The sequence below is a fragment of the Chelon labrosus genome, assembly GCF_963514085.1.
Source record: "Chelon labrosus genome assembly, contig: SCAFFOLD_84, whole genome shotgun sequence".
NCBI classification, from domain to species: domain Eukaryota; kingdom Metazoa; phylum Chordata; class Actinopteri; order Mugiliformes; family Mugilidae; genus Chelon; species Chelon labrosus.
The window spans coordinates 1-140,000 of NW_028181783.1; the positions used below are offsets into that span (position 1 = coordinate 1).

At 43.4% G+C, this 140,000-nt stretch overlaps 1 protein-coding gene across 1 annotated transcript; it reads right to left on the minus strand.

The window, feature by feature from the left end:
- Window positions 1-32,708: 32,708 nt before the first annotated feature.
- On the minus strand, window positions 32,709-96,400 carry LOC311509665 (guanylate cyclase soluble subunit beta-2-like). Its single transcript, XM_084575088.1, has 13 exons — window positions 95,972-96,400; window positions 95,371-95,543; window positions 94,685-94,781; window positions 91,288-91,388; window positions 91,097-91,198; window positions 88,005-88,095; window positions 65,913-66,109; window positions 57,948-58,071; window positions 57,713-57,861; window positions 57,186-57,332; window positions 53,518-53,672; window positions 33,782-33,963; window positions 32,709-33,107 (listed from the first exon to the last, which is right to left on the minus strand). The coding sequence occupies exons 1-13, from the start codon at window positions 96,066-96,068 to the stop codon at window positions 32,926-32,928; spliced, it is 1,797 nt and encodes a 598-aa protein (XP_084431214.1). The 5' UTR covers window positions 96,069-96,400; the 3' UTR covers window positions 32,709-32,925.
- Window positions 96,401-140,000: the final 43,600 nt, after the last annotated feature.

A 140,000-nucleotide genomic window follows, 5' to 3' on the forward strand; every position in this document is an offset into this window, starting at 1 on the left:
TCAACCCACAGTTGTGCTGCTGGGTCTGAGGATAGCTCTGTGGGTGCCATCATTCGTATGGCCCTGGCCCGCCTGCAGCTGGATGTTCCGCAAGCTCAGCCGGCTCCTGCCAGTGCTTTTTTCAGGCGGGGCCCAGCCCCTGCCACCTTTACTGTGCCTCCGTCAGACGAATACCTGAGGGAGCCCTCTCTCATGCAACATCTGATGGCCGGACCCTGGCTGCCATGCAGGACGCAGCCAAGTTTGGCTTGGCCCGCATGCCAGCGGTTGAACCGACTATAGCGGCTCTCATCGTTCGCCTGATGAGGCTCTGAGGCCAGATGCCAGGTGTCCTCGCCCCCAGTGTCGGGTTACAGATGATCTGCTCTCTAAAGCTTATGACGCAGCGGCACGCATGGGACGCATCGGCAATTCCCTGTCACATCTGATGCTGGCTCTTTCTGCATCCCTGCAGGATGCTACGCTGGACGCGTCTGTCCACAGTTTCAGTGACGCGTCTCTGCAGGCTTTTGCTCTGATGTCCAGAGAACTGGGGCGCTTGATGTCCACTCTCGTCCAGGCTCGCCGCCAGGTGTGGCTGGCGCAGTCGCCTCTCACTGAGACGTGCCGGAGAACCCTCCGCAGTGTCCCAGTGGAACCCGGTGAGATTTTCGGGTCGGCTGCTCTAGAGGCGCTTGAGCGCACAGTCCAGGCCAGACAGACTCGACAGCAGCTCTCTGGGCTTCACAGGAGTATGCCTCCTCCCGGCAGGCCGGGGGGTTCTTCAGCTGCCCCCCAGCGACGCTCTCAGCCACAGACTTTCCCCAGTGGCCACCTTAGGTCTCAGCGACCGGCTCAACAGCCTGTTCAACGAGGGGCTCAGGGCTTTCGAGCCCCTGAACGACTGCCCTCTAGACAACCTCAGGCTTTCGATGCAGCCCGTCGTCCCCCCAGGGCCTCTAGAGGCCGGGGGACCAGGCGCTGAGAGCCTGGGGCCGGTCGTCGGCTGTTTTTCCCAGCAGCAGCTCAGCCACTGGGCTGCTTCCACCACGGACCCGTGGGTGATTTCCACCTTAACCCACGGGTACAAACTTCAGTTCCGGCGCCGGCCCCCAGCCTTCGGCCGGGTCAAGATGACCATCATACACGACCCGGCAAAAGCCCATGCCCTCAACCAGGAGTTGTCCGCCCTCCTGGACAAGGGTGCTATCGAGCCGGTAGACCCCCTGTCATCACCCGGGGGGTTCTATTCGACTTACTTTCTTGTCGAAAAGAAAGACGGCGGACTCCGCCCTGTCCTCGACTTGAGGGGACTCAACAGGTTCCTCAAGGTCTTGCGGTTTCACATGCTCAGCACTGCAGAGGTCCTGTGTACCGTTGCCAGAGGGGAGTGGTTTACTTCAGTAGACCTGAAGGATGCGTACTTTCATGTCCCCATAGCACCACACCACAGACATTTTCTGCGGTTTGCCTTCCGGGGCCGCCATTTTCAGTTCAGGGTGCTCCCGTTCGGCCTCTCCCTTTCTCCACGGGTGTTCACCAGATGTGTGGCGGCAGCCCTCTCACCCCTGCAGTCGCGGGGCATGAGGGAGAGGTCATTTCTCCTTCGGGGCATGCCCATGGGCTCTATTGCATCCCGTCGGGAGACTGTCACAACGGACGCCTCCCTCTCAGGGTGGGGTGCTGTGTGGCAGAACCGGACAGCTCGCGGGCTGTGGCCTGCACGGGACCGCTCGGAGCACATCAACGTGCTGGAGCTTCGGGCAGTGCACATGGCACTGCAGTCTTTTCTTCCGTTTCTGAGAGCGAGGCATGTGCTAGTACGGACGGACAATGTCTCAGCCGTCTCTCACATAAACCACCAGGGGGGAACCAGGTCAGCACGGCTGTTGCAGGTGACCCGGGACCTCCTGTTGTGGGCGGCTCCCCACCTAGCCAGCATGAGGGCGATGTACTTGCCGGGAGAACGGAACCGGACCGCAGACTTCCTATCCCGTGGCAAGCCTCCACCGGGGGAGTGGCGGCTTCATCCCGAGGTGGTGCTCAACATCTGGGACGTTTTTGGCAGGGCAGAGGTGGACCTCTTTGCCACAGAGGAGTCGACCCATTGCCCCCTCTGGTTCTCCTTGACAGGGGAGACCAGCCCTCTGGGCCAGGATGCTCTCGCCCACGATTGGCCGGAGAGTCTTCTCTATGCCTTTCCACCAATCCCTCTGATTCCTCAAGTACTGCAGAGGGTCCTCCAGCAGGGCCACAAGCTGCTGTTGGTAGCCCCCTTCTGGCCAGTAGGGCATGGTTTCCTCTGCTGCACAGGCTCTGTCGCAGCTCACCCTGGCGTCTCCCCGACAGGATGGATCTCCTGTCTCAGTTAGGGGGCCGGATTTGACATCCCGACCCTCAGCGCCTGCAGCTTTGGGTTTGGCCACTGCAGGGCCCGACCCGCTGCTGACAGGGTGTTCGGACACTGTCCAACATACCATACTGAATGCTAGGGCGCCTTCTACCCGGTTGCAGTATGAGAACAGGTGGCGGCTGTTTTCTGTATGGTGTTCGAGCAGGGGTGAGGACCCCGTGCACTGTACAAATCCCGAAAATTCTGGTGTTCTTACAGTCACTTTTGGATGGCGGACGGTCCCCGGCTACTCTGAGGGTATACGTGGCGGCCTTTTCCTCTCGACATGCCCGGGTTGATGGCAACACCATGGGGGGCCACAGACTCGTGTCCCTTTTTCTAAAGGGAGCCTTGAGGTTAAGACCCCCACAGGCACAGAGAGCTCCAGCATGGGATCTGCCCCTGGTGCTGGACGCTTTGTGTCTGCCTCCTTTTGAGCCCCTGGCGCAGGCGGAGCTGAAGTGGGTGTCTGCTAAGACTGCTTTTCTCCTCGCCATCACTTCAGCGAAGCGTGTTGGGGAGCTACATGCTCTCTCTGTGAGTGATTCATGTCTGAGATGGAACTCAGATGGCTCGGGGGTCACTCTGTGGCCGAATACGGCTTTTCTTCCCAAGGTTCTGTCATCGTCGAACCTTAACCGACCTATCCACCTGGCACAGTTTATTCCCCCTGCAGGGGAGGACGGGTTAGGACTGTTGTGCCCTGTGCGGGCTCTGAGAGTCTATGTAACTTTGACCGCAAGCATGAGACGGTCAGAACAGCTGTTCCTTTGTCATGGTGGTCCTAGGAAAGGCTGCGCTCTCTCCAAACAGCGATTGTCGCACTGGGTTGTGGATGTCATTACCCAGGCATATAGACACAGTGGTCGCCCCCCGCCATCTGGGGTGAGGTGCCACTCTACTAGGGCTGTCTCTACATCATGGGCGGCTCTGCGAGGCGTGCCCCTGCAGGACATCTGTGATGCAGCATCATGGGCATCACCAACTACCTTCTCCAGATTCTATCGGGTGAATGTGGCCACTCCCCATCCGCTGGGTGTGGCCCTGTTGCCCACCTCTACTGCCTCCTCTCATTGAGGTATGTATTGGCATTCCTCGTGACTTTGTCGTTATGGGTCATCCAGTGCTGAAGCACCGCCTCTGGCGGTCAGTAAGGATGAAATAGAACGAGAGTTACGTATGTAACTACGGTTCTATGAATCCTGGATGACCGCCAGAGCGTTCTGTCACTCAGAATCCTTGTGGTTTCGCGAGAAGATTCTGCAGGAACAGATCCTCTGATGTCACCGGAAGATATAGGTTAGCCGGTGTCATCGGGGGTCACAGGTGACTCTGTTGGTATAAACACTCGACCTGCGCATGCGCGAGATGGAGACATTCAGTGCTGAAGCACCGCCTCTGGCGGTCATCCAGGATTCATAGAACCGTAGTTACATACGTAACTCTCGTTTTACTGTGTGTTTTATACCATTTTTGTAATAAAGTATATACATAATTCCTTCACAAGTGAAATGTGTCTCTTTCCTTGAGTAAAACGAACCTGTGTGTCCTTAAGGTGGCTGGGACTCAAAACTACTTCCTGCGGCGAAATTCCCCAGGTGCCGTTGTCGGTGACTGTTCTCTCCGTGATAATATAACCATACACAGACTTCTCTTTAACTCCCCCGACCACACCTCGCCACACCTGCAAAACTGAGGAATCAATGAGTCACTGGAAATTGTACATTTTCCAATCATTTTCAAACAATTTAAGAATAATACTTAATACTGTCTGTCTATCTATCTATCTGTCTTGCAGTGGGACAAAGTGGAGAAACTCCTGGGAGCCAAAAGACAACATTCAAAGCTCACATCCTGAAATAGACTGTTACTGTGTCATATTGACTTTGTTATTGTTGCTGTGTCGTATGGCAGTTATGGAGACTGACAGGGGATTATGCCATATTGTGGAAATCAAAAATGTTCAAGTACAGAGATGTTTCTTTTTTTAATTTTTATTGTTTGATTCAGACTGGTATTTAATTGATGACAAGTGAAAATCAGTTATTATATATTCTTTGATATAACTTCTTTATGATCTGTTTTGCTTGATCTGTGAGGAGGCAGGCCACATGAATGATAAATGTTAATGTCTGGTAATGTTTTGAAATAAAATACCTGTCTCTGTCTGTGTTTATTTCCATTCAGTTCAGTTTCATGATTGTTTACGGTTAAATTAACAGCCTGAATAGGTTTGTCGTCACTAAAAAAAGGTAAGGGGTTAACAGACAACTTCATCCAAGCTCTTTATCTTTTTTACAACCCTATTTTAACATGCGTTTGAAAACCGAAAAACTACAAATATCACGTGACTTGGTATCAAGCTACATGTCGCAGCTCAAGGGATTTGTAGTTTCTACAACGATTAGTGATTTCCTAGAATAGGAGGTTATAAATAGTAAAATGAATGCATAGCCGGGGGTTTAAGGGTGTGGGAAACACATTTCTGTGACCAGAATTTAAGTATATCAAGTGGCACAATGTCAAGTGGGTGAAAAGATATGTTTACCATCTTGAACAGTGTCCCCACTTTCTGTCTATATCCACTAGGTATAGTCACGCAGCTGAGTTCATAAGCTTTCTAGAACACTTTGTCCTATGTCTATAGCCCCTTTTGATGCAGAATTACAGCCCTTCAGAACTTCTCAGAAGTCAAGGTCAATAGTTCAAAGAAGGAGGCATTTACAATCCCCTAACTGACATGCTATTGCCCAGGTTGAGACCTTTCCAATGATTATTTATTATAGTCCTAAAACATAGTATGGATTTTCACATTTCATGGACACAGCTATGCTCAGGCTTAGATTCAGAGAGCCTTTTGCAGGCGCAGCCCATGAAATAAGGATTATTATTATAATTATTATTATTATTATTTTTTTTTTTTTGAATAACATAATAACATAAAAATCATGTAAGGTAATCATATCTGACAGATTTACAACTCAATTACTAATTTATATTGCATCTGCTCATTTGTTTTTGCCAATTAATTCCACCAGACATCTTGAGCCTGTATGAAAACTAACATCACAACAGCTATTTGTCAAGGGACTTTGAGTAAATCAGTTACACATACCGTTGTTATGATGTCCTATAGGTAATTTCTGAAATCTGTGTGTTTCAGTGAAAACACAGCATCTCAAAACACTAAAGATGCGACAGGAGCATTCCTTGATTTCAGAATATTGTAACTTCTGTTCTCACCTATAGTGTGACTACAGATTCACGGTGTAGGAACCTGTGGTCCTCTTAATTCTCCCCCTCTCTGGAATTTAAATTTACGAAGTTGTTTTGCAGAAGAACTCTTCTAACAGATCAACCTTTTACACCTTAGCCATAAATGTGCCATGTCCGAACGCGGGACAGGCCCGCGCTATCGGACCTCCCTGATGCTCTGGACGTCATCTGAGCCAAAAGAGACAGATTTACACTTCTTGTGGAATTTCCCACTCTTGTTTCTGGACTAATTAGTCCTGAATCGAAAGAACATCAATACGATATCAGGAACTACAAAGAATGAATTGACTCCTATGGACAAAGTCTAGAAGCCTTAATGTGATGTTCAATTATGTTTTAAACTTGTGATGTACTAATTTTCCTTTTTCAGAGACAAATGCAAACATACCATTTTAACAGGTTTTGCCCCCCTCTCCGAGAATGACCAAGAGAGTGAAACACTGATAAGCCGGTCGTAAATAACTTTCTTTCCCCAGAACCAGACTCTGATATGCATTCTCCTCTGAAAAGCACCTAAGTTTTATAATATGACTATCGAAAATGTAATAACCTGGTAAGTTATATATTATTGTTCAGGAAGTGCTTACGATCACAATGAGACGACTTTGATCCTTGTACGATAATGCTAGCCCAAATTCACATAATTTGTCACAGTAAGGATGGATCAACATTGCCATCAAGTGGCTATCTTTAAAAGTATTTTCTCTCTTTTAATCAATTGTTGAAGTTAAAGAATGTAGAACCCTGGGTATGTTCTTATACTAATAGTAGCTATTAGTTGAAATCATAACTGTTGAAATTGTTATTTTAGAAACCCCAACCTTTTATTATTAGCAAAATGTCACTGTAAAGAGAACCTGAGTTTATTAATTTATTGATGCTTATGAGTTATTTTGATGTAGTCATTCTGATACGTCATCTTGTCATGTTGTAATGTTGAGTGTTGTCGCATATGAAAAACATTGCTAACGAGCCATGATGAGTGATGGAATGATTAAATTTAGTAATATAAAATAGGTTAAGAAGATCAGGCAATAAGACATCTCGAAACAAAGGAGTAGGCGTTCCCTTCTCTTTCCGCGCGAAGATTCTGGAAACCCGATCCAAACACGCCCTGAATAATTAACTCATAAAACCAGAGAGACGCACCCATTTCTCCGCACTTTAGGACTTTTATACTTTCGCTCTTTTTCGCTGCTCTTTCGCCGCTCTTTCAACTTTCCACTTTCCTTTCACGTTTTACTTTTATGTTAGTCTTCTTCTTTACGTACTTAGTCACGTTTATACTTAGTAACTTTAAGAACAACTTGAATATTGACAATCCGGTCCTTTTCAAGCTCTGTTTGTTTCTCGTCGGATGTTTTTCCCGACGTACGATTTTTATAGTGACTTAAATATTTTTCTAGCTTTATTCATTTTTATACTCTACGAACCGAAGTACTAACCAACATCGTTTATAAGTTAGCCAGCATAGTCAGCTGGGATATCAGAGAAAGACCCAATCTCTTCGACGGATCAAGAAACCAAGAAGCTGTTGCCATAGCAACGACATCAAGAAGACGTGACGACCCGACTTCTTTCTTCAAACACAAAGACATTGCCAAGTGTCATCTGCCTTTGACTGAACACCTACAACGCTCTCAAGCAAAGCTGGGTGTTGGAGTTGCAGACCAAGCAACAAGTCCTATCTACCGGTCCCAGAGAGACCTGCATCAGCTGTGCCGCTTCGTCACCACGTCGTCACACCGACGCTCCGCCATCATCTCGTCACACCGACGCTCCACCATCACCGACGCCAAGAAGACTCTACAAAAGTAGGCTCGAATCGTTCCTACCGCTTAAGACAAAGAGTTGGTGTCACTACTTTGAAACTCCCTACTAACATCTTTTAGAGAAGATTGATTAGATTAGGTATCAAATCTATTCCCTTTAGGACTTAAAACATCTCCATCTCTCACCATCGCTCCAGAAATTAATTATTTCATACCTCATATTCGTTCATTTGATTACATTCCTATAGCCTATATTAGTCCCTCATTTATTCATAGTTGTCACTTTATTAAATAAATATTTGTTCACACTTAAGAAATTGTTTGCGATGTTATTTTACCGCAGAGAATGACTGGTACAAATTGTAGTAAAGGATTCACTCCTTCAGATATGCAAATTATTTAACTGAGACTGATGAATTGATTTAAACCGTGTTCTTCCTACGATAACAGGAGGTGGTGCCCTAACGAGACATTTTAAAGGTGTAGACTACCCTACAACGGCTTATGCCTTTAACAATAAATGTTGATCAAAACTAAATCAATTCTGAGTGATTTACAAGCAATATAAGCACAAAAATTCAGCTGATGGGTAAGAATGTACTTCCTGATGACATGGGCTTGTCTTTTATGCTGGCTAAGCTACTGTAACGGGTGTGATTGGATGAAGTTGTCTGTTAACCCCTCACCTTTTTTTTAGTGAAGACAAACCTATTCAGGCTGTTAATTTAACCGTAAACAATCATGAAACTGAACTGAATGGAAATGAACAGACAGAGACAGGTGGCAGGAATTTTATTTCAAAACATTACCAGACATTAACATTTATCATTCATGTAGCCTGCCTCCTCAAAGATCAAGCAAAACAGATCATAAAGAAGTTATATCAAAGAATATATAACTGATTTTCATTTTTCATCAATTAAATACCAGTCTGAATCAAACAATAAAAATTAATTAAAAAAGAAACATGTCTATACTTGAACATTTTTGATTTCCACAATATGGCATAATCCCCTGTCAGTCTCCATAACTGCCATACAACACAGCAACAATAACAAAATCAATATGACACAGTAACAGTCTATTTCAGGATGTTAGCTTTGAAGAGACCCAGACCCAAGGGGAGCACAGCACACCAAATGGGGGGATCCCACCACCAGACCACCAGCGCCACCACTGGACCTCAGCAACTAAAGATGAAAAACAGGGAAATCAGTGGGGTTGCACCAACACACAAACATAACAAAAACACCCAAACTCTAATCAAACAGGCAGTTGGCAAACCATATCAGTCAATAAACAAAACAAAAATACAAACGGCCAATTGCCAGGTCTAGAAAGGAATAAATGTAAATGTAAATGTAAATGTACTTTATTTATATAGCACCTTACGTCGACCGATAGGTGAACCAAGGTGCTTTACGACAGATTAAACAACGATTTAAAACAACACACCGGAAAACAAGTACAGTAGTAAAACAAAGCTAAAAAAGAAACTAAAAACAATAAATGAGAGGATAAAAAAGTAAAATAAAAATAGAATAAAAATAAATAAAATAAATATAAAAGTGTCACCACACTACTGGGTACTAAAAGCCATTTTAAAAAGATGTGTTTTAAGTCTTGATTTAAAAAGGCCCAGGTCAGTAATAATACGCATCTCACTGGGGAGCTTATTCCAGAGCTTAGGTCCAGACACTGAAAAGGCTCGGTCTCCCCAGTGTTTAAGTTTTGACCTGGGCACTTCCAACATAAGTTGACTGGACGACCTCAAAGTTCTACCGTTTTCGCGAATGGTCAGCATCTCAGATAGGTAAGATGGGGCGAGGCCGTTAAGAGCTTTAAAAACAAACATTAAAAGTTTAAAATGAATTCTAAAATGGACCGGGAGCCAGTGGAGGGAATAGAGAATCGGAGTTATGTGCTCTCGTTTTTTAGTGCTCGTTAGCAGCTGCATTTTGGACAAGTTGAAGACGGCCAACAGAGGACTGGGAGACACCAGTATACAAGGCATTGCAGTTATAGGGTAGTCTACACCTTTTAAATGTCTCGTTAGGGCACCACCTCCTTTTATCGTAGGAAGAACACGGTTTAAATCAATTTATCAGTCTCAATTAAATAATTTGCATATCTGAAGGAGTGAATCCTTTACTACAATTTGTACCAGTCATTCTCTGCCGTAAAATAACATCACAAACAACTTCTTAAGTGTGAACAAATATTTATTTAATAAAGTGACAACTATGAATAAATGAGGGACTAATAGAATATAGGAGTGTAATCAAATGAACGAATATAATAAGGTATGAAATAATTTCTGGAGCGATGGTGAGAGATGGAGATGTTTAAGTCCTAAACTAAAGGGAATGGATTTTATACCTAATCTAATTAATCTTCTCTAAAAGATGTTAGTAGGGAGTTTCAAAGTAGTGACACCAACTCTTTGTCTTAAGCGGTAGGAACAATTCAAGCCTACTTTTGTAGAGTCTTCTCGGCGTCGGTGATGGCGGAGCGTCGGTGTGACGAGATGGTGACGAAGCGGCACAGCTGATGCAGGTCTCTCTGGGACCGGTAGACAGGACTTGTTGCTTGGTCTGCAACTCCAACACCCAGCTTTGCTTGAGAGCGCTGTAGGTGTTCAGTCAAAGGCAGATGACACTTGGCAATGTCTTTGTGTTTGAAGAAAGAAGTCGGATCGTCACGTCTTCTTGATGTCGTTGCTATGGCAACAGCTTCTTGATTTCTTGATCCGTCGAAGAGATTGGGTCTTTCTCTGATATCCCAGCTGACTACGCTGGCTAATTTATAAACGATGTTGGTTAGTACTTCGGTTCGTAGAGTATAAAAATGAATAAAGCTAGAAAAATATTTAAGTCACTATAAAAATCGTACGTCGGGAAAAACATCCGACGAGAAACAAACAGAGCTTGAAAAGGACCGTATTGTCAATATTCAAGTTGTTCTTAAAGTTACTAAGTATAAACGTGACTCAGTACGTAAAGAAGAAAACTAAAATAAAAGTAAACGTTAATGGAAAGTGGAAAGTGCAAAAGTCCGGAGAAAGTGCGGCGAAAGAGCGGCGGAAAGAGCGAAAGTATAAAAGTCCTAAAAGAGCGGAGAAATGGGTGCGTCTCTCTGGTTTTATGAGTTAATTATTCAGGGCGTGTTTTGGATCGGGTTTCCAGAATCTTCGCGCGGAAAGAGAAGAGAACGCCTTCTCCTTTGTTTCGAGGTGTCTTATTGCCTGATCTTCTTAACCTATTTTATATTACTAAATTTAATCATTCCATCACTCATCATGGCTCGTTAGCAATGTTTTCCGTATGCGACAACACTCAACATTACAACATGACAAGATGACGTATCAGAATGACTACATCAAAGTAACTCAAAAGCATCAATAAATTAATAAACTCAAGTTCTCTTTACATTGACATTTTGCTAATAAAGGGTCGGGGTTTCTAAAATAACAATTTCAACAGTTATGATTTCAACTAATAGCTACTATTAGTATAAGAACATACCTAAGTTTCAACATTCTTTAACTTCAACAATTGGTTAAAAGAGAGATAATACTTTTAAAGATAGCCACTTGATGGCAATGTTGATCCATCCTTACTGTGACAAATTATGTGAATTTGGGCTAGCATTATCGTACAAGGATCAAAATCGTCTCATTGTGATCGTAAGCACTTCCTGAACAATAATATATAACTTACCAGGTTATTACATTTTCGATAGTCATATTATAAAACTTAGGTGCTTTTCAGAGGAAAATGCATATCAGAGTCTGGTTCTGGGGAAAGAAAGTTATTTATGACCGGCTTATCAGTGTTTCGCTCTCTTGGTCATTCCAAGAGAGGGGGCAAAACCTGTTAAAATGGTATGTTTGCATTCGTCTCTGAAAAAGAAAATTAGTACATCACAAGTTTAAAACATAATTGAACATCACATTAAGGCTTCTAGACTTTGTCCTTCGAATCCAAAAAGGTGAGTCTTTCATTAAGATCCCCCTTTAATTCCTGGGATCGTATTGATGTCTCCTCAAGTGAAAAGAGGAAGATTAGAAGAAGAAAGAGGGTGTGAAATTCCAGAGAACTGTAAATCTGTCCCCTTGTGGCTCAGATGACGTCCAGAGCATAAGGGAGGTCCGATAGCGCGGGCCTGTACCACGTTCGGACATGGCACATTTACGGCTAAGGTATAAAAGGTTGATCTGTTAGAAGAGTTCTTCTGCAAAACAACTTCGTAAATTTAAATTCCAGAGAGGGGAAGAATTGAGAGGACGACTGGTTCCCCTACACAGTAGTCCAGTCTGGAGCTTATTAGAGCATGTGTAGCAGCCCCCGGCGTTAAGAAGAACCACAGTGGAGAGTTTCTGACGGGTGCACGTTTTTATTCCTTTGGAATGTCTTTAAGCACCGTGAAAACTGAAGAAAACAAAATAAATATTCACTACCCATGTAAACAATGCATAAGATTGCTATGAAATATTTCACACGTATTCAAATTCACCCGTTCAAGAATTGAACTTCAAAATTAATATAGTTCAAATATTCAAATGTGAAAACTGGGATCTTAAACATTTCCAGTTCATAGAACAATATCACATATATCTCATATTGACATGGCTTCACAGTACAAATACATATTACATTTTATACCTTGCTCCGCTTAACCAAGGGATGCGAACTCCCGCGACCGCTAGTGTCAAATGTTCCCTGTAGCGCACACTCGCACATGCTAAACAAACAAAATAAAACACATTCAACAACTGTGCGCACATTTCCACATTCAATGTAACATAATGTATAACTGACAATAAATTTCTGTAACGTACCATGTAAATTTCCACAGAGGCATAAAAACAAACTGAGGGGCGAACTCTTATTCTTGCCGATCTCCCGCTCTGTGTCACCTTAACTCGTGACCGCCCCAAAACGTAAACAACAAACCACAGTTCCGACCCCGTTACATGAATGAGTCGTTAATAACTGCTCTAGCGGCCACTTACACTCCCACCAAATCATATTATGATGAATGAACTCAACAAGGTGAATAAACAATGAAGCATATATGATTTCTTGACTATAACATGACACACATGAACCTATTGGTGAATCACATAAAGACAGACTTTGAATGGGTGTAATAAACAAATTAACACATCATATCAAAGTGTGTGCTTAAAGTGACAGTTGATTATGCACTTTCAATGAGGAGAACTAATTTTTGGATTGGTCTCACTATAAATGAGGGTTTAGAGGGACAGTCTTTTTTCTTTGTCCATCTCCGATCCCCTACTTGCACCTTGACTTGACGAACTAAACCATCACTCCCTTCTAGGGTTTCAACCACTCTTCCCAGGTGCCATTCATTCCTTGGGAGTAGGTCTTCCTTGATAATGACTATGTCGTTCACTTTCAGGTTGCGTCGAGGTATATGCCACTTTTGCCTTAAAGATGCGTTCAGGAGATATTCTTTTCTCCACCTGCTCCAAAACTGCTCCACCAAGTACTGTACTCGACGCCATCTCTTCGCAGCATACATATCCTCTCTCACGAACTTTCCAGGAGGTGGCAAGGCAACCTTTGATTTCATCAAGATCAGGTGGTTAGGTGTTAAGGGTTCCAGTGACTTGGGGTCACTGATTGAGTCAACACTTAAAGGACGGCTGTTTACGATGGCCATTGCTTCATAAAACAGTGTTCTCAGTGAGATATCGTCCAGTCTACCTGGACACTGAGCGATTGTGACCTTAAGCACGTTGCGGATGGTACGAATTTGCCGCTCCCAGACTCCTCCTGCATGGCTTGCCGAAGGAGCATTGAAAATGAACTCGCATTGTCTGTCTGCCAGGAAAGCTTCTAGTACCTTGGTGTTGCACTGTTTGAGGGCTTCCTTGAGCTCATTCTTAGCCCCCACAAAGTTTGTGCCCTGATCGCAATGGAGCTGGGACACTGCTCCTCTAAGGCTAATAAAGCATCTCAGAGCGTTGATGAAAGCGTCTGTGGACAAATCTTCTAGCATCTCGATGTGGACTGCTCGAGATGACAAACAGGTCAGAATAAGTCCATATCTTTTGTACTCCTTGCGGCTCCTTTTTATCACAAATGGGCCGAAACAATCCATTCCGCAGAATGTAAAGGGAGCTGAAGCTTCACACCTTTCCTTGGGAAGTTCTGACATTCTTTGCTCTTCAACTGGTCGTCTGAGCCTTCGGCACTGCACACATTCTTGTATCATTTTGGCCACCATCTTGCTCCCACCAACAACCCAAAATCCATTAGCTCTGAGCTCCGTTAGTGTTTGGCCTCGGCCTTGATGGCAGATTTGGGCATGATAGTGAGCCAAGATCAACCTTGTGATGTGACAGTCCTTTGGGAGAATAACAGGATGCTTTAGTTCTTGACTTATTGTTGAGTTTTTTAGTCTCCCACCGACACAAATGAGTCCTGCTTCAAGGATGGGATCAAGGCAGTACAGCGGGCTTGAGCTTGGGAGACAGTCTTTATGTGGACTCTGCAGCACCTTTAATTCTTGAGCATACGCTTGCTGCTGGACAAGTTGAATGACTGTTTCAATGGCTCTCCTACGCTCTTCAACAGTCACCAGATCACCATGGGTTTTCGCCTTGGATTCAAGTCTCTTAATCCTTGAGATGACTTTAACAAGTGTTGTCCAGGTGGAAAACCGGTTGAGGCGACTTAGGACATCCTTTGACTCTCTGACCTGTGTTGTAAACACATGAACTGACTTAACTTCTGGGTCACCAACAAGAAGATACGTGGAGGGATTAGGTGATGGGCACACCTCTTGTTCCCATAAGAACTTGGGTCCTGACAACCAGTTGGTTAAGGAGATGTCTGTAGCATCAAGACCTCTGGAGGCGTGGTCAGCGGGGTTTTGCGCAGTATCTACATAGTGCCATTGATTTGGATTGGTAATTTCTCTGATCAGTTGAACTCGGTTTGCGACAAACACATGGAACCTCCTTGCCTCGTTGTTAATGTAGGCCAGCACCACCTGAGAGTCAGTCCAGAAGAATTCTTCGTCGATTGTCATCTCAAGCTCTGATTTCAGCATGACACTCATTTTGGATGAAGTAACCGCAGCCGACAGCTCCAATCTTGGGATGCTGGTGATTTTTGTTGGTGCAACTCTTGCTTTTGCCATTACCAGACTGCAGTGAACCTCATTTTTGCTGGTTTTGTATCTAAGGTAGGAACAGGAGCCATATCCAGTGTTACTGGCGTCAGAAAAGTGGTGTAACTCCGCTTTAACAACTTCACCAAAGTTCAGAGGGCGGTAACATCGAGGTATGGTGACTTCTTTCAACTGGCTCAGCCCTTTTTTCCACTTTTCCCACCGTGGACGTAGGGTCTCTGGGATTGGATCGTCCCAGTTGATGCCTCGGCGGCACAACTCCTGTAGGATGGACTTCCCACTAAGGGTGAAGGGAGCTACGAACCCAAGTGGGTCATAAAGGGAAGCGACAACTGATAAGACACCTCGGCGAGTTGGGGAGTGGTCCTTTGCATTCATGTTAAAACTGAATGTGTCGTTTTTCATCGACCATTGTATGCCAAGCACATGCCCATCTGGTGCTGCATCTGGATGGAGACGTAGAGGGTCAGTGGTTGTTGCCCTTTCAGAGGGTGCAACACAAGAGAGGGCCTCCATTTGGTTTGAGTTGAACTTATGCAGGTGTAAACCTGCACCTTTGCACAACTCTCGAGTGTTAACAATCAGTTCTTTAGCTTCCTCAACTGTTGCTACACTAGTTAAACCATCATCCACGTAAAAATTCTTTTCAATGAATGCTGATGCAACAGGTTGATCCACCTTGTGTTGTTGGGCTAGATACTTCAGACTAAAGTTGGCGCATCCTGGGGAGGAAGCAGCACCGAAAAGATGGACCGTCATCCTATATTCTTTCGGCTCGGCTTCCAAATCTCCGCCCTCCCACCAAAGGAATCTTAAGTAGTTGCGAACTTCTGGTGAGACATAAAACTGGTGAAACATTCTTTCAATATCACAGGTCACAGCAACTGCTTCTTTTCTAAATCGACAAAGAACGCCCACTAGAGGATTGATGAGGTCAGGGCCTGTTAGCAGAGTATCGTTGAGAGAGACGCCTTTGAATTTCGCTGAGCAATCAAAAACAACTCTCAATTTGTCTGGCTTCCTGGGGTGGTACACCCCGTGGTGTGGGATGTACCACACAGGCTCCCCCTCAGAGACCTCAGGGGCCGGCTCAGCATTACCTTTGCTGATGATATCCTCCATGAAGGATATGTAATGGTTGCGATACTGTTCATTGGCCTTTAACTTTCGCTTAAGGTGTTGCAACCGAACAGTAGCCAGCCTTCTGTTGTTGGGCAATGATGGTGGGATGCTGCTCTTGAAAGGAAGTGGCATCATGTAATGTCCATCTTCCTTGTGCTTAATGTTGTCATTGAGAAATTGCAAGAAGTGAACATCCTCTTGAGACACATGTTTGTCTTCATAACTTCTCTCATTGAAATCAGATTCCAGGACCTTCAGTACGTCTGTGGTAGATGGTACTGGTATTTCTTTTACTGCGACTCTATGCACGAAACTCTGGTTTCCTTGTCTATCTAAGTGGGGATTGGCAGACCCTATAATGCTCCATCCCAGCACAGTTCTTTGTGCAAAAGGCTCATTTTCATCACCCATGATGACCTCTAAGGGAGCCAGTGCTGAAGGGCAATCATAGCCAATTAGCAACCCCACCTCACAGTCTTGGAGTGGTGGTAACTCAGTGGTTAAGTGTTGTAGATGAGGCCACTGGAGTGCTGTAGCTTCAGTAGGGATATGGGACTTATCGATCGGGATGAAGTCTCGTGTGTAAGCTTGTTGCAGCTGAACACTAAATTCAGAGTTGAAACCACGAACCTGAAGCCCATTGACAATTTCACTCGCTATAACTGTGTTAACAGCTGTCATTGTGCTGAGTCTGAGCTGCACTGACTGAGTGTTCACGTTTAATTCAGTGACTATGTCCTCTAAGATAAATGTTGAGTCGCTTTGTGTGTCGAGCAGAGCATAAGTGAGAATTTCTCTTTGGGGCTCTAACTTTGATGACACAAGAACTGGTACTATGCTAGAGGTGGCGGAAGTGTGTTGCGTCAGTGCATGAGTCATGACCTTGCTGATTTCTCTTTCTTTGCTATTGTTTTCTGTGGCAACGGAATTCTCACTCACCCTTTCAGCAGGTCTCTCGAAAATTCCTGATTGCACCTTTACCACTTAACAATATGCACCACAAGTCTTTAAAATTACATCTGCACGCTTATTGCTTACTAGTGATGGGTAGATGAGGCCTCGTGAAGCGTTGCGGCACATTACCAAACCTATCGATACTGTGTCGGTACTGTGTCACTCAATAGGGACACCTGCTGGACCATAAACATTATTGCAGGCAACCTAGTTGAGACTCCACTGACATAGTGATTGAATGACCTAGTATATACACAATATCATTTGTTATTGTTGTTTATATTGTGTTATTTTATATCTTAATCTAAGTGTAAAAAATCTTTGATATCTTTAAAATGTGGTCAATAAATAATATGAACATGTGAAAATTATAGTGAATGTGTGAATGTGCTTATGTACTTGTCTTTGAGGCAGGGAGGGTTTTTTTTATTTTTTTATTTTATTTTTATTTTACAAATTTTTATTCAAAAAAACAAGCTTTTCCAGGGTTTTCGCATTTAGTCGATTTCGTTTTTTCGATGCAAGTTCTCCAGCTTTGGAGAACACCCGCTCGCATGGGACTGAAGAAGCTGGGGTGCATAAAAACTGTAGTGACAGCCGGAAGAGGTGTGGATAATTATACTTCTGGCTGGCCCAGTACAGTAAAGGATCCTGGGATCTGGGGAGGTTGCCCTCAGCAAGGTACCGCTGCACCTCAATAATTGAGTCCGCTGTGACATTACTCGTCTGCCTGCCAACGTCCTCATCGAGCTGCTTCCAGAGGTTATCTAAAAAACAACAAATTGGCATTTTAGTTTGAGTCATCAATTACAAGCCTGTGCATGTTTTGTAAGCAAATACATGCACAAATAAACTGATAAAACTGAACATAACATGCCTGCAGTGGGTGCCGATAGCGTCACTGGTTTGGTTGTCTCGGCTCTTCAGGAGAGATGAGATGAGTCTTCGAAGCAAATAATGACTGAGTCAAGAGATTTGGTTTGACACTGTTGCATTCAGTACAGATATTCTCTAACACTACTAAACCATGATACCAAGAGCAAATGAAAATAGCTGATGTCTATCTATCAATCTATTGTTATCTATGTAACTAATTTATCTATTTCTCTCTGAATCTTACGATCTATCTCCACAAAATACGCAACTAACTCCAACTACAGCAACAAACCAACCTACTATGCAAAGAAACATTCAAATGAGCACCACTAAATAGGGATAGGATATCCGAGATATCCCTGAACACACTCGATCCCACCAGGTGATTCACATGACAAACCGAACCCCTCAGGTGATTCGTTTGCCGCTGAAGCATTCGAAGCACTTGAACTGCTTCGAACGTCACTCAAGTGCTTCAAACGTCACTAGTCACGTGACCGAACCACGCCTCGGCACAGTGGTTCGATACAATTGCTTCATGAGCTACCGCGCATGTGTCGGAGCCTCGGGTGTCAGAGGGCCATCACTACGGACCAGTAAGATAATAGGCGCGTTCGACTTCATGCAGATCTGACTTGACGTGATGCATGCTGGGTTGTCATGCTCATAGATCTCGAATATGATTGGTTAAAATGAACTTGTTCTACCCAGCATGCATCACGTCAAGTCAGACTCAGACAGATCTGCATCAAGTCGAACGCGCCTAATAACCTGTCCCTCTCTCTGCACAGTTGATTGCTGCTAGTTAGCGGCAGCTAATTATCATATGATCACAGGTAGATCCCGGTAGCTGTGCAGCACGCTCTTGTCCTCTCCCTGCGGTGTGTTATGACTAGCCAACCCTGCTAACTGGTATGTAGTCCCTTGACTTTTCCCACTTTGGTACACCTATGCTAGCTAGCATTAACCGATTTATTGGGTCCCCAGATCCCCATGGTCAACAGGGATCTGGGGGGAATCTGGGGAACGGGTACCGGCGTTAAGTTAGTTTAACATTCAACATTCATTTGACATTCAAAATATAAACCTATTATGTGCTTCAACCGTTTGGGTGAACGATGTCAAACCAACTGTGCAACATATAGATTAATATTCCTCATCTGCCACAAGGCTTATTTTTCAAATTAAAATAAATAAATAAACGTATTATACTCCCTGACCATTTGACCTCAAGATGTCAAACCAACTGTATAACACAGATATGACCATCCCTCATCTGCCACAAGGCTTATTTTTCAAATATATTTCTTCGGCTATTTTTTACAATTAAAATAAATAAATAAACGTATTATGCTCCTTGACCTTTTGACCTCATGATGTCAAACCAACTGTATAACACAGATATGACCATCCCTCATCTGCCACAAGGCTTATTTTTCAAATATATTTCTTCGGCTATTTTTTACAATAAGGTTTTTACAATTTCACTTCTGCAGAGATTACTGTCAAGATGTTCCTATTGAGACTTTTTTTTTCCTGACACAAGTTAAAAGTGGTGCGCAGTCTCCTGTAGTATTCGGCACTCACTCCTGTGACCACAGAATTTGCGAGTTTGCCCTGCGAATATTGTTTGCTGGCCTGAACTGTGTTTAATTTCTCCACAACAACTAACAGCCATTCCTTTGGTGGGCCAATGCAGACTTATACAGTTGGTTTGACATCATGAGGTCAAAAGGTCAAGGAGCATAATACGTTTATTTATTTATTTTAATTGTAAAAAACAGCCGAAGAAATATATTTGAAAAATAAGCCTTGTGGCAGATGAGGGATGGTCATATCTGTCTTATACAGTTGGTTTGACATCATGAGGTCAAAAGGTCAAGGAGCATAATACGTTTATTTATTTATTTTAATTGTAAAAAATAGCCGAAGAAATATATTTGAAAAATAAGCCTTGTGGCAGATGAGGGATGGTCATATCTGTGTTATACAGTTGGTTTGACATCTTGAGGTCAAATGGTCAGGGAGTATAATACGTTTATTTATTTATTTTAATTTGAAAAATAAGCCTTGTGGCAGATGAGGAATATTAATCTATATGTTGCACAGTTGGTTTGACATCGTTCACCCAAACGGTTGAAGCACATAATAGGTTTATATTTTGAATGTCAAATGAATGTTGAATGTTAAACTAACTTAACGCCGGTGGAACGAGTGACGTCAGCATCAGCTGACAGGGCCTTGTGACGCTAATCACGCTACACATCGTTACGAGCTACTGGGGACCCTGCTGTTTTGCTTTACTATTATTAGCTTGATGCTGTGCTTTATGCGTTGCATCATTTTCGCTGCTTTTATATTGTCTCTCCTGGTGTTTAGCTGCCCGTTGGGCGGCTCGGGCGTAGATCGTTTCGTGCATCAAGGAGATTCACATTTAATGGTTGATTGAGTAGTGGGGTGAACTCCCCTTTATGTTCGATTATTTTGTTTTCTTTCTGTAGTTTACTCAGTTTATTCCGCCTGTTTATTGGATTTGTTATTTTTCTTTATTTTTGATATTCTGTTTGGTGGATTCCTTTGTATTTTTCATTATTCCTTTATGGACCGGGCAATTGGCCGTTTGTATTTTTGTTTTGTTTATTGATTGATATTGTTTGCCAACTGCCTGTTTGATTAGAGTTTGGGTGTTTTTGTTATGTTTGTGTGTTAGTGCAACCCCACTGATTTCCCTGTTTTTCTTCTTTAGTTGCTGAGGTCCGGTGGTGGCGCTGGTGGTCTGGTGGTGGGATCCCCCCGTTTGGTGTGCTGTGCTCCCCTTGGTTCTGTGTCTCTTCACCGATTTTGTGTGTGCATGTGTGGGCGACTGGCACGAGTGTCTGGGTGCTTATTGTTTTAGTTGGGTGTCTCCGCCCCAGCCCTTAGCTCCAACACACCGGTAAACCTCAGCATCCATTTTTTCCCATTAGTTTCCCATGAATGAATGGTGTTTTTACTGTGTGTTTTAGACCATTTTTGTAATAAAATATATACATAATTCCTTCACAAGTGAAATGTGTCTCTTGCCTTGAGTAAAACGAACCTGTGTGTCCTTAAGGTGGCTGGGACTCAAAACTACTTCCTGGGGCGAAATTCCCCAGGTGGCATTGTCGGTGACTGTTCTCTCTGTGATAATATAACAACCATACACAGACTTCTCTATAACTCCCCCGACCACACCTCGCCACACCTGCAAAACTGAGGAATCAATGAGTCATTGGAAATTGTACATTTTCCAATCAAACATTCATTCATCTTCTATACCTGTTTAGTCCTGTTAAGGGCCACGGGGGTCTGCTGGAGCCTATCCCAGCTGTCATCGGGCGAGAGGCAGGGTACACCCTGGACAGGCTGCCAGTCCATCGCAGGGCCAACACAGAGACAGACAACCATTCACACTCACATGCACACCTACGGCCAATTTAGAATCACCAATGAACCTAACCAGCATGTCTTTGGATGGTCGCAGACACAGGGAGAACATGCAAACTCCACACAGAAAGGCCAGCCGGCCCATGGATTCGAACCGGTGACCTTCTTGCTGTGAGGCACTGTTAAATTTTCAAACAATTTAACAATAATACTTAATACTGTCTATCTGTCTTGCAGTGGGACAAAGTGGAAAAACTCCTGACAACATTCAAAGCTAACATCCTGAAATAGACTGTTACTGTGTCATATTGATTTTGTTATTGTTGCTGTGTTGTATGGCAGTTATGGAGACTGACAGGGGATTATGCCATATTGTGGAAATCAAAAATGTTCAAGTATAGGCATGTTTCTTTTTTAATTAATTTTTATTGTTTGATTCATTATTTAATTGATGACAAGTGAAAATCAGTTATTATATATTCTTTGATATAACTTCTTTATGATCTGTTTTGCTTGATCTTTAAGGAGGCAGGCTACATGAATGATAAATGTAAATGTCTGGTAATGTTTTGAAATAAAATACCTGCCACCTGTCTCTGTCTGTGTTCATTTCCATTCAGTTCAGTTTCATGATTGTTTACGGTTAAATTAACAGCCTGAATAGGTTTGTTTTCACTAAAAAAGGGTGAGGGGTTAACAGACAACTTCATCCAATCACACCCATTACAGTAGCTTAGCCAGCATAAAAGACAAGCCCATGTCATCGGGAAGTACATTCTTACCCATCAGCTGAATTTTTGTGCTTATATTGCTTGTAAATCACTCAGAATTGATTTAGTTTTGATCAACATTTATTGTTAAAGGCATAAGCCGTGAATCTGTAGTTACAACACTATAGGTGAGAACAGAAGTTACAATATTCTGAAATCAAGGAATGCCCCTGTCGCATATCATCATTAGTGTTTTGAGATGCTGTTTTTTCATTGAAACACACAGATGTCAGGAATTACTTATAGGACATCATAACAACGGTATGTGTAACTCATCATACTTCCTGACTTCCTAGCGTCACGTGAGTAAGCGTATTGCGTCATTTCCCGCTTCTGCACCGTGTGGTATTGCTGTTTACAAACTGTTAGCTTCGCTCAAATTCCAAAAAACGTTCTGTTTATAGCGGGGAATTCTTACGTATCTTCAACCACCTGTCCTCTATAGCTAGTTTTTGAACCACACACAATCTCTCTTGTAACCAACTTTGTCTGTTAACGTTAGCGATTTAACCATGGCTTCTCCCTCTGCTTCCCCTTCTCTCTCCTGCATCTCGTGCCACATGTTTAGTTACTCCTCTCCCTCCTTCAGTGGTAATGATATGTGTAACAAATGTAGTTTATTCGTAGCACTGGAGGCGAGGCTTTCCGAATTGGAAGCACAGCATCGCACCATTGAAAAACAACCAGTAGCTAGCCAGGGCCCTGTAGCTGGTGTGGACCAACCAAGAGTAGCTCCTGTTAGCATAGCTCCAGTTAGCTGTCCCCCGACAGCTCCCGAGCAGCCGGGAAACCAGGGCGGCTGGGTGACGGTACGAAGGAAGCATAGTCCCACTCGGCCCGTGGATCACCACCAAACCCTTCACGTCTCCAACCGGTTTTCCCCACTCAGCGACACGCGCGCTGAGAAACCAACTCTGGTGATTGGCGACTCTATTTTGCGGAACGTGAAGATAGAGAAACCAGCGACCATAGTTAAATGCATTCCAGGGGCCAGAGCGGGCGACACTAAATCTTACCTCAAACTGCTGGCTAAGGCTAAGTTTAAATACAGTAAAATTGTTATTCACATCGGCAGTAACGACACCCGGTTACGTCAATCGGAGGTCACAAAACTAAATGTGGAATCGGTGTATAAGTTTGCTAAAACTATGTCGAACTCCGTAGTTTTCTCTGGTCCCCTGCCCAACCTGACCAATGATGACATGTTTAGTCGCACGTCGTCATTCCATCGCTGGTTATCTAGGTGGTGTCCAGCAAACAACGTGGCCTTCATTGACAATTGGCACACTTTCTGGGGAAAGCCTGGTCTGATTAGGCGAGATGGCATCCACCCCACTTTAGCGGGTGCTGCTCTCATCTCTAGGAATATGGCCAATTTTATTAACCCCCCGAAACCATGACAACCCAGAGTTCAGACCAGGAGGCGGAGTTGTAGTCTTACACACTTCTCTGCCGCTTCTCTAGGACTGTCTCACACCCAAAACTCTATAAACTCTATAGATGTTCTGTCTGCCCCCAGATTATTTAAACCAAAAATTAACAAAAGAGGAGTTTCTCATAGGAACCTTATTCAAATCAGTACAAGTTCAATGGTAGAACAGAAGAATAGGAAAATTAAATGTGGTCTTTTAAATGTCAGATCTCTCTCATCCAAATCTCTTTTAGTGAATGATCTGATAACTGATCATCAGATTGATCTATTTCGTTTGACTGAAACGTGGCTACAGGGTGATGAATATGTTAGTTTAAATGAGTCTACGCCACCCAGTCATAGTAATTATCACATTCCTAGAAGCACAGGCAGAGGAGGAGTGGCAGCAATCTTCCACTCTGATTTATCTATTAATCCTAGACCAAAGGAGAGCTTTAATTCATTTGAAAGTCTTACTCTTAGTCTTGCTCATCCAGACCGGAAAACACAAAAAACAATTCTTTTTGTTGTGGTGTATCGCCCACCTGCTCCTTATTCTGAGTTTTTAGCTGAATTCTCTGAGTTTTTATGTGATTTAGTTCTTAGAACAGATAAAGTCATTATAGTAGGTGACTTTAACATCCATGTTGATGTTGTCAGTGACAGCCTTAGCTCCTTATTTACATCATTATTAGATTCAATTGGCTTTTGTCAGAATGTAAACAAATCAACTGTTTTAATCACACCTTAGATCTTGTACTAACATACGGTGTAGAAACTGAAGGTTTAACAGTATATACTCATAACCCTCTTTTGCTGTGGCTCAGTAGGTAGAGCGGGTTGTCCACAAACCAGATTCGGTTCGATCCCCGGAATTTGCCACTTGCCGAAGTGTCCTTGAGCAAGACACTGAACCTCCAGTTGCTCCCAGTGTGTGGCACTGGTGTGTGATTGTGTGAGTGCTTGTGTGAGCGAATGGGTAGATGTGTCTGTGACTGTAAAGCGCTTTGAGTACCAATAGGTAGAAAAGTGCTAAAAGCAATGCCATTTACCATTTACTGAAGCACCTGTTTGACACTCCTTCACACAAATCTTCAATAAGCAGTAGGGATGGCTCGATCCGATACTTGGGATCGGTATCGGTCCAATATTGGTCAAAATTTCATGATCGAACATCGAAAAAAATAACTATAGCCCGTCCAATCCGATACCTAAGCCCAAATGCTCAACTTAACTTTGCGCGACATGCCGTAAACAGAGAGCATCTGCTGCAAGCGTGTGTAAACAGAATGTCGTGACAGTGAATTAGCCTAGCGCTCTTATCATGTCAGCTGTGTGGAGTTACTTTGCACGCAAGGAAGAGAAAGGTCGAAACAGCCGAATGCAACTTGTGCAACGCGAGTGTCTCAAGCGGTGGCAGCAGCACTGGACGCAAGTGTTTGTGACGGTTATTTAGAGTTGGCAGTCACTTAAAGCAGCTATATGTCCTATAGCAGGGGTGCCCATTATGTAGATCGCGATTGACCGGTGCAGGTAGATCGCGTGCCATTGAAAAAAAACTAAATGTTTTAGATGTTAGTCTGGCTTAACAATTATCTGTTGCACCTCCAAAACAAACAGGAAGACAAACGTTCATCTTTATTTATTTTTACTTTATTTTTGCAACATGCCTTCAGTTCAGCGGCACACATCCACAGTCACGCACAACTTCAACCACAACAACTCAAGACTACCGTCTTTCTTAAAGAGACAGCGCTATTTTTCTAAAGGTGCAATGTACCAGTTTTTCTTGATAAAAATAAAAACAAAGATGGGTAGAGCTTTTAACACTGTCGCACCAATCAATATGACTTAGGATGGGTAGATCACTTTGACTTGGTCATTGTAAAAGCAGCTCGCAAGCCAAAGAATGGATGTGTCCTATAGTCTTCAATGGAATATTGGAACTGAGTCCATTCTATATCTAGTTTGAAATGGGTGTTTTACATACAATTCAACCCCAGAGGTTACATGTGAAAGAAGACAAATTCAAGTTTGCAGTTTGCACTGATTTGAAGTTTAAATAAAGAGCTTATGGCTTGAGGCACATTGTGGGCTATTTTATTTCTTCCCTTAGGGGAGCAAAATATTTGTTGCACAGTTTGACCATGGTGTTTTTAGATGTCCATATTAAGCAAAGTACATCTATACAAACTATATGTATTATTAACAACTTAACAGAGGAGAAAAGAAGGTATCGGACTGATATCGGTATCGGCAGATACTCCAAGTTGCAGTATCGGTATCGGACATGAAAAAGCTGTATCGAGCCATCCCTAATAAGCAGTCAGTCTGCAAGCCATAAAAGGTGCCACGTCTGTGTTGTTCTTTGCCAGCATGGACGGAGGAGGTCTAAGGCAGACGAGAGTGAGAGTGAAAGGTGGAGGGGTCCATGGAAGAGGAATCTGAGGAAGAAGAGTTAGAGGAAGAGGAGTCCATGTGTGAGGTGTAGTTGAAAGGGCTCAAGTTTCAGATGAAATTTGGGCAACTTTTATTGATCACGTTATCAATCACGACCTTTCTCTTAGGCTGCGTTCAGACTGCAGACGGATCTGATTCAAATCTGATTCCTTCTCATATCCGATTTTTAGGGCTGACTGTTCACACTGCCTTTAGCAAGTGTCCAAATCGGATATGGTTCTGTTCAGACTGGGCCACATTCTTCACCGGTCTGATAGGTTGCTGTAGCAACGAGCGGAAGCGTCATTCAGCACGTGTATTTGTCAGACGTCATATAATTGCGACAGCGACAAGCAAAACAACAACAAACAACACGATGGATGTACGTCACGTCAGTGTAAAGATTTATAAGGCATGCAGTTTCTTCCTCTGTCCAAGGCGAATTGTTTTCAAAGTCCTCCTCCATTGCGATAGCTGTAATATCACTGTCCGTGGCCGTAACGTGGCTCCTCCACAACGGAAATAGGCACGCGGTCTGGCGCATTGGTTCTGGCCTGGCGTCGCGTAAGTGACGTCACGGACAGTCAAAACCCATCTGAGTGTTGGGAGCTGTTCAGACTGAGACGCATCTGTCCATATCCGATACGAATGCGATATGAAACTACCTCTGGATGTGGTTTGCAACCGTTTGGCAAAAATTGGATTTCATGTGATCTGTCACTGTTCAGACTTCAAAATCGAGATCCGATTCAAATCTGAATGGGCTAAAAATCGGATTTTGGCTGGCAGTCTGAACGCAGCCTTAGAGACGCTGGACAAAGAGTGCAAACTGTTCTAAACAGAAACACTTCCACCACTCTCGCCTTGTCACCCTCGTATGATGATGCAGTTCCTTCTAGCATATTCCCCATTTTTGAATCCCAGTGCTTGGAGATGGAAGATTTATGATCACCATCCTTATGAGCAGATGCCCTTGCTGAATGCAATGACTGCTGCTGCCCAAGAAATAGGTGCAGAGGAAAGTCAAGGTTGGTTAAGGCATGCAAGAAGATTTTTGCCTCGGTGCATTGCAAGAGAGGACATTGAATGTGATGTGGATGAGGCCATGTGACCCCATCCTCAAGACAGACGAGACTGAGTATCAATAGTGGCTATTTCTTATACTCTAATAGATTTTTCTACTTTACTGTAATAGATTTTATTTTTTATTTTCTTAATTTCTTATACTCCAATAGATTTTTGTTTATATGTATTTTCTGTAATATTTACAGTATTTCAGTTTTCAGCCACAGTTTGAAAAAAAGAATGTCATGCATCAATAAAACTTGCTTCAAAGCATTTCTGATTCTTTGCAAGAAGGCAAATTTGACACAGCCTATGTACAAAGACAACAAATGGCACTGGCAATAGGCTACGATGGCAAGGAATGGTGCACTGATTCGCACTGAGTGCTGTATTTTGTATTTGGCTGTCCATTGTGTAATGAGTGACTGAAAGAGCTCATATACGCATTTGCAAGTTGTGTTGTTAGAAGGCAAAATTTGCTTTTGTTGCATATATTAAATGTTTTGGCATGGTAAGAGCCTTTTGCAAACAAAATGTGTCATTTTGACCATAAGTCCTACTGTTAAGGCCTGTTAAAATTGGGAGTTTGAGTTCAAAGCAAAGCAATCGAGATAAACTGTAATATTTGTAATATTCAACTGCAGTATATGATTTTGATAACGTTTTATTATAACAAGCTTGAAAAAAAAAAACATTATTTTTACCCTCCATGCAAGGGCCCTGCCGCTGTGGTCAACTTGATCCGATGAAGAGTGTGCCTGACGGTCCTCACGGCAGGCGCCTGGGAGTTGCATCCAGTCAAGCTGATCCTGTGCACTTAATACAGAGTCTACAGAGACACTTAATAATCAACTGCCATCCATAGTTTTCATCACATGTAGCATAATAAGGGATAAAATTGGTTTAATTCCATTAGTCTGAAATATTAGAGTGCTTTACACAGAAAAGACACACTCCTGTCGAGAGAAAGCGATTTTTGCATTATCACTGAAAAACGCTCATTCTTCACTTAATATTCAACTGCAATATATGATTTTGGTCACATTTTATTATAACAATCTTGAATGAGACATTTAATGCAGGAAAAAAACATTATTGTCACTCTCCATGCAAGAGAGGGCTGCTGTGGTCAAACTGATCCGATGAAGCATTCACCCGTCTAGGCTTAAAGACCTCACGGAGGCGCCTGGGAGTTACATCCAGTCAAGTCGATTCCATGCGCTTCACCTACAAAGACACTTAATATTCAACTGCCATCCATAATTTTTATCACATGGAGCATAATATGGGATAGAATTTGTTTAATTTCATTATTCTGAAACATTACAGTGCTTACAGTGCTTACAGTGAAACATGACAGAAAGGGCACGGTCCTGTCGAGAGAAAGCAATATCACATGCACACCTACGGCCAATTTAGAATCACCAGTTAACTCAACGAGCATGTCTTTGGGCAGTGGGAGGAAGCTGGAGTAGGAAGCTGGAGAACCCACACAGACACAGGGAGAACATGCAAACACCACACAATCAGTACAATGAATTTGTATTGATTTGTAGGTTCCTATGAATAACTCCTCTTTTGTTGTCTTTTGATTATAAGAATCTGGGAGCAGACAGGGTTAGGGTTATGGAGTATAGAGAGTTCTGGGTGTGAGACAGTCCAAGAGAAGCGGCAGAGAAGTTGTGTAAGACTGCAACTCTGCCTCTTGGTCTGAACTCTGGGTTGTCATGTTTGTTTCACCTAATCAGACCAGGCTTTCCCGAGAAAGTGTTCCAATTATCAATAAAGGCCACGTCATTTGCTGGACACCACCTAGATAACAAGTGATGGAATGACGGCATGTGACTAAACATGTAATCATTGGTCAGATTGGGCAGCAGTCCAGAGAAAACAATGGAGTCTAATATACTTTTATCAAACTCACACAACAATTCCACATTAAGTTTAGTGACTGGGTGTCATTACTACCGATGTGAATAACAATTTTACAATATTTAGCTTAGCCTTAGCCAGCAGTTTAAGGTAAGATTCGGTGACCCCCACTCTGGCCCCTGGAATACATTTAACTGTGGTCGCTGGATTCTCTAACTTCTCTAATAGAAACTATTCTTCGAGATTCCAATATTTCTAATACGGTTCTAATTTCTGGACCCTCCAATTTCTGGTTCCCTCCAATCACTGTGTTGAAGTGGTTCCAGTATTTTTCCAAACATGGAAAACATTCCATCTGATTAGATGGCCACTGTGGTTCCAGTTTCGAGAATCAAACTTCTGCCAACTTCTGGCATTCAGTACAGAGTTGGAATGAGGGTAGTGGTGTACCACTGGACTGAATTATTTTATTTTACTTCAAAAGTGGATTACTGTAGCATCCAGCTATCCAGGTCCCCAGAATTTGTTTTGGCTGAATCGCCCAAGTGAAAACTGGTTTTCAAAACATTTTGTTAGGCTCCCACAAATGATATTAAGTGAATCTTTTCATTTACTGCATGGTAAGTGATGCAGATGATGTCTTGGGAGGACTGGGTTTTATTTTTTTATTTTTTTCAAGGAATACACATTTTTTTTATATAAAAAAGAGGACATTGCAACTATATTCATCTGCAATCCTTTACAATTTTAGAATGGAAGATAACACCATCTCAGAAGACCACCATAACGTGTTGAAGAGTGATTGATTGGTGCTGGGAAATGGCAGTAGCAAGAACAGTACTGTACATCTGTGCAGGTATATAACAAATTTGAAAAAAATTCCATTTATTTATTTATTTATTTTATTTATTTATTTGATAGGGACAGTGCACATTAATGAACATCTATTCAGACAGCAATAGACGTAAATATGCCGGATTATAGCAACAATGCTAATTTGCATCCGCAGTGCCTAGGCAGGTAACACAAAAACATGATAAGACATAGGACAGGACAATAGATCACAATAAGAGCACAACATAACGCAGTACATTACTAAGAAGACAAAAGCCAGTGGTTACAAGACTGGTTTGCTTTTAACCACTGCTTGAGGTGAGTTTTGAAGGTTTGTAATGTGGGACATTCCCTTATGGAGCGTGGAAGACTGTTCCAGATCTTACTGGCCTTTACAGATTACCTTACATGTATCCCGGACAATCAGGTCACAAGTACAGGTAAGTAATGGTAAATTCAATTTCTTTGTGTCAGCCACTAGAGATGCCCAACCTCCCCCTTCCTAACGTGAGATACCGGGTCCTTTTGGCTTTGTGGATTGGGATGTCTGAACTCGGCTTTGCACCTAAATGCAAGATCCTGCAGGATACCTCAGGTGTAAAACACACATACCTGCAGAAGACAAAAGGGTGTGAAAACACTTCCTGGAGGGGCCAACCCTCCAGGAAGTGTTTTCACGAAAGGGGTGTTCCTCAGGTATAAATGTTGAGGTCTCCCCATCTTCGGGGTCTTTCTTCATCTTTGACCGCTTGCGTGTTGATTGACCTTTTCTTTGCAAAGAAAATAAAAACCTTGTCGGCCTGCAGAAGTCTCTATTTCATTCTTCACCAGCAGCAGAGAAATTTCCACAACAATGGACACACCCATGATGCATTAAGGTCACATTTGATAGATCTGATCTCATTTGAAGGTGGACTGGTCGTATCTGCCCACATTCCTTTGGTAGTATGAACACACAAGGCATCTTGAGTCACATTAAAGACCAACTACTGAACAGGGGTGCTTTTGCTTAAGCAGAGTGTTGCTTCATTCATTCAGAAAAAAAACACACTTTTAACTCACACTCTTATAAATGATTGCCTGAAAAGGAAAAAGCACATTAAGTAATGTCTGTTTATTAGAAGCTTTTGACACTGTATATTCTGTCACGATGGCTGTTAATGAACTATATAATAAAATCATCTTAATGCAAGGTCTGAAGTTGCATGACAGGTGAAGTACATACTACCCTCAGTGACTGAGAGTCTTAACATGCTGGGAGAAGCCAGACACATGGATGAAATGGTTGTGCAAGATCCCTGACACTAACCCTAAGTAGACCAGAGAACCCATACTCTTATTCAAAACTGGTTGACTGACAAAACATGCCAAGGATAAAAGAAATGGGCTATACTATTTCTGTCACAAAAGGATTGTCCGAATCAGACAGCATGTTCAACAGCATGTTAACTTGCAACAATCTGTGTATCATTCGTTCTTTCCATTTTCAAATGGCAATCAAAAATCAAAAAATGAAAAAGTGACTGGTTATTTTGTTTTTAATTCTAACACAAAAAACGAAAGAATGCCTGGTTTTTCATATTTCAATTTTAGGCGCAGATCAAAAATACGAAATGGGAAAAACGGGACACAGGACTGAATTTAATTTTAATATTTAATTGGTCGGGTTTATGTGACCTGGAAGTTTTATAATGAGCGTTAACAAACATACATTACAACGTATAGCTTGCTAGCGGCCACAATCGCAACGATACCAGCAAATTTGTACGTTTACAGTTGAACCTGTAAAATCGAGCACAGCATAACACAGTTGAATTGACCTTTGGCTAAGCCCCGCCCCCCTTAGTTACTGTTGCTACGTCCGACATTCTCTTCTGGGCTGTGGTTTTCTGGTTATCTATAAGGCTCTGGTATCAACATGGCTTATGCTGTGACAGCTCTTCCTGCTGAACTTTTGTCAAACTTTTATAAAGCAGCAAATTAAGTGTCCGATAGAAGTAGGCAAAAGGGGCTGCAATATGCGTTCGAAGGCTATATTCAGGACATACAAGTGAAACGCAACGAACAACAAGGCATCCAAATAGAGGCAAAAGTATACCGGTCACAGTCAAAAAATGAACCACCGCATATCCTATTAATCGAGACGGAGGCTGGGACTGACAATATCAAGGAGCAACACTGTTCATGCAAAGCTGGGTACGTCTCTATTCACTTCTATAATCGTTATTACGAAGCAAACGGACTAACGTTACGCACGTATAACGTTGTATTTCTTCAGCGTGTGCTAGCGTATCAACAACTATGCAACTTAAGCTGTAACGGTGATGTTTTGGTTAGCTCCACAGGGTTTTGCGCGCACATCATTGGGCTTATCCATACCCTGGATATATACCGACAGTAGCCTGCCGAGACCGAAAATATGAGACGCCTGCGTTAAAGTCAATGGAGCGCTGTGAAAAAGTGTCGGACCCCTGTGGGAGCTGTGATTGGTCAATCTACATTCTAGGGTGTGGCTTAGCCAAAGGTGAATTGCCATAGATTCTATCATTAAAACAATAACTATTAAGGTTTGATTGACAATGACAGTTATCCTCATTCACATAAACCTATCAGTAGGGGTCGCTGTTGTCAAAACATTTGCTTTCTCACGATAACAATCTCAGGGGAATATTTAATGTTGTTTGTCCATTTCTCAGCTGTTAATTTAGTTCCACGTGTGAGGCATCCAAGTGGTTATCATTATCTGCTTAATTTGCAATTTTTAAAGCACGAGCATCACCTGACGCCGGAAGTTCATGACCGGCTATCTGTCTATACTGGGGCTGCATGCGGGAGAAGGTCGGGTTGGAAGCATTGACTGAGAGCTCCATCAGCCGTACCATGAATTCTGGTTTTCCCCAGGGTGCTCGTAATTTAAATCCAACTCCCTATCATGCTGAATATATGGATCATAAACTTCATTTAGACCAAAATTAAAAGCTCGGGATGTTTGGTGTTACTGTTGTAATTTGGCTGTTGATGGCTACAGCAGAATTGTGGCACATTAGATCGATCGATTGTGGCGGCTACATTGACTAGAGGGCGGCAAGCAAGCTAACTTTGTTTGTTAACGCTCATTATAAAACTTCCGGGTCACATAAACCCGACCAATTAAATATTAAAATCAAATTCAGTCCTGTGTCCCGTTTTTCCAGTTCGTATTTTTGATCTGCGCCTAAAATTGAAATATGAAAAACCAGGCATTTTTTTTGTTTTTTGTGTTAGATTAAAAAGCAAATAACAAAATGACCAGTCACTTTTTCATTTTTTGATTTTTGATTGCCATTTGAAAATGGAAAGAACGAATGATACACAGATTTTCAACAGTGTAATATATACACTTCATCCTGTGTACATTACAGTACTAAGCTTACAAACGGATCTTTACAAAACTACTTCTTCGTAGAGTAAGGGAGAAAGCGGAGCCTTTTGGGAGCCAAGCCAAGGGAGACAAATTTTTGAAAAGAGCCATCACTAATTTGAGCTTAGTCAATTTTTTGGGGGCTGTTGAGTTAAACGTCTGTGATGTATTTGAGACAGCTGGTATCCTCAAAGTAAAAGACAGAGCCTGCTATTGAAATTGTATGCAGGTGTGTTGTAACTGTTCTCATTGCTGTTATATGGTGCTGTGATGTCCCAGGCAAAAGGGGTGTCCACGCGGAGATGGTCACCATCTAAGGGTATGTCTTCCTGCTCAGTCTCAGTTTTCACATCAAGCTTTTTGCCAGTCTCTAAAGAATAAGAAAAGCAATATTACAAATGAGCAATTATTGTCCTTTCTCAACCAATTAATAATCCATAATGTTAAGCAACAGGATTAAGTTAGCCATTGTCAACCGCATTTCAGGAGCGTTTTAAAGTTTTATTTTATCAACATTTTTTCTGTAGTCTATGTTTGGAAGAGTTACACCGAATGTGATATCAATACTGAAAGCAATTAATTGCTTCACTCCCACCTGGAGGTTAGAAATCCATGATAATAGATCTTGTAAATCTTCCAAGAAGCACTGTTTTATGGTAATGCTGTTACTACTATTTCAGCATGATAAAATAAGTAGTTTGAGGAATAACAAGTAAAACCATGAAGCATGATGCGGGAACCAAAAGTAGTTAAACCAAACCACTAATATCTTGATCTTTTGAGTCCCTGCTAGCAGAGACAGATCTTGCTCAACTGAAAACAGAATGCGAAAATACTTGGAATTACAGAAGATTCAGTTCTTTCTGAATAAACAAACACATGGTGAAAGTTTATAAAAAATTTTGGTTGATACTCAATCATGATGGGATCTGTAAATTTTAGGAGCGATTGTCGATTCTAGATTCTTTCATGTTCATCAGAGTGTCAGCTGCTACTATGCTATACTGCTAACTTTACAGATACTTGCTCTACCTTGTGCTTTACCTTTTTTGATTTGGTCATGAAGGTCATCCCTGTAAAGACCTTTCCTTTCAACCTGTCTTCCCATTATGTAATCTTCTGATACCAGAAGGTTCCTGAACAGGAAGTAAGTGGTCATCTGTCCTTTGCCCTTCACCTCGATCTGCCCACGCTCCTTTATGTTGAATCCTGCATCCTTCAGCTCTCTGTAAATGGAATGGGGTGAGGTAATGGGAGGGGTGCACACAGAGCAGACCAGTGTAGCAAATTCTAAGGATAGGTGCCACTTCCCTTCTCGCTGTATATATAAAACGATCAGGCATAACATTATGACCACCTTCCTAATATGGTGTAGGTCCCTCTCCTTGTGCCTCCTTAACAGTTCTGACTAATCAGAGAATGGGGGTGGCTGTGATGAATCAGAGGGTTAGCAGTTTGATCCCCAAATGTGCCACAGACCAAAGTGTCCTTGAGCAAGACAATGAAACCTCAGCTGCCTGTGAATGTGTGTGTGCTTGTGTGAGCGAATGGGTAGATATGCTGGGTCTGTGGACAGACTGTTGTTAGTGGAGGCCTTTGGGTCCTATGGGTCGAGGGGAGGAGCACCAACCCTAAAACCTAGTGTGTATATACAAGGAAGCACTATGTGAATGAGAAAATGTACAGAGTACTCCAAATTTACCTAATCACACTTACTCACACCACAAACCTATTGTTTTTAACTACAAAGTTTACTAAACGAAGTATTGCGGAGAACACGAAACCAACAATGCAGGCAGGCAGAGAATAGCAGTCCACGTCACTGCAGGCACAGTCCTTTTATACGGAACCTGGGGTGATTGGCCAGGTGATCCACAGGTGCACTCTAATTGAGTTGAGTTAACCTGAGCACACAGTTCTTGAGATATGAGCCAAAACGTAAACTGGCTTATTATAACGCCACCTAGCTGCAGGCATGTGTATTGACACCTTGACAATGTGAAATGCTAGGACTTCTACCAAGTTATCAAGGTTTGATGCCTTTCGCACTTGCAGTTTGTCCTGGCCAGACATTTTTAGCTAAGCAGAATAAGAAGAACTAGATGATCGCAATCCCGAGTGGGATGCAGAGGCATAAGTCACCAGCAGCGCCCCTGTAGACCGTATTGCACGAAACTTGATAGGCTTGTAAGGAGTCATCCACAGATTATTATAGTCAAATTTTAAGTAATTGACTGTGGTGGTTTGTGAGATAAAATCGTGTAGTCGTTGTAGTGCCCCCTACAGCCCGAATTTCACGAAACTTGAAATGATTGTACACAAGCATATTATAATGACGGCTGAAAAGTGTCATAAGGATTGGATGAAAACTTCAAAAGTTTTAGGCCTTAAAGTCATATGAAATATTTGAGTATCACATGTAGCGCCCCTTGTAGACGTAATGTCACTCAACTTGATGGGCGTCTACACAATATTTTACAGATTGTGTATGCCAGATTTCATGAAGTTAGCTATTGCAGTTTTTGAGATATTGAAATGTTGCTTTTGTAGCACCCCCAAGAGACCAAGGGTCACAAAGTTGGTGTGCTTGTACAGAATCATATTATTATCAATGATATGAAGTTTGATTAAGTTTGGATTTGATCCCCAAATGTGCCACAGACCAAAGTGTCCTTGAGCAAGACAATGAAACCTCAGCTGCCTGCGAATGTGTGTGTGCTTGTGTGAGCGAATGGGTAGATATGCTGGGACTGTGAACAGATTGTTGTTAGTGGAGGCCTTTGGGTCCTATGGGTCGAGGGGAGGAGCCTCTGTGGATCAGGCTTGTTCCGCTGCATCCCACAGATACTTGATGGCTGTTTTTCATGTTTTCTGAGTTGTTCCTAAACGTTTTTGTGTGTGTGCCTGTGTCAGGCTGCATCCTGTTGGGAATGGCTGCTGCTATCAACGAGTGCCATTGCTATGGGGTGAGGGTACCTGGTCTGGTCTAGGTGGGTGGTACATGTCAAGGAACGTCCACACAAATGCCAGGTCCAAATGTTTCCCAGCAGAACATTGCGTTGTACAAGATGGTCAATGTTATTCACATCACCTGTCAGTAATGTTTTATACACCAATCAGGCATAACATTATGACTTATGTCTGATTGGTGTATAAAACATTTGCCTGCATACAGGAATGTATTTTCGGAAGGGTGGTGGATTTGAGCCTGCACACAAAAAAACATTACTGAAAATTAAAACATTAGGGACACACTGGTAGTTATCTTCATTTGTCAATAATTAAATAAGGATCAGCTGAGTTTGTTGCAAAATACTGTGTACCTTTATACAGTATATTATTTACACAAAACCTTCAGATTTTAGAATTTAATTCACACATGAATACTTGCGTGTAGGGGTTGTACTGACAAGTCAACTTTCTGCTGTGCTTTGTTGCTGTGCTTAAAGTCAACTAAACGCCAATCACATGACATAACAACACAGACGCAGAAGACAGGTGAGGAGCCCAGTCAGTCAGTGCAAGTGTGTGGAAAAACTTCGCTTAAGACGAAGTCCATTTTATCTATGCAGAATGTAAGAATGTAAGTCAATCCTGAAATACAACAAAAGTACTACTGCAATGCACACTCATCTGAAAAGACATGAAGATATAATGCTAGCAGCGGTCCAACGTTCCAAATCCTGTCAACGACAGTCAGTTAACATCTCCAACCTAAAGTCAGTTATAACATTAACAATAATTTAATGCAGGCAATTAAAAGTATGCGGTGTCAAACTCATTTTAGTTCAGGGGCCACATGGAGCCAGTAACTGAATAGCATAATGAGCTATAAAATAATCACAACAACAATTCTTCCATTGTTTTAGTGCAAATAAGTACATTATGAAAATTTTCAGTTGGAGGTGCACTTTCTAATTCCTTCTTCTCATCTGCTTCCTTCTTTCCCCGTTTTTCTTCCCCATCTACTTCTCCTCCACCTCCTTTATCATCATCTTCTTCTCCTCTTCCTCATTCTCCCCCTGCTTCGCTTTCTTTAATTAGCCACTTACTTTGTAATCAATAACCTGCTAAAGTTCTTTTGTTAACTTTTCATTATCTTTGTCCATAAATGATACATGCCAAGTTTGGTGAGAATTGGATGACTGGGCTAGGAAGAGTTGAGTTGTGCTTTGAGACGCAATTTTTTCAAAATGACAGATAAAAAAGGCAGGGGGAAATGGGCGTGGCCTAGTCCATTAGTACCAGGGCTATATAAGGAATCAGAGAGAGAAATCATTTTGTTTCTAGGTGTTATGACTCCGTAGATGTTTTACAGGCAAGGAGACATAAACACAACAATCAAAATTAATGATGACAGAGTTTGTGTGGTGAAGATTAAAAATGCTTTATTAATTCAAGCAACACTACTAATACAAAAACACAATTGTGGAGGAGAGTGAGATGGTGTGGTTGTGCCAAATAATCATAAAAACATAAGTGAGGGCTGGCATCTACATTCAAAGCACCGTCCTGTCAGGTGGGGCCAGAGGTAGCTCCCCGCCTTTATAGGGACAAGTGAGGGCAATTAGTGCCTCTTTGTCTGAGGCCTGGTTGTGTGGCAGGGTTGCAGTGTCCGTGCGGGTAAGGGAGATTGAAGGAGAAATATGTGTTATATTGCCTTATGGGAAAACTAATGAGGCCTTTTGTATATTTAGTTGTGGTGTGACTGTTCTGAGGTGATCCAGATTGAGCTCTGTGGCCCTGCGCTGAAGAGGTATGTGTAAGTGAACTTTGGAGTTTCATTAAACTGTAGATACATCACTAATATAATATGATCTAGTGACGGAGAAACTGAAGCTTTCTGAACCACTGAATCAATCTGAAGCAATTGTGTGGAAATTGTTCAGGTGTTTTGAAGCATTTGATACAATTAAATGTGGCGACATCTGCTGGATAATCTTATACATAGCATTCGCATGAAACGAAGGTTCGTGAAACAGAAAGTTGTGTTTGCTTAACAATAAAGGATCTACAGTATGTGCATCTTGAAATGCTTGATATTTTTACCAAATAAGTGAAATGCTTATGCATCTAGGGTCAGTGATGACAGTAGTTGTACAAAATGCTTGTGAAGCTGGGAAGGGGATTTGGGTGGTTCAGAGATTTTTATTTAAAAACAAGATAACTTCAGCTGAGTTAGGCTTTAGTATGTTCCTCCTCTATGTATGTATACAGGTATGTAAACCACTGTATAGTGTGTGAATGCCTATGTGCCAATGTGAGTATGCAAGTTAATCTAATGTTATACTAATCTTACCTTAAACTTCACTCTCCCTCGTTCTAAATCAATGAAATTACGTGACATATGCAAAATTCTCCTCCTTTCAAAAACCCACAACCACCTGAGGGACTGTGCCCATTTATAAGCATTGCGAGTTTGACAATCCCGTGGCACGTCGCCCATGACGGCCAATACGCATGTGACGCAATGAAGCTTCATTTGGGGAGTCGTGATTTTTCAACTGATGAAGCGAGACATCGAAACATATTGTCGCGATACTTCTGCTTTGAACGCTCAACACTGTTTCAAGCATCTACTTCGAGCATAACATCTCTAATATGATCATCTGTTTAGGAAAAGACTCAGCTCTTCTCTGTTTAAACCAGTGTAGAGCCCGTCAACTATTGTCGCTTTTCAGCAGAGCCCCACATGACTGAGATTTAAGGCCAGACTGCTGCTTTGCCTGAGCCAGTTCACCAAGGCTGTTGGCAAATGTGTTTATGGGATATACAGCTGAACTACTATGTAGACGGTTGAAGACTGCCTTTTTTTTAATATATATTTGATTGCACTGTACTGACATTTCTGAACCTGAACTAACTGAATCTCAGTGTACTTGTGTCTTTTTGGGGTTTTCTTGTGTAGGCAAAGACAGAGATATGCGCCCCTCCTTGCATGCAGTGTGGTAGGTGTGAAGTGTAGTCAGTGGCGGTTCTACATTGTATTGCGCCCCGGGCGAGACCACCTCCGACCGCCCCCCCCCCCCCCCCCCCCCCCCCCCCCCCCCTCGGCACGCGCGCACTTAAAGAAAACAGCATCCATGAATTGCTAATTTAAATAACCATGTCCTTACACTCAAAGTGTCTGTCATTAGACGCTATATTAATCTATCTTTCAGGGAGGAACAATTAGATCCTTGGTTACTGCCTCCAATTCTATGCTTGGCTCACTTTTGGTTGGTTAAACTATGTTTTGACACGAAATAGAGTTGTAGCAAATGGTAAATGTTCATCTTTGTAACTACCTACAGATATGAAAATTTCGTTGACTAATTACAGGACCCAACGTGATGGAAATAAATAATAACTGAACTTGTAACAGTTTTGTTGCAAAGCACAATCTTATGGTGAAATTAGATCTGGTGTTTGTTAAGACGAATTACTGTTGTATAAGCATTGCAAGCATCATAGCAAAAAGTCTAACAAACGTATAGCACCAGTTAACAGCCCTTCATTCATGACATGGATACTGTAATCATACAGAGAGAACATAGCATACCTTTATCTTTTCTTTTTCTGTCCATCTCTGCGTTTATTTGACACTCGACAATCAACAGATTTCCATCCTCCAACGCTGTCACTCACGACCAGAAGTCAAGACTAAACCAATTCACCTTGGTGACCACATAATTACCTATTTTCATTTGGTCATTTCACACAATTCATAAAAACCAAAACGTGCATGAATTATAGGCCTGTATTTATTATATTATGAATGAAATGTGCGTTACATGGAAGAAAGTGAAGGTGTTACTAACTTTTATACAGTGGACCCCCCCCCACCCCGTCCGTTCAATTTGGGATAGACCCAGAGGTGAACTGTCCCCCGCGCCCCCCTCCCCTTTCTATTTCTCACGCACAGCTTCTGTGCACGGCACCATCTCAGCAGCAGGGGCGCCTGCAGCTGCAGGGGGCGCCAATTTGCCAATTCCCTATACACAGTTATGACAGATAATAGAAAACCATGTAGCGGCGCAGATTTATTTGTTTATTTTATTTTTTTCCAAGTGCTCGTGCCGCCCCTCTTGTGTCATGAAAAAATGCCGCCCCGGGCGGCTGCCCGGTTCGCCCGTGCCTAAAACCGCTACTGAGTGTAGTGGTCACCTCACTGTATTGTAGGTTAGCTTGTCCTTGCAGTGGTTGCAGTGATTAGTGTGCGCATGTGGTGGTTTCTATTGGGGTCTGTGATAGAATCTCCCCGCAGTAAGTACCCTGTCCTGCCTATTGTTGTAGCCATTTTATCCTCTATTGTATTTCATGTTGTTAAGCCATTTGCTATTTATATATTAGTAATTTTAATTATTTTAGTTATAAAATAATTTGGACTTATCTGGCTGTTTCCCCCTTTTGTTTTTCAGGTCCGTTGCTAATATAGTTTTCTTTTCCAAATAAATATTCCTTGAACTGAACGCACGTCTCCCGCTCTTTTTGAACCCTTTAAAAGTTGTGTCCACACTCAGATGGTTGGTGTCTAGGGCTGATATAGTTCTCTTCTGTCTATTTGCCCCCCTTTGTAACCTGGGTGGAGTCACAAACTGGCGCTGCGAGCAGGGTCAGAGCCCATAGACATGCATTCAAATCAGATGGTTCAGTGGGATGATTTTAATTGTATTGTTGGACTGTATTAAGTTTGGCTATTTTTTTTTTTCTTCTCTTCCTTTTTTTTAAGGCAAAGCAGCAGCTGGCAAGCTTATTGAAAGCCTTGGTCTGTCAATATTTAGTGGTCCAATTTCATTCCCCTTCAGTACAGTATGGATCAATTAAATGTATCCCAGCCACAGCCAGGCTCCTCTAGCTCCCATAGGCAGCAGGACCTTACCTCAGGGGAGGCTATGACTCAGGAAAGATTAGTTTATATCCCTCGGGAAAGATCTTGCCCACTATTTAGTAGTGTAGGTGAGATTAATGTTCAGACCTGGGTTGAGGAGGTACAAGCTATCATGCGTGCCCGTAGACTTGCTACTATTGATAAGGCCCATTCTATTTATGATCATCTGATTGGTGATGCTCGTGAGGAGATCAAGTATTGGCTGCATTTTTGAGATCCATAGCTGTCCTATGTCCTTCATTGCAGTCAAAGAGGCCTTTTATGCTAGAAAGCAACAGGAAGGTGAATCATTGAGAGAGTTCTTACATGCTCTGTTTTCTTTAATGGACAAAATGATCCGGAGTTGTCCAAAGAAACGCATCCCTGATGCCGCTAAATTGCTGCGTGATCAGTTTGTAGAGTGTGTAGGGGATGGGAATTTGAGCCGGGAGCTTAGGAGAATTGCTCGTGAACATCTTGACTGTGACCTTCATGCTATTAGGGATGAAGCTATTAGGTGGGAGCGTGAGCTCAGATCTGGAATTTCTTGCCTATTAGACACTGGGTCTATGGTTACCACTATTACAGAGAGTTTCTTTGCCAAACATTTTGAGACAGCGGGCCCAGAGAAGCTGAGGGCGTGCCACTGGCTACAGTTACGGGCAGCCAACGGGCTAGAAATCCCTTACATTGGCTATTTGGAAGTTGATTTCCAGGTCTTAGGCAAGCAGATCCCCAAACGTGGTGTATTAGTCATCAGAGATACACCAGACGCCAGCCCCAATCCAGAGGTGTGTGGAGTTCTTGGCATGAATGTAATACGCGAGTGCTACAAAGAGCTGTTTTTGGAACATGATCCTGCCCTGTTTGATCTCCCCCCAGTCAAGCAGAACCCTTGGAAAACGTTTTGCAGTTCTGTCACCGAGCCCAACTCCAGCCCGAACCACAAGTCCATGGCCCAGTCAGAGTTAAGGGCCGGAGAAAGATTCAAATCCCAGGGGGCACAATGAAACTGGTGCCCACCACCTGCAGAAAGGATCAGTTCAGGATCAGCCCTGTTTGAACCATTGGATTCAGGTTTGCCAAATGGTCTCCTCGCTTCCCCAGCTCTGGTCAAAGTGCTCAATGGTACAGCATTCATCCCTGTAACCAATGTGGGGAATACAGAGGTAACTTTACCTCCCCACATTCAGATTGGCACCCTCTGTCAAGCTGAAATTGTCAGCCAACCAGAAAACTATAGAGGAGGGGCCATCTGGAGAACAGACCGTTACCATGGCAACGCAGACTGTGAAGGAAAGCCCCCTGTCATCTGCCATTGAATCCATTGATTTGTCCGCTCTTGTAGCTCAAGATCAGGAGAGGGTAAGGCCCCTTTTACATGGCTATCAGTCTGTTTTTTCCTCCCATGATTGTTATTTGGGGTGTACCAATCTGATTGCTCATGAAATTCCTCTTCTAGATGAGACACCTGTCCGCCAGTGGTATAGGCATATTCCACCATCAGAATATGATGCCGTCAAGGCACATGTTCAGCAGCTCCTAGAGAGTAAAGTAATCCGTGAAAGTTGTAGTCCATTTGCCTCTCCAACTGTGGCAGGCTAAACCATTAGGCTCTGTCTTGACTACCGTCTCCTGAACTCTAAAACTAGGAAAGATGCTTTTCCTCTGCCTTGAATTGAGGAGTCTCTCGACACTCTGTCTGGTGTCCGCTGGTTTTCCACATTGGATTTAGCCAGTGGGTATAACCAAGTTCCAGTTGCTGAATCTGACAAAATGAAGACAGCCTTTTGCACCCCCTTTGGCCTCTTTGAATTTAACAGGATGCCTTTTGGTTTGTGTAATGCACCCAGCACTTTTCAAAGGCTGATGGAGAGGATCTTTGGGTTGCACAATCACCAGGCATTATTGCTTTACTTGGATGATGTCATTGTTTTCTCTGCTACAGTGGATGAGCGCATCCAACGACTGGGAGCTGTGTTGGAGACCTTGCGGGTGCAGAACCTAAAAGCTAAACTAGAGTGTAGTTTCCTAAAAACAGAGGTAAAATACCTTGGCCATGTCATCTCAAAAAATGGTGTAGCAACTGACCCTGATAAGATCTCTGTAGTGGCGAATTGGGAACCTCCAAAAACTGTTACTGAGCTAAGATAATTTCTCGGTTTCGCTAGCTATTATCGCCGCTTTGTTCAAGGTTTTGCAACACTGGCTGCTCCTCTTCATCACCTAGTGGCCAAGCTGGGCGGCACCAAGACTAAAAAGCCATCCAAACGCCCCCTCTAGGAATTGTGGACTGAACAATGTAAAACCAGCTTTGAAAATCTGAAGGCGAGGTCGGTGAATTCCCCTGTATTGGCATATGCAAATTTTTCATACCCCTTCATTCTAGAAATTTATGCCAGTAATTTAGGGCTAGGTGCAGTGCTTTCACAGCAGCAGCAAGATGGCACAGTGCGCCCTGTTGCATATGCTAGCAGAGGTTTAAAACCTACTGAACGCAACAAGTCAAACTACAGGTCTATGAAACTTGAATTCTTGGCCTTGAAATGGGCTATGGCAGAGATGTTTGGAGAATACCTACTGGGTCATAAATGTGTTGTCTATACCGATAACAATCCTCTAAGCCATCTGTCCATGGCAAAGTTAGATGCATTGGAACAACGCTGGGCTGCTCAACTCTCGTCATTTGACTTTTCTATTAAGTATCGTACAGGTTGCTCAAATGGCAATGCCGATGCACTGTCACACCAGTATGACCAGTCAGAGTCAATGGCACCAATTCACCTTTGGCTAAGCCACACCCTAGAATGTAGATTGACCAATCACAGCCAAGAGAGCTCCCACAGGGGTCCGACACTTTTTCACAGCGCTCCATTGACTTTAACGCAGGCGTCTCATATTTTCGGACAGGCTATACTGTCGGTATATATCCAGGGTATGGATAAGCTCAATGATGTGCGCGCAAAACCCTGTGGAGCTAACCAAAACATCACCGTACAGCTTAAGTTGCATAGTTGTTGATACGCTAGCACACGCTGAAGAAATACAACGTTATACGTGTGTAACGTTAGTCCGTTTGCTTCGTAATAACGATTATAGAAGTGAATAGAGACGTACCCAGCTTTGCTCCTTGATATTGTCAGTCCCAGCCTCCATCTCGATTAATAGGATATGCGGTGGTTAATTTTTTGACTGTGACCGGTATGCTTTTGCCTCTGTTTGGATGCCTTGTTGTTCGTTGCGTTTCACTTGTATGTCCTGAATATAGCCTTCGAACGCATATTGCAGCCCCTTTTGCCTACTTCTATTGGACACTTTATTTGCTGCTTTATAAAAGTTTGACAAAAGTTCAGCAGGAAGAGCTGTCACAGCATAAGCCATGTTGATACCAGAGCCTTATAGATAACCAGAAAACCAAAGCCCAGAAGAGAATGTCGGACATAGCAACAGTAACTAAGGGGGGCGGGGCTTAGCCAAAGGTGAATTGAGGCTGTGTTGCCAGGTACCTCTCTTTCAGGCACTCTACTCCAGACCAAAACGATGCCTCATCAGCAGGTAACTCAATCCATTGTGTCTGTCTTGCCATCTCACTCATCTGCTGATCTTGCTGCTTTACAGAGAGACGACCCCACTATCAGTGTGTTCCTGAAATTTTGGCAAAGGGGGACAGGTCCAAACCGACAGGAACGGACAGGTTTACCTGAAACAGTGCTGGAAATGTTGCGTCAGTGGAAGAAACTGGTAGAGTGTAATGGTGTCCTCCAATGTCAGGTGTTTTCGACTTGATGGGGGGAGGCGATGCGCCAACTAGTGCTACCACAAAGCCTGAAAAGTGAAGTCTTGCATCAGTTGCATAATGATCATGGCCACCAGGGGCTGGACAGAACACTTGACCTGGTGCCATTTCTACCAGGGACCAAAAGTCAACCACTGTAGCCTGGGTACTGGTCCATGAGTGGTTTTACCGCTTCAGGGTCCCTGCTAGGATCCATTCAGATCAAGGGAGGAGCTTTGAAGGGGCTGTGATCCAACAACTGTGTCAGCTGTATGGTGTGGAAAAGACCTGCACTACTCCATATCACCCACAAGGTAATGGGCAGTGTGAACGCTTTAACAGGACATTTCATGATCTTTTGCGAACCTCGCCCCCCGAGCAGAAAAGTAATTGGCCCACCTACCTGCAACAACTTACAAATACCTACAACACCACTGTTCATCAATCTACGGGTGAACAACCTTACTTTCTCATGTTTGGTCTGGAACCCCAGCTCCCCACTGATTTCTTGTTGGGAAGAGTTGAAGAGCCAGTGCACGGCCCTGTCCACAGCTGGGTACAAGATCATCAGAAACGCCTTAGCGCTGCTTATGAGGGAGCCAGGAAACGGATGCAAACGGCAGCTCATAAACGTGCATCAAACTAATTCCAAGTAACCTTTGTGAAAACTTTAGCAGGGATGCTGAGAGGACCACTAGCCCCATACTCCCCCCTGAGACGTAGTTGAGAACTGAGGAGGATGGAGACATCTGTGGCAACAATGTGAGCCTCCACCAGCCATCCCCCACCTGTTGGGGTTGTTCCACAGTTGGAACAGGCATCCAAACAACCTGGTACTGTAGTGAAATCACAGTCCTGAGTTAATCTTCCGCCAGGCCCCTTGATACTACAGGCTACTCCCATCCCTCTCACTCCGCCGAGTGCTAACCCTAGAAGAACAACACACTCTACCGCTGGACAGCATTCAAACATTCATTGCCTGCCACTGTTAGGCCCCCTAGCGTCAATTCCATTTTAGCCCTTCATAGACCCTGGCTTTAAAGGTGCATTGTCGGGACGACAACAAAAAACATGGGGGTAGATCAGTGTTGTTTTTGGCAGCCATTTTAGATTTAGTCTTAGTCTTTTGGACGAAAATGCTTATTAGTTTTAGTCACATTTTTGTCATTTCTACATGTGATGGTTTTAGTCTAGTTTTAGTTGATGAAAACTCAAAAAGGTTTTAGTCTAGTTTTCGTCGACGAAAACTCAAAAAGGTTTTAGTCTAGTTTTAGTCGACGAAAACTCAAAAAGGTCAAAAAGTATTTTCACCAATAATTACAATAACAAAGGAATGGTTTTAGACAAACAAGTTTTCCACCCAACAGCAAATACTTTCTGATCTACTATAAGGATTATGCATTACACACAGATAAAATGGTAACAGTGTATATATAGTCATATTAATTGGTACTAGAGTGTTAAAAGCTCTATCCATCTTTGTTTTTATTTTTATCAAGAAAAACTGGTGCACTGCACCTTTACAAAAATAGCGCTGTCTCTTTAAGAAAGACGGTAGTCTTGAGTTGTTGTTGAAGTTGTGCGTGGCTGTGGATGTGTGCCGCTGAACTGAGGGCATGTTGCAAATATAAAGTAAAAATAAATAAAGATGAACGTTTGTCTTGCTGTTTGTTTTGGAGTTGCAACAGATAAATGTTTTAGACTAACATCTAAAAAAAGTTTTCAATGTTAGCGATCTATCCGCACTACCTTCGCGATCTACCAGTCGATCGCGATCGACTTAATGAGCATCCCTGCCATAGATCATCTCGTCGTTTCTGACCACCAAGGCCCTTGCCGCTGCCACTAAGGTCCATCATTTAGTGTGACTGCGACGGCAGGCGTGTTGTGCAGAATGTGCACAGATGCTGGCGTGATGCCATGTGGTGGGCGTGACCAAACAAGGATAGGATGCAGCACCATTGCTGATACTTTTTAGCTTTTGACAGACAATAGGCAGAAATGTCATGCATTTTGAACGTCTGACAGACCACCCACAACATGTTGTCATGAAAAAAAGGGGCGTCAACGAAATAATTTCGTCATCGTCATCGTTGACGAAAACACCCACTAACATTTTCGTCCAGTCTCGTCTCGTCAACGAAAGCTTACAAACGTCTAGTCATGTTTTCGTCATCAAAGAGCCATGTTTAGCTCGTCACTGTCTCGTTATCATCATGAAAAAAAGGGGCGTCAACGAAATAATTTCGTCATCGTCATTGTTGACGAAAACAACACTGGGGTAGATGTGGCAAAAGGGCAGAGGGATAAACTACAGGGAGTAGTCATGGGATATGCGCCCCTCCTTGCATGCAGTGTGGTAGGTGTGAAGTGTAGTGGTCACCTCACTGGATTGTCTTTGCAGTGGTTGCAGTGATTAGTGTGCACACGTGGTGGTTTCCATTGGGGTCTGTGATAAGGGTCACAACTAGTGTTGCTTTCGTCAACGAAAACTATGACTAAATATTGTCGTCAACGAACCTTTATCACGTGACTAAAACGAGACGAGACGTAACGTAAATGCTGGTCATGCGACGATGACTATAATTAAATGTATAATGCAATATTGTTGACGAATAAAAACAAGACCAAATGTGGTTTACAAAATAAAAACTATGCTAAAATGTCTCTCCATTTTCGTTGACCAAAACGAGACGAGACGAAATGTTACAACGTCATTTTGTCTTGTTTAGTCGCGTTATTATCATTATTTTGTAGTTTTTCTGTTTCCTGTGTCCAGAGAGCCCGTTTCTCTCGCAGGCGACGTCACTTCCTCAAGCTCCACTCGCGGCATTATTTAATAAGGTGCGTTCTATATGCGTTAGAAGATGCAGCTGCTCCAGTGAGTCTGCGACTCTGCGTGAGTACTGAGTAGCGAGAGAACTGTGAGTAGGCTACTGAGTAGCGTGACAGAGAAAGGGAACGATGGCGGGCCAGCCGGGGGTCTTTGGTAGAAGAAGAAGAGAAGACATTTGGAAAAACTTTAAATACACCGAAGTGGAAAATAAAACCGAATGTCTTGTGGTGAAAGATAGGGAGAAGTGCGGCAAGTAGTAAATAAATAGAAAAATAAATATGTTGTAAATTCAAATCAGCGTCTTCCGTGTCTGGAATGGATGTATTCTTGAGTCTATAAGGTAACAATAATATAATAAGAACCTTGTTTGAAATAGGTTTGGCTAAAAGAAAATTTTGGTTTTGTCTATACTACAAGGTAGGCTACTTATACTATATTGACTGGGTTAAATAGAATTGCATTACTAAAAAGAACTAAAATACAATTTTCATTGACTAAAATTAGACTAAATGTCATCAGTTTTCGTTGACTAAGACTAGACGAAAATGTCATCAGTTTTCGTTGACTAAGACTAGACGAAAATGTCATCAGTTTTCGTAGACTAAAACTAGACGAAAATAGTCATGGATAATTCTGACTAAAATAAGACTAAAATGCTCAGACTTTTAGTTGACTGAAACTTGACTAGACTAAAAAGAGTATGAACATGACTAAAACTAATAAAAACTAAAATGACAGCTTGACACAAAGACTAGACTAAAACTAAAATTAAAACAGGCCGCCAAAAACAACACTAGTCACAACAGGCTTGGAGGAGTTGATTTTGCTTTGAGGCGCAATTTTTTTCAAAATGGCAGGCGGAAATGGGCGTTGCCTAGTCCATTAGAACCAGAGCGATACAAGGAAACAGAGGGAGAAAGAATTTTGTTTCTAGGGCACATGGTTCTCGAGATATGAGCCAAAATGTAAATTGGCTTATTATAGCGTCACCTAGCTGTAGGCATGTGTATTGACACTTTACAAAGTGACATGCTAGGACTTCTACCAAGTTACCAACTTTGATGCCTTTCGCCCTTGCAGTTTGTCCTGGGCAGACCCTTTTAGGGGAAAAGAAAGTAAGAAAAAGAAAAGTTGCAACAAAATCAATCATTGCGTGGACCCCTAAAAATTGGAAGGAAAACAAAAGGGACCCCTAATAATAATAAAAATAGGAAGAAAAACAATAGGGATCCTGCAACGTCTTTGCATGGACTCCTAACTACTGTTTACTGTAGTACTTATATATTTTCTTACTACTGGCTGCAGGTACAACAGTACATTTCACTGTGCATTGTACTATGTATAACTGTGCATGTGACAAATAAAACCTATCTATCTATCTAATTAATTTTTACGGCGTGGGACAGCATAACTCCAAAGCTAATATTTAGTGAAGTATAAAACTTAATCAAACTTCATATAATTGATAATAATATGATTCTGTATGCACGGCAAATTTTGGGACCCTTGGTCTCTATTGGGCGCTACAAAAGCAACATTTCAATATCTCAAAAACTGCAATAGCTAACTTCATGAAATTTGGCATACACAGCCTGTAAAATATTGTGTAGATGTCCATGAAGTTGCGTCCATAGAGTTACATCTGCAGGGGGCGCTACAGGTGACACAGAAACATTTCATATGACTTTAAGGCCTATAACTTTTGAAGTATTCATCCAATCCTTATGAAACCTAGCAACCGTCATTATAAAATAATTGTGTACAATCATGCCGAGTTTCGTGAAATTCGGGCTGTAGGGGGCGCTACAACAACTACATATTTATATCTCACAAACCACTACAGTAAACTGTAGTGGTTTGTGACAATCGCAGCTTTGAGTGGCCCAACTCTGGACCTTACTGCACAGACTCTGGCTCCAAAATCGCAAAATCGCACCCATATCCATGAGAAAATAGCGTCAGTTGTATCCAAAGCAAGGAAGTGGGGACACGTTGTACATATTTATGCAGTGAATAGTTCAAAGGCACCGCTCCACCGTCATTTTAGGCCTGAAAGACTAGTGATTTATGACTACTATGGGTGTAACGGTATTTGTCCCTCAGTGTCACCTTACGGGCGTCAAGGTTCAGTGAACGCAGTCATACGGCGAATATGTCTGAGTGAGTAGCCTATTAAAAAAATATAAAAAGTCGAGTCCTCACTTCAATGCAGTTGGCGGTAATGAGTCTAAAAGCTGCCAGCAAAAGTCATTAGACTAGAGCAGTGTTTTTCAACCTTTCTTGAGCCAAGGTACATTTTTTTCATTGAAAAAATCACAAGGCACACCACCAACCGAAAATGTTAAAAAAATAAATTTTTTAAATGTGACGGAAAAATCTGAAGGCCATCCGTCATTTTGACAGATTGCAATTCACACCCCTGACCACTTGGTGGCGAGTGACCTTATTAATTGGCTGTTGTCTCTCATCGCAGTTTGCATTCCAAACATTGTGGAACTTTTGTCAGTGCACGATTTCCTGGTACACCGATTATACTGATGTACACGTCAGAGCTCGGCTAACCATATGTCTACATCTAGTATATACAGTCAATGGTCTATGTCTATGCAGCTAACGGCTACCAAAATGGAATTTGCGTACCACCGAAGCACTTCAACACTACGGTACCGTGTAAGAGCTGTTTACGCTAGCAGTCCCGTTCCGAGTACGGACAAGACGTGTCGGCAGCACAAATTTTTGTTGTTGTTGTTGTTGTTACCATTTAAAGTCAATACTATTCTGAAAAAAGTACTTAAAGTTAATTAAACTTTAATGAAAATGAAATGCTATTGAATATGTATTTATTATCATTTTAAAAAAATTAAAGTGACGGGTAAAAATAGATTATGACAGGATTTTTATGACCCTGTCAGTCAAAATGACAGACAACGAAAAAGTCTAGCGTAACCTCTGGTACACAGACAGATATATATACACAGACACTTGACAATGGCATATTATTTGCAGGTAATAATTAATTCGTTTTCAAAACATGTTTTTTAGACCATTAGGTGAAATTGGATAATTTCCCATGGCACACCTGACGATCTCTCATGGCACACTAGTGTGCCGCGGCACAGTGGTTGAAAAACACTGGCCTACAGAAGAAGAAAAACAGATGAAGGAGAAAAGTAATGGAGAGTGTGGAGCATGGATAGAATGTACAAAGAGAAGTGTGGAGTTGGAAGAGCCGCCGGCTTTATTTAAGGGTGTATTCACACCTGCCTTGTTTAGTTCGATTAAAACGAACTCAAGTTCGTTTCCTTGCTTGGTTCGGACCTTTTTGACTGGTGTGAATACAATCACTCGAACTCTGGTGCGGACCAAACAAGCGGACCGAGACCCAGCTGAGGAGGTGGTCTCGGAGCGGTTCCTACCGAACCCTGGTGCGGTTCCTTTATGGTGTGAAAGCAGCCCGACCTCGATCCGACCCAAGTTGCAAAAATCTACCTTTTTGGATTTGACGAGCTCCCGTAGTTTTCGCGCATATATCAAGAAGCGTCTGTGTGTCTGTCTGTCTGTGGCACGCATATGTCGCGAACCGTTGGCCCGATTGATTTGAAACTGGGCAGGTGTCTCGCTACGGGCACGAAGATGTGCACTGCTAAGTTTGACGTTGTTTGGATAAGAAATGTAAAATATATCGGTAAAATAGATTTTCTCCGCTCTAATATTTCCAGTTGCCTGATGACAGTTCTAAATTATTGCGCTGGCTCAAACGCTAGATGGTAACCATGGCAACGGAGACTATTTTACAGTTTACAGACAAAACATGAGTGATTTGATCATCTATCTATAAATCAAGAATTTCTTTTAACTTATTTGGTGAGTTTGTGTCTGTCTGTCTGTCTGTCTGTGGCACGCTGATTTGAAACTGGGCAGGTGTCTTTGTGGGGAGGAGACATGGGTCACGACAATGGTCACAACTGAAAAATCTTCTTCAGCTCCCACTATAGGAATACATACTTCCGACGGGCACTGCACTAGTTATGGGAAATGTAGGATAGCCCAGTGACACACACAACAGAGAGAGACACGTGAAGCAAACAAACGCAGGTAGGTTAGGTAGAGATGAGCCGTGGCTTAACCGAGCTCTGAGGAGACACGCTGCCTCCTAGATATCTGGGCAGATGTCCAGATATCTCAAATGCTGGAGAAAACACATAAAAATGCAGAAGTATATAAGATTTTTAGTAAACAAATGAGAGAGAGGGGATTCCAGCGCTCAGTTTATAAACCATATTGCTAGCATAATAACAAGTAGACCTACAGTACGCAAAGTCTCCATTGTAGCCTATTTACGTGGGACATTTGGCTTCCTTCTTTACCCCGCCTATACGTTTACCAGCCAATGGCTGAACAACCTTAGCACATGTGTTTTTGTTTATAAATTCTGGTCCGGTTGCAATTAATCACAGTGTGAAAGCGAACCGCACTAAAAAAAAAAAAAGAAAAAAAAAATTGGTCCGGACCAAAGCAAGTGAACTAACGGACCTTCCTGGTGTGAATACGCCCTAAATCACCAGTGTGGTGGAGTGGACAAAGACTGTAGATAGTTTAGTTAGTTTCTTATAATGCAGTTACCAATGTTGCCAGTTGCTACCTGACTACTGTGCTTTTTCTTTTCCTCTGTATGAACAAAATGAATAAATGGTATGAGAACCACCCCGCCTCTCGCCCGATGACAGCTGGGATAGGCTCCAGCAGACCCTCGCAACCCTTAAAGGGGAACTCCGGCGCAAAATGAACCTGGGGTTAATAACACATGTGTACCGAGTTCGACCGTTCTCTGGTATTTGTTTTCATGCATTTGTTTTGTTAGTCAAACGTGACCAGTTTTCTTGCAAACCGCTATTTAGCGTATAACGCTAGCCTTCGGGGCACACCGACACATAAAAAGAAATCGCTATTTCTATACCACTAACAAGGCTCACAATATCACCACACTTACACGGTAGCATAACTAGGGTCTCTACATGTAAACCGAAGCATTGAGAACTTTGCAAGTATACAGGCAGTTTATTAAAAAAGGAATACAGTACCGTTCGCGTCCGGCTCGCATATCCAAGCGGGCGCCATCTTGGGGATCTGAACTGTCTGTTGCCGGAAGAAAGCACTGAGAGCACTGAACGAAGAGAGTTCAGTTTCCCCAAGATGGCGCCCGCTTGGATATGCGAGCCGGACGCGAATGGTACTGTGTTCCTTTTTTAATAAACTGCCTGTATACTTGCAAAGTTCTCAATGCTGGTTTACATGTAGAGACCCTAGCTATGCTACCATGTAAGTGTGGTGATATTGTGAGCCTTGTTAGTGGTATAGAAATAGCGATTTCTTTTTATGTGTCGGTGTGCCCCGAAGGCTAGCGTTATACGCTAAATAGCGGTTTGCAAGAAAACTGGTAAAATATGACTAACAAAACAAATGCATGAAAACAAATACCAGAGAACGGTCGAACTCGGTACACATGTGTTATTAACCCCAGGTTCATTTTGCGCCGGAGTTCCCCTTTAACAGGAATAAGCGGGTACAGAAGATGAATGAATGAATGAATGGTATGAGAACCCTCCTAATGCATTTATTTTATTATTTTTTATTTTTTATTCAATTTTTTACTTTAATTTTTCACTTTAACAACAGGAGGTGGTTTTTCGTTTTATTTTCAGTCTATTGGTGTCTGTTCAAAATAACTGAAAAAGCTTTTCACTTTTTCATTTTATTTTTCATTCACTTTTCTTTTTTTAGACATCCTGGCTGGGCCTAATTACCAAACACATAGACACTGATTCAAACGTTAATGTAAATGAAACCTCTGATATTATAATCCTTCGAGCTGACATGACCCAGGCAGAACAAACGCCCAATTGACAGTAGCAGACTAACAAGACAAGAACTCCTGACCGCAGACCAGCAGCCTGGTGTGCAAGCAAGGTGGAGTGTTTTGTTTTGTTTTTCTTAACGTTTTTACATTGCTTCCCCATTCCTTTGAGCCTAGAACTGGTCTAGTAGCTAGATAGCTAGCTAGTAGTGTTGGTTGACACAAGTGCTACACGTGAAAGCTGTGAAGGACTAACCCTCCATCCGACCATGTAATTTCATTGTACATTGTATAATGACAAAATAAAGCACTTTACTTTACTTTAAAGGACACCATGAATCTTTTGTGAAATGTGACTATTTCAGGGGGTACCTTCTATCTCAGGTTACTAATTTCCTAAAATATTTTTCATCATTTATATTTTTGCAGAAGGCAGAATCTGGCAGAAAAACAAAACACAACACACCTATATGTGGAGCTGCTGAGGTGAATGTGGTCAGGGAGTCCATGACTCTCCATCCTGGAGGCAGTGTTAACAGTGTCTCCAAACAGGCAGTAACGAGGCATCTTTTCTCCTACAACCCCAGCTAACACTGGTCCGGTATGGAGACCCACACGGATCTGAAACAAACATACAAACCTTGTAAGTAAATATAGTTCATGTTGGTGGAAATAAACACAACACTGGTCTGCACTACGTGGTGTATACTCAAGTGATGGGAAGTCTGGCACTTTTTAAAGAGTCGACTCTTTTGGCAGGGCTCCCATATAACGGGGCCAAACGGCCAAACTCTTATGGCTCCCAAACGGCTCCCAAATGGCTCTTCGTTTAGTTTCACTCAGAGCCTTCTATTTTATTCTAATTTAGTGGTTTTGTGTGGTTTGTGTGCCGGTAAGCAAGTTTTCATTACTTCGTTACTTTTATGCATTTGTTAAAATTATGTTTTGCCACTAATCCAAGTTAGCCTGGCTGACGCGACTGCACATCTCAATGAGATGCTGGTCTGGAAACTACGTGTTTATTTTCTCGTATTTGAGGCGTGGTTTTACAAATGCCTAGAGCCGTTTATTGGGCGCTACGAATGTCTATCAAATGCGCCTGGTAATTCCCATGCTGCCTTGCGCGCGATTCATAGCCAAAGCCTGTTGGTAGCAGAGCAAACACATCCTTCTTGGCAATGAAGTCTTTCAACGCCAAACGTTGCTCTTTTTTTAAAATAAACTTGCGTTCTAAGCTACTTAAAACACTGTCTAAGGCTGCATCGAACGGTAACGTTAGGTCCGCTGCCATGTTGGATTAACACACTACAAGCTTCGGTGTCGCGCATAGACGTCGTCATCGTCTTGCTGCCCCCCCCCGTTCTGTGATTGGTTCCCTATCTCAGGAGAAAATATGGGCGATGGTTTCCAGACTGCTTTTGCAGCGAGAATGAAATCGCGCGCAAAGCAGTATGGGAACACCCAGGCTAAATCCAAGTATTCTCTTCAGTCGATTCTCTGTAGCAAACCAGAAGAGACGACTCCTGTCAGTGAGAGCTGAAACTTTTATTTTTATTTTGATGGGCATCCGATGCAGCCGATCACATGCGAGGACGTACTATGATCATACCATTGTGTTAAAAAAACGAAAGACACTCCAAATACAGCAAGTGTAGTGGTACAGGCCAGGTACACACAGACCAAATGAGAAACAGAAGAGCTGCATTAAATGCAAGTGCGTCGGCAAAAAGTGAAGAAATGTGCGAAAACTGGACATCCAAGCTGACGCATCAGGTATTTCTGAATGCCAACCTGCACTTAAGACTTTAGAACTGACTCCTGTTGTGACCTGAACCTGGTGGTGAGCTATGGAAGCTCACCATGCATAACCAAGTTAACCACATGTTTGTCTTTGTCTTGGAAACAAAGGGAAGCACTGGAGACCTCAAGTCCCACAATCCTCCAGGTGTGAAAACTGACCCAGCAGTTCACTGGCTGGGACCTTTGCGCTGCCCTCTCACAGCCGTTCTCATCATTCTGGATCAAAGCAGCCCCCAAACCAGCATCACATGCATCAGTGTGGATGGCAAATGGTTTGTCAAAGTTGGGAAGCACCAGCACTGGTGCAGTGCACAGCTTCGATTTGAGGTCATGCAGGGCTACTTGGCAGTCATCAGTCCACTGGAACAGGGCCCCTTCTCTAGTCAGAGCAATGAGGGGTTCTGCGACCTTTGCTTAACCCCGGATGAAGCGTAATAACCAGACATGCCAAGAAACTGTTTGACCTGCTTGACAGTACGGGATCTTGGGAAGTTCTTAATGGCATCAAACTTCCACTCATCCGGGCTTAAGCCCTCCCGACTAACAATGTAGCCCAGGTACCGGAGAGAGGGCTTGCAGAAGATACATTTTGAAAACTTCAGCGACAACCCAGCATCTGCCAGGCGCTGGAAAACTGTCCTGAGATCTGTCAGGTGCTGCGAGAAACTGGGTGAAGCAACCACTATATCATCCAGGTAGACCACGCAACATTTGTATACTAGGCCAGCCAGAACTGAGTTCATCAGCCTCTGGAATGTGGCGGGGGCATTAGAGAGACCAAACCATCAATCTGTTCTGACACCGGAGGTGACTGTTTCAAACGCCTGAACTCCCCCACAAGATGTGTGACAAAAGTTGGAAGCGGTTCATCTGGCCTCTGAACACTGTTATGCAAAGTCATTTTTTGTTCAAGAGTGAGACATCAGCCTTAGAGGATCTTTGTTCAGATGCAGTGTCCAATGTGGATTGGCTGGAGCCCGGGATTGGCTGTTCAGGGGGCTTGGCCGATTTAAATGGTCTGCACCTGAGAGATTGTGATTGCTGACTAGAGAGAGAGCTGTTGGTTGTGTGACTTTTTTGCTTGTGCCTTGTGGCCTTAGTGAGGTTTTTTTTGAGTGCGTCCCTCACAGATGTTTTTTTCCTGTGAGTGTATTTTTCTTTTGTTTGTAAAGTATATTAGGAAGCAGTTGGGGTGAACTGCCATTTATTTTCGAATCCGTTTTCTCCTGTTTTTGTTAAAGTTAGGCAGTTAGGTTTAGAGAATGTCTTTTTGTTCGTTTTTATTTGCATTTAGGTTTTAGTTAGACTTTGAGAACCAGGTAGCTGGGCTTTTGTTTGTTGTTTTGGCCTTAGTTCACCCTGAAGACAAGCTTCCTTTTCTTTTTGTACATGTAATTCACTTGTTCACTTGTGTGCGTGGTGGGAATAAAAGGGTCACTCTTGTTACAATCGTTCCTCGTCCATTTGTGTTTATGTTGCTTCCTCAAACCCCTAGACCGAGACGTAACAACACTATCCAAAATGCCTCTCCAAATCATTTCCTGGCTGTCTGAAGGCAAGAAGGCCTTGCAGAACAGGTCAGAGAACTGTGACCAGGATTACAGGTGAGGTTGCATTGCGGCGAACCACTTCTTCGGTTCCTTAGCCAAAAACCTCGGCAACTCTAAGAAAAGCTGGGCGTCAGACAGGCTGCAGGCCTCCTTATATAGGGCCACCGCCTGGAGCCAATCATCTGACTGCAAGTTAGCACCACCCTTGAATCTATCCGGTAGCAGCCGAGACTGGTGAACAGAGGCATTCAAGCCTGCCCCAACAGCACTTTGCCGGTGGCTTGAAAACTGTGGTGCAGGGGTAGATGCCTGAAATGGGGCCTGAAGGTATGTAATATTTGAAGGTGGTGGGTTAGCCTGACCTTCTAAGTAGTCTAGAAAGCTCTGCTCTAGCTCTAACAGGGTGCCAGTCTATCGCAGAGCTAACACAGAGAGACAGACAACCACACTCACACCTACGGCCATTTTAGAATCAACAGTTTTAATTTAATCAATTTAATTAGCATGTCTCTGGACGGTGGGAGGAAGACAGAAGGAGAACATCCAAACGCCACACAGAAAGGACCCAGTCGAAGGATTCAAACCCAGAACCTTCTTGCTCTGAGTCTTCAGTGCTAACCACACCACCACTGTGCCACCCTCAGACTACTAAGTATAGTCTGGATAAAAGTTCAGTTCTAAGAAAGGTCTTTCTATTTGTAACAAAAGCTCCGCATCTTCTCTCTTGGTCATGATTTACATAGTCAGAATATTTACTAGAAGAGCTAAACATATGCAGTCTTACCTGTATGGGGTTTCCTGTTACAGGGTTGATGACTTCTCTGGCAGAAATTTTCATACCCAAAGCAAAATTTGCCACTCTGTGGGCATGGGTTTTTGTGGGGACTGGAACACCGCCAACTACCATATATGCATCACCAATAGTTTCAACCTTTAGTAAACCAAGCTTATGGTTAAAAAGACAATTCAGGTTTTATTTAATTAAATGAAAAAAAACATTGTTCAATTGAACAATGTGACACACAAATGTACAAATAGTGTTTCCTATGTTGTGAGAAATAGATTAAGTTCATATTTGATATTTTGAATCTGGTGCCTGGATAAAATACCTGGATTTACCAGGATTTATATTTGTTCAGGATTTATATATTTATTTACAAGTTAAGTTTTATACTGGATCCAGATTGTATAAAGTGGCAGGACATCCAGTTTAAATTAGTATGTGTAAATAGTGTTAGAGACCCTGTCATCACTTCCTAAAGATTGTGAGTATCAAGCTGAATACAATAGATACTAAATTTATATAGATACCTTGTAGATGTCATGTATGTTGGTGAGTCTGTCAAACTTGGAGTACATGGAATTCAACAGGTGAACGATACAGATGGGCTCACAGGCAGCACAGATGTTAGTGAAGGTTACCACATCGCTGAACAAAATCGTGCACACTTCAAACTCTCCTGAGAAGACAGACACTTTGAACAACAGAAAGAAATGTACACACAGGCAAACATTGACAGTTGGGTTGGTAGACAAATAGACTGACCTGCCTTGACGCTTTTCCCATCTTTAAGCTGATTAGCTATGTGACGTGGAAGCATAGCATACAGCAGAGTCTCTGTCTTCTCTTTTTCAGCCTCCAGATGTTGGGACAGGATTCTCAATTCCTCCTACACATTTAGGTGCATACACACAGCTTAGATACAGTCAGAATACAACCTGACGTATACATTTATTGGTGATATTTGTGATTGTTTCCCATGCAAATATGCATTGTGTGTTTTTTTGTCTCCTTCTTGTTATGGTCCTGGGTTTCCAGTGCTGGTGCTGTTTTTGTTCTCTTTTCCCGCTCTCTCTCTCCCTCATTAGGCTCACCTGGGCAGGCAGGAGCACCTGACTCAGCTGCGACCAGTTTTCAATCAGCACTCTTTAAAAGACTGGCCGTAGCTTCCCTCCAGTGCCAGATAATTCCACATATTATGTGGCTCCTAGAGTGAACCAGATTCCTGCCCTGGCAGCCGCTTTGTGTTTCCTTCTGTTTCTCCTGGAGTTTCCCGTGCCTTTTGTTTACATTTTTGCATTTTTGTTTTTCTGTTCCAGGAATTATGTCCCTGCTGAGTTTTGTGAATAAACTCAACTCCATTGACTTTAACACGCAGTATCGTCTCTTGCTGGGACGGACCTTCAGAGAATTATCTGGCCATAACGATGGACCCTGCAGGGACTGACCACGCGTTCGATGCCCTTTCGAAACAGGGACTACACTCGCTATCAGACCTCCTAAACTGCTCTCCGTGGGGATGACTCAGCTCTCGTCTGGAGACCATCATCACCCGGCCCACCGCTTCAGCAGCTTCAGCAGCTTCAGCAGCTTCAGCAGCTTCAGCAACTCCTCCTCCACCACCCGCTCCAGCAGAGGCTAACCCAGCTGTGGCACCCCTTCCCTGAGAATCATTCATTCCCACTCCCACCAGGTACGAAGGTCAGTTAGGTCAGTGGTTCCCAACCTTTTCACAGCCCCGTACCCCTTCAGACATTTGACCTCCAGCCATGTACCCCCTACTCTCACGCACTTGTAGCAGCTAGAAAAAGAAATGTCTGTGAACCTGACTGGTGGTAGCAGTTGAGGTCTCTGGAAGAGCAATCTATTCGTTTTAGCTATTTATTTAGTATAGCTATATCATCAGGAGATTTGCACCTGCCCACCAATCACAGACATTTCAGGGAATCTGTGTCTTTCTTATTTAGGGTGACCTAGCGCAGTGGTTCCCAACCTTTTCACAGCCCCGTACCCCTTCAGACATTTGACCTCCAGCCATGTACCCCCTACTCTCACGCACTTGTAGCAGCTAGAAAAAGAAATGTCTGTGAACCTGACTGGTGGTAGCAGTTGAGGTCTCTGGAAGAGCAATCTATTCGTTTTAGCTATTTATTTAGTATAGCTATATCATCAGGAGATTTGCACCTGCCCACCAATCACAGACATTTCAGGGAATCTGTGTCTTTCTTATTTAGGGTGACCTAGCGCAGTGGTTCCCAACCTTTTCACAGCCCCGTACCCCTTCAGACATTTGACCTCCAGCCATGTACCCCCTACTCTCACGCACTTGTAGCAGCTAGAAAAAGAAATGTCTGTGAACCTGACTGGTGGTAGCAGTTGAGGTCTCTGGAAGAGCAATCTATTCGTTTTAGCTATTTATTTAGTATAGCTATATCATCAGGAGATTTGCACCTGCCCACCAATCACAGACATTTCAGGGAATCTGTGTCTTTCTTATTTAGGGTGACCTAGCGCAGTGGTTCCCAACCTTTTCACAGCCCCGTACCCCTTCAGACATTTGACCTCCAGCCATGTACCCCCTACTCTCACGCACTTGTAGCAGCTAGAAAAAGAAATGTCTGTGAACCTGACTGGTGGTAGCAGTTGAGGTCTCTGGAAGAGCAATCTATTCGTTTTAGCTATTTATTTAGTATAGCTATATCATCAGGAGATTTGCACCTGCCCACCAATCACAGACATTTCAGGGAATCGGTGTCTTTCTTATTTAGGTGACCTAGCGCTAGCCACATTAGCAGCAAACTGATACATAGCTTCAAAGTCAGTTATCCTACAATCCAGCTATTAACATACTTGACTCACATGAAAAACAGTCTTTTGATTTCTCATTTAGTTGGGAGAATCAGAAAATGAGAAAATAGGGCTGCTTGATTATCGCAAAAATCATAATCACGATTATTAAAGATGATTATTCATTGATTTGAGAAGCATTTATTGAACTTTTAACTGGTATTTCTTTTAATAAGAACTGAAAAATACAAATAAATAAGAGAAAATTATATTAATAAAGTTAATTAAATAATATTTAAAAATAAAAAATAAACACTATCTCAGACTTTGGCAGGTCCAGAGTGGAGAATTGTTTTTCCAACAATTTATTTTTAATACAAGATTCGCAAGCAACAGTACCTCGACCAATGAGGTGAGAGGGATTTCCGCTGTCAGCTCATTGGTCACAGAGCAGGAGACGGCCTGGGAATAAGTTTACCGTGCATGTTCATAAAGCGCCTGGTTATTCCTTAAATCCATTGAAAGTGCGTCCCGTGACAGCTCAATAGGAGACACGTACTTTTGTTTGTAAATACGGGACGATTCCGTTTTTCAACGGACGGTTGGCAGCCTTAGTAGCGTGACATATCTTGCACAATATTTTCGTTTGTTCCGAGTCAGACTCCTCGAAACCGAAGTGTTTCCACGCCACAGAATTGACTTTACCTTTCTTCACCTCTCATCCTCAGTCACAAACCTCGGTGTCAGAATGGACCCTCACCTGACTTTTGAGGCTCACATTAAACACCTTTGCAAAACCTCCTTCTTTTACCTCAGGAATATTGCAAAACTCCGCCCCATACTCGCTCTCCGTGATGCCGAAAAACTTGTCCATGCCTTTGTCTCCTCCAGGCTGGACTACTGCAACGCACTCCTCATCGGGATCCCAGGCAAGAACATCAAGCAGTTGCAGTACATCCAGAACTGTGCCGCCAGGATCCTGATGGGGGTGCGGAAGTATCACCACATCACACCCATCCTCAAATCCCTTCACTGGCTTCCTGTCCAGTACAGGATTAAATTCAAAGTTTCCCTTCTGACCCACCAGTGCCTCCATGGCACTGCCCCCGGTTACCTCAAACAACTCATCATCCCCCTTTCCTCCTCACGCCATCTCCGCACTGGACAGGCCAACCTCCTCCAGCCTCCAAGGACAAGGTTTCGAACCATGGGCGACCGCGCCTTCTGTTCAGCTGCACCCAGCCTGTGGAATACTCTTCCTGTGCATCTAAGGGCACCACAGACTGTGGACTCTTTTAAAAAAAGGCCTTAAGACTCATCTTTTTATAAAAGCCTATGGCTAAAACTGCTATTTTTAATGTCTAGTTTTAAAGTCTTTATGTTGTTTTATGTGCATTGTAGCACTTTGAGGTCATTGCTTTGATGTAAAGTGCGTTATAAATAAAATTTATTATTATTATCATTATGTTATGAGCCTAATGTCCGGTCAGGCAGCTACATGGGCCATGGTTGTCTGCAGCCACCGCCCCGAATTACGCTATGATTACAAATTGTTTACCAGAGAAATGAGACTGGTATTGGACCACCCGGTCAGAGGCAGAGAAGCGGAGTGGCAGCTAGTGGGTCTCCTACAGGGTGACCAACCAGTGGCCCAGTTCGCCATCAGTGCGGGCGGGATGATGACGCCCCCCAGGCCAGCTAGTGGTAGGGGACAATTCCACCTCCCTGGAGGAACTTATCCGACTAGCCATTAGTTTAGATAATCGGTTTAGAGAAAGACACAGGGAAAGATCCAGCAACGGATTGCAACACCTCGACCCTGCCCCTCACCCCCGACTGGAGAAGGGGCTGCTATTCGCTGCCATCTACCACATGGAACCCGACTGCCTGTCACAACCCACAGCAATGGGACCGCCGGGAGAACCTATTGTTACGTGCCAGACGGGGGCAGTGTATTTTTCTTGTTTTTTTTCTCTCCCTCTCTCTCTCCCCCTCCCCTGTGTGTTCAGGTGATACTGGTGATACCGCAAGTGATTCCACCTGGGAAGTCTGTCAGAGCCTGCTGATTGGTTGGATTATCCAGTTGCCACCACAGGAGCTACTTCAAAAGGATCCAGCTACAGGCTCCTCGCCCTCTACTTCCCCTGCACCTGATTTGCTGCTGCATGCTAGTTGCGCTGATTGCTTGTAGCTTGTTTTGAGAACCACATGGTTCAATCTCTGCCCTTAGCTTGTTGCTCAGCTCGATTGTTATTTTGTTTTCCGTCACCTACCGTGGTATTGAGACGTGTGGACCCTTTCTGTTTGATTTATTTCAGTTGTGGTGGAAGGTGCGGACCAGAGGTAAGATTGGGGTACCCTTTACACCCCACCACGTAGGATTCCTTTGTTATACACACTAGGATTATTGGTTGGTGCCACCCATGTAGTTCTGACAACGTTCTTTTAGTAGAAAAGATAGTTAGGCCCTTTTTGTTTGTTGTTTTCTATATGGCAGAGTGTTAGCCAGGCCTAGTTTTGTTTTATTGCCTTCATTTATTTGGCACAACCACGTGGTCCAAATCTCCCCCACTGTTTTTGTTTGGAGGAGATTTTTGTTTAGTCATCTTTTTGTATTTCAATAAATATTGTTAAATTCTTTTTACACCAGACTTGAGCATTTGGTTGTATTGTGTTTGTCCCTGATTTTCCCCTAGACACACATAGGGACGTAACACTATGCAGCTGGGGCGCAACCGCTTGACTCTGAGCGAGGCAGCAACTGTTCAGACAAGGTCAACAGGGACACATCATGATCCAGTGCCCAGAACTTAAGCGCTCCAGAAACTCCTCACCATGCCAGAGACTCCCGCTCGTCCGGTCCACGGCTATCTCGGCCAGAATTGGCTCCCGCACTTTTCTGAAAGGTATGTTGCTCCAGTCGATGAAAGTTTCATTGACTCGGGTCTGGTTCAGCAACATGATCTACCCCTGTGGGAATTAGACGCACCCAAGGAGGTTTTAGCCCTAGACGGCCAACGACTGACATTAAACACACACAAAACTGAACCACTGAAACTGCTGTTCCGGTAACCACGGACACCATCCTGCCCTCCTCCTGTGTTGTCAGAGCCATTCGGTGGCAGGTGGAACAGAAAGGGAGGCCCTTCGACAACATCCTGCCACGGAGGGTTGCCCACCCGGACACTTGTTCGTTCCTCCTCCAGCGAGAACCTCGGTACTCCAGGGTGGTCACTCTTCTAAGATCGCCTACCACTCATCGGTCAATCTTCCAGGTCCGACAACGTTTCTGGTGACCCTCCATGTCCGCAGATATCAGAGAGTTCGTCACTGCCTGTTCTGTCTGTGCCCGTAACAAAGCCTCACATTGGCCCCTGACTGCTCTTCTGCAACCTCTGCCTATTCCTCACAGGTCTTCCTCTGTCTGAAGGTAATACGACCATATTCACCATCGTGGATCGGTTGTCTAAGGCTGCGCATCTGGTTCCCCTTCCTAAACTCCCGTCTGTCTTAGAAATCACCAACCTGTTAATCCTACTTGTGTTCTTGCTTTCATAAAGACATTGTGTCTGACTGGCGTCTGCAGTTCTCCCCCCCCCGAGTTTGGAAGTTAGTTCTTGGGCACCACTTGCAGTCTTAACTCTGGTTATCATCCCTAGTTCAATGGCCAGGCAGAACGAGCGAATCAGGACATGGAGGCTTCACTGTGCTGCGTTGCATCACGTCTACCGGCTTCTTGGTCCACTAACCTGCCATGGGTTAAATATGCCCACAACTCACTGGTCAGCTTCGCCACAGGTTTGTCTCCTTTCATAGTTACCCATGGGTTCCAGGCCTCGCTGTTCCTGAGCCAGGAGGCTGAAATGGTGGTGCCATCAGTCCAGGCTCAGTTCCACCGAGCCCGACGAGTTTGGCGGGAGGCCCGGGCAGCTCTTGAATGTCCCACTGCGAGAAATCGTTGCAAAGCCGACAGACACCGTGTTCCTGCCTCAGAGTACCAAGTGGGGGACAGCAAGTCTGGTTATCAGGTTGTGATCTTCCCCTCCAGGTGGACTCAATTCAATTCAAGTAAATTCAGTTCAATTTTATTTATATAGATTAAATAACAATTCAAATCGTCTCAAGACGCTTTACAAAACCCGGTCTGAAACCCCCAGAGTAAGCCTGAAGGGGACGGTGGCAAGGAAAAACTCTCTTTTAACAGGAAGAAACCTTGAGCAGAACCCAGGTCATATGGAGGGACCCATCTGCCTAACTCCAGTCGGGTAAAGACAGAAAAGAGACAGAAGAGAACAGCAGGAGAAACGAGCTAAACATATAGCAGTTAACATGCTATACAGTAATAGCACAGAATTGCATGACTAGTAGTAGATAGGAAGTTAGAGGACAAGAGCTCTGTGCCAGAGAAAAGAAAGTGGAGGATGCAAGAGAGGAGAAAGAAGAGAGAAGAGGACATGTGTTCGGTGCATCGTCCCCCAGCAGCCTAGGCCTTTTGCAGTGTAACTAAAGGATGGTTCAGTCCAGCCCTAATTATAAACTTGATCAAAAAGGAAAGTCTTTAGCCTTGAAAATAGAGAGGGTGTCTGCTTACCGAACCCAAACTGGGAGCTGTTTCCACAGGAGAGGAGCCTGATAGCTGAAAGCTCTACCTCACATTCTATTTTTTGAAATTCTAGGAAGCACAAGTAGGCCTGCACTTTCAGACCAAAGTGATCTGTTGGGATGATATGGTACAATGAGGTCTTTACGATATGATGGAGCTAGGCCTTAAAGGGCCTTGTATGTAAGGAGGAGGATTTTAAATTATATTCTAGATTTTAAAGGGAGCCAATGAAGAGAAGCTAAAACTGGAGTAATGTGCTAATTCCTGTCAATGCCCTTGCTGCGGCATTTTGAATCAATTGGAGGCTTTTTAAAGAGCTATTTGGACAGCCAGACAGTAATGAATTACAGTAATCCAGCCTGGATGACACAAATGCATGAAGTAGTTTTTCAGCATCACTCTGAGACTCCAGAAAACTTCCACCTCACTACATTGGCCCCTATCCCATTGAAGGGATCATTGACCTCAGTGCCGTCCGCTTGAAGCTGCCAGCAGGCCTCAGGGTCCACTTGGTTTTCCACGTCTCACTCCTAAAGCCGGTGGTGGAGAACCCTCTTCATCCCTCAGGTGACTCCTCCCCACCTCCCTACGTCGTTGATGGTCTACCGGCATTCACTGTCAGGGACATTCTGGATGTCCTCAGGCAGGGCCGAGGCTACCAATACCTCGTAGACAGGGAGGGGTACAGTCCCGGGGAAAACTCCTGGGTTTCCAGATCCTCAACCTCCGGTTGCTCTCTGACTTCTTCCTTAAACATCCGGACAAGCCTGGTAGGACACCACATGGCACCCGTTTTTTTTGGGGGGGGATACTGTTAGGTCTCTTGCTTTGGGGTCCGCCCTCTGGCTGGACAGACCTTCACACTTCTAGCTTGTCACTCGGGTTTATTTTTTTTTTTTATGAAAATAAAACTTCGGGAGAGTTGTTAGGGGCTGTAGGCTATACCAGTTGTCACTGGGAGAGAGGCAGGGTACACTGGACAGATCGCGATTTATCACAGGGCTAACACAGAAAGACAAACAACCATTCATACACATGCACATCTATGCACATTTAATATATAGATACATATATCTATATATTAAATATCTTTCATATCTGTTTCTATATGATAAAGCTACTGGACACAGAATTTCCCTCAGGATAAGTAAAGTGTCTATCTATATCTATCTATCTGATATACACTTATCAGGCATAACTTTATGACCAGTTGTATCCCGCCTACTAACAGCTGCTGCGATGAAGAGATAATCAGTGTTATTCACTTCAACTGTCAGTGGTCATAATGTTATGCCTGATCATTGTATTGAAGAAAGGTAAACTGGAGGCCGATATTCTACTTTTTTTCTCTCAAGCTGGTTTGTGAGCTCCATCTCAGCTAGACGTTGCTGGTTGAGAAGAACCAGATCTCTGGTGACGTCATGCTGGGCCAGGTCAGCCAAGTGAAGACCGACACCTTGAAGTTCCTGGAGGCTTCGTAGTTTTGGAGAACACAAGTACAACATACAGCCAATGGACTCCATCCACAACATCTGACCTACAGACAAAATAAACACAGGTTAACATATTGTGAGAACAAATTTCAGATAAAATTCTTCATTGGTTCCTCAACTTCATCTTGGTCACCATCTCTGCTGTTTTCAAAGGTTTATGTTTTTTCTTTATTTTTTAGTGTCTTTTAAATGGCCACAATCAGCTTCCATTATACCGCCATGTTCAACAGCCCAGAACGTTATGTTTTTTGGAAGTTTATGGTCTTGGCAAGACATTAGAAGTAGTAGAGAAGATCCTTGATCCTTGAGTTGAAAAGGTCACAACAAAGCCTGATTTTTCTGTAAATATTCTGCAAAATACATAAAATAATCACTCTAATCACTGAGAAATTAATTAGTTATAATCACTGAGCAATGTTTTTTTGTTTTTTGCTGTTCAACTCAGATAGCAATATCACAATTAACCACTAGATAGTTGCCATTTTTTATTTCAGCACATTTCAGTGTTTACCCTACAATTGTTATGTTACATATGTAACATAATGGTACTTTGTCACGGACCAAACTTAACAGTATATTTCATGGTGTACAGCATTCGATCCTCTATAGCAGTGGTTCCCAACCTTTTCACAGCCCCGTACCCCTTCAGACATTTGACCTCCAGCCATGTACCCCCTACTCTCACGCACTTGTAGCAGCTAGAAAAAGAAATGTCTGTGAACCTGACTGGTGGTAGCAGTTGAGGTCTCTGGAAGAGCAATCTATTCGTTTTAGCTATTTATTTAGTATAGCTATATCATCAGGAGATTTGCACCTGCCCACCAATCACAGACATTTCAGGGAATCGGTGTTTTTCTTATTTAGGTGACCTAGCGCTAGCCACATTAGCAGCAAACTGATACATAGCTTCAAAGTCAGTTATCCTACTCCAGCTATTAACATACTTGACTCACATGAAAAACAGTCTTTTGATTTTTCATTTAGTTGGAGAATCAGAAAATGAGAAAATAGGGCTGCTTGATTATGGCAAAAATCATAATCACGATTATTAAAGATGATTATTCATTGATTTGAGAAGCATTTATTGAACTTTTAACTGGTATTTCTTTTAATAAGAACTGAAAAATACAAATAAATAAGAGAAAATTATATTAATAAAGTTAATTAAATAATATTTAAAAATAAAAAATAAACACTATCTCAGACTTTGGCAGGTCCAGAGTGGAGAATTGTTTTTCCAACAATTTATTTTTAATACAAGATTCGCAAGCAACAGTACCTCGACCAATGAGGTGAGAGGGATTTCCGCTGTCAGCTCATTGGTCACAGAGCAGGAGACGGCCTGGGAATAAGTTTACCGTGCATGTTCATAAAGCGCCTGGTTATTCCTTAAATCCATTGAAAGTGCGTCCCGTGACAGCTCAATAGGAGACACGTACTTTTGTTTGTAAATACGGGACGATTCCGTTTTTCAACGGACGGTTGGCAGCCTTAGTAGCGTGACATATCTTGCACAATATTTTCGTTTGTTCCGAGATAGACTCCTCGAAACCGAAGTGTTTCCACGCCACAGAATTGACTTTACCTTTCTTCCCGACCAAAGGCTGCCTTTCTGACATCTTCTATCGTCTTCTTCTACACTTTTTTTTTCCGACGGGGGCGGAGCGGAGCGGAGCGCACAGGTGGAGATGGAAGGGTTCGCTGCATTTACCAAGACACGGCGTGCGGCAGAAAGATCGTTTTATTACGAATATCATATTTTCATGATCGAGGGAAGCCAAAATCGAAATCAAAATCGAAATTCAATTAATCGCCCAGCCCTATGACAAAACAACCCGTTATCCGTTTTTTTCAGTTTCAAAATGTAATCAGGCTGAGTTCAGAATCAACTCTTTTGCGTACCCCCTTACGTCACTCTGCGTACCCCTGGGGGTACGCGTACCACAGGTTGGGAACCACTGCTCTATAGAAGCCAGAGAAACCATTGCTGTGGGACGGATCCCACTGGATGTGTTTCACCTGGCTACACATCAAGCAGAAGAAGTAAGAAGACAAGGGGAGCATGACTTTAGTCTCCATGCCGTGCTTTCGAGACTGCAGGGATCGCCTTGAAAGTGAATAAGTCAAGAAGGATATCTTGGGTCACATCACCACAGCCACAGGCATCAGCCATGATCCGAGGAAGACAGACGCCATCACAGAGGTGATGGAACCCAGAGATGTTTGTGAGCTGATGGAGCTTTTCGGCATCAACCAAATGGGGAAATTAATTTCCAACCTGTCAGAAAAAGACAAAACCCTCTGGGATCTCATCTCCAAAAGGAACAGTTGGGTGTAGAGTGTGGACCAGGTGAAGGCATTACATGTGCTGACAGAAGCACTGTCCTCTCCTCCAGCGCTAGTCATGTATGTACATGCGTTACATGTATGTAACACAGCTCTGCTTGGCTCTATTCTCAGACCGTACTGCACAGACTCTGGCTCCAAAGTCACACAATGGCGCTACCTGTATCCCCAGGAAAACAGCGTCAGTTTGGCCAATGAAAAGAAGTGTGGATTGGCTCTACCTCAGGAAGTGGTGAGATGCAATCATCTGCACCTAATACCTCTACAGACACTTCCACAGGACAAGTCTGAACCCCATCAACAGTTGCCAGAGTCCGTTCAAGAGCAGGCTTCAATGTTACCTGCTGTGCTGACATCTACAGCACCTCCTGCAGAGACTCCCACCCTCAGGAGAGACGGCTAGATCCTTCCAGTGGTGCTGGCGCACTATGACTCCTCTGTGACTATTTCTGGCTTACGATGTGGCGCACACTGACTCCGCCGTTGGCGCTCTGTGGCACACACTGGCGCCCTGTGACTACTTGTCAGGATCCTCTCAGTGGCACTGACACCCTGGGACTACTTCAGGGATGGATCCTCCCAGTGGCACTGATACCCTGGGACTACTTCTGGTGCCTGGCAATGACTGTCACTCGACAGAGACTATCACTGTCGCCGCAGTTGACGAAGTTTACCAAGTGTATCTTTATTCATCAAGATGTATATAAATAATAATAATAATAAAGACATTTACATGACATTTAAGCAGCAACCGGGAAGGGAAAGATAAGAAGTAGATAAGACCCCAACTTCTAAATCCTAAACTAATCAATAAAAATCACATTTCTATTTACATATTCGTGGCAATCTGTGACTAAATTTAACGCCTTACTGGCAATAACTCCCACTCTTTTGACATAGTCTGTCACTCTTTCCGCAGTTGACAGTCATGTTGGCAAGCAGAGCAAAATCATAATCTGGACTCTGCCCATCTCCCCCTCCCCCCCCCCGCCTCATGCCCCCTGCCGGACCATAACCCACCCATCACACAGGGACTCTACCTCACCTGCCTTCTGACGGCAAACTGCACCTTACTTACCGCACCTTTGCACATTTAAAAAAAATAAATGAATAAATAAAAATCCAAGCTGTAACTATACATTGCACTGATGTACATAGGAATTTCTATTTTCTATTTATTCCCTATATTTATATTTTATATTATATACAGATGTTTACATAGCAACTGTTTCACTGCCAACCTCACCCACTTTAGGTCTATTTAGGTTTTTATTTTATTTTATTTATTATTATGTGAGAAAGAGAGAGAAATGTTTTTTCGATTTTTCTGTATGTTGAAAACGTATTGAGAAATTGACAATAAAGAAATCTTGAATCTTGAATCTTGAATGTTCATCAACCTAAATGTATTCATTTATTTTTGTCATATTTATACAATTTGCATACAATTACTTTTTGTTTACAACAATCATTGCCAGGAATGAAAAACAAATCTTGTAATACCAGTAAATTCCTCAACTAATCAATAAAAATCACATTTCTATTTACATGTTTAAGACTCTCAAAATTATTTCAGACACCTCAGCCATCATGGTCCTCAAAACTTATCAAAATCTGTTTTATACTGGAATCGAAACATAAACATCTGGTGTGCTGGCGTTGTATCTTCATCATCCTCCTCTTCATTTGCAAGGTCTGTCATCACTTTGAGCTGGTCCTCACTGTCTAAGTTTATCACTTCTTGACTGATTGACTGTTCCCTTGAAAACATTGCTCCTGCACCAACTAGCTTCCAACAATGTGTGCTTCAGCCTCCTTGGTATTTTTTCATCTCTCTGTATTGGAAGAAGAGCAGTATTGGTAAAAATAAATAAATAAAAATAGATGAATGAAATTGATCTCTATACAATTGTGTATTCTGTGCTAATCGGAGAGTATGTATTGATGCCTCAGTTTGGAGTTAGATGTTTATAGAGTGCAAGACGAGGACTTCACAATCATTCCCTTTTTTCTGGCTAATGTACCTTGCAGATCAAAAAAATCAGAGGAATTACCTTTTGGATGTTAGTTTTATCGGTCTTCGGTTGCAATGCTGCTGCTGTCTCTTGGTGAGATACAAGAGATGCTGTCTTTTCTTGTCCATTTGAAATTCAACAGATTAAATCAGATTTTGTATATTGTAAAATGAAATGAAAAAGTAAATTCATATTCATTTAGATTCATATTCTTCTTAGAAATATAAAATATATTTAAACAAGTAATTTGTACCACATAAATTTGTACGTTCCCCCTACAGCTTAACACACACTTCCTACCACAATCATATTTTGTTTCCCCAAACAAAATGAATCACATGTTAGATCGTATATTACAAACCAAATTTCATGTTTTGTGATTACCTTTTGGCTTCTCCGTGCGCCATTAATAGTGCTTCTGCCTCATGTCGCCATAGGCCAAATTTGTGTATCAGCCATGGAATTGTTACCTTAACAGCAACAAAGATTCATATTTAGTGACTACATTTCATACCTGTCCATACAGGTTCATGAAGAGCTATAACATTTGCATTTATACAGTACCGTATGATGTAAAAAATTTGTGGAATTTGTGTAACAGTTTCAACAACCCCAAAAAAGTATACAGTAACAGTTTCTCTTGATCAATTATTTTAATCAAATCAAAGTAACACATTCACTAGGATGGAAATAAAGGAAATAAAAACAAAAAGGATGTATTTTTTTATCATTGACCTATTTATCATTTCATTCATTCTATATCCAGTTATTCCTGTTAAGGGAGGTCTGCTGGAGCCTATCCCAACTGTCATCGGGCGAGAGGCAGGGGTACACCCTGCCTCTCTAACACAGAGACAGAGACAGACAACCATTCACACTCACAGGCACACCTACAGCCAATTTAGAATCACCAATTAACCTAATGAGCATGTCTTTGGACGGTGGGAGGAAGCTGGAGAGAACCCACGCAGACACAGGGAGAACATGCAAACTCCACACAGAAAGGCCAACCATGGATTCGAACCGGTGACCTTCTCGCTGTGAGGCATCAGTGCTAACCACCTCGCCACTGTGCCGCCCACTATTCATCATTTATTTTTGTAAAATGTGGATGTTAATGCCAGTTCTGAACACACTACTTGTCTTAGTCTGATGCTTTTGCTACAACAAATACAGAAAGGGGCTACTTAAGATATGGCACGTGACTGGATTTTAAATTATTTTCTAGTATCTATCATTTGCTTTGACCCAATGCCCCTTCAAAGACCATCAGGTGTCTGTCTCTGTAGGAGCCTGGGCCCCTAAAAAATACTCTCAAACATGGCTACAGTTTCAAGATTCGCTAAAAACCACCATTTTCCCTGATTTGACTCACACTGGTAGATCTAAAACCTAACTCAATACAGGTGGGTCAAATTTGTTCAGGGTGCAAAAATTTGTAGCACCTGTTCAAAAGTATAACATCATAATAATAAGAAGAAGAAGACGAAGAAGAAGAAGAACAAGAAGAACAAGAAGATGATGATAAAGGGGTCCATTCCGTGGTGAAGTCATCCCCGAGCGGAACGCAGAGTCATATGTGGGTCGGACGCGGCCTGAAACGAGGCAAAGTATCTGTGGAGGAATCCTTTGGCTGATAAGTGAATGAGAGTCAGGTGGGTTGGAAGCAACGAAATTTGGTGGGCTTGTATGCAGTCTCACATAGATGCCATTGCCTCAGTCTGTCACTAGAGGGAGTCATAGGCTAAAGCAGGTGGGAAATTTGATGGGTGTCAGGTGGGTTTCAAATTTCACGCAGTTTACTGTGGTGGTTTTTGAGATATAAACATGTAGTGGTTGTAGTGTCAACTACAGCCCAAATTTCACGAAACTTGGCATGATTGTACGCGAGCATGTTATAATGACGGTTGCTAAGTTTCATAAGGATTGGGCAAACACTTTTAGCTAAGCAGAAGGAACAAAAGAAGAATAGAAATCGCAACAAAATCAATAGGGATCCTGCAAATTTGTTGCATAATAATGAGACACAGGCTATTTAGATTTGTTTGTTTGTTTTGTGGTTCATTCCGCATCAACAGGGCGAACCACGGTAGATTTGTTTGTTTGGGACGTGATTCATAAAAGGACTAGGCTAAATTCTTGAAAGATTAGTTGTTGATAGTCACTGAATGGTGAGAAAAATGGGGTTGTGCAGTGGTAGCGTGGAGGGGGGTGACTCCAGGACGCTGGAACTGTTAAGCCTTCTTGAGGTGTCGATGAAGGGAGGTGCCCACCTGAAAACCCCAATGACATGCTGCATACTGCTATTGACTAGACCAGGTATCTGATATTTTCATGTTGGTTGGTTGCGATATTTCTTTGTTTGGTTAGCTGCTGAGCGGGCCATACAAGCCAGCAGCATTTGGTTAGCTTATATTTCACAAGGTTTGAATTGTCTGCTGCTCTGTGTGATGTACTAGTCAGCAGCATTTGGTTAGCTTATATTTCACAAGGTTTGAGGATACTCTGCTGCTCTGTGGGCCATACAAGCCAGCAGCATTTACTTACTTAATTTAGATTGTAGGTTAATCTTCATATCTCATGACAGTAGGTTTGCTAGGGCAGTGATTCCCAACCTGTGGTACGCATACCCCCAGGGGTACGCAGAGTGACGTAAGGGGGTACGCGAAAGAGTTGATTCTGAACTCAGCCTGATTACATTTTGAAACTGAAAAAAACGGATAACGGGTTGTTTTGTCATAGGGCTGGGCGATTAATTGAATTTCGATTTCGATTTTGATTTTGGCTTCCCTCGATCATGAAAATATGATATTCGTAATAAAACGATCTTTCTGCCACACGCCGTGTCTTGGTAAATGCAGCGCCTTCCATCTCCACCTGTGCGCTCCGCTCCGCTCCGCCCCTGTCGGAAAAAAAAAGTGTAGAAGAAGACGATAGAAGATGTCAGAAAGGCAGCCTTTGGTCGGGAAGAAAGGTAAAGTCAATTCTGTGGCGTGGAAACACTTCGGTTTCGAGGAGTCTGACTCGGAACAAACGAAAATATTGTGCAAGATATACTAAGGCTGCCAACCGTCCGTTGAAAAACGGAATCGTCCCGTATTTACAAACAAAAGTACGTGTCTCCTATTGAGCTGTCACGGGACGCACTTTCAATGGATTTAAGGAATAACCAGGCGCTTTATGAACATGTACGGTAAACTTATTCCCAGGCCGTCTCTTGCTCTGTGACCAATGAGCTGACAGCGGAAATCCCTCTCACCTCATTGGTCGAGGTACTGTTGCTTGCGAATCTTGTATTAAAAATAAATTGTTGGAAAAACAATTCTCCACTCTGGACCTGCCAAAGTCTGAGATAGTGTTTATTTTTTATTTTTAAATATTATTTAATTAACTTTATTAATATAATTTTCTCTTATTTATTTGTATTTTTCAGTTCTTATTAAAAGAAATACCAGTTAAAAGTTCAATAAATGCTTCTCAAATCAATGAATAATCATCTTTAATAATCGTGATTATGATTTTTGCCATAATCAAGCAGCCCTATTTTCTCATTTTCTGATTCTCCAACTAAATGAAAAATCAAAAGACTGTTTTTCATGTGAGTCAAGTATGTTAATAGCTGGAGTAGGATAACTGACTTTGAAGCTATGTATCAGTTTGCTGCTAATGTGGCTAGCGCTAGGTCACCTAAATAAGAAAAACACAGATTCCCTGAAATGTCTGTGATTGGTGGGCAGGTGCAAATCTCCTGATGATATAGCTATACTAAATAAATAGCTAAAACGAATAGATTGCTCTTCCAGAGACCTCAACTGCTACCACCAGTCAGGTTCACAGACATTTCTTTTTCTAGCTGCTACAAGTGCGTGAGAGTAGGGGGTACATGGCTGGAGGTCAAATGTCTGAAGGGGTACGGGGCTGTGAAAAGGTTGGGAACCACTGTGCTAGGGTTTCTCAGTTGGACAGGGCCTCTAAATGTGTTTTGCCTGGGATCTTGGCATAAGGGATTGTAACATCTAATCCTGTGTATTAACGAATGGAAGACATTCTGAATAGATCTGAATAGATGAACAGATGTAGTTTAAAATTTGGTATAGACTCTTTCTAGGAGGGACTTTTTGTTCTGGGTCAAAAATGTTGCTCCATGTGGTGAAGATAAGAAGAATAAGAATAAGAATAAGAAAACCTTTATTTGTCCCACAATGGGGAAGTTGCAATTGCAGTTTGCAACATCATGCAGAAATGGCAGAGATAGAATAGATAATAGATATGTTGCACAGACTGGTGTCATTACACCATAATGTGTAATAATATTGCACACATTAGGAGTGCTTGTTGTGGAGCCTAATAGCAGCAGGAAGGAAAGACCTTCTGTATCTTTGCTTCACACATCTAGGGTGAAGCAGTCTGTCACTGAAGCTGCTCCTCAGTCCTGTCAGGTCACCATGCAGGGGGTGGGACTCATAGTCCAGCATGGAGGACAGTTTAGCCAGAACTCTCCTGTCACCCACCTCCCTCACTGAGTCCAAGGGGCAGCCGAGGACAGAGCTGGACTTCCTGATGATCTTATCCAGCTTCTTCCTCTCCCTCTCTGTGATGCCACTGTTCCAGCAGACCACTCCATATAGGATGGCTGATGCCACTATAGAGTCAAAGAAGGTCTTCAGGAGTGCCCCTTTCATTCCAAAAGACCTCAGTCTCCTCACAAGGTAGAGCCTGCTCTGTCCCTTCCTGTAGAGTGTGTCCGTGTGGTGAGTCCAGTCCAGTTTGGTGTTCAAGTGAACACCCAGGTACACTCCTGATCAAAATTTTAAGACCAGTTGAAAAATTGCAAGAATTTACATTTTGCACTGTTGGATCTTAAGAAGGTTTTAAGTAGTGCTTCAAATGCAAAAAGAAGAAATGGGAATGAGACAAGAAAAAAATTTGAGTAAGCATTTTATTGCAAACAACCATTAAACTGAAATAGGCTGTTCATCAGCTGATCAAAAGTTTAAGACCACATCAAAAAAAAAAAAAAAAAAAACCCTGAAAACAGAAATAAAATTTTCAAAAAAGTACTCAGTAATAAGTAGCTGCGCCATTCGTGTTAATCACCTCAAAAATTTGTTTCGGCATGCTTGATGCTAGTGCTTCCAGGAGGCTAGTGGGAATGTTGCTCCAAGTGATGAAGATGGCTTCACGGAGGGCCACACTGTGGAACTGGTGTCCATTTGTGTAAACTTCCCTTGCCATCCAACCCCAAATGTTCTCAATTGGATTTAGATCAGGGGAACACGCAGGATGGTTCAAAAGAGTGATGTTATTTCTCTGGAAGAAGTCCTTTGTCAGGCGGGCATTGTGAACTGCAGTGTTGTCCTGTTGAAAAACCCAGTCATTACCACACAGACGATGGCCTTCAGTCATGAGGGATGCCCCCTGCAACATCTCCATATAGCCAGCTGCCGTTTGACGCCTCTGCACAACCTGAAGCTCCATTGTTCCATTGAAGGAAAAAGCCCCCCAGATCATGATGGCGCCCCCTCCACTGTGCCATGTAGAAAACATCTCAGGTGGGATCTCCTTGTCATGCCAGTAACATTGGAAGCCATCAGGACCATCAAGGTTAAATTTTTTCTCATCAGAGAATAAAACGTTCTTCCACCTTTCAGTGTCACATTGGTGCTCTCGTGCAGGCAATTTTGTGCTGTTGAAGGAGACGAGGTCTTTGAAGACGTTTTTTTGTTCTTAAAACCCTTCTCTCGCAGATGCCGTCTAATGGTTATGGGACTGCAGTTGGCACCAGTGACAAGCTTAATTTGGGCCGAGGATCGTCCCATGTCTTGACGGACAGCCAACTGGATCCTCCGGCTCAGGGCCGGTGAAATTTTTTTGGGTCTACCACTTGACTTTTTTTTCCCATAACCCTCAGGATCTTTTAAGAAGTTTAAAATGACTGTCTTACTGCGTCCAACCTCAGCAGCAATGGCACGCTGCGAGAGGCCTTGCTGATGCAGCTCAACAATCCGACCGCTTTCAAAGAGAGAAAGCTTTTTTGCCTTTGCCATCAGGAGGTCATGACAGTGTGGATACCTGACAGAAAATGACACTGAATCCACATTTTTGCGAAGATTTGGGCTTTTAAAGGCTGTGGTCTTAAACTTTTGATCAGCTGATGAACAGCCTATTTCAGTTTAATGGTTGTTTGCAATAAATTGCTTACTCAAATTTTTTTCTTGTCTCACTCCCATTTATTCTTTTTGCATTTTGAAGCACTACTTAGAACCTTCTTAAGATCCAACAGTGCAAAATGTAAATTCTTGCAATTTTTCAACTGGTCTTAAAATTTTGATCAGGAGTGTACTTATAAGAGTCCACTTGCTCAGTGTCCATTCCCTGGATGTTCACTGGTGAGGGGAGGGCAGAATGGCATTTACGAAAATCCACCACCATCTCCTTGGTTTTCCCCGCGCTGATAAGAAGGTGGTTTCGCTGACCACAAAGTTCCCCGTCAGTCCTCTGTTTCTCACAAACTGTGGTCGGTCTGTGAGGTAGTCCAGGATCCATGTAGACAGCTGGTGGTCCACACCCATCCTCTCCAGTTTGTCCCTCAGAATCACCGGCTGGATGGTGTTGAACGCACTTGAAAAATCAAAAAAAGTGATTCTCACAGTGCTGCCAGGCTCTTCCAGGTGAGAGAGAGCTCGGTGTGGCAGGAAGATAACGGTGTCCTCCACTCCAACATTAGGATGGTAAGCAAACTGTAGTGGGTCCATGGAGGGGCCCACCTCAGAGCAGAGATGTCCCAGTATCAGTCTCTCCAGTGTCTTCATCAGGTGGGATGTTAGAGCCACCGGTCTGTAGTTGCTGAGGTCTTTAGGGTGCGATGTTTTGGGCACCGATACCATGCACAAGGTCTTCCAAATCTGTGGTACCACTCTCAGCTCAAGGCTCAGGTTGAAGACATGCTCCATAACTCCACACAGTTCATCTGCACAGGACTTAAGGAGCCTGGAGCGGATACCATCCGGTCCAGCTGCTTTCCTCAGTTTTATCTTCCTGAGCTCTTTTGTCACCTGGTCTGCTGTGAAGGACAGGGGTGGGGGATGAGGGGCTCCATGGGGGACGTCCCCCCATCTGCTAAGACAGACACAGCTTCTGATGCCCTGCTCTCAGTTACCAGCAAGCTGCAGACACAGCACCCACAGGGTGCTATCAAAATAGCATGTGAAAACTCCAGTGGCAGATAGTGTGGCCTCATGCTAACTGCTAACTGTTCGATGTCCTTGCTACAGAGTTGTGCTTTAACAGTCCGCCAGGCCTTCACCTTTCCCCTTACCGCTGTCAGCTGTTCTGTCCGCCCGCAGAAGATGAAAATTGTCCAGCCTACCAGTGGTGTCCAGGATGCTCGGTGTAAGCCGGGTCTCCGTGAACAGAAGGACGCTGCTCTCTCTGTGCTCCCATTGGTATCGTGTTAGCGTGGCCATTTCGAATGTCCTATTTGGCAGCGATCTCACGTTGCCCATGGTAACGGAGGGGAGAACAGGTCTGAAGCATCTCTTCTTTTCTCGATGTTGTTTCCCTGCACGGCATCCATGGCGGGTCTTACGAAGTATCTCCGGGGGATCTCATGTCTGTCTGTCCCGAGGGAACACTACAGTGCTACGTTACGGTGTTCCCTCCTGTAAACAATGCGCATGGTGGCCGCTTCTAGTTACGCCGGCCGGTCTGGATGTTGTTAAAAATAGAGATCGAGTAAGAGCTGTTGCAAGCAGCTGCTGGCTTGAACCGGCGGAGCAAAAAAATAAATAAATAAATAAAAATACAAGTGTCCCTCTCTGGAATTTAAATTTACGAAGTTGTTTTGCTGAAGAACTCTTCTAACAGATCAACCTTTTACACTTTAACCATAAAGGTGCCATGTCCAAACACTGAACAGACCCATGCTATCGGAACTCTCTGATGCTGAGGACGCCATCTGAGCCAAAAAGATGGCGTCCTCAGCATCTTGTTTCTAGACTATTTAGTCCTGAATCGAAAGAACATCAACGCGATGTCAGGAACTACAAAGAATTAATTAATTGACTTCTACTTCATAAGGACAAAGTCTAGAAGCCTTAATGTTATTTTCATTATGTTTTAAGTTCGTGGTTCATTAATTCTTCCTTTTCAGAGACATACTTTTAACAGGTTTTTGCTCTCCCCCCTCTCCGAGAATGACCGAGGGAGTGGAACACAGATAAGAAGGTCGTAAATAACTTCCTTTCCCCAGAACCAGACTCTGATCTGCATTTCTCCTCTCTAAAAAGAGCCTAAGTTTGATAATATGACTATTGAAAATGTAATAACCTGGTAAGTTATATATTATTGTTCAGGAAGTGCTTACAATCACAATGAGACGATTTTGATCCTTGTACGATAAAGCTAGCCCAAATTCACATAATTTGTCACAGTAAGGATGGATCAACATCTTTAAAAGTATTTTCTCTCTTTTAATCAATTGTTGAAGTTAAAGAATGTAGAACCTTAGATATGTTCTTATACTAACAGTAGCTATTAGTTGAAATCATAACTGTTGAAACTGTTATTTTAGAAACCCCAACCTTTTATTATTAGCAAAATGTCAATGTAAACTGAGAACTTGAGTTTATTAATTTATTCATGCTCATGAGTTATTTTGATGTGGTCATTCTGATACGTCATCTTGTCATGTTGTAATGTTGAGTGTTGCCGCATCGAGTGAACGCTGGCGTGACTTGCTGCCGCTGCTCGCCGGTAACTTTTTAACTTTTTTGTCTTGAACGTCATTATGGTCTTGCGACCTAATAGACTTTGGTTTATGCTGGTGCAGTGGCTTTGAAACAGTCTGATCTGCCCGTTTTGGTAAACGGACAGACTGAATATAATAATAATATTGACTACACTACCTGTGGCGTGTTGCTGGACTCCCACTCCTCACCTGGCTGCGGCTACCTGCTAGCTACCACCTCCACTCGTCCATCATGTGGAATAATGGAGTGGCAGTATGGTTTATCCTAGTCTGGATTGTCCTATCCAGTATACTAGGTCGATCGACAGCCCTTCACCAGTACACAGCTGCCGAGCTCCTCCAGCTGCGGATCCAGCTGTCAGATCCTCCACCGGTGCTACATCTCTACCCGGACATTGCTCGGCTCCCCCGTCGGAAATACATCCACCGCGGGTCCCGCCTGAGCCTCCACATCAACCACTCATCTGCCATCAACTCCATCTGGTCCACAACTCGCCGTCCTTGCAGAAAACCCGACAGACGAGCGAACTGCGGCGTGTTAGCCAACCTAGCCAAGTCGGCTAACCATGTCTCCACCTCCGTTTGCAGTGATGTCAACTTCGGACTATTCAACATCCGCTCACTCACGGGCAAAGGACTTCTTCTCCAGGACCTCCTCCTCGATTCCAAACTGGATTTTCTATGCTTGACAGACACATGGCAGCAACCGAACGACTTTTCCCAATTAAATGAATCCACTCCGCAACATCAACCGTCTCCGCCTGTCCCTCACCGCCGACAACACCGCCATCCTGGTCCATTCCCTCGTCACCTCCCGCCTGGATTACTGCAACTCACTTCTCACTGGTCTCCCCCTCAAGTCCCTCCATAAGCTACAGCTTGTGCAAAATGCTGCTGCCCGAATTATCACCAGGACCCCTTCTTCTCATCACATCACCCCTATTCTCCAGCAGCTTCACTGGCTTCCCATCACCCACCGCATCACCTATAAAATTCTGCTCTTAACATTCAAAGCCCTCCACAACCTCGCCCCTCCTTATCTGACAGAACTTCTCCACGTCAACACACCCAGCCGGACTCTTAGATCATCTTCATCCATCAGCCTCACCATCCCTCCTGCCCGCATGACCATCATGGGGTCCAGGGCCTTCAGCCGTTCCGCCCCCCGCCTCTGGAATTCCCTTCCACCCATCATCCGCAACATCGACACTTTGGCAATTTTCAAATCTCATCTCAAAACCCACCTTTTTCTCCAATCATAGCCTCCTTGACTGTCACTCTCTCCAGATTTTTTATTTTTAAACCAAATCTTTTATCTCTTTGTCGTATCTTTTAGTGTATTATAGTTTGTTAAATGCCTTTGATGTCTGTAATGTATTTTAAACCCTTTTTTACCTGTACGGTGAGCTTGGGTGTTCTGAAAGGCGCCTAGAAATAAAATGTATTATTATTATATATTATTATTATACGAAAAACATTGCTAACGAGTCATGATGAGTGATGGAATGATTCAGTTTAGTAATATAAAATAGGTTAAGAAGATCAGGCAATAAGACATCTCGAAACAAAGAAGTAGGCGTTCCCTTCTCTTTCCGCGCAAAGACTCTGGAAACCCGATCCAAACACGCCCTGAATAATTAACTCATAAAACCAGAGAGACGCTCCTTCTTCTCCGCTCTTTCTCCGGACTTTATGCTTTTGCACTTTCTCTGCATCTCTTTCCACTTTCCGTTTCCGTTTTACTTTTATTTTAGTCTTCTTCTTTACGTACTTAGTCACGTTTATACTTAGTAACTTTAAGAACAACTTGAATATTGACGATCCGGTCGTTTTCAAGCTGTTTGTTTCTCGTTGGATGTTTTTCCCGACGTACAAATTTTATAGTGACTTAAATATTTTTCTAGCTTTATTCATTTTTATACTCTACGAACCGAAGTACTAATCAACATCATTTATAAGTTAGCCAGCGTAGTCAGCTGGGATATCAGAGAAAGACCCAATCTCTTCGACGGATCAAGAAATCAAGAAGCTGTTGCCATAGCAACGACATCAAGAAGACGTGACGATCCAGTTTCTTTCTTCAAACGTAAAGACATTGCAAAGTGTCATCTGCCTTTGACTGAACACCTACAACGCTCTCAAGCAAAGCTGGGTGTTGGAGTTGCAGACCAAGCAACCAGTCCCGTCTACTGGTCCAAGAGAGACCTGCATCAGTTGTGCTGTTTCGTCACTGACCACCTCGTCACACCGACGCTCCGCCATCACCGACGCTCCGCCATCACCGACGCCGAGAAGACTCTACAAAAGTAGGCTGAATCCTTCCTACCGCTTAAGACGAAGAGTTGGTGTCACTACTTTGAAACTCCCTACTAACATCTCTTAGAGAAGATTGATTAGACTAGGTATCAAATCCATTCCCTTTAGGACTTAAAACATCTCAATCTCTCACCATCGCTCCCGAAATTAACTATTTCAGACCTTATTATATTCGTTCATTTGATTACACTCCTATATTCTATTAGTCCCTCATTTATTCATAGTTGTCACGTCATTAAATAAATATTTGTTCACACTTAAGAAGTTGTTTGTGATGTTGTTTTATGGCAGAGAATGACTGGTACAAATTGTAGAAAAGGATTCACTCCTTCAGATATGCAAATTGTTTAACTGAGACTGATAAATTGATTTAAACCGTGTTCTTCCTACGATAACAGGAGGTGGTGCCCTAACGAGACATTTTAAAAGTGTAGAATATCCTACACAAGTGACAATAGATTAATAATAATAGTAATAGGTTACAATAACAAATGCTTCCCACCAAACACCAGATGTCATTTAGACGTTGTTTTTTGGGCTAAATCTGGTCGGCCCGTCATGGCCTTAATTTAGCCCAAAAATAGTTGTTAAAAATGGGGCTTTGTGTAGCCGTCCTTTTTTTGTCCAAATTTAGCCCAAAAAAAGTTGTTGAAAATTGGATTGTGTTTAGTCGTCTTTCTTTAGTCCAAATTTAGCCCAAAAATAGTTGTTGAGAATTGGGCTGTGTTTAGTCAATCTTGTCCAGTCCAAATTTAACCCGAAAATAGTTGTTGAAAATGAGGCTTTATGTAGTCGTCCTTTTTTTGTCTAAATTCAGCCCAAAAAAAGTTGTTGAAAATTGGGTTGTGTTTAGTCATATTTCCTTAGTCCAAATTTAGCCCAAAAATAGTCGTTGAAAATTAGGCTGTGTTTAGTCCATCTTGTCCAGTCCAAATTTAGCCCAAAAAAAGTTGAATCAAAATAAAAATTTTAATCAGTCTGGGTGTTTCTACTGGTCACGTGGGACCATGGGCAGAGCGCGGCTCTCATTGGCCAGCCCTCAACGTGTGTTCCTTCTCACACTCTCATTGGTTACACCTACTTAGTTGTAAAGCCCACGAAATGAACCGGTTTGAGCTGGAGAGGAGCAGGAGCTGAGAGACGAGAAGAGGAACGGAGGAAAATAAAAAAGAGGTACGTTCCCGGTTTTATTATTATTTATTTTTTATTTTTCTGTAGATTTTGGATACCTAATAAAAATACACTGAAACTGCATCATTTCCAAATCCGCGGTGAAGGTCTTCTGTAATGATTTTATCCATTTAATGTGTCAGAAACCTTTACAGTACAGTTGCTAATCGTCATCATCCAATATCCCAGTGTCTTACAAAATTAAACTAGAAAATTCCTGCGGAAATTTTGACTGTGCCAATGCTGCTGCTGCCAGCATAAGCCTCCGGGTTAGAGCGCCACGGCTAGCCCTCCGAGTTAGCTTGCTGCGGCTAGCCTCCGTGTTAGGCCGGTGTGACACCGCAGTGAAGTTAGCAAATATGGTTACACACACGGATTTTTTTTACACATTTGCAAATCCAGTTACACACACACAGATTGAAATACACATTTGCAGATAGTTTTGGCACAATAATGGCCCCATAGGACCCCCCCCCCGTCCGTTCAATTTGGGAGAGACCCAGAGGTTAACTGTCCCCCGCGTCCCCCTCCCCTTTCCCTTTCTCACACACACCTTTTGTGCATGGCACCTTCTCAGCAAGCAGGGGCGCCTGCAGCTGCAGGGGGCGCTAATTTGCCAATTCCCTACACAGATATGACAGATAATAGAAAACCATGTAGTGGCGCAGATTTATTTATTTATTTTTTTCCAAGTGCTCGTGCCGCCCCCCTTGTGTCATGAAAAAATGCCGCCCTAGGCAACTGCCCGGTTCGCCCATGCCTAAAACCGCTACTGAGCAATGTACAGTTTCCTCATGTGCTGAATATGAAGCCTTTACTGTGAAAGTTTTTTTTTCTCCGCAGGCTAACAGGGCGGTTACGACCCTCCCTTCTCCACTAAACGTAAACTCCAGTAAATGTTAGCTAACATCGTCTTATTCATGTTGCTCAATGTTCCTGGCTGATAAAAACGTCGGCTTTATGAAAACTATACGTCTAAAGTGACTACCTTGAAATCTGACAAATATTTGATTAGTTTTAATTGTCCTTACCTTGTCCATAACTCTCCAAATCCACTTCAATTTGTCCAGTGAGGGTAAAAAGATGGCGGCCAAAATTCCTGCAGAAGTTTTCCGAGGGGGCGGAGTTTAAAGAGGAAACATAACTATTTTCTGCGAGCTGGGTAGAAACTGCCAGCAGGCCAGCTGCAGGAGGTGAAGCATTTTGATAATGATAAGACTCCATCGTACATAATTTATTTATTGTAAAATAGGCCTATCTTATCAGAAGCATTTTCTGTGAATTACAAACACTGCACTATACAGTATATAGTATGTGCTATGCATAGTATTGTTAATGTATAAATATGTTCTGTAGGGGGGTAACCCTGAAAGCACATGTCCATGAGAGCATTTGAGAGCCTAGTGATCAAGTAAAATAGCTGTAGTGAAATATGGGATGGTAAGGCCAGATAACGGGTTCACAAAGTCTTTATAATATATTGTGATTGTTCTTTATACAAGTAGGCAACATACTTTTATATTTTTTTTAAATAAATAAGTAGATATTCTCCAGTGTAATTCCTGGGCTTCACCAAAATCATTGAATGTATCCATATTATATGGAAATTCAACTGACTGCAACAGAGGTTTCAGTTGTCAGTGCATTTTTTATCAGTGAAAAGTATAGTATACTATATAAGTTACTTAATTCAGATTCTAATCATTCTATTTAAGATGAGGCCCAACCACAAGGCTCCAGACCTGAGAGTGAGGGAGAGCATGCGGAGCATCACACAACACATCAGACAGGTAGCCTACATAATCAGGGTGATGAGCTGAGTGTTAGAGAGTTACTATAAAAGGGCCATATCAAGAGTGTGATGAGGAGAAACATAGATGCTGTGGACAATAGTATCCTTATTTAAAGGTACATTATATAACTTATGCAGAATTATATTAATAATTGGAGACAGCTCAATCTCCAAACTCTTCGCTGAGCTTGCACATACCTTCGTAGTGTGATAAGGAAAAATATAGACCTTGCATTGATCACAATAATAACACTTTTTTATTTGAACACTTACACTCTTAATTGTTTTGTATAGGTGAGCCAAATGTTAATGCCCAGAACAGTGCACAGTCCTGTGACGAAATGTCCTTTTTAGTTTATTTTTTGGAGCGGGGGGTTAAATATACTTTTACTCTGTTACTGTGACGTTTGACACCTCGTTACTTGTTAGAAATTAAAATGGAAATATAATTAATCACCGAGGACGAGAGGAACAACGTACAGTACTCGGGCGGCTGTGGCTCAGTAGGTAGAGTGGGTTGTCCACAAACCAGAGGGTTAGCGGTTCGATCCCCGGAATGTGCCACATGCCGAAGTGTCCTTGAGCAAGACACTGAACCCCCCAGTTGCTCCCAGTGCGTGGCACTGGTGTGTGAATGTGTGTGTGCTTGTGTGAGCGAATGGGTAGATGTGTCTATGTCTGTAAAGCGCTTTGAGTACCAATAGGTAGAAAAGCGCTATATAAAAGCAAGGCCATTTACCATTTACCATTACTCTCACGAGGTTTAGAGGTAAGGGCAGGATGCGTGGGGCGGCGGACATCTACATGGCTACATCCACAGTTAACGCTGATGAGGAAGACACGGAAGACATTACCACACTGACAGCATCTCCTTCGGTAGAAGACGACAGTCACCCGTGTCGATTAGACAGGAGGCACTTTTTTGTGTTCTTAGGTAGACAGACACTTTATTTTGTTCTCAGGCAGACACGAGACACTTGATTCATTCACTCTATAAGTGTTTTTTTGTTTTATTATACCACATCTATTTCATTCACCTGAAAGTGAAATAAAGAGAACAGGGGGAGAACCATTTTTGGTTGTTTTGATTCTTTTTATGCGTACTATAAAAATACTTTTTACTTTACTTGTACTTGTACTTATGATACTTGAGTATATTTTTTCACAAGATACTTTTGATACTTAAGTACATTTAATATGAGCTACTTTAAGACTTTTACTTAAGTGATTTTCTTATGGGTGACTTTAACTTTTACCAAAGTCATTTTCAGTTATGGTATTTGTACTTTTACTTAGCTATTTTTTTCAAGTACTTTATACACCTCTGTCCAATAGTGTAGCGTTTAGACATTAAGTTGCTACGTTACGTTACTTAGCAACCATAAGATTCTTATGGTTGCCTAGTAACGGATCTGTTCTTAACCTCTTCGTTTTTTTATGTCGCAGTTGTTGTTTTTTCTTCCTTGTAACAGTGTTTATGTGTTTAAATCAATAAATATGATCGGCTTGAATGAGAAGCAGTCCTGATCGTCGTCTTTTTTTGTTTGTTTGTTTTAGAAGCTCCAACATTTTTTGAAACAACAGATGGCTTCACGAAGGGCATTCACAGCCAGGAACTTAGGTCCATCTTGGTAAACTTCCTTTGCATCCATCCCCAAACATTCTCAATGGGATTTAGATCAGGGGAACATGCAGGATGTTCAGGAAGAGTGATGTTATTCTTCAGGAAGAAGTCCTTGTCAGGTGGGCATCGTGGGCTGCAGCGTTTCCTGTTGAAAGACCCAGTCATTACCACCCAGACAAGGGCCCTCAGTCAAAAGGGATGTCATCGCCAACATCTCCGCATAGCCAACAGCCATTTGACACCCTGCACTACCTGAAGTTCCGCTGTTCCACTGAAGGAAAAAGCACCCCAGATCATGATGGAACGTCCTCCACTGTGCTGCATAGAAAACATCTCAGTTGGATCTCCTTGTTATGCCAGTGACATTGGAAGCCATCAGGACCATCCAGGTTAAATCTTTTCTCGTCAGAGAATAAAATTTTCTTCCACCTTTCATAGTCCCATGTTTGGTGCTCCCTTACAAAGTCCAGCTGGGCAAGGCTGTAGCATGGAAGGACACGTGGCCTTTGAAGACGTCTTTTGTTCTTTAAGCCCTCCTTTTGCAGATGCCGTCTTATGGTTATTGGGCTGTAGTTAGCATCAGTAAGGTCTGAAGATCGATCTGTGTCTTCACGGACAGCCAGTCAGATCCTCCAGCTCAGCGCAGGTGAAATGTTTTTGCATCTACTACTTGACTTTTTTGTCTCATAACCCTCAGGATCTTTAAAAAAATTAAAATGACTGTCTTACTGCACCCAACCTCGGCAGTGATTCGATTATTTAGATATTTTAGAATTGTATATTTTTAAATATTTGTCTAGGCATTTATGCGCCAGTGTGCGCCACATCAAAAGTCTGTATATTGGCTGCAGTCTGAAGTCTCTCGACGAGCTGTACGCTTCCAGGACTCGTGCAGCTAAGATTGTGGCCGATCCCTCTCACCCTGGACACGGATTATTTAACAGACTCCCCTCTGGCAGACGGCTGCGATCCATCGAGTGTAGGACCACTCGCATGGCGAACAGTTTTTTCCCATCCGCAGTGCGTCTGCTGAACAATGCCAAGCCCCCCCCCCCCATGAACACATCAAACCCACTACCATCCCACAGTAAATGTTCTGGTGGAATATATATATATACTGTGTATATATTTTTGTATTTTGTTGTATTTTTATATTTTATATATCTGATAGCAAGTTCTATAGTTTCTATATTTTATTTTATTTTATTTTATGCGTAACAACACCAAAGCAAATTCCTTGTATGTACAAACATGCTTGGCAATAAAGTCTTTTCTGATTCTGATTCTGATTCTGATATTCCACAGGGGAAAATAATCTCTCTGAACCTGGAACCTGAACCCTCTGGTCCCAAGCTGCATCTCTAACCACTACTCTACAGCTCCCCTAAATGAAGTTTAATATGACAAACATAAATAAATAAATAAATACATTTATGGTGATCATCATAAAGCTGTTTGCAAACAAAACAGAACGGAGTCACAGTGCAACCCACCAATCACCACTGAGGCGTCACAGTCTTATCCACTTCTTTCCCATCCCGGTTGCTGCTTAAATGTCATGTAAATATATATATTTTTTTTTTATTTAAATACACCTCGATGAATAAAGATACGCTTGGTACACTTCGTCAACTGTGGAGACAGTGATAGTCTCTGTCGAAAGAACTACAGTCATTGCCAGGCGTCACAAGAAGTCCCAGGGTGTTAGTACCACTGGGAGGATCCAGCCCTCAAGTAGTCACAGGGCGTCAGTGCCACTGAGAGGATCCCGACAATCAGTCATGGGGTGTCAGTGTGTGCCACAGAGCACCACAGAGTGCCACAGGTGGCGTCAGTGTGTGCTACATCGAAAGCCAGAAGTAGTCACAGTCCCAATTTCCACCTAATGGAGGAACCAATGTGGTAGAGATGTTTATTAAAAACCCACCTCTTAGTTTGAGTGCACGTTTGTCTTTGTTGCTCTTCAAAACAAACTGACTGTTAATGAATTTCTTGATGCTTTCAATGGTCAAGGTCACCTGGAGGGCAGAGACAGAGATGTGCAATACTGGTTTAATGCTTACAGTTGTTCACCACTATAATCTATTATCTATGGTAATAAACAAAAATATTTTGTGTTTGTTATATGTATACATTCAAAAAGGTTTATAAGCAATATGATTTAAATGTATGATCTCTGCTTGTAGGATGATGGATTGCTGAAGATCAGAAATATATAGGGATGGAAAAAGCATTATTTGTTTAAGAATTAATGTGGACATTTCTCCAAAAGCGGTTGTAATCACAGCACCCGGTCCTGGACACATTTTACAGATCATACTATTGGAATTTTTGCTCAAATAAGAATAAGAATAATAAGAATAAGAATAAGAAAAACTTTATTTGTCCCACAATGGGGAAATTGCAGTTTGCAACAGCATGGAGAAATGACAGAGATAGAACCTATAATAGACATATCGCACATGTATGTAAAATTGCATGTGTGACAAATATGCCATCTGACTGTTCTTATCAACATTAGAAATACAATATATCTAGAATTAATTTCTTTGTCTAAGCATTTATGTAATAAATTCAATATATTCAAATAAGATTCTGTAATCAAATTTGTTGTACAGGGTAAACCATTTTAAGATATCAATACTACAGAAGCAATGCTTTCTTAGTCCAAAAAAAAAAAGTACAGTTCAGCATAGTCTAGCAAATTTACCTTTTCTGCTGTTTATGATATATGTATGTTTTCACAAAGACACAAAATGCTTCCTTGCTTTAAGTCTTTAAGTCGGAGTAAAATATTGATTTTATTTAATGTAGATGTTGTAATGGAATTGTTGACATTAAAGGGACATATTTTGGTTTTGGTTTGAGTCTACCAACTAAAACTAAAAAAACTAAACACTTGCTAAACCCATAAAGAAATGAGAACATGTAACCTCCTTTGAGTTTAGGGAAATACTTTCAGGGATTAAGGACACATGGTTGAAGACTCCTAGGTATGGATGGGATTCATGGCACTTTGAAGGGAGTCGGATCTAGTGGATTCTTTCCTTTCAAAGCCTGGGCATAACTCATTTTGTCCTCAAAATAACCACTGTGATAGGGTAAGATTTAGATCAGAATCATGCAAGCGTAGACATCCCACCAATACATATTCTCTTGGATATCTCAATCTATATCTAAATATAGACTCTAGACCAGGGGTCAAAAAACCTTTTTGAAACTGAGAGCTACTTCAAGGGTACCGAGTAATTCGAAGGGCTACCTTTGATACAAACTTACTGAATAACATAGTCGCAAAGTTCACCTTTAATAATAAGAATAGTAATAAGGCTGTCTGCTCAAGTTAGTGGTTGCTGTAATATCATATTGTTGTTGTTAATGAATCCTCACAATAAATATTAGTAATGATTTACATGGTAGGAACCTAATTATTTAAACATGCAACATTTTTCATTATTTTTGTTCCTATAATTCAGTTTCAACATTTGAGCTATCACATGTCTCTCTGACTCATCTATCTTTCTGGACTGCTCTGTATGAATAAGCACATTTGCAGCACTTCGTTTAAAGTCACCTGTTTTATTTTTGTTCAAATTAACACCTTTATGACATTTTTGAACAAATCATGAACTTTGTCCCATGTCTGCACAAACTACCAGTAATGTAATATTAAAAAAAAAACACATTCTTTCACATATTTAAATGAATCATATCACATTTGTACAAATCTGTAGCATTTTAACAAACTTTTAGAACATGGCGTTTCACTAAAAACATCATTTTGCTAAATGATGCTTCCCTTACGTCTTTTGACTTCTTCGCTGACCTCGCGTAAAAACACTGCCTTTAACTCACGGCCTTTTTCAGCCCGTAGTGCATCCAGGCGGGGAGTTAGCAGTTAGCACGGAAGCTAGTGTGACCGAGTGTGACAGTACTGAACTGAAGTGTCTCTCCTCATTGTGCCGCTTTGCTGTTGCCACAGTAACCCCATAAATGAGATATACGCATGTTTCTTTTACTGTGGTAAAAAAAAACGCTTCTTCCCACTCACTGGGACGTACCACAAAATGGTACGTTTTCTTTAGCCTTTCTTCCATGTTTTTCTGTTGTTACAACCCTCATCTAGCTCCTCAACATAGCCGTGGCCGCTTCCATACATTGGTAAAAACAAAGATGGCGGTTTGTCTTGCACGTGATATTGAACTTTGACACCAGACGAGGTCAGAGTTCATATATACATAAAACATAACTTATATAATTTTATATTAAATAATACCATGTTCAACTCTACAGTAATGCAAGTGTTACTGATATAAAAAGAACAGCGACACAATTAATTAAAATTTTTAGAGGTGCTCGATGGCGACAAGTGCTATTTTTAGAACATCCCCTGCGGGCGACTCACATGGTCCCTGCGGGTGACCAGGTGCCCGCGGGCACTGTGTTGGCGACCCCTGCTTTAGACAGATTTATTTATTGTGTGAGAAATTCAGTACACCTTTGCACTGACCGGGAGCTGACCCCAGGTGCACAGCTATGCTCACCACCACACCATCGCTGTCACCAATACTGAGTTAGCGCAAAGCAGGAGCTTCTACGTGCATCTGTGTGAAACAGCTCGTAACTGCTTCTCAGATCCCATCATTCATTTTAAAGAGCCAGTCAATAGTTAATAGACTGATTAATTTGCGAACGTTATATCTCATGTTTATTTCCGTACAGAGTGTAAAACTGAGTTCAGATCTCAAGTGCTGGCTGGGCAAGCACGTGGAAACCCATTTTAATGCCAGGTATGACCACAGGTAGCCTACTTTATGCCTACTGCCCAGGTTCAATGTTAATACAAAGTCTGAACCAGGCCATAGATTCTCCATAATAAAGACAGTAGTTATGACTCTACTGTTCTTTTCATTACAGTCTTCATCCCATGTGTTTATTTTTTCTGCTGATGTATTTGAAAGTATTTCATATACCTATGTTACTTAAGTTTGTAACTCTTCGTTCTGTGACTTTGTTTACCTGTGGGTATATAATAGTGAAGAATTGGTCCAGTGTAGCACTTCTGGCCTGGAGACCTGGGACAAACTTCTGTATGTTCACTCCTGTCTGCTTTACCTTCAGCTGACAGACAGTTCAGGACAAGATTAGTGACTTGAACTCAATCACCAGAAACCCATTAGATGTAAGATCTACATAAACACATTCCTTACATCTTCATCAAAGATTATGTGGAAAGGGAAAGCTTTGCAGAAAACTTTTTCTTCCATCCACAGCTTATCTGGGTAACATGGCGTGAAGGTGCTCTGGTTGCCTAGGAAGATAATCAAGCACCCCCATTCCATCAGTGTTGAAAATGTTTTTCTTCAGACATGTATTTGACTTACAGAGAATGTTGACAAGGATCATGCACACTACATCATCTGTTTAACAGACCTACTTAATCATTTATTTACTGTACAAGACCGGCATTTTTCAATACCAATTCCTCCTGTTATACAGGTATTCAAGGATTCAAGGATTCAAGGATTCTTTATTGTCATGGCAACACATGTTGGTACATGGGATGGAACTAAATTAGTTTCTCTGGTCCCGATTCAAGCCATAGCAGAAATAGAAAAAGTATAAATATATAATAAAATTAGCTAACTAAGTATTGTACAAAAATAGCAAGAAGTGTATAAATATAGGCAGTAAAAAAAAGTGTCAGCACTGTAATAATTGTAGATTAATTGCAATGAATAACACAGTAATATACAGTCCTGTACCACTGAGGTAGTGTGCAAGTGGAGTTAAAGTGACGTTGCGCAAAAACAACTGTAATCTGTGCAGATGTGTCTATGGGTGGCTGTTGGGGGGCGGGGGAGCTACGGAGGTCCTCCAGCTTTCAACAGTCTCACAGCCTCCATGAAGAAGCTGTTCCTCAGTGTGGTGGTACTGCTCTTAATGTTCCGTAGCCTCCTGCCTGAGGGGAGAGGGACGAACAGTACGTGTGCGGGGTCTTTTCTGATGTGGGTGGCCCTTTTTCTGCATCTGGAGGTGTAAATGTCTGTAGTGGTGGATAGACTGCGTCCCACAGACTTCTGTGCAGCTTTCACCACCCTTAGCAGAGCTTTCTTATTTGCCGCAGAGCAGCTGCCCACACAGTGATGCAGGAGCACAGGATGCTCTCCACCACACACCTGTGGAATGCTGTCAGGGCTAAGCTCCCCAGTGATGTAATATTAAAGAACTTCCTGAGAAAGTAAAGGCGCTGGTGTGCCTTCCTAATCAGGCAGGAAGTCTTGGTGCTCCAGGTGAGGTCGTCAGTGATGTGGACGTCCAGATAACTGTAGCTGGAGACCTCTTCCACCGCTGCCCCTCCGATGTGCAGGGGAGGGGGGAGGTGTCTGCCCCTTCTGAAGTCCACGATCGTCTCCTTGGTCTTCTTCACGTTGATGCAGAGGTTGTTTTCCCTGCACCAACCCTCGAGGTGACCTCCTTCCTGTGGTTGGACTCTTCTGCCGGTGCTGAGGATGATGGAGGAGGAGGAGACATTGTGGATCCTTACAGACTGCGGCCTGTCGGTTAAAAAGTCCTGGTAAACTCACGAGGCAGATAGTGTGGCCAGCATTTCACAGTCATATGCTCTATCACCTCAGAGCAGTGGCTGTTCACCACAGTACAGTTCGTGCACCAACCGTTATTCACATAGACGCATAATCCGCCCCCGCGGGCTTTGCCCAACAGCTGGTTGCAGTCTGCACGGAAGAGAAGCCGGCCGTCGCTCTGGAAGGCTTGGTCCGGCATGTTGTCTTTCAGCCAGGCTTCTGTCAGACAAAGCACAGTTCTTCGTCTCTCGGGAAACCCCCAGCCTCAGTCGAAGTAGGTTCATCTTGTTGTCCAGGGAGCGGACATTGGACAGGAACAGGGACGGGATTGGTGGTCTCCCAGTGTTAGCCTTTAGCCTAGCTAGCAGGCTGCCCCGTTTGCCCCTCTTCTGCTTCCGCGCACACCGCTTCCTCTTGCCCTCTGTCAGGGGTGATCAGCTAAGCTAGTCCGGTGTCCTCAGGAGCTGCAGTCTGCCCAGCAAGGCTCTGAATCCAAGCGCCGCTATTGTTCCGCTGTTGTTGTAGTTGTTCGTTGTTATTGTTGTGCTTGTGGCCGAACCATCCCTTAAATTAATAAGTTCGGTTCGGTTGTACCTTACACGCTTGTTTACACAAGCAAAACAGGTAGAGTCAGCCTCAGGACCAACTAGAAAAGTACTAAAAGGGGGCTTGACCCCGGGAGCACGAGAAGCTGCTGCACTATTGCGCACCGCCATCTTCAATGGTCAATAACAGACCCTCATCATTACAAATGTTCCTAAAACCCCAACTGTCCAACAAACGTCTTCAAGCTATGACAAGGGCAAGGACAAGGACAAAAATCAAGCTATGACAAGGACAACTGAACTTGTAGCGTTTCTACAAGTTGCCCTTGTCATAGCTTGATTTTTTTTTTATTTTATTTTCACACAATTTGCCCATCATTAACCCTTTATGGGGCAAGGACCCTTCTCTGTGCCTCTAGGTGAGAAGCATGTTGTTTTCACCCAGCAGATCAGAGAAGATCAGGGCAACATTCCCAGGTCAATTCAAGGTCAAATGTGATCTGCAAGGTCCACCTCTGCATTAATTCTGAGCATAACTGCTTAATTAGGTACCACGAAGAAGAGGCCTAATGTTGTCTATAATGTATGTATGTTGACAAGTGCCTGAATCAGCACTTATGTTCTAATAGTCTAAATACATGTTCACTTTTGTTTACCACTTAGGGCAAGGAACTATATATGGTAAATTCATTCATTTTGATTTTCTTCAGAAATATTTAAAATTTTGAAAGATTTCACAAAAGTAAAATACCTTTCTCTCATTCTTCTGAATAATGCCTCCTAGGGAAGATCATAAAGTTCAATTGTAGGGCTTACTGCAATAACACTCTAGGACTGAAATCTAGAATTTCCATGTTTTTCAAAATGTGCCCTATAAAGATTTAAGGAGGACATTGTTTATTTCATGTCAGACAGATTTATGCAAAGAACTTTTTACACGTCGGCTGAAAATTACAACGACTTACTAAATGACTAGTGACCCACTAGTGATGGCAAGTACGGCTCTTTTCAAAGACCCTGCTCTTACAGCTTCCAAAAGGCTCCCACTTAGTATCACTCAGAGCCTTCCATTTTAGCCTAATTTAGCAATTTTGAATGGTTTGTGTGTTGGTAAGCAATTTTTCATTCACTGTTCTCATAATGCTTTTTTGCGTTACAGAAAAATATGCAGTTACTAATTTAATCAAACCTTTAACTGAAAAACTGCACACAGAACCACAGCAAACAAATCAAATAAATAAAAGCCAAAGTCTCTCTGTCACCTTGAGTGTACCTGGCCTGTACCACTTCACTCGCTCTCTTAGAAACATCTTCAAATAATCGTCTGTTAGAGCTGGCTATTTGCCAACGACACATCACTACCATCCACAACAAACTGGCTGCATGGATTTTTTCAGCAGACAGATCTTTAACTGTTTTTCTGCAATCTTTAACTGTTTTTCTGTTTAAATAATACATCTGTGTAGCATTTTTACCTTTTTTTGAGAAAATCACAGATCTGATCAACTCCCAGCCACTCCTTTTTCCCACCAGTGACACATACCTTTCTCTCATTCTTCTGAATAATGCCTCCTAGGGAAGATCATAAAGTTCAATCAGTCAGAAATAAAAAACACACATAATCACATGACCAAGCCACAAATAAGCAAGTTTCAGCTTCTTCCACAGAAGTTCAGTAGGATTTAAATCAGGGCTCATGGAATGCCACTGCAGATTAGTCCAATGTTCTCATCCGTTTTCACACATTGTCCTGGTGGAAGACCCATGACCTACAACTGAGACCAACAGTCTGGGCAGCACATTTCACTCCAGAATGTCTTAATAGGCTTGAGATTTCATTGTACACTGCACAGATTAAAAAACCCTTATGCTAGATTGGCACATAACTGCACCTCCTCCATGTTTCACAGTAGGTACAGCGTTCTTTTCTTTGGATGCTTCGTTTTTGCATGAGCGAATGGGTAGATGAGCCTTTGACTGTAAAGCGCTTTGAGTGCCAATAGGCAGAAAAGCGCTATATAAAAACAAGGTTATTTACCATATTATGAACACAACACATGTATATAACTTGTTTGGCTGTTAAATCCCTTGTGGGAGTTGCATTTCTACAAGGACTCACAAGCTCTAAACCTACCATAAACATACATCCACTGGCACCCACCTCCATGTGGCTGGACTTGTTCTGGTCTTTCACCTTGCTAACTGCATTGGTTTGTGTGACAAGAAACACAACGTGCTCCTTCTTCCCTGTGTGTTCATCTTCCTCAGACTGGTTGAGAAGCATCATCTTCACTTTGCTATCAAAGAATTCTGTAGCAACTGCCTCTATGATTCCTGCAGCAAGTTGAAGATAGGGGAAAGGAAGATAGACAAATGGTGGGAGATGGTGAAAGAGCAATGTGTGCTCAGGGATTCATCAGTCTATTACAGAGTAAAGCCTGAAATGTTACTGAATAAGCACAGGTTTAGTTAAAATAAATCACCAAGGCGTCATGTGTAATATGTACAGACGCCAATTCCTAGTACAGTTTTTTTTCTTAAATTAATGTAATTAATTTATTAACTAAGTAATTAGTTACCGCATGTTCAAATAGGCTGACTAACATTGTAATACAGTTATGATTCATTTGCAGAAGATGCTGTGTTGACACCTTATGATAAGTTCTGATTTTAAGTTGATATAAATCTTTTAAAAAAGGTACAGTTCCGATACATAACTTAAGGATCAGTAGAGTTAAGTCAATTAGTGTGGCCATTTTTACCAGGTACAATATGGTACAGGCCCTTCCTGTCAGAATAGTAGTGAAGCAGCATCTCCCCATGGTCTGTCATCTCCACTCGAAAAGACGGCGCATTCATTTCCTTAAAAACAGAAGATATGATTCAGATCCATAGAAAGAAGAATGTAGAAGCTCTCGCAGTTGAGGAACTTCTTGGTATTACTGATGGACAGATGGATGGACATAAATATTTTTTTGTTGCTGGCTGAAAATAGATGCTAAACCTTCAAGATTCAACATTCCAGTTTCAAAAAGTTTATTGTCACTTGATGTCTCATGCTCCCTGAATCACTCTTTCACAATTTCAGCCCGATGAATCCTGGCATTGTCATCTTATTGCCTAGGAATATGCCTGTGCCATCAGTGAAGAAAAAGTCCATTGATGGAATAACCTGGTCATTCAGTATATTCAGGTAGTCAGCCAACCCCAGATCAGAGTGACCATGGGATAAAACTCAGATGTTTGCTGTCAACATTGCACGTATTACTTGTGCCAATGATGTCTGATGTTGTCAGAAACGATGTCATAGTATCTGTTCTCTACAGATGTTTAAAGATTGCTACCGCTTGTGAAATTAGAACGAAATTAAAAAGTCAGCGACATTGTACAGGTTCAATAAAGCTTTATTAATCATGGACTGAATACAACCTGTCCCTTGCCCAAGCAGCTGTGCCAACATGTTACAAAGCTACATCCATCGTGCCAGTGCCAAAACACTCCAACCCAACGTGCCTCCATGACTACCGCCCCGTAGCACTCTCACCCATTATCATGAAGTGCTTTGAGCGACTGGTCCTGGCACACCTGAAGGACTCCCTCCTTCCCACACTGGACCCACACCAGTTCGCCTACTGCAGCAACAGGAGCATAGACGATGCAGTCTCCACGGCACTGCACTCTGTGCTCTCACACCTGGACAACAGTTATACCTATGCACGATTGCTGTTTGCTGACTTCAGCTCAGCATTCAACACTGTCATCCCCTCCAAGTAAATCACCAAACCTGGAGCCCTGGGCACCCACACCTCCCTCTGCAACTGGATCATGGACTTTCTGACCAACAAACCACAACACGTGAGGTCAGGCCACACCTGCTCCACCACTGTCACACTCAACACCGGTGTGCCACAAGGCTGTGTGTTGAGCCCCTTCTGTACTCCCTCTTCACCCACGACTGTAGACCTGTGCATGGATCCAATTCCATCATCAAGTTTGCAGACGACACCACTATGATTGGTCTCATCACCAACAACGATGAGACAGCCTACAGGGAAGAGGTACAGCACCTGGCCACATGGTGCGCCGACAATAACCTGCTCCTTAACACCAGCAAGACCAAGGAGCTCATTGTGGACTTCAGGAAGTCATTCACATCAATTCCTGGGGACCCCACATCTCAGAGGACCTGTTCTGGGCCACCAACACCTCCAGTCTGGTCAAGAAAGCTCACCAGCGCCTCTTCTTCCTGCATCATTCTGAAGCACTCCTCACACCCAGCACATGGACTATTTTCCCTCCTACCCTCAGGCAGGCATTTCAGAAGCCTCCGGACAAGGACCAGCAGATTGAGGAATAGCTTTTCCCCCAGAGCTGTGACCTTATTGAACTTGGACCCCCGCTGACCCCTGTTCCCCACTTCCCCCTGCTGACCCCTACACACCAATTCACTCACACCCATCAACTCCTCATTCCCTCACTGACCAAAGACTTTTACACCACCACTACTACACTACTGGACTGCTCTGCACATGCACACTTTAAACAATCTGTTTGCACAGTACTATGTACCGAATATTGCACTAGTTTAGTAACATTAGGTAGCTGCTGCTTATTGTTTATGCACTGTAAATTGCACACTTTATCCGTTTTTGCATTGCCTAATTTATCATCTGCCCATCTCCTTATTATAAATTGTTATGTTATAGTTCCTGTTTATAGTCTACTCACATTTAACGAATAAATCCATCTGTATAATATGTTCACAATACCTCATTCAATCATTATGTATATCCTGCTCACTCACCTGTATATAGTCTCACCTGTACACAGGTTTTGATCTGTAAATATAATAATAATAATAATACATTTTATTTTTAAGCACCTTTCAAGACTCACAAGGACACTGTACAAAAACATAAAGACACAAAACAAGACAGAATAAACAAATGGAACAGTGCAATCACGGTGGATAAGCTTTCTGGAACAGGTGGGTTTTGAGTCTGGATTTAAAGAGAGGGAAAGAGTCAATGTTTCGGATGTCCGGTGGGAGTGAGTTTCAGAGTTGGGGAGCAGAGCAACTGAAGGCACTGCTCCCCAAAGTACTGAGGCGGGCCGAGGGCACAGAGAGGTGGATAGAGGAGGAAGATCTGAGGGAGCGGGAGGGGGTGACAATGTGGAGGAGATCCGAGAGATAAGGGGGGGGCGAGGTTATGGATGGCCTTGAAGGTGTGGAGAAGAATCTTGAAGTCGATGCGGAAGCACGGGAGTAATGTGGTGAAATGAGGGTGTTTTGGTGATGATGCGAGCGGCTGAGTTCTGGACCATTTGAAGCTTATGGAGGGATTTGTGGGGGAGGCCGAAAAGGTGAGAGTTGCAGTAGTCAAGGCGGGAGGTGACAAGGCTGTGAACAAGGATGGAAGTGGTATGGGGGCTGAGAGAGGGGCGGAGACGATTTATATTGCGTAGGTGGAAATATGCAGACCGGGTAACGTTGTTGATGTGAGATTGAAATGATAGTGAGCTGTCGAAGATGACACCCAGACTCTTAACCTGGGGGGAGGGGGAGATTAAGGAATTGTCGATTGTGAGGAAAAAACTGTCAGCTTTGGAAAGTGTGCATTTGGTTCCCATGAGGAGGAGTTCTGTTTTATCACTGTTTAGTTTTAGAAAGTTTGAGGTGAACCAGGATTTTATTTCAGATAAACAGGTGATGAGGGAGGAGGGAGGGAGGGTGGAAGTTGGTTTGGTGGATAGGTAGAGCTGGGTGTCATCCGCGAAGCAGTGGAAGTGAATATTGAATTTGCAGAAGATATTGCCAAGGGGGAGGAGGTAGGTGATGAAGAGGAGGGGCCCCAGGACAGAGCCCTTGGGCACACCTGAAGTAACGGGAGAGGGCTGGGATCTGAAGGACTTGAGTTGGATGAACTGGGTACGGCATGAGAGATAGGAGTAAAACCAGTCTAGGGGTGTGTGGGAGATGCCAATGGAGGATAATCTGCAGAGGAGGATAGAGTGCTGTGCTTTGGCGGGGGCGGAAACCAGACTGGAATTGTTCATACAGGCGGTTGTGAGATAGGTGGGAGTGGAGTTGAGTGGCAACAGTTTTTTCAAGGATCTTGGAAATGAAAGGTAGGTTGGAGATGGGGCGGAGGTTATTGTAGTCATTAGGATCTAAACCAAGTTTTTTCAGTATAGGGGTGACAGCAGCAACCTTGAAGAGTGGAGGAACAATTCCAGTGTTAAGTGAGGAGTGGATGATGGCAGTAATGAGGGGGAGCAGAGAGGAGAGGCAGGATTTGACCAGAGTTGTGGGGAGGGGATCCAGTTGACACGTGGATGGCTTGGATTTCCGGATGAGGTCTGTGATTTCGGAAGCGGACGGGAGTTTGAAACTGGAGAATAGCTGACAATGGGGGAAAAGTTCAGGGGAGGAGAGAAGTGAAGAGTTGGAGTTTAAATGACGGTGGATTTTGTGAATTTTCTCGTTGGAAAACAGCGACAGGGAGTTACAGGTATCGGCTGAGTACATGTGGGTGGGTAGAGAGTCAGGGGGTTGGAGAATTTTGTTTCGCAGGGAGAACAGTTTCTTGGAGTTTCCTTCATTAGAGCAGATTAGACCAGAGTAGTAAACACATCTGGCTAGAGAAACTGAGTCCTTGTAATGTAATATGTGATCTTTGTGCATTTCTTTATGAATAGTGAGACCAGTTTTTCTGTAGAGTTGCTCAAGTTGTCGACCTTTGGCTTTCATGGACCGGAGTTCAGGGGTAAACCAGGGAGCAGTTTGTGAGAAGGTAACAGACCGAGTTTTTACTGGGGCAAGACAGTTGAGAATGTTGTTTAGGCTATTGTTGTAATGAGTAACCAGATCATCAGGGGTGGAGAGACAGACTGGAGTTGAGATGTTGTCGATAGAGGAGGAGAGGGCTTCCATATCGATGTCCTTGATATTTCGAAATGAGATGAGGGGTGGTGTCTTGGGGATGGAGAGACAGAGTATAGCACTGAAGGAAATGAGGAAATGGTCGGTGATATGGAGATCATCAGCTGTGCAATTGCAGGGGGTGAGACCAGAACAGCAGATTAAGTCCAGAGTATGACCTTTGGTATGGGTGGGAAGGTCAGCGAATTGATGAAAACCAAAGCTCTCGAGGCACGAAGAGAAGTCTCTAGTGAGAGGCAAATTACTGTTGTCCATATGTATATTGAAGTCCCCCAACAGTATTACATTAGGAAAGAGAGAGGATAGATGGGTGAGAAGAGCAGCAAAATCATTTAAAAAGTCACTGTGTGGCTTAGGGGGACGGTAGATTGTAACGATGATGGTGGGAATGGGTCCAGACCAGGCCTGGAATTTCGTCATTTTAGGGTCAAGGCCACTTGGCCTTTTGTCTTGTCAATTTTTTGAGGGCACAAAGGCCAAAAGCCAGGGCACCAAGGCCATAAAATAAAACAATGATTTTAAGTCCACGTCCACAATGAATTTAATGTAAGGACTAATGACACTTCTGTGGAAGATTGGAGTCTCAGTCGAAACTGTCAAGCAGGTAAAGAAACATCTCCTATACTTTTTTTATGTCTGAAGAAACTACTGAACCTATCTAAAAAGAATACAAAATTAACCGTATCAATCTGATTGTTGCTTGTGATTTGTCTGTCATGTTTTTACATGTGATTATGTTTTTTTATTATGTTTTTATAGTTGTCTATTTTTTAACCTGTCTGCAAGCCAAGTTTCCCTTAGGGGACATTAAAAGCAACTGAACTGAACTGACATACAGGAAATTATGAAATCTATCACTCACTTCAAAAACTGTAAAACTTATTAAACCAATCTCCACCCACAATTTTTGCTCAGTTGACACTAAATGTGCAAAAGCATCTTCAGACTGTCCTCAAAAAACTACTACACAGATTTTTGATTGATCAAAATTGAGCCTACAGTGCATCAGAATGTTTGACTGTAAACAGTAATGTAGTCAGCCACCAGTGTTAGCCTACCTGTTTTAATTTTTATTTAACCAGAAAAAACCCACTGAGATAAAATCTCCCCCCATAGCAAAACTAGTCCGGCCCACTGTGGCCCACATCCGGCATCCAACATGTGTGCCACATAAAGCCCACAACTGCGCCAAACTGCAACCAGAGCTGGCCCTAATCTGGGCCAAACTATTTTCAGAAGTGGTTCCTGATGTCAGCCTTAATTCAACCTTAACTCAGCCACTTAATTTATGTGCCATATTTATTCAGATATATAGATACATATAAATATATATATTAAAAAAAAACAAGTACAGTATTATAATCAAATGTTTATTTTTTAGTCATGTCAACACAGTACACACACCTGCACATTTAACATATTTAAAAACTGTACATTTATGATTTTACACATGTCCATAAACTGGATAAACTGGATTCTCCCCACTCTCAGCACGACTTTAAGATATGGTGCTGTCCATACTTTCTCTTCATCGTCTTCAGTCTGCCACCATCTCTACCTGGTGAGAGATGTAACCATCTTTTGATGGTCGAGTCGATTTGCTGGTCTGTGGCCCCAGATGTTAGGCCTTACAGCAGCTGAAACATACACAAACATAGCACAAATGATTGGAAATTAACATTTTTGTGTCATTAGGTAATATAGCTACTGTAATTCTATTAAAACTGATCCTGATGATAATATTCTGGTGTCAGATCTCAAGTGTTTCCCTTTCTACTGCTTTATAGAAGACATTTCAATGCAGTTTTTTTAATTTATGTACATGTAAAAACAAGGATTTACAGTGTTACACAAACTGTGAGTAGTCAGTATCATAATGTAATCAATAAAAATAACTCTTTAAGATTCTTAAAAATAGAGTCTGTAAGTTTGTAAACACAACATTCAAACTGAACCGGTTTATGGTTGTTTACACAAACAATATTTCAGTATAAGTTCCTAAACCTCAAACTTCCTAACGCTAACCGCCACATAGCTAACCGTTAGCCACATAGCTAAACGTTAGCGCCCCTTGTTAACATTCAGGCTAGACTTTTGCGATGGTGATCTGGCCAAGACGGCAGCAGTTACACGTCGGTTAAACAGCTAACATAGATTAAAAAAGCGACTATGAACAGCCAGCACACATCAACCAACTGTAACTTACCAAAGTAGCAACACCAAGACCATAAATACATAAAAATTACACATTACGGCAGGAACAAGCAAACAAAAACTTGACAGCAAGCTAGCAAGCGTTTGTTGGCGTTAATATTACAGGCTATGGTCGGCACGTTAAAACTGGGCTAACGTTGTACTGATATAACGTTACTGTACAAGCAATTTAACGTTAACTAACTTATATGTTGAAATTCCTATCTTATTCGTTCGCTAATTTATCACACTGTCTTACCTCAGTCCCGGTGACTTTTTGCCTCTCTTCAGTTCAGTCTCAGACCCAACGTCACAGCCTCGCGGACACGGACACAAGAGGGTTGTGAGGGTGGGGTGCGTTTGATGAAGTCTCCTTGGCCGGCCGGTGATAGATTGGTGTCGAACTGTCATTACAGCCCGTCCGAGCGGTTCATGCCAGGCTCGAATCAAACCCACCTCTGATGATGAACGTCATCAAAACACGCTTTTTTTTCTTAAAAGACGCAGGTGTTAAAGCTCTGTTAACAGGAAAGAGGCAGACTAGAAAACCGCAAAACCAACTGGGGCAGTGCGGGCGGGGCATCAAGGCCACCGTGGCCTAAGGGCAGATATTTTTTTCAAGGGAAATTCCTGCCCTGGTCCAGACAGTTTGCACGCTATGCTTTCAAATGAGCTGAAGGCAGGTATGGGCACAGGCTGGACTTTCCACGTCTCGCGGTGAATTATCTCGCAACCTGAGCCACGGGGTTGACAGATGTAAACAAACCCAGGTGGAGTAGAGTCGTTTAGATGAGAAAAGTCGTTGGGTTGTTGCCAGGTTTCGGTCAAGCAGAGAAAGTCTAACTTACGGTCAGTGAGGAGATCCTGGATAAGATGTCCCTTGCTCGTGAGTGAGCGGATGTTAAGCAGACCCAAATTGACGGCGGTGCTGTCATGTTTGACGGGAGTGTTTGCCAACCTAGCCAGGCTGGCTAACACGGTGCGATCGACAACCCGGTCGGTGTTTCTGGGAGGGTGACGAGTGGTGGACCAGAAGGACATTATTCCTTTGGAGTTGTCGAAGTGGAAATTCCGGCGAGACCCCCGATGGATGTATCTCCGGCGAGGCAGGAGAGCGATGTCCGGGTGGAGGTGAAGAGTTGCCGGCAGAGGCTCAAACAGGTGACATCGGAGGCGAAGAAGCTCAGCGGCCGTGTATTGTAGCAAGCCAGACACGGGTTGATGGAGAAAGGATAGGAGAACCCAGGCTAATGCTGACCAGATGTAGACCTTGGTAGGCCACATTATGCTCCACAGCGGCCAGAAGGAGTCGTGAAGCCGGGTGGTGTGTTGGACAGGTGGTGGTGTGTCAAACAGCTAGCTAGGCTGATGTTAGCCCGCTCATACACAAACACACAGGAGTAACAATCCGATCGTAGTTAATCGTAGTAGTAGTTAATTAAGGTAGTGGAAAGTTTAAAAAAACCTGTACCTGTCATGGTTCCGTTCCTGTGGTTTCTGTGTACACGTTTTGAGTTTCTATCATGTTTCTCGTCTTCCTGTTTCCTGTTTTATTTTGTTGCGTTTTTGATTTCCTGTTTTACTCCCTGTGTTTCTGTGTTTGTGTAATTGGTTTCACCTTGTTCCTCTTGATTTCTGTCACCTGTGTCTCGTCACCCCTTGGTTCCTGTGTGTGCATATATAGCCCTGCCTTCCCCTTTGTTCTTGTCTCGTCATTCCCAATGGTTTTTTTACTGTGAGTCTCCATGTTTTTGCTCTTCTGTGTTTTTGATGTGTCTCCAATGTTTCTAGCGTTTTTGTTTCTAGTCTCTTGTTAGCTTTTTTTTGTCTTTTGAAAGTTTGGATTTTTGTTGGTTGGAATTCCTGCTTTTTCTGCAGTGCTTTTTGTTTCCTTTTGTTTTATTAAACACCAGTTTTGCCGACTCCTGCCTCACCGCTTTTGTCCTGCACTTGGGTCCTACCACCTCCCCCCAGACTAAACCGTAACAGTACCATGTAAAAAAACCTGTACCATACTACTTATATACCATAAAATTTATGCCACGTGCACTTACTGCCTATTTCACTTTTGGTTAGATGCTAAACTGGATTTCGTTGCTCTGTATCTGTACATGTGTAATGACAATAAAGATGAATCTAATTACAGACTTTTTATTGTCATACAATTATTTTTTTTGATCGACGAACAGCTGGTGGCTCAGCAGCAGCAGCATCCATCTGCAACAGGCCAACGTTTTTGAGTCTCCTAAACTGTTCATGTTCCCTTGGGTTAGTCACAAAGGCCTCAGGAATGTTAAGCTCTGACAGAGTAACTAGAAATTCTGTCCATCCTTTGGGAGGCTGTTCATTCACTTTCTTATAGGAGCTGGATACATATGCATATGAGATCCTCTCACAACTGTAGATAAATTCATCTTTCAGCGTCCAGCCACTTTCGCTCTTGGATAGTTTTTTCCGTATCCAAAACAGTCCATCGCAGGGCTAACACAAAGAGACAAACAACCATTCACACTCACATTCACATCTATGGCCAATTAAGAATCACCAATAAACCAGATATTACTGGAGGAAGCCGGAAGCCCCTTATGTCTTTTTAACTTCTATTATTGCTGAGGAGAAAGGCAAGGGTGAAGCAGTCTATCACTGAAGCTCCTCAGTTCTGTCATGTCACCATGCAGGGGGTGGGACTCATTGTCCAGCATGGATGACACTTTTGTCAGGAGTCCTGTAACCCACCTCCCTCACTGAGTCCAAAGAGCAGCCCAGGACAGAGCTGGACTTCCTGATGACCTTATCCAGCTTCTTCCTCTCACTGTCTGTGATCCTACTATTCCAGCAGACCACTCCGTACAGAATGACAGATGCCACTACAGAGTCATAGAAGGTTTTCAGGGGTACCCCTTCAGAACACTGATGGCCTGTACCAACAAACTGAGAAATGGCGTCTATGCAAGAGACATAATTGCACTGAACAAAAATAAAGAAATAATAATGTGACTAATGTGAATGTGCGATAATCACACCGTGATTCTCATAACAATGTGCAATACATCTGTGCAATAATTTCATGTGATGTGCAATAACAGTGACTTATTATTATGTGTGACTGGGATTGTAATGTCATGTTAGTGTTTTTAATTTAGAATCACCAATTAACCCAATGAACATGTCTTTGGACAGTGGGAGGAAGCTGGAGTACCCGGAGAGAACCCACGCAGACACAGATAGAACATGCAAGCCCCACACAGAAAGGCCCAGTCGACCCATTGATTTGAATCCGGAACCTTCTTGCTGTGAGGCATCAGTGCTAACCACCACGTCACTATGCCACCCTAATTTTGTAGGTATTTTTTTCATTCTATACCCAGTTATTCCTGTTAAGGGTTGCGGGGGTCTGCTGGAGCCTGTCCCAGCTGTCATCGGGCGAGAGGCAGGGGTATACCCTGGACAGGCCAACACAGAGACAGACAACCATTCACACTCACGCGCACACCAATTAACCACCAATTTCACCAATTAACCTAATGAGCATGTCTTTGGACGGTGGGAGGAAGCCGGAGTACCCGGAGAGAACCCACGCAGACACAGGGAGAACATGCAAACTCCACACAGAAAGGCCAGCCGGCCCATGGACACCTTAATTTTGTTGTACTTGTACAGTAATATACAATGATCCTCCCCAGGCATTCCCAGGCCAGATGAGAGATATAATCCCTCCATCGTTTCTTGGGTTGGCCCCGAAGTCTCCTTCCGGTGGGACATGCTCGAAACACCTCTCCTGTCTCCACTTGAGACAGCATTGAGCAATCCACACCCTTTTCCAACTGAGGACCATGGCCTCAGACTTGGAGGTGCTGATCTTCATCCCAACCACTTCACACTCGGCTGTGAACCACCCCAGCAAGAGCTGGAGGTCGTTGGACCACATCATCCACAAAAAGCAGGGAGATCCTCCGACCACCAAACCTGATACCCTTCTCCGGCCGTGTGAAATGGATGACCCTTGAGCGGCTGGATTATGCCGAGAAAAGTAGCAGACTCTGGTTTCTCAGTTTCCTTTACATTTATTTTAACATCAAAAGCAACATAGCAGCAACAAACAAAGCATGGCATATGTCCAGTGAGATGAGACCTGCAACACAGACAGATTGTAACTGGCGCCTTTAGTACTGTGTCGACGGCTCTAATCATTGGATTAATCCATTCAGAGGTAAGTTAAAATATTATCAGTTGGCTTTTTTACCAATGACAAAATATCTCCGCTAATAAGACATAATATTTACAATAAGCAATATTGGCTGCTATTCTCACCCAAAATACACAAATATACATATAAATACAAAATATAGAAATAAACGCCAAAATTTGAAACTCCCCACTTCCTGTCCTGCCGCTTGGTCTCTCCCGGAAGGTATATACCGTGCCCCTGCCCCTGGGGGAATCTTTTGGCCGTGCACCATGGAGAAGACACGGACTGGACAGGTAAGTGTTAACACAAACAACTCGCTTATTTTACTATTGCACCCGATTGCACTTTTAGCACTTAACGATATTGCACCACACATCTTTAAAATAACATCTGCATGCTTATCGTTTATTCTTACCAATTATACGCACAATTTTGTCGGAGCCTAACTTCCCTCTCTTCGCAGGCGGAGCCGAGTGTGCACTACCGCACCTGCCTGACGGCACGCAATAAACCTTCTCCAAATCCACAAAGCACCGGACCATAATCACACGGCGTCCAGTGTCCTTTATTATACATGGTGTCAGAAGTGACGAACTGCAAGTCTCCGCTGTATTTTAAGGTACAGTGACATTTAGTTAACGGCGGAAGAAGTTTAGGGTAGTTTGGAGACAGGAAAAGACCGGCAAGCAGAAGACGGCAGATTGCTAGCTACCTGTGGGTGACGGCTGCTATGATACGGGGCTTGCATGGCTCATGTCGGCAGAGGGAGACGTGCAGAGAGACGGCGCATCCAGAGCTCCTCATCCTGAACGTGAAGAAACGAGGGATAGAACAACAGAGATGGCGACGACTGTACATATAACTCCCCCAGAACCGTTTGACTTCTCAAGTCCCACAGAATGGCCAAGGTGGATCAGACGATTCGAGAGGTTTCGTATCGCAACGGCTCTAGACGGAAAATCTGAGGACTATCAGGTGAACTCACTCCTATGTGCTATGGGAGATACTGCTGATGACGTTTTGGCTGTTTTACCATTGACTGATGCTGACAAAAAGAAATATGGAGCTGTTAAAGCAGCGTTTGAACAGCACTATGTAGGAAAACTCAACATAATCTTTGAAAGAGCACAGTTCAATTCCAGACGTCAACATGATGGAGAAAGTGCAGAAACGTTCATCACAGTAGTACACAAACTTGCAGAGAATTGTGGTTTTGGAGTGCTAAAAGACGAACTCATAAGGGACAGAATTGTAGTTGGGATTAAAGACAAAAGACTGTCTGAACAGCTGCAAATGGACTCAGAATTAACACTCTCAAAAGCCATACTAAAAGTGAGACAAAGTGAAACTGTGAAACAACAACAAACAATTTTGCACAGTAGCACAACAGAGGACAAAATATCAAACATGGACACCATATGGACAAACATGAACAAAGCAAAGACACAGACATGGAAACAATCTAAGAAGACACAAAAATCTGATAAACTGAGTGAAAAAGAGTGTGGCCGTTGTGGTCGAAAGAACAAACACTCATGGAAAGACTGCCCAGCCAGGGATGTCCAGTGTCGAAAGTGTCAGAAAAAGGGGCATTTTGCTGTAGTCTGTCGGACAGGTGAAGCAGCAGGGCTACGTGAGGTCATAGATCAGGAGAACATAGACAGAGAGAGACCTAGGAGAAATAGGGACAGAGAGGTCAGAACCATGGGTTGAAAAAGTCAAGTTAAATGGGGAAAATATTGAGTTTAAACTTGATACAGGGGCAGATGTTACTTCTATACCAGAGAGGCTATACAAACCCAAACGAGATGGTAAGCTGCAGAAACCACAGAAAACACTGCTAGGGCCAGGTAATTACCCACTTAAAGTGAAAGGCTGCTTTAAAGCACAAATGGTAGCAAAAGGACGCAGGATGTCACAGAAGGTCTACCTCGTGTCAGGGCTAGTACGTCCACTGTTAAGCAGACCAGCTTGTGAGGCCTTAGGGTTAGTTCACAGACTGGACACAGTCATAGGAGCTGAGACAGACTTCAAAGCAGTGTATCCAGAGGTTTTCCAGGGTTTAGGCAAGCTAAAAGAGTCCTACCACATTGAGTTAGAACAAGGAGCCACACCTGTTGCTCTCTCTGCCCCCCGACGGGTCCCCCTCCCCCACAGAGATGCAGTCCGAGAAGAGTTGAACAGAATGGAAGGGATGGGAGTTATCTCCAAAGTCACTGAGCTGACAGCACGGTGTTCAGGCATAGTTGTTATCCCAAAACCTGGTAAAAAGCCACCCAGAACATGTGTAGACCTCATACCTTTAAACGCAGCAGTGAAAAGGGAACGCCATATCCTCCCTGCAGTGGATCAAACTCTAGCAATGATGAAAGATGCTAAAGTGTTCACAAAACTAGATGCTCGATCGGGTTTTTGGCAAATCCCTCTCACACCAGAGTCACGACCCCTCATAACCTTCATCACTCCCTTCGGGAGATATCAGTTCAACCGACTTCCTTTTGGCATAGCTTCAGCTCCAGAGCATTTTCAAAGGAGAATGTCGCAGATGCTGGAGGACTTCGACAGAGTAATCTATCATGCTGATGATGTTCTTGTGTATGGCAGTGACAGACAGGAGCATGACCAGAGGCTGCAACGGGTGCTCCAGAAGTTTCAGAAGGAGGGTCTCACTCTGAATGAAAAGTGTGAGTTTGCAAAGACAGAAATTATGTTCGTAGGCCACAAAGTTTCAGCAAAAGGTATCGAGCCCGACCCAAATAAAGTGAAGGCAATCCAGCAGCTGCCACAGCCTACGTGTGTGGAGGAGGTGCGGCATCTCTTGGGCATGGCCAACTGTCTTGCAAAGTTTATGCCCCAGCTGGCCATAATAACCACGCCACTAAAAGAGCTGCAGAAAGAGAGAAATGAATGGACATGGGCAGAGCCCCAGGAAACAGCGTTTCAAAGAGTGAAAGAGATACTGAGCTCTCCAGAAGTGAAATAAAGAGAGTGCAAAAAGAGGACGAAGTGTGCAAAAAAGTGACAGAACACTGTCTCACAGCTTGTGATACCACCCCCTCTGAGAGCAGATGTTCTTCAGCTTCTGCATGAAGGCCATCAGGGGATCTCAAAATGCAGGGCCAGAGCTAAAGAGTCAGTTTGGTGGCCTGGTATAACAGCACAGACACGTCAAATAGTGGACAGGTGCGAAACATGTCAAAAGCACAGGGCACAGAACCGTGAACCACTGTTGCCCACTCCGGTCCCAGACCGTCCATGGCAGAAGGTCGGTATGCATCTTTTCGAGTGGTCAAGACAACAGTATCTTTTGACCGTAGACTTTTTCTCAAGGTATATCGAGATAGCAGAGCTCAAGTATACTTCGGCTGAGGTTACTATTAGAGCTATTAAAGAGGTCTTTGCTAGACATGGAACTGCAGAGATTGTTGTATCAGATAACGGGCCGCAGTTTTCATCAGAGCTGTTCAAACAGTTTGCAAAAGAGTACCAGTTCACACACATCACGAGCAGCCCGCGTTATCCTCAAGCCAACGGAGAAGACGAACGTGCTGTTCGGACCATCAAAGCCTTGTGAAAAAAGGACAGTGACCACAGCAGAGCTCTGCTGGCATACAGAGCCACTCCGCTGGAGCATGGGTTCTTGCCAGCTCAGCTGCTTATGGGGAAAAACCTGCGCACCTCCATACCCCAACCGACGACCAAGCTGGATCCTAAGTGGCCGGATCTGCAGGCCTTTCGAAAGAAAGACGAGGAGGGGAGGAGGGGAGGCGTCAGCAGGCAAAACACTACAACAGCAGACACCGCTCCAGACCTCTCCCAGAACTCACATCTGGACAGAAAGTCTGGATTACCACAGAAGGAGGTACTGGGGCAGTCGTCAGGCCTGCCAATACTCCAAGATCATATGTGGTGGAGACTGATAGGGGTCTTATTAGGAGAAACAGAAGTCACCTTCAGCCTACAGGGACTGTTACTAGGTCTGGTTGAGTGGCAAAGCCACCTGATAAAATGGACTTGTGAGCAAATAGAGAAGTTCATGTAAAAGAAACGATAAGTGTTTTGTTAAAGAAAAGTAAAAGTTAAGCAGTTAAGGTTAAATAGTACACAGCACAGTTGTGTTCATTTGAAATATTGAGTTACTTTATTTCTCTGTGTTTGAAAAGAGTATGACTTGAGCTAAAAGGAGGAGGTTTAGTAGTAGGACTACTATTCCCATATGGCTCGGTGCCACCACAATGCATGCTGGTTGTAGGTTGTCCCGGGTAGTAGAGTAAAGAGGTTCCGAACGAAGTTCACGGCGTCCAGTGTCCTTTATTATACACCCCTCAGCCCTGAAGCCAGGCCAAAGACTGCTTTTTGTACCAGCAGAGAGTTGTGGCAGTTTCGGGTCCTCTGCTTTGGCCTGTGCAACGCCCCAGCCACATTTGAATGGCTGATGGAGAAAGTGCTGGCTGACATTGCCCTACAGGAATGTCTGGTCTACTTGGATGACATACTGGTCCATGGGAGCTCCTTCCATGCAGCCTTGGAGGCTCTGCGGCGGGTTCTACAGAGGATATCAGAGGCTGGTCTGAAGCTTCACCCCGACAAGACTGGCGGCCCCCACCAACCTGCGGGAGCTGATGAGCCAGGTGGGGTCGGAGGGGGAGAAAGTGGTGGCATACTTCAGTAAAACTTTCAACATAGCTGAACGGCGCTATTGTGTGCTTTTGTTCAAGCCACTTCAGATACTATTTGTGCGGCCTGCCCTTCACTGTCCGATCCGACCACTCTGCCCTCCAGTGGTTAATGTCCTTCAAAGAGCCAGAAGGGCAAATTGCACGCTGGCTGGAAGAACAGGCACCGTATGTCTTCAAATTGGAGTACAGGGCTGGAGCTCGCCATGCCAGTGTTGACGCCATGTCCCGGTGCCCCTGTGCTCTCACCGGCTGCCGACACTGTGGAAAAAAAGGAGGCCCGCGAGAAAGAGCTCTGTGTGGAGGAGCTAGGCCCCATGCATGATGGAGAAGGCCCTGTCTGCAGGGAGATGCAGGTTGTTGACTCAACCGAATGGAGAGCGCAGCAGGAACAGGATGCTGATCTGCAACCAGTGCTGCAGTGGGTTGAGTCGGGACAAAAGCCACAGTGGAATGATGTCGCTGGGTGCGCGCCTGCCACTAAAGGACTGTTTGCAAAGTTTGGGGCTCTCTGGGTGAAGGATTGAGTGATCCAGAGAGCCTGGAAAGAGCCAGCTACAGAGGAAGAGAGGTGGCAGGTGGTGGTCCCCAGGGCATTGAGAGACGGTGCTAAAAGCCTCTCATGGGACTACTGGGGCAGTACACTTTGGAGTCTCAAAAACCCTGCGTCGCATCCGACAAGGTTTCTACTGGGGTCAGCTCAGGAGAGATGTTGAGGACTTTTGTCGCTGCTGTGACCTCTGTACAGCTCACAAAAGTCCCCCAGATCAGTCTCGCGCCCAGCTTCAGCAGCTGGCAGTGGGGGCCCTGATGGAGAGGGTGGCGGTGGACATAATGGGCCCGTTTCCTCGTACAGAGAGAGGCAACTGTTACGTTCTGTCTGCCATGGACTATTTTACAAAATGGCCAGAGGCGTATGCTATACCAGATCAGGAGGAAGGGACGGCTGCAGATACTCTGGTGGAGGGCATGTTTACCAGGTTTGGGACAGCTAAGGTCCTTCACAGTGACCAAGGAAGAAACTTTGAGTCAGGCGTGTTTTCTGCTATGTGTGAGCGTCTGGGCATGCAAAAGACTCAAACTACTCCTTTACATCCTCATAGTGATGGACTTGTTGAACGATTCAACAGAACTCTGGCAAAACAACTTGCCATCCCCACTGCAGAACATCAACGTGATTAGGACATGTACCTCCCTCTCGTCTTATTGGCCTATAGATCAGCTGTGCAGGATACCACCTCTTGCACACCTGCCCTGCTCATGTTGGGGCGAGAGCTGCGGATGCCAGCAAAAATGGCTTTTGGCAGACCACCAGACACACCGGTAATGCCACCAGGACCAGAATATGCCAGAAGGCTCCAGGACAGAATGGAGTCAGCGCATGTCTTTGCTCGTGACCAGCTGCAGAAAGCGGGTATGAGACAGAAAAGAAACTATGACATGAGGGCCAGAGGGAGGGACTTTAGGCCGGGGACCTGGTGTGGGTATATAGTCCAAAGAGGAAGAAGGGCCGGTGCCCCAAGTTAGACAGTCACTGGGTGGGGCCTTGTGAGGTACTAGAGAAGCTGGGTGAGGTGGTATCAGAGGTTGCGCTAGACTTTTTCGTTGTCGGTCTTTTTGACTGACAAGGTTATAAAAATTCCGTCATAATCTATTTTTACCCGTCACTTTAATTATTTTTTTTTTAAATGGTAATAAAGACATATTCAATAGCATTTCCTTTTCATTAAAGTTTCATTAACTTTAAGTACTTTTTTCAGAACAGTATTTATTTTAAATGGTAACCAAAAAAAAAAAAAAAAGTTTCGGCTGCCGACACGTCCGTACTCGGAACGGGACTGCTAGCGTAAACAGCTCTTGGACGGTACCGTAGGGTTGAAGTGCTTCGGTGGTATGCAAATTCTATTTTGGTAGCCGTTAGCTGCATAGACATATACATTTATATTGTATATGGTCTATGGCAGCAGTTCTATGGCCGCGCACCCCCAGTCACCCCCCCCCCCCCCCCCACACACACACACAAAAAAAACGCAACAAGCTTTTTTTATAGCCATATTAGAGGCAGCATGTTTAATCATGCTCAAGTTACCAGAACACACATATAACAAAATAATCACGATCACAACAACGCGCTCTCACATTTGAATTAAACTGAAACACTACATTTTCAATATAATGAAACAAAGTTACGCACAAGCTTCCACTTTTAAGAGCAAAGGGGATGGATGACAGGCTCGGGCTCAGACTAAGAAACAGAAGGAAGGAAATATGAGGAAATATGGATAACATTTTCAGCCACATTAAACAAAAATTGCAACAATGACCGTGGAGCTAACACAACCGCGTCATCATAACACAGCGGTTATGGAAATAAAATCGGAACGCCAGTAATTTGAATTAAATTGTAATAAATGTACATACGACCCACAACATAAATAAAAAAGAGTATAGGCTCAGGAACAGATAAAAAAAAAATTATCCATCTGACGATTTTCGAATGCAGCGCAGCTGGCTCAGTTAGTTGCGCATATACGGTGCGTAGAAGAAGATAACTTCTTCTCCGCCATTGCATTTTGCATCTCGCCCACCCCCTAGACGCAGTTCACGTCCTCCAGGGGTGCGCGCACCACACTGGAATCCCTGGTCTATAGTTAGCCGAGCTCTGACGTGTGCATCAGTGTAATCGGTGTACCGTGCACCGACGAAAGTTCCGCGATGTTTGGAATGTAAACTTCAATGAGAGACAAGAGCCAATTAATAAGGTCACTCGCCACCAAGTGGTCAGGGGTGTGAATTGCAATCTGTCAAAATGACAGACGGCCTTCAGATTTTTCCGTCATATTTAAAAAAAAAAAAAAGGTCAATGACGGAAAATATTCGGTTAAAACACAAATGCCCCTAATCTATTGCCGCCTATAGCCAGTCTAAAGATGGAAAAAATGACCATATTTTAAAATTATTTAGATAAAATAATTTAATAATAGCAGCATAACTAAGGGATAAGTCCAGCCCTAACTATAAGCTTGATCAAAAAGGAAAGTCTTAAGCCTGACCTTAAAAATAGAGAGAGTGAGTCACGTGACGCGGTTGGTGAAGATGGCTGCCTGAACCGAAGCTCCGACTAGCATCGCTAAATTAATCCTTCAACTCAGGGACTGCAGATGGAAATTAGCTCCTAGCTATAATCTGGTACAAGCCATCTTTTTACTTCGCGTAATTAATGAACCTTGTACATGGTCCCTGTCTTAAATAAACCAATAAAATAAATAAACTAGTACCTAATAATAGCTATACGAACGTGTCTTACATTTAGAAACTTTCTTGGTCATATAGGATGGCTAAACATCTCAAAAGCGGGGATAATAAGAAGCATTTGCGGCATCAGAACACACACCACAATGGCGACGACAACGGCTCAGAGGCCCCAGAGACAGCACGTTTCAGCCAGGATATTGCTAATATCTTTGCTACACTCCAAAAAATATCCAGCGATCTAACCAGCCTGGAAGATATACGCCGAACAACATCCTCAGTTGAAGGAAAGCTGTCCTCACTCATCTCGCGAGTGGTGGAAGTGGAGAAAAGAGTAGAATGGCTGGAGGACTCTGATAAAAAACTGAAGGCGTCATTGGAGGCTAGCCCGCTAGCTACCATAGCGGAGCTAGCGGATCTCCGTGATAAACTTGAAGATATGGAAAACCGCAACAGACGGAATAATCTACGATTTGTGGGTATTCTGCCCTCCCTGAACGTAGGATGTGTTTAGTTTGGCAGATAGCGAACAGTTCTTCAATAAGAGGCAAAGTTTCCTTTCTTCACAGGTTTATTTATGACTCCCACTTGAAGTTGACTGTAAAACTGCAATACATACAACAAATGAAAATTGAAATATTATACTATCACATTATGTGTCTCTAAATACCAAAGGTGCTCAACACAGTTTGAAATAACACTTGACACTGCCATTATCCTAACAAAAATAAAGTCTGCTAGCTTAATGCTAACATATAATGTAAAAACCCATATACGAGCTAACAAATTAGCATCGTCATAGCGACGAAAATATAAAGGAACTGTCAATTTACAGAAAACGGCAGTAACAGCAACATACACCATATACATATAAACTACTCACAGGCATATGTTCTCTTTACTCTCAAAAGGATTGGCGCTGTTAACGTTTGGGTGCAGATTGACGACTCTGTTGACATTGTTTTACTCGCTCTCTTGTTCAACCACTCTTGTCACAATACTGCCACCCTCAGGCACAGACGTGCAAGTCAAAGTGGGGCAGCACACTCCCCACCTGGTATAATGCTTTATACCACTACACATTGTCTTTAGGAAAAAGTAAGATGACCTCTGAGATAGGTCGCAAATAAACCTTAGGAGTACCTTGTTTAACCACCCTCACTTCCACCTTGCGTACTCTTCCATCTTGGCTGGGTACAGTCTTGACAATTAGTCCAGTAGGCCACTCAGTTCTTCTGATCTGGGAATCTTTCAGTAGGACAACATCTCCTACCTGCAGGTTGCGTTTGTCAGTGTGCCACTTTTTCCTCAGTTGAAGCGTCACCAAGTATTCTTGTCTCCACCTCTTCCAAAAGGCGTCGGCAAGGCCTTGAACCTTTCTCCAGTGCTTGATAGATAGGTCATTTACATCAAAGTCACCTTTGGGTGCAGACAAAGTTTCTTCCTTTTGTGTCAGCAACATTGATGGAGTAAGAACTGCTGGAGCTTCAGGGTCAGAAGATACTGGAACCAATGGTCTTGAGTTCATGATGGCGCTGACTTCTGCCATCAAAGTAGTGAGCACCTCATGTGTCAGATGGGATGTGCTGGTTTTGAGAAGAAGAGCATCCAGAATGCGTCGAGCGATGCCTATCAGTCTCTCCCACACTCCACCCATGTGAGAGGAGTGAGGAGGATTAAAGACCCAGGTACATTTGCTGTCATGAAGGTATGTTTTCAGATCAGGATCCTCTGTGTCAAGGTTGAGTTCCTTACATGCCCCAATAAAATTTGTTCCCCGATCCGATCGGAGTATTTTAATGGGTCCTCTGATTGCTGTGAACCGTCTGAGACCGTTGATAAAGCTTGATGTAGTCATGGTTTCCAGGACTTCAATATGCACCGCCCTGGTGCTCAAACAGGTAAATATGGCTGCCCACCGCTTGCTCTCTGCGTGGCCTCCTCTTGTTCTTCGAGAGGTCACTGTCCATGGGCCAAAGACGTCCACTCCAACATGTGTGAAAGGTGGTGACAATGACAGTCTGTCTGCTGGCAACTCTGACATCTTCTGTTCCTCTAGTTTACCTCTGAGTCTTTTGCAAGTGACACATCTGTGTATAACGGTAGACACAAGTTTCTTTCCTCCAACTAGCCATAATCCGGCTGATCTCAAGGCGCCTTCTGTAAAATGGCGTCCCTGATGTGCAACTTGATCATGGTAATGTCTCACCAAAAGTGTGGCTGTATGAGTCTTTGGAATGATCAAAGGATGTTTATCATCAAAGCACATGTCTGTTGAGGATGTGCGACCACCAACTCTCAATAGTCGATCTTGGTCCAGAAATGGAGACAACTTCACAAGAGGGCTTTGACTCGAAATTTGATCCCTTTTGATAAGATGTTCTATCTCCTTAAAGAAGACCTCTTGCTGCGTTGCCCTGATGATCACAACTGTTGCTTGTGCACTTTCCTCTCCTCTACTGCCTTCACTATCAGGAACTTTCATCTCGCTTCTGACTCTTTTGATTAATCTGGAAATAGCCCGTACCAGTGACTTCCACGAGGAGAACCTTTCAAACCTCTGTGCCCCAAGCACATCTGACACTAATGTCACCTTTGTACTGGTGGCTGTAACCTCAGGACGGATTTCTTGATCCTGGTCTGGATGTATCAGCTCAAAGTTGTCGATTGGAGCAGTGTTCTCTTGCTGTGGCCTTAACAGAAAAGATGGCCCAGAAAACCAGTTGGTGCACTTGAGGTCTGTAACAGTTAATGGCCGAGTCCCGTGGTCAGCAGGGTTTTGCTCGGTGTTGATGTAATGCCACTGATGTGGGTGAGAAGATTTCCTGATTCGTGTGATTCTGTTGGAGACATAGACGTAGAATCGGCGTGATGTGTTGTTAATGTAACCTAGCACAATTCTACTATCTGTATAGAACGTCACTGAGTGAATATCAATGTCCATTTCTCCTTTGATGAAGTCTGCCATCTCAACTGCCAAAACGGCAGCACAGAGTTCGAGACGAGGAACTGTATGTGCCGGTCGCGGTGTCAGTTTGGATTTTCCCATGATGAAGCCCACGTGACACTCTCCTGACATGAAAACAGTTCTCAAGTACGCAACAGCTGCTATTGCAATGTCCGAGGCATCTGAAAACACACAAAGTTCTCTGTACTGAGTCTGTGTGGCTAATGAAACTGGAACATAAGGTCTTGGAATATCAAGCTGCTCCAGCTCTTTCATGGAGTTCCTCCAGAGTTTCCATTGTTCTTGTTTTGCTGTTGGAAGTGGAGCATCCCAATCGTACTGTTCAACAGAAAGCTCTCTCATTATGTTCCTTCCCCCCACAGTAACTGGTGCCACAAACCCTAAGGGATCAAATAGACTGTTCACTGTGGAAAGAATACCTCTTTTACTCCTCTGAAGAAACACAGAAGGTGAAGCTGTCTGTCACTAGGTTCCAGCTGAGACCTAGGCTTCTTTGTAGGGACGGTGATTCTCCTCCAAAATCGAAGTCTTTAACACCTTTGGCCCAGTCTTCTGTGGGGAACGCTTGCATGACGCTGCTGCTGTTGGATGCTATCTTGTGTAGTCTGATGTTTGACTCAGCTAGCATTTCTTGAGAGGACTGCAAGACCTTGATAGCATCTGTTTCAGTGGGAAATGATGCAAGTCCATCATCCACGTAAAAGTTGCGCATGACAAACTCTCTTGCCTCGGGAGTGGACTCTGTTGCCTCTAAAGCAGCTCGTCGTAGGCAGTAAATAGCAACTGCTGGTGACGGACTGTTGCCAAATACATGAACCGTCATGCGAAACTCTTTCACTGGTTTCTGCAGGTCATTGTCTTCATACCACAAGAACCTCAAAAAATCTCGATGTTCCTCGCAGACTGTGAAGCAATAAAACATCTGCTGCACATCAGCAGTAACTGCGACTGGTTCTTTGCGAAAACGGATCAGAACCCCGATAAGGGTGTTGTTCAAATCAGGACCACAAAGAAGCACGTCATTAAGAGAAAGCCCTTCATGTTTAGCACTGGAATCAAACACTACTCTTATCTGCTCTGGTTTACGTGGATGGTAAACGCCGAATAAGGGTAGGTACCAACATTCCTGGCTTTCTGTTAGCTGTGGAGCTGGCTCTGCTTGATTGGTGTCAAATATCTTTTGCATGAAGCTGATGAAGTCTTTTTTCATCTGAGGTTTCTTGTCTAGATTGCGCCTCACAGATGACAGACGCTTCACAGCTTGAAGTCGGTTGTTTGGAAGACGGTTCCGTGGTGATCGAAAAGGTAAGGGTGCAACCCACGTGTTTGCTTCATCCTTGTAAGTTTGTTGATCCAGTGTTTCCAGAAAAATCCTATCTTCAATTGACAGGTCAAGGTTGTCATCGTGTTCTGTTCTCTGAAATACTTGGCAACCAAGATTATCAGTCTCCTTTGCTTGGTTAGACACGGGGCTCTGAAGATTCAGGCTTGGAGTGTGACAGCTGAACCTCTCTTTGACCTGAATGTTATTGTTGCATGGACCCAGAAGTGAAGCTCGTCCATTGTGCAGAATGTTGGTCTTGTAGACAGTGGTTTGAAATGTCTTATGAGAGGCTCCAAGACACACCTCTCCAACAATGACCCACCCTAGGTCCAGATGTTGAGCGTATGGTTCATTGTGGAGTCCATTGTGCTGCTCTCTGACCTTGTGTACACTGAGTATGTCTCTGCCAAGGAGGATGAGGATTTCTGCCTGTGGATCGATTTCTGGGATTTTGCCTGCTACTGGCTTAAGATGGGGATAGTGAACAGCAACTTCAGGAGCTGGGATTTCTGCTCTATCATCAGGTATCATGTCGCACTCGATGAGAGTGGGAAGAGAGAGCCGTGTCACGCCATCCAGGGACTCGATGATGAAGTTGTTTGCTCATCTCCCTGTCACATCCATGACTCCTGAACATGTCTTCAAGGTATATGGTTCTAAGTGACCATCAACGCTGAAAAGATTGAAAAAGTCTGTCTTTGCAAGTGAGCGGTTGCTTTGTTCATCAAGAACAGCATACATTTTGACTGCCCTTTCTGACTGTCCATCAGGATACACTCTCACCAGACATATTTTAGAACATGATCTGGAGCCTGCTGAATTTCCACATATTTCAGTACATGGCAAATGTAAAAAATTTCCACATATTTCCATGGATGTTAGCTCCCTTTGCTCCCCGCCATGATCTTCTGAAGAAGCAGAACCTTTCCACTTCAGAAGAAGAGGTTCAGGATGAAGTGATGTGGCATGTGTTTCACTTCCACATTCTGTGCACTTTATTGACACATTGCAGTCTTTAGCCATGTGGTTAATGGAAGAACAGCATCTAAAACAGATATGTTTGTCTTTCAGGAGAGATTTTCTTTCTTCGAGACTCTTACTTCTGAACAGACGACACTTCCTCAGAGGATGCGGTTTACAATGCAGAGGACACTGTTTGTCAGGGTCCATGCTGCTGTTGTCAGTGGGAGTATCTTGACTAGCTCCCCCTGGTGATGACACATCTGTTTTCCTGACAGAGATTGGCAGCTGGTATTTCTGCTTTGGAGCTGCTGGTTTTTCTGTTCTCAGGCTGAAAGTTGTGACACAGGCAAAGCTAGGGTCATTGCGAATCCTGGCTTCCTCACTGATGAAACTGACAAAATATGTGAATGGAGGATAGGGCACACCATGGTCTTTCTTGAATCTTGAAGCAACAGTAACCCACTTCTCCTGCAGGTTGTATGGGAGTTTTGCCAAAATAGGGTTGACCCCATGTGCAGTGTCCAGATGAGACAGACCGGGTAGATAGCCGTTCTGCTTTGCTGCTTGTAGCTCCAGAAGAAGATCTCCCAGCTCTCTCAGACGCTGGTTCTCTCTGTTTGTCACTTTAGGAAAGTCTTCAACTCTCTTCAACAGTGCATGCTCTATGATTTCTGGTGCACCGAAACATTCCTCCAGTCGCTGCCACACCATGTTGAGACCTGCTCCAGGGTTGTGGACATAAGCTGCTCTGGTCCTTCTTGCTTGAGCGGCTGATTGTGGTCCGAGCCATTTTGCAAGCAGGTCCAACTCTTCTTGTGGTAACAGATTCAGATCCCGAACTGCAGACTGAAAAGAGGTCTTCCACGCCCAGTAATTCTCGGGTTGATCATCAAATTTCAGCAACCCAGAACTAACCATTTCTCGTCGCATCAAATACTTTGCAAGGTCTGAGGTGTCAGTAGGATGGAAATGATGAGGTCTTGGTGTAGATACGTTGTGCCCAGGATGATACCACTGGCTGTCATTGATGGACTTTTTTACGTAAGAGCCATAATTCCCATTGCCAAACTCTCGCTTGGGATTTACAGCATACTCGTGTTGTGACATGCTCACCCCAACCTTCTGTCTTTGGTCAGATAACAGAAATGGCAAAGGTTTAAACTCTTCCTTGCTGTGCTCACTGCCCTGGTACTTGTTCGGGTCTTTGTAGTCCGTAGCTGCTCCAAAGTTGCCCGTGGCTGGCTGTGGTGCTGATGCAAATGGAGGATCTAGATGGTAGTCATGATGAGTTTGCAGACCAGAGTGAAATTCTGCATGTTGCTGCACATACTCTTGGGTGCGTTGAGTTGGATCAATCGGTGGCATCTCGACCAGTTGTGGCTGTTGTGGGTCTCCGGCTTCCTGTGCGGATTCTTCCCAAGCTTGAGCCTCAGCTTGTGCTGCCGCCGCTGCTTTCTCAGATTTGAGCACATGCAGATCTGCATCTAACTCAGCTTTCTTTTTAAGCTGTTCAGCTTGTTTCTTCAAGATGTCTGCTTCCTTGTGTGCAAAGGAAAGCTTCACTCGTGCAGCCTCAGCCTTTGCTCGTGCCCTAGCAACAGCGACAGATGATGAGGTGAGCTGACTGGAGTGTAGAGAACCGGATACTTTTGACCGCGTCTCCATTGTATCTCCTTTGTCATCATCTGCAGGAGTTGTCATGATTGAGAAGTCTTCTTTGATGCTTTAAACACTTGCAACTGTGGTTCAAGCCGTTTATTTTTTTTTCTTTTCACAGCAGAGTGTGATGAGAAGATGCCTTTTTACTATTCTGCCCTCCCTGAACGTAGGATGTGTTTAGTTTGGCAGATAGCGAACAGTTCTTCAATAAGAGGCAAAGTTTCCTTTCTTCACAGGTTTATTTATGACTCCCACTTGAAGTTGACTGTAAAACTGCAATACATACAACAAATGAAAATTGAAATATTATACTATCACATTATGTGTCTCTAAATACCAAAGGTGCTCAACACAGTTTGAAATGACACTTGACACTGCCATTATCCTAACAAAAATAAAGTCTGCTAGCTTAATGCTAACATATAATGTAAAAACCCATATACGAGCTAACAAATTAGCATCGTCATAGCGACGAAAATATAAAGGAACTGTCAATTTACAGAAACGGCAGTAAAAGCAACATACACCATATACATATAAACTACTCACAGGCATATGTTCTCTTTACTCTCAAAAGGATTGGCGCTGTTAACGTTTGGGTGCAGATTGACGACTCTGTTGACATTGTTTTACTCGCTCTCTTGTTCAACCACTCTTGTCACAATACTGCCACCCTCAGGCACAGACGTGCAAGTCAAAGTGGGGCAGCACATGGGTGTCCCAGAAGGTAAAGAGAACGGAGATATGACAGTGTTTATGGAGAAACTACTGACATCAATCTTTAGCTGGAATGAAACGGCGCAACCGCTGGAGATAGATCGGGCGCACAGAGCCCCAATACCGCGGCCAAGTCCAGGGGAGAGACCGCGTACGATCCTGGTTCGCTTCCTGCGCTCAGCCGACAGGGAGCTCATTCTACGCACCGCGCAGTCGGAGTTAATCTGGTAAGGAAACCGCATCATGATATTCCCTGACTTCTCACGGGCCACGCAACTGAAACGGGATCAATTCAGGGAGTGCAAGAGAGCTCTGCGGGAGCGCAACATGAAGTTTGCTCTCCTCTACCCTGCTGTTTTGAAGATTGATCACAGCGGAGCCCAGAAGCACTTTGAGGATCCGAAAAAAAGCAATGGAATATATCCGGGAGATCCAGGGGTGAAGATGCTTTGGAGACGATAAGGACCAAAAGAAAGTGTGTTTTGGACATTATCTTCAGTTATGAGACACAATATCCTGGAGGAGGTAATTGGACTAGGGTGACATTGTGAGTAGGGCGGGATGAGATGACGGCAGCCATTCTGGGAGGCACTAAAGGCTGTATTGAGAGGCTATGTTATCCAACATGCCTCATAAAAAAAAAGGAGAGTATTGCCAAACAGGTGGAGATTGAAGACAAGATCAGAATATGTGGGGCCAATTTAAAAAATTATTTTAATCTTGAAGATTTAAGAGCTCTTACACAACTCAAATATGATTATAATTGCATATTGTCACAGAAAGTGGAATTTTCGCTCTTCAGAATGAGACAAAAATATTACAAGTGAGGCGACAAGGCAGGAAAATTGCTGGCAAACTGTTTAAAACAGAAAGAGCTATCATCTATCATTTCAGCAATTAGATCAGAAGAAGGTGAATTAAAAGCTAAAACAGTAGATATTAACAATATGTCTAGAGACTTCTATGTGAATTTATATACAGCAGACAGTCAGGGCACTGAGGAGGATATGAAAAGGTTTTTTTCAGGGTTTGGATCTCCCCAGATTATCCGAATCACAAAAGACAGACCTTGATCGGCCAATAACCAGTGAAGAAATTATTGGGGTAATTAAAGGACTACCAACTGGAAAGGCTTTACAGCTGAATTTTTTAAATGTTATGCCACTGAACTGACAGCTCTTCTATTCAGTATGTATAATGAAGCAGTTGTTAAGGGGGAGTTACCAGCTACTCTATCAAAGGCTTTGATAACACTGGTTCTTAAAAAGGAGAAGGATCCCTGTGACTGTAAGAATTATCGCCCGATTTCCCTTATTCCATTAGATACTAAGATTTTGTCCAAGGTACTTGCAAATAGACTGGAGGAGGTAATGACCTCGGTAGTGCATGGAGATCAGGTGGGATTCATTAGGGGTCGCAGCTCTGCAGACAACATTAGACGCTTTATTAATATTATGTGGGCAGTCTCGGATTCTAATTCGCCGGTTGCTGCTGTGTCGCTTGATGCTGAAAAGGCGTTTGATAGGGTGGAATGGGGATTTCTGTTCAGGACGTTGGAAATTTTGGGTTTTGGAGAAATTTTTATAAAATGGGTACGCCTGTTGTATAAGGGGCCGGAAGCAGCAGTACAAACTAATGGATACATCTCTTCATATTTTGAACTCGGAAGAGGCACACGCCAGGGATCACCCCTTAGTCCACTATTGTTTTGTTTGGCTTTGGAGCCTCCGGATTAGGAGTGATGATCATTTTCAGGGAGTGATGTTTAATGGCTCTGCCCACAAATTAATGTTGTTCGCAGACGATATTCTGCTATTGATATCAAACCCTGTTATCAATACCCTCATTGTTGAACACAATTAATACCTTTTCGAAGATCTCGGGATACAAGGTCAACTGGGATAAATCTGAGGCTCTTCCTTTATCTAAGTATTGTCCATCCACACTTTTCCAAGCTGGCAGATTTAGATGGCCTAAGCAAGGGCTACAATATCTCGGTATCCTTTTCCCCCCTAAATTAGTGGCTATCATTAAGGTGAACTTTGACCCCTTAATACATGGACTAGACATCGATGTGAAACGTTGGTTGTCATTGTATCTGTCTTTATGGGGAAAAGTTAATGTCATTAAAATGAACTGTGTCCCCAGGATTAACTATTTACTTCACTCTCTGCCATTAAATATTCCAGACAGTTACTTCAAAAGACTCAACAATATATTTAAAGACCTTCTGTGGAATGGGAAACGAGCTCGTTTGAGTATGAAAAAATTACAAAGGCCAGTCAAAAGTGGTGGGTTAGGACTTCCAAATTTAGTATATTACTATTATGCTTTTAATCTTAGACACTTGGCACATTGGGCTCTACCTCCAGAGAGAGCCCCCCCCCATGGTACAGCATAGAGCAGTCTGCGGCAGCCCCCTTCCCTCTTCTTCACTGTTTGTCCACTAATCTATCTAAAAATAAAAGGGATCACCCAATCATGTCTCACCTGCAAGGTATATGGAGAAAAATCTCAGGGCGAATAGATTTCGACCCTCATTTAAACAAAACTGCTGGTATTTGGCTAAATCCCAAGTTAAAGATTAATAAAAAAAAACATTTATCTGGAAGGACTGGGTAGAAAGAGGCATCCTTGTATTAGAAAATCTATTTAAAGCTGACATATTTAAAACATTTGATGACCTTAAACAAGAGTACAATCTACCCAAAACTCAATTCTGGAGATATCTTCAATTGCGCCATGCACTACAGGGGATTCTTGGGTCAAGTTTACACCCCCCAAAATCAGCGGAAAAGTTGGATAAAATCCTTCAGGTACCGGGTAACGGGCATGAAGCAGCGAAGTATTATAGGATGCTGATGGAGTGTGAAGTAGAGATAGGGATCTCAGCCCTGAGACTTTCCTGGGAAAGATACTTGGGGATATCATATGATAAAGAGGAATGGGCTACAGTTTGTGGCAAATCCCGAACAATGTCAAAGGACCTGAGGGTTAGGCTTATTCAGTTTAAGATTCTGCATCGATTCTATTGGACCCCAAGCAGGCTCTTCAGACTTGGGTTGAAGGACTCAGATACTTGTTGGAAGTGTTGTGTGGAAGAAGGGACAATGATACATGTGATGTGGTCATGTCCCAAGATTAACCAATACTGGATGAAGATTCACAACTACATTGTCAGAGTCCTGAAAAGACATTATGTACTTTGCCCTAAGCTATATTAGGAGACTGTAAAGTACTGTCCTCCTTTCCTCAACCAGTGAAATCCTGGACACAAACTGTTATCATGATTGGACGACAGATTATTCTTAGGAATTGGAAGAAACATGGAGAACCTCCTTTCCAGGACTGGGTGACTGAATTAGGCAAAGTAGCTGCATATGAAAGGATGTCATATAGGATGCAGGACAGAACGGAAAAGTACTTTCTGAAGTGGGGCATGTACCTTGACACTATATTTGTTCCAAGGTAGGAAATAACAGGCTGCTCAGGAAGTGTTAGTTATAGGATAGAGACGTGATGATTATGGGATTATTACTTCTTGACTACTGCTCGGGATTATTATTATTATTATTATTTACTTACTTTGTATTATTATTGATTATTTTGTCTCTGTGATTACAGCTATGAGTTATACATGTTTGAGTTATACATGGCCACTGCACTGAATTGTTACATGACCCCTCCTTGTTGTGGGTGGGTGGGTGGGAGAAAATGTTCAGGGTTGGACTAAAAGGCATTCTATACTGTTGGTGATGCTACTGATTTGTATATTATCAAATAAAAAAATGCAAGTCATAAAAAAATAAAAAATAAAAAAATAGAGTGTCTGCCTCCCGAACCCAAACTGGGAGCTGGTTCCACAGGAGAGGAGCCTGATAGCTGAAAGCTCTACCTCCCATTCTACTTTTTGAAATTCTAGGAACCACAAGTAGGCCTGCACTTTCAGACCGAAGTGATCTGTTGGGATGATATAGTACAATAAGGTCTTTAAGATACGATGGAGCTAGGCCTTTAAGGGCCTTGTATGTAAGGAAGAGGATTTTAAATTCTATTCTAGACTTTAAAGGGAGCCAGTGAAGAGAAGCTAAAACTGGAGTAATATGATCTCTCTTGCTAATTCCTGTCAATACTCTTGCTGTGGCATTTTGAATCAATTGGAGGCTTTTTAAAGAGCTATTTGGACAGCCAGATGGTAATGAATTACAGTAATCCAGTCTGGACGACACAAATGCATGAACTAGTTTTTCAGCATCACTCTGAGACAGGATGTTCCTAATTTTGACGATATTACGCAGGTGAAAGAAGGCAGTCCTGGTCACTTGCTTTATGTGACATTTAAAGGACATATCCTCGTCAAATATAACACCAAGGTTTTTCACAGTAGTACTGGAGGCCAAGGTAATGCCATCCAAAGAAACCATGTGATACATATTACATTACATTCATTCATCTTCTGTACCCGCTTATTCCTGTTAAGGGTTGCGGGATCTGCTGGAGCCTATCCCAGCTGTCATTGGGCGAGAAGCGGGGGTACACCCTGGGCAGGTCGCCAGTCCATCGCAGGGCCAACACAGAGAGACATACAACCATTCACACTCACACTCACACCTACGGCCAATTTAGAATCGACAGTTAACCTAATGAGCATGTCTTTGGATGGTGGGAGGAAGCCGGAGTACCGCCGCCCATATTACATTACATATTATTGGTAATTAATGTTGTCTGTCAACTTTTAAGTTCAAGACATATGAACAGGAACATAACACCAACATTCATCTTATTAAGAAGTGCAAATATAGTCCAAATATATTGAACTGATTTTGACTAGCACAAAATAAATTAAATTAGCTGATATTTTACATTTTATTGATCTCAGATTACCAAAACAAACAACTTGCCTGCACTAATGTGAAGGGTGATACTGAGATCTGGACTGCAGCACATAGGCTGGGTCTGGTTCAAGGGCAGTGGTTTTGATGCGCAAAATGTCACGCAAGTGAGAGTCACTCAGTCTTGTCCTCATGCAGTTCTTGTTAAAGTTCATAACAGAGAATGTTTTCTCACACAGATATGTTGAGCCAAACAAGCTCAGCATTTTCTTCGCAAATGTTCGAATCTCTTGAAACCTGCCTTTTTCCAGTTGACGGTAAGTCAAAGTCAAAGTCAAAGTCAGCTTTATTGTCAATTCTGACAGGTGCAACACATAACAAGATTGAAATTACTTTCCTCAAAGGCCTACGGTGCAGCAACTTAAACACAGACTCGGAGTGCGAGTGAGCGGGGAGCAGAATGGGGAGAGGGGGCAGAACAGGCAAGGAATTGAGCTTCCTGACAGCCTGGTGGATTAAGCGTTTGATTCGGCGGAGGCAGCCTCATCGTTCCTGCATAGGGAATACCCGGAGGTATTATCATCAAGTTAAACGGGACACTCAAGGTATTAATACGAAAACACACAAAACCCCATAACACTCGGTGCGATGGTAGATTATAAAGGAGATTACCTGTCAAGTTTTGTGGATACTTGTTATGTGTATCTGAAAGACTATGCCGCCGGATTGGGATTTACCCCCGGTGTTAATCAAGGGACGAGCTAGTTAGTGGCAGGGTATATATATTTTCTGTATCCTTGGACGCAATTACAAAGATAATTTCCCACATGTTCCACTAGACAGGTTTTGAAAATAAGGTACGCTCTCCTAATGTGGCTATGCAAATGGTGATTTCTCGGATTATTGTTACTATTGTTGTTAAATTGTTTGGGTTGATTGACAACAATCAAAAGGTTTGGTGCATGTTACTGCACCCGTCGTTCTTAATTGTCAAGGGTCTATTCAGAGACTTATATGCAGGTACTTTTACTGGAGGGCTGATGACAGCCAGGGTTAGTGATGCTCTCATCACCGTGCAAGCTCAACGTAGGTAAGAAGACCTCGGTAGGGAATGAGGTCAAAGCGATAGGGGTTAGTTACTACTGGTTTATTCAAGATTCAAGTATCAAGGTTTGTTTTTTTTTTCTCTCTCTCTTTCTGGTATTACCTATATTACATCTTATCCGCTCTGCTGTACAAAGATTCAGTTGCCTCAGTCCCCACATTAATATCAGTTAAATAATGACAAATACACCCATGCAATATAGATGTTTAACCCTCAATGTTAAAGGTATCAATCACTGTATAAAAAGGAAGCGTATTATTAACTACTTGAAGCAACACCAGATTGATATAGCTCTACTGCAGGAAACCCACCTGAATGATACAGAACATACTAAATTAAAACAAGGGGGTTATAACCAGGTGTTCTTCTCTTCCTATACCTCGCGAGCTAGAGGAGTGGCCATACTAATTAATAAAAAAATCCCTTTCCGAATGATTTCCACCTATAGAGACAAAGGAGGGCGATGGGTTGTTGTACAAGGCTCCATTTTCTCCCAATCCATCACTCTAGTAAATTTATATGCGCCCAATTATGATTATTTCCAGTTTTTCCACAACATTTTTTTCAACTTAATGAGCCCCCCCGGTGAAACTTTTATTGGGGGAGATTTCAATCTAGTACTCGATCCTATTCTAGACAGATCATCAACCAAGCAGACAACCCTAACACAAACAGCAAAAGCATTGAAAATGGAGCTCCGAAATTTTGGCCTCTGTGATATATGGCTTAGGCAGAACCATCTAACCCGGGAATACTCATTTTACACTCCAGCCCACGACAGCTACTCATGAATTGATCTCTTCCTGGTTCCTTTGGCTAAAGCCCATACAATTCCGTCATGTGAATATTTAGCAAGAACTATTTCTGACCATTCAGGGCTTTTGATTACAATCCTTTCCACTGAATCATCTGGCTCTCTTAAAAGATGGCATTTCAGTTCTCATCTACTCAATGATTCTGAGTTTACTGAGTTTGTTAATACACAATTAGATATTTTTTTTGAGAAAAATCAGAACTCTGCCTCACCCGATGTTGTTTGGGAATCAATGAAGGCTTACATAAGAGGTCAAATCATATCATATACATCTGGCAAACGTAAAAAAAAAACATAGATTAAAAGTGGAATCTCTAGAAAAAGAAATAAAACAACTCGAGAGGGAGCATCTTATCTCACAGAACAAGGAAGTCAGACAAAAACTCAGGTCAAAGCAACTAGAATATAACACTACAACCACTCAGAAAATAGAGAATGCAATGAGAAGGACGAGGCAAAGATTTTATGAGCAAGAAGATAGAGCTGGCAAACTTCTTGCCTGGCAAATTCGTAGAGAAGAAGCCCAAAGAGAAATACATATCCTGAAATCAGTCTCTAATACAATTACTAACCCCAAAGAAATAAACAGCGTCTTTAAGGAATTTTATGAAGTGCTCTATACAACCCAAGGTAACTTTCCTGAAAAAAACAAATTTATTTTTAGATAAATACGACCTTGAGAAGCTTAATGAGGGAGCAAGGGAGAGCTTAGAGGGAGCTATTACAGGAGAAGAAATATCAGAAGCCATTTCCAAAATAAAGTCAGGTAAATCCCCCGGCCTGGACGGTTTTCCTGCTGAATTTTTTAAGGCTTTTCTACCCAAACTGCTTAACCCTTTACGGTTAATGTATAATCATGCTATTGAAATTGGGGAACTGCCAGAATCTCTAGAACTCATAAAATCTCATTATATGCAGATGATGATGTTGCGCAGGAAGGAGGTTACGTGGGACTGGACCCCGGCCTGCCACGAAGCCGTGCGCATCATTAAACAGCAGCTCACGTCCCCACCCACGCTGACCCATTTCAGCCTGACCGCGCCCACCATGGTCACCTGCGACGCCTCCGGGGTGGCGTTGGGCGCTGTGCTCTCCCAGATTCAGGAGGGGGTGGAACGCCCGGTGGCTTTCGCCTCACAGGCACTTACTCCAGCAGAACAGAAATATTCGGTGGGGGAGAGGGAGGCCTTGGCCTGTCTGTGGGCATGTGAACGCTGGCATGTCTACCTATACGGAAGGCCTTTCACCATCCGTACAGACCACCAAGCGCTGACGGCACTGTTGGCGACCCAAGGTTTGGGGCACAGGCCCATGAGACTACTGAGGTGGGCTGACAGGCTGAATCAGTACAACTTCAGTCTGGAGTTTATGCCTGGGCGGGCCAACACTGTGGCCGATCTCCTATCAAGAGCTGTGTCGGTGACGAAGGAGACGGGCGGGGTGACACCAGGCACAGAGAGTGATGAAGACTGGGTCCACATCCTGCACGGGCCCCTCAGTTCAGTAGTCACCCTGGCAGAGCTGCAGCAGGCCTCAGCGGCTGATGAGGCCCTCACAACTCTTCGAACCTACGTACAGGACTGCTGGCCTGCCAAAGTGGAGGCTGCTCCCCTACTACTGCTTCCGCGACAAACTCTTCTGCTGGGGGGCGGGTTGCCTAGCCCGTGGCCACCGTGCGGTCATTCCAGAGATTCTCAGGTCCAGAATATTGCACATGGCGCACGAGGGGCACCTGGGGGTGGTCAAGGTGAAGCAGCGCTGCCGTGATACAGTGTGGTGGCCCCACATAGACTCTGATGTTGAGGAGCTGGTACGGAACTGTGCCTGCTGCCTTCTTATTTGGAAAACTGGCCAGCCTACCACAGCCCCTCTCACCCCGACCCCTTGGCCTTCTTCACCCTAGGAACATATTCAGGTCGACCTCTGTGGAGAACTTCATGGGGCACCTGCTCACGCTCGCTACCTGCTGGTTGTGCATGACCTTCATTCGAAGTGGTCGGAGGTTTGTCAACTGAGCTCCATCACTGCACACTCCATCATTGACCACCTGGACAACCTGTTTGGGCGCTGGGGCCTCCCCAGTGTTGTCACAACGGATAATGGGGCCCAATTTGCTTCAGCGGAGTTCTCAGAGTTTCTCACACTACGATCCATCAAGCACATCAGGACAGCAGTGTATCACCCGGAGTGTAATGGGGGGGTGGAAAGACTGAATAAAACTCTCAAAAATGGAATCCGAGCCTGTCTGGAGGAAGGGAGAACCTACAGCGACGCTCTCAACCAAACTCTCCTGACCATCCGGGCATCCAAGCATTCCACCACAGGAGTGTCACCTGCATTGTTCATGATTGGGCGTGAACTAAAGCAACCACTGGACTGCTTGAGAGCCGAACCAGCTCCTGCACGTCGGAGCCCAGGGCTCCAGAAAGCCAGAGCTCAGGTGAAAGGTTCGCAGGCTCGGATGAAAGAGAGGTTTGATGCCACGCACAGAGTGCAGACCCCCTCACTTTCTGCTGGGGATTGGGTCAGAATCAAACGCCTCCCCCGTCAAAATAAGCTGCAGTCATACTGGTCAGAGCCCCTGCGGGTGACTAAGCAGCTGGGGCTGGCCACTTACAGACTGGAAAATGGGACTCGTTGGCATTCAAACCGCCTGCACAGAGTCAGAGCCCCCACAGCACCTGCATCACCTCTGTCTCCAGCAGTGGCTCTAGGCTGGCAGCCCAGGCCAAGGGCTAACCAGGTCGGGGGTAACCCACCAGCACCGTCAGATGCAGTTTCACGGCCAGCACGCCCTCAGAGAATGAGGGCCCCGCCCAGCTGGCATCGGGACTATGTGACAGGGTGATAGTGAAACTGGGGAGGGTGGGCTGAATGTTATGTTTCGGTTTTCAAGGGGGTGGAGGGGAAAATGTTATGTCTGAATAACGTTTAGTTTTGTGTTCTTATTGTGTCCAGTTGGACTCTGTTATGTTATGCACAGCAAGTGACAGGTTACTGTGTCTTTAAGGTTTACAGCAGTGATTTACGGTAAGGTTGGAAAGTGTAAGGTGTGCGGCAGTTCGGTAAAGGAAACTTGAGCAGACCGACACGGTGTGGTTATTGAGTCCTACGCAAACATAATAGATGTCCTAATTTATTTAACGGAACCTGGGTCATCAATACCCGCATTATTAGAAACATTAACTGAATATAGTGTCATTTCTGGATATAAGATAAATCTCAATAAAAGTGTTGTCATGCCACTTAACACAGCTGGGACGAAAATACCAAGACACAATATACCCTTTAAATGGAGTCAAGAGAAATGAACATATCTAGGCCTTCAGATTCCCAATGCATGTTCGAAGACCTTCTCTTTGAACTATTTACCTTTACTTAAAAAAACTGAAGCGGGACTCAACAGGTGGGCAAACCTTCCTTTGTCTTTGATAGGTCGTATTAATGGTACTAAAATGAATATCCTGCCAAAGTTTCTCTTTCTGTTTCAAATGCTACCCATCGCCATACCTAAATACTTTTTTAGACAGCTGAACTCAACCATATCTAGGTTTATATGGAAGACTAAAACCCCCAGAATTAAGTTAAGAGTCCTCCAGGGTACATATCAGGAAGGGGGATTGAAACTCCCCAACTTTGAAACTTATTACTGGGCAGCACAATGCCGGGCAGTCTGGGTATGGAAAGCAAACAAATTTCCTGCGGGAATTTTCTAGTTAGTGACTCGAGGCTACGCACGAGACACGACTCCCCATATAGCTCTAAGCTATATGGGGAGTCGTGTCTCGTGGCGAATTACGGCAACCCCCCTCTTGGCTACAGATGGAACAGCACAATATAAATTCTATGTGTCTTGCCTCAATTCTGTATGTTCCCTCACTCAAACCCATTCATAAAACAAACCTATAAAACATGGTCTGAATTACGTAAAAAGACCCAAAGTGATCAACCCCTATATAACCTTACCCCCTTTCATACAAACCCCGTTCTGCCTAAAGTTCTAAGAGATGGGATTACCCAAGTATGGTTCACAAAGGGCATCAAAACTTTCAGGGATTTGTACAAAGACGGGGCTTTAGGGTCATTTGAAGATCTTGCATATACAGCCTTGACCAGAGGCACTTTTTCAAATTCCTACAACTTAGGCATTATATTCGATCAGAACAGGGGGGCAGACTTTTACCTATTACAACGCAGCCCCTGGATAGTATACTGAGTGGCAAGAAGGAACTCAAGGGATTTATATCTCACATGTACAACGGCATTAACAGTCTGCTGGAAAAAGAAGTGCTCAAGGCTAGGGGAAAATGGGAGGTCGACCTACGTCACAATTTTGAAGATGATGATTGAATCGAGTTATGTGAAAAGGCCCAACGCTTCTCCTATAATAGTAAACACATACTAACTCAATACAACTTGATACACAGGACTTATTACACCCCGGAAAGGCTGCATAATATGAGTCAGACAATCTCTTGATACTGTCCAAGGTGTAAATCTGAGGTTGGCTCTCTTATTCACAAGTTCTGGTCTTGTTCACAACTGTCCAACTACTGGGAAAGAATACTTAAAACCATATCCCTGGTAACTAATATAAATATACCATCCGAACCAAGGTTAGCTCTGCTCGGGGACACTTCAATGCTACCTGTGGAGGGCAGCAAAGTCAGGTTTATAAGAATAGTTTTAACAATAACCAATAAATGCATAGCTCTCAAATGGAAGAGCGAAGACGCACCTGTACCCTCTCTTTGGCTTAGTGAACTAACCTCCTGCATCCCCAACGAGAAAATAATGTATAATCTAAAACAAAGGCCGGACAAATTTGAGGGAGTTTGGGGTAATCTGATTGAGCATTTGAATACAGCAGATATAGATCAATAGTGGCCTCGTGCCATAGGCACGAGGCCACTATTGATCTTCTGCGTGTTTCTTTGCAGTTTTATTTTTACTTATTCATTTTCCGCCCTTTTTCGCCGATTAATGCGGCCCGAACCGGCGAGAGGACCCCAACACATGATATATCAAAACGTGTGTTTTGATCCCGAATCCCGTGCTATTACTTTTATAAGGGATTGACGAGTTTTTCGCGAATTCGCGAAAAACCGCGAGAAATTTCCCATTGAAATGAATGGAGAAGCCCGAAAAAAAAAAAAAATCAACAGACATTTTCAACAATGAACTGCTCTGGCATACTTTCACCGAGAGACTCCATTTACATTTTAAAACGTAGGTACTCTTGCCTTCTCTTCAGCGATTCACTTCACTTATCGACAACTTTTACCGTTTTTAAACTATGAAGCCTCAGAGTTGTGTAGGTTTTTACTCAAATTTCAGGGTTTATAATGGGTGTGTATTGCGCGGAATGTTGGTGCTAGAGTGGCAGGTAGAGTGAGGAGGAGAGAAGAAAATAGGCAAAAAATAAAACAGAAACTGCTCCCGTGGCCACAAATTTCACACCTCAGACATAATTTATACATAGAAACGTAGGAAAATTTGTCTTCTCGCTCAAATTCGTCTGCTAAAGCTGTAAAGTCTTATAGTTTTGGCGTGAGACGCAAAGATGCGCCAGCAACACCCATCCACAGCTTCATAGACTGCCATGTTAAATTTCTGGAGCAAAGCAGAAGCAATCCTTTCTTTGAATCGCTCTTTATAGCTCACATTTCTTCATTTTACCCACAAACTGCATATCTAGACGTTCAGGAAAGACTCAAGATGCCCAAAGTGAAGTCGGTTCAATGATTGGAAACACGGTTTGGCCACAAGGCCTTCCTGTTCGAGGAGGTTTGTTTCAGCATTTTCTCTCCCTCTAGCCATCTTCTAACTGAAATTCAAACTGGTAACCGTGACAACAAGGCCCCAACGGGCATACACACGCTCACACGCAGCAGAAGAGGAGGGTCTCCACAGAAAGAGGCGGGAAACTTCCAACTGACATAAGTAACTGGTATGTGGGGCAGCCATTTTGGCTTTTGGCACCTAAGTTGAACAATGACAGGTGTCTGTCTGTCATTGGCTAGCGCGTCATGTTAATTGCTAACATTAGCGGCTAATGCTACTTTTTAGTGGCAAGAAATTGGTGGTAGCATTAGTGGCAGCATTAGCATGTTAGCGAATAGCATATTAGCAATTAGCATGTTAGCAATTAGCATGTATTTAATTTTTAGTGGCTTAAAAGACATGCTAACACTAAACCAATGTTAAAATTAGTGGCTAGCGCGTCATGTTAATTGCTACCATTAGCGGCTAATGCTAATTTTTAGTGGTAGAAATTGGTGGTAGCATTAGTGGCACCATTAGCATGTTAGCGAATAGCTAGCCACTAATTTCTTGCCACTAAAAATTAAAGACATGCATTAACCTAATGCTAACATTAGGCAGCCATTTTAGTAGTTCTTAGCACTTAATTTGAATCTGCGTGTGTAAAATGACAGACAGAGAAAGCAGAGCAGCTAGCGCGTCAGCGCTAGCCACTATTTAAGCTCCCAGTGGAAAACAGGATCTGCCAAAACATTAAAACCCCCCAAACCATCCCTGTCTCCCTTGGTTCTTTCACACAGCTGCTGGGCCTCTTAGCTATAGCTCTTCTCATTGACTGAATGACAACTTCTCAGTCATGTTTGACCTTTTTTCTTTATTTTAAACACAAATTATATCTGGCTGCTTTGCTGAAACTCCTGACACAACATCCCTGACCCGTTTCCTTCATCTTATTAGGTCAGTGAATAGCTAAACTGCTAACAGACGCTAACGACTAGCCGTCCACCATAGCTCATGTATGTTAGCGAGCTAGCGGAGCTAACGGAGCTAGCTAGCCGCTACCTTAACGCCGCGGACTCAACCGCGGAGTTAGCCTCGAGCTAACCGCTAGCTAACCGCTAGCTAACCGGGATTTAACCGCGGACCCGCGGGAGTTAAACACGAATTAGCCGCGGCGGTTAGCCGTGAGCTAATGCGGAGGCTAGTGGGGTTAGCCGCCGGCTAATTCGCCGCGTTGCTCGCGGGAGCTTATCACAGTAATAATGTTGACGTTTTACAATTTAAAGGGAAGATATTTTTAAATTAAACTGTGTCAAACTGAAAAATATATTATTCCACCACATAAAGTAGGAAACATTTATGGCTTGCAACAACATTAATGACAGTATATATATATAATTGGAGTAATTTAATATATGATGTTTTTAATTAAATAAATAATGAGCTGTTGAACACTCATAAGAGTTATATTAAGTATGTTACATAACATTATTTGACAGGTCTATTTGTCTGCGTATAGTATTCCTCCAGCTGATCCAGACAGACTGCAGTGACGTCCAACGTGAGACGAAGAGCTGGACTCACAGGACAATTTGAAGGTCTTCACTTCATCGCTGATTCCTTGTTACAGCCTGGATGTGTTAAGTTTAATATTGATGTTTTTCTAACTGTAAGACTGTGCCGTGAACTGTTAAACTATTGCTCAGGCAGGAGTAATGAGTTTTATTGTTAAAATTATTATGATTAACGATCAATTATCACGATTTGCTCGTTCTTTGTCTGGGGATCCTAGTGAGGACACCCCTCTTAAAGGTGGGGGTGTGACGATCCGTCTCGCTCTCTTCCTTATTTGATGCTGGCTTTCAGGTGGAGCTGGGAGGGGTCTGCTGCCTGTACCTGCCCTTCAGTTTGTAGAAGGGCATAAAGGACGACCCTTCTCATGGTAGTAAAGACATGCTACTTAGTAAAGACATGCTAATTGCTAACATTAGTGGCTAATGCTTTACTACCAAGAGCAGCCAGCGTCCTAGCTGCTCATGGTAGTAAAGACATGCTACTTAGTAAAGACATGCTAATTGTAAACATTAGTGGCTAATGCTTTACTACCAAGAGCACCCAGCATGCTAGCTGCTCATGGTAGTAAAGACATGCTAATTGCTAACATTTGTGGTTCATGCTTTACTGGCATGAGTAAGCTAGCGTGCTAGCCGCTCGTGGTAGTAAAGACATGCTAATTGCTAACATTTGTGGCTAATGCTTGACTGCATGTAAAGAAATGCTAATTCTGACGATCCCTCCCACTCTCTTCCTTATTTGATGCTGGCTTTCAGGTGGAGCTTGGAGGGGTCTGCTGCCTGTAACTGCCCTTCAGTTTGTAGAAGGGCATAAAGGACGACCCTTCTCAGTGTCTCTCTCTCTCAGCCAGGCCTACTGCATCCTCCTCATCCTGTTTGGTTTGTTGTATCCTCCAACATGCATGACATCAAACTCACACCCATCCAGTCAGTAGGAACCAGGCCTTAAATGACTATTTGAGTTGTGCTTTTTGTTATAGCTGCTGCTCATGGTAGTAAAGACATGCTACTTAGTAAAGACATGCTAATTGCTAACATTAGTGGCTAATGCTTTACTACCAAGAGCATCCAGCGTGCCAGCTGCTCATGGTAGTAAAGACATGCTAATTGCTAACATTAGCGGCTAATGCTTGACTGCATGTAAAGACATGCTAATTGCTAACATTTGTGGCTATTTGAGGTGTGCTTTTTCAATACAGAACCCCGGCAACAGCCCACTCGGCACTTCAAAAATTTCCGCGGGAATTTTCTAGTTATTTATTATCATTTTTCATTCGTTACTTCACCTTTGGATTTTTATATACCTTGAACTAATTTCCATTTATATGTAGGTTTATTTATTTATTTTATTGTATTTTATTTCATTTATTCATTTGCTTTTGAAGTTTTGGTTGTCTTGCTGTACTTTAATGAGTATCTAAGTATGTATATACAGTATATATATCCATATTATTTATCTTTTTTTGTTTGTTTTTGTTTTTGTAGGTGTGTGTATATGTACTTATAAGTGCCGGTATGTGGATGTTTCTATACATATCTTTATAAATATATGTACCAGTAAGGGGAAATGGGGGAAGGAAATGGGAGGGGGGCCAGGGGAAAAAAATAAGATGTTAAGTGTATAATTTGGTATGTTATATATTAACATGACAAAATCCAATAAACACAATGTTCAAAAAAAAAAAAAAAAAGAAAGAAAAACAAATGCTGGTGGGCCACAAGTGATGCATTTTATGACAGAGGCAGTGGGTCCTGTGAAATTTGACCGCGGGTTGCAATTGGCCCCGGGCCGGACTTTGGACATGCCTGTTTTAGACCATAAGAAAATAAAATATTCTTTCGTATTAGTGACCCTGTCCTCATTAATTATTATTTATTTATTTATTTTGAGCTTTAGGTTTAGGCTTCTGTAAGATACCTGATATGATTTTCAGTGGCTATGTCTCACAACTGATAGATAAAGGATTAAAACAGGTAACTGTAATAATCCTTTATTAGGTGTTTACCATGCTTTATTATGTCTCGAGTGAATGTACTGGAAACTTTCTTTCGCAATCGGGCCATTTTGGGTCAAGTGACTCAAGTGACTCGCAAAACCCGGCTCATATCAGTGAGTGACTCAGACTGATCCGAATCCCTCAAAAGATCCGGGTTTTACACTACTAATAATATTATCCAGCAGATGTTGCCACACTTAATTGTATCAAATGGTTTGAAACACCTGAACCATTTCAACACAATTGCTTCAGATTGATTCAGTGGTTCAGAACGCTTCGGTTTTTCTATCACTAGTATACACTGTGTCTGATGTCAGACATCTGCAGAAGACGTTTCGCCACTCATCTGAGTAGCTTCTTCAGTTCTAGGGGACTGGTGGGAAGTTTGAGATTTAAATAGGAAACTCTGTGGGTAACCCATCAGAAACTTGCTTGTTTGTGTAAACAACACTGGTGCAGCGTGATGCTCAATGAATGATGGTCTGAGACTATCTTTAGCTCTTAAATAATGAACTGAGTTCCACAGGAGTTTCACATGGCTTCTAAGTACTTTTTTTTAACTACACTTGCTGTGTAACTTTATATATCCTATGGTTACAATGTCTTTTTACCGGCAACACAGCGGTGGACAACTTGTTTATTCAAGGGAGAAGCTGCTTTTACTCCAAACAACGGGACGAGCCGGCATTGTTCACCCCATACCTGAGGAGCTGAGGAGGAGGCGACGAGGCCGCAGAGCCGGGGCGAAGGTGAAGGCTAGGCTAGAGGCTAAGCGGTGGAAGTACAAGCCCGGGGTTCCTTCGATCATCATGGGGAATGTTAACTGTCTCACCAACAAGACGGACGAGCTGGTGGCCCTTGTGAGGACCGACAGGACATTCAGGGAGAGCAGTTTACTGTGTCTCTCTGAAACTTGGCTCACCCAGAACACACCGGATGCTAATGTGGATGTACCTGGATTCATGACGGTGAGAGCGGACAGGGACTGCAGACGCAGCGGCAAACGCAAAGGTGGAGGACTCGCACTGTTTATTAACATCAGGTGGTGCAACCCGGGGCATGTTACAGTGAAGGAGATTGTGTGCAACAAAGACATCGAGTTGCTGGCGGTAGGTCTCAGACCGTATTACATGCCCAGAGAGTTCTCCCACGCCGTCATCCACTCCACCGTAGCGGGACTGCAAACGCAACACCCAGACGCCTTCATCGCCATCTCTGGGGATTTTAATCATGCCACACTGGACTCCACACTACCAGACTTTCACCAGTTTGTAAGCTGCCCCACCAGGAAGAACAGGACATTAGACCTCCTGTACGTCAACTTGAAGGAAGCTTACACGGCCACTCCTCTGCCCCCACTGGGCACGTCTGACCATAACCTGGTCCTGCTCACACCACACTACAAGGCAAAGATCCAGAGACAGTCCACAACCACACGCTCCTTCAGGAAGTGGTCTCCTGAGGCAGTGGAGGCTCTGAGGGACTGCTTTGAATCTACTGACTGGAACGTCCTGCAGGACGCACATGGTGAGGACATCAAGGGGGTCACCCACTGCACTACTGACTACCTGAACTTCTGTATGGATGTTGCGGTCCCTATTAGGACTGTACGCTGCTTCCCGAACAACAAGCCCTGGATCACCAGTGATGTCAAGGACATCCTTAACAGGAAGAAGAGGGCATTCAAGGATGGTGACCGAGATGAGCTGAAGCGCGTACAGGGGGAACTCAAGGTCCAGCTGAGAGAGGCAAAGGAGGAGTACAGAAGGAAGGTGGAACAGAAGCTGCAGCACAACAACATGAGGGAGGTCTGGGATGGCAT

Coding starts and splice junctions, on each gene's coding strand:
- LOC311509665 (XM_084575088.1), bottom strand. CDS start 96,068: ATGAATGCGCCGTCTTTTCGAGTGGAGATGACAGACCATGGGGAGATG. Junction 57,862..57,947: donor TGGGAAAAGCGTCAAGGCAG/GTCAGTCTATTT, acceptor CTGTCTTCTCAG/GAGAGTTTGAAGTGTGCACG. Junction 33,108..33,781: donor TCATGACCAAATCAAAAAAG/GTAAAGCACAAG, acceptor CTTATTCTTTAG/AGACTGGCAAAAAGCTTGAT.